Here is a 144,179-nt window from a genome sequence, read left to right as displayed (position 1 = left end):
GTGGGGAACCTCTCATTCCCTATACTGAGGGACTACTTATACTGGGGGGATACCTCTTACCATTTATGCTAAAGAAGGCTACTTATACTGGGGAGACATCTCTAACTACATATACTGGGAGGGCAATGTAAAAATGGGTCTACTTATACTGGGTGAACTACCTCTGGCTACCTATACCTGGGTGCTACCTCTGGCTACCTTTACTTGGGGGTAAACTCTAGCAACCTATACTGGGGAGACTTGTATAATTACAAGAAAAGAAGCTGTTATTATGGGACAAGGTGGTCTGATGGGGGAAGGGGGGCACAATTTCAGTGTTTGCCATAGGCGCTATGTCACCCAGATATGCCTCTGCATAGTTCTCTAGTTTGAATTATGTAAAAAATGAAATGCTTTTTGTCTTGTCCTTTCCTGCAGCTCTGCCAGAAGGTATCATCACTGCTGTATGTTATGGCTTTTCCATATGTAGGGTGATGCCTGTACTGAGCGGCCGCTAGGCTGACAGATAGATGGACAGGCAGCTTCCCTGGAGTCTTGTCAATCACAGCGCAAAGCGTGAGGACGGTACAATCCGTACACAACCTACACCACTGTGTGTGTGCGAGCTTCAACCATTCTCAGCTTAGGTTTCAGGCCTTCTGTGTGGCCCCTGACCCTCTGCCTCTTGTGGGCTTGTGGGACCACCATCCCCTAACCTTCCACCATCCATAGACAGGACTGACAGAGGGATGGAAAAAAGTACTGCATCATTCACCACAGCCTCCGGCATGTCCCAGCAATAGGGTATCAGTGAGAGGGATGTACAGTACAGCTATTTCTAACTATTGGTAAAATTAGTACTGTGCGTGTTTTATTGAAGTATTTATTACTTAACACTAAGAATAAACAATTAAAAGGTTTGTGTCTCTTTAGCGCCACCTGGTCATTTGCTGGGTAGTGTTATGAGTGGGAAACCAACTTGCTTTACTGCTGTAATACGTTTGGTTTCCAAAATAATTTACAGAGTTGAGAAAATAGTAAGACGATCCAGTTGTTATCAGCCTGTACATCGATTCCTGTAGTTCGAGCCTTTGTTGCAATCCATGAGGTCTCAGAACAAACTTTTGATAGGCTCACATCATTATGTACACTTGTTTTGCATCTGGATTTGAGTGTACATAGCAAAGTACAATATGAAAATGGGGATCATATATTTATGCACTTTTCTCCCTTCTATGCCCCTCACAATTTATATAAAACGTCCCCTAAGTTCCAGTGATATGATAAGGCTGGGGCTTTCGCAATGTCTTCTGGAGGCGAGCCATAGTGTCCTCTGGGAGGGGGTTCATAACGCATGCTTGTGGGGGAAGGTTATGGTTACTAGAACCACTAACCATCCCTTTTCATTTGGGCAGATATGAGCAGACATTTAAAATGAGTGCTGCACAAGAAGAATATGAATAAATTGTCAATCAGTGATGCTCGGATACCCCTTTTTATTATTCGAGTTAGGTCGAATTCGAATAGTAAATTATTCGAGTTCGGTCGAATATTCGAGTCGAATATTTTTTACTATTCGATTCGACCTCCAAATTCGAGCTCACTATTCGAGTCGGTATTCGAGCTCATTATTCGAGCTGACTATTCGAATTGGCCTTAAATAGCTTCCAACACTTGTTTTGGGGGTGAATGATGCAAGAAACATCTTTTTTTCCAAGTAACAACAGCAAGTGATTATGTGGGGATGTTCCTTTAAAAAAAAAAAAGGTGGAAAGAGTACTGTATATACTTCTTCTTCTTCTTCTATATCTTCTTCTTCTATATCTTCTTCTTCTTCTTCTATATCTTCTTCTTCTATATCTTCTTCTTCTATATCTTCTTCTTCGTCTATATCTTCTTCTTCTATATCTTCTTCTTCTTCTTCTTCTTCTTCTTCTTCTTCTTCTTCTTCTTCTTCTTCTTCTTCTTCTTCTTCTTCCAAATCTTCTTCTTCTTCTTCTTCTTCTTCTTCTTCTTCTTCTTCTATATCTTCTTCTTCTTCTTCTTCTTCTTCTTCATCTTCTTCTTCTTTTTCATGTTCTTCTTCTTCTTCTTCATCTTCTTCTTCTTCTTCTTCTTCATCTTCTTTTTCTATATCTTCTTTTTCTATATCTTCTTCTTATTATTATTTTTCTATTTCTTCTCCTTCTTCTTTTTCTATATCTTCTTCTCCTTCTTCTTCTTCTTCTTCTTTTTCTATATCTTCTTCTTCTTCTATATTGTCTTCTTCTTCTTCACTTATTTCTCTTCTATATATATTTTTTTTAAGAAATGCAGCTATTTTTTAGCGTAATAAATAGCTGGTGGCGCATGGTGGAAGCGCCATTGTATGTGCTCCCTGGCAGTGGAAACACACAGACAGCAGAAGGTAAATTCAGCAGCAGCAGCAGGAGGAGGATGATTGTGTGGCAGCAGGCAGTCAATGAGGCAGGCAGCGAGACATAATAGGCTGTGGTACCTAGCGGTGGCACCAGCCCATAAATACACAACAGGAGGTCCCAGACAGCGGTCGTGAAGCCCACATCGTGTCCAATACACAACTGGGACAACACAGTTTTCAACCCGGGCACCTCAGAAAAATTAAACCTTTTTTTTTTTTATTGGTTTATTTATTTATTTATTTTACGGCAAATTTAACAGATAGCTATTGTTGGACGTAATAGCTGGTGGCAGAGTGGCAGCAGAAGGTAAATTTGTGTACCCTGGCAGTGGGAAACACAGACCGACAGCAGCAGCAGCAGGAGGAATGGAGGAGTAGTGTGAGTGTGGCAGCAGGTAGGCAGCGTGACATAATAGCCCTGGTACCTAGCGGTGATACCAGGGCTCTAAATAAACACATCAGGAGGTCCCAGACAGCGGTCGTGCAGCCCACATCGTGTCCAATACACAACTGGGACAACACAGTTTTCAACCCGGGCACCTCAGAAAAATAAACCTTTTTTTTTTTTTAATGGTTTATTTATTTTTTTTTTTTATGGCAAATTACACAGATATAGCTATTGTTGGACGTAATAGCTGGTGGCAGAGTGGCAGCAGAAGGTAAATCTGTGTACCCTGGCAGTGGGAAACACAGACCGACAGCAGCAGCAGCAGGAGGAATGGAGGAGTAGTGTGAGTGTGGCAGCAGGTAGGCAGCGTGACATAATAGCCCTGGTACCTAGCGGTGATACCAGGGCTGTAAATAAACACAACAGGAGGTCCCAGACAGCGGTCGTGCAGCCCACATCGTGTCCAATACACAACTGGGACAACACAGTTTTCAACCCGGGCACCTCAGAAAAATTAAACCTTTTTTTTTTTAATGGTTTATTTTTTATTTTTTTTTACGGCAAATTACACAGATATAGCTATTGTTGGACGTAATAGCTGGTGGCAAAGTGGCAGCAGCAGAAGGTAAATCTGTGTACCCTGGCAGTGGGAAACACAGCAGACAGACAGCAGAAGGGCAGTACACAGCAGCCCACTGTAGGTGTAAAATGTGTGGCTACAGGCGACGTAATAGTCAAACTGAACCAGGCTGGCTTAGTAGTGAGCAGGAGCCAGGAGGTGGTAAAGGGTGGTAAGGCACATTAACGATGGTTCTTCCGGCAGCCAGTTCTTGTCCCCCTCTCGCTGACAACAGGGGCCAGGAACTCGCCTTCCACCCACACCTGGTTCATCTTGAGAAACGTCAGTCTGTCCACAGACTTGTGAGACAGACGTGAGCGTTTCTCGGTGACCACGCCACCAGCTGCACTGAAGCAGCGCTCGGACAGCACGCTGGAAGGGGGGCAGGACAGCACTTCCAGGGCGTACTGCGCCAGCTCGCTCCAGATCTCCAGGCGCTTGACCCAATACTCCATGGGATCAACAGGGGCATCGCTGTCAAGCCCGCTGTAGGACCCCATGTAGTCAGCCACCATGCGGGTCAGGCGCTGGCTGTGACCGGAGGAGGATGCTGCTGCATGCACCTCCTCTCTAGTCACTGCTGGAGCCTCTACAGTCCTGTAGAGCTCGTTGCTGAGAGACAGCAGGTCTGTGGGGCGCTTGCTGCTGGATGCAGGCACCTGCTGCTGCCTCTGTGCTGGCTGGACAGTGGGGGTGGAAGGCTGGGGGAAGGCTTCCTCCAAGCGCTCAACAAGGGCCTGCTGCAAGATCCTTATTTGTTGCGCTGGGTCTCCTCCTGCAGGAGGCAGGAACTGGCTCAACTTCCCCTTGAGGCGCGGGTCCAACATCATGCTGATCCAGATGTCCTCCCTCTGCTTCATCTGGATCACCCTGGGGTCCTTGCGCAGGCATGTCAGCATGTGCGCTGCCATTGGGAAGAGGCGGGCCACGTGTGCTGGCACATCGACGGCAGTGCTGTCCTCTGCCGCCTCATCCTCTCTCCACCCCCGCACCAACTCAGCTGCACTGTGCTGATCCCCCTCATCAGCAGCAAGGTCAGGGACCTCCACCAAGTCCTCCTCCTCCTCCCCCTCAGAGGTGGACTGTGCAGCTGCATGCCGCTCCTGCTGGGCCAAGGCTGCCGCTCCCTGTTCCAGCAAAGCATCGAGGGCCCTGTTCAGCAGACAAACCAGGGGCACCCACTCGCACACCATAGCATGGTCCCTGCTCACCATGTTGGTGGCCTGCAGAAAGCAGCCAGCACTAAGCACACCTGCTGCATGTGCCTCCAGTCATCATCGGGGACGATGGACGGGATGTTGCTGGTCTTGTCCCTTCTCTGAGCGGCGGACACAGTGGCCAGGGCAAGGTACTGGTTGACAGCGTGCTTCTGTTCAACCAGATGCTCCAACATCGCCAGGGTGGAGTTCCAGCGCGTTGGAACGTCAAGGATCAGCCGATGGCGTGGCAGCTCCAGCTCCTTTTGCACGTCTTCCAGGCTCGCAGAGGCTGCAGGCGAGCGCCGGAAGTGACGCACAACATTCCTTGCCGTTTCCAGCAGTTTGCCCATCCCCTGGTAGGTGCACAAGAACTTCTGCACCACCAGGTTCAGCACGTGGGCAATAGACAGGGGATGTGGGTCAGGTTTCCCCTGTCGATTGCGGCAACGAGATTGGCCCCATTGTCGGCCACCACCTCTCCGACTCTGAGGCCTCTGGGGGTCAGCCAAAATCCTCTCCTGCTCCTGGAGTTTGGCCAACACATGGGTTGCCGTCAGTTTGGTCTTCCCAAGGCTGACCAACTGCAGCAGCGCTTGGCAGTGGCGTGGCTTCACGCTGCTGCTGAGGCGGGGGGTTTGGCCAGGTGTGCCGGAGGATGGCAGAGGATCGGAGGAACCTGCTGCAGTTCCCCTGACCCTGCGGGGTGGCACCACCCACTGTGTTGCTGCTGCTGCTGTGCCCGCTGCTGCTCTCCCATCCTCACCCCCTTTCACCAAGCTGACCCAGTGGACAGTGAAGGACAGGTAGCTGCCTGTCCCGAAGCGGCTGCTCCAGGAGTCCATGGTGACGTGGACCCTTTCACCAACCGCGTGCTCCAGCCCTCGCTCCACATTGGCCATGACAAAGCGGTGCAGTATGACCTGGCGGGCGAAGAAGTGTCTGCTGGGGAGCTGCCAGTCTGGGGCTGCACAAGCAAGCAGCGCACGCATGTCGCTCCCCTCCTGCACGAGCATGTACGGCAGGAGTTGGGAGCACATGGCCCGTGCCAGCAAGCCGTTCAGCTGACGCACGCGACGGCTGCTGGGAGGCAGAGCCCTAACCACCCCCTGGAAGGACTCGCTCAAAAGGCTCTGGCGTCGCCTTTTGCTAGCACGGGAATCAGCGGAGACAGCAGAGGAGGCCACTGAGGACTGGCTGCCAGAACAGGCCTCAGTGTGGGCGGCAGGAGTTGCAGAGGGGGGAGGAGCAGTGCGTTTCCGCACTCCTGCTGGTGGTGCTGGAGGAGCAGGAGGGCGGGTGGCTGCTGTTGCTGCTGCTGCTGCTGAAGGCTGTGCAGTGATGGGTGTGGTGCCACTGCCAGCACCAGATGCCTTCAGCCTCTGGAACTCCTCATGCTGGTGGTAATGTTTAGCAGCAAGATGGTTGATCAGAGAGCTGGTGCTGAACTTTAAGGGGTCTGCACCTCTGCTCAACTTCCGCTGACAGTGATTGCAAGTGGCGTACTTGCTGTCAACTGTGGGCATGGTGAAAAATTGCCAGATTGGTGACAAGAAAACCCCCCTACGGCCTGAAGCCGCTGCTGCCTGTCTCCCTGTGGTGGTTGGGGGGGGGGGGGGCTTGGGTGCGGCTGGTGGTGGTACTGGCAGATGCTGCTGCTGCTGCTGAGCCTGAGACACCAGCAGGCTGTGGGACCTGCCTACTGCTGCCAATGCTTGAATGATGCGCCTCCTTGCAAGGCCCACAAGCGCATCCTCCTCCTCAGAGCTGCTGATGATGACATCCCCAGGTGCTGGTGGTGGCGGCACCCAGTCTTTGTCTGTCACCCCGTCATCATCATCATCATCCCCCTCCTGAAACATGTCCTGCTGGGATGATGACCCCCCCCCAAGCTCCTCTCCTGATGCATGGATGGGTTGCTTGACTGTCGCCACAGTCTTGCTGTCCAATCCCTCCTCCCCCAAAGTGCCCATCAGCATCTCCTCCTCAAAATCGCCAACAACAGCAGACAATTGACTCATGATGCCAGGGGTCAAAAGACTGCTGAATGACAGATCGCCAACTGACGGTGAACTGGCCTCCTCCCCAGGCCCTGCTGGGCGGCTGCTGCGAACAGGGGTGGTGGTGGTGGTGAGGGTGGAGGCCTCAGATGCAGAGCTGATGGCGGGCTGCTCATCCTCCGTCATCAGTTGCACCACAGTGGCTGCATCCTTTTCCTCAATGGGACGTTTCCGACCCGGCTGGAGGAAAATAGGAGCAGGTACTACACGCTGCTGCTGCGTCTCTGCAGCGTGAGTTGCAGATGCTCCTGCTGGGCGGCGCCCAAGGCGTCCACGGCCAGTGGCTATAGGCGGAATGTTAGCCACTGACGCAGCTGCTGCTGCTGCGGAACTGTGCATGGTGGCGCGGCTGCGGCTTGCTACAATGCTGCTCCCTCTCCTCCTGATTCCCTTGCTGCCCTTCCCTTTGCCCAAACCACGCTGGCTGCCACTTCCAGACATCTTAGATGTTTTGGGCGTAAACAAAAACGTTTTTTAAAAGGGCGGGTGAAAAAGTGGGGTACTTTAATGGAGTGGGTTGGTGGGTGAGGTGACACTAATCACTAAGTGATTAGATCGCTAAGTGATTACTAGTACAGTACAAATACAAAATACAATAATTCAGTAATCAGTAAGTGTGAACAGTAAACAGTGAGTATGTCCCCTAGTACACTAACTAGAAAATACAATAATCAGTAGTAATCAGATTCAGTAGAAGGAAATAGAGTGTGTGTACACTACAGACAGTGCACGCACACACACACGCAGGAGCTAGCCTATGAACAGTGACTGAGTGTCCCTAGTACAGTAAGTACAACTAGAAAATACAATAATCAGATTCAGTAGTAATCAGATGATTCAGTAGAAGGGAATACTATGTACTGTACACTACAGACAGTGCACGCACACACACACGCAGGAACTATGAACAGTAACAGTGAGTGTCCCTAGTACAGTAGTATAACTACAAAATACAAGAATCACTCAGTAAGTAAAGGACAAGAGTAGGGTAGAATACACAGCAGAAACACTGGTATAGATGAGAAATAAACTAACAGAGGACAGGAGGACAGCTGCCCACACAGGCAAGGCCCTGAGGCCTAAAGCTGTGTAAGCTTGCCTGCAGCAGCAGCTGTCTCTATGTAACACACAAGCTACTAACTAAAATCTCTATCTAGCTAACAACAATATAGGTGTATATAGCAGGTGTATGTGAGCAAAAACGCTAGGTAATTGACCACTATAGAGCACTTGCTAAGCCAAAGCACAAAGGAGCAGATCTCTCTCTGTACAAGTCTCAGGCAAGGACGGAAAAACCGAACATGGCGGCCGCTATTTATAGGGTAGGGGCTGGCCAGGGTCCCCCTCTGTGATTGGCTGCCGTCAGAGGGCCTGGGAGCCCTCTGATTGGCTCTAAGGACATCAATCTGGGCTATGACGCTATTCGAGCTCGGTATTCGAGCTCGAATAGCGCTGTTTGCTCGAATAGCTCGAATAGTGAGTGGGCTATTCGAGTTCACTCGAATAGCCCATTCGAATAACTGCAGCTATTCGAGCTCGGTATTCGACCTCGAATAGCTGAAAAAGAGCTCGAATATTCGAGCTACTCGAATATTCGAGCTCTGCTGAGCATCCCTGTTGTCAATATTCTACTATGAATCGCTGCATAATTCCAATATTAGAATATTGGTAATCTTTACCGAAATTTTTGAAGGTCTTACCTAACCTTACACTAACATGAGACCGCCCTCTCAATGGCAAACACTAACTAATCCCCCTACTGTTGCCTAACCATAACTGACCCTCCCACTGATGCCTAACCCTAGCCCACCACTGATGACCAACGCTAACTATTCCACCACTGATACCTAACTCTATCTGACCCCCTAACGATTTCTAACCCTAACCAATCCTCATGCTGATGCCTAACCCTAACCATCCCACCACTGATGACTAACGCTAGCCATCCCCCCACTGTAGCTAACTCTATCTGACCCCCCTCAACGAGGTCTAACCCTAACCAATCCTCATGCTGATGCCTAACCCTAACCGACCCCCCACCAATGCCTAACCTCAATCACCCTTCCTCCAAGACAAATTCACAATTACCTATGCTTAAGCTTTACACTAACCTCATGTTAGTGAAAATAAAGATAGGACCACTTTTGACCACCCAATATGTCAACTGAAATGATCATTATAAATGTTTTCTTCTCCTGGCCCAGAGATGTGTACTGCTCTATGTAGAGAGGAGAGGGAGAAGCGGTATGTGAGATGCATAAACCTGCTGGAACTCCTGCAGTAAATAGTAGACATCGGTAGACAGCGATGGGCCACTGGGGAGGATTATCACTGACTGCATGCTTGTTGCGGGGCTGTGACTTTGCTGGCTACATGCTTGTTGCGGGGCTGTGACTTCGCTGGCTACATGCTTGTTTAGGGGCTGGGACTTCTCTGGCTGTGTTCTTGTTGCAAGGTTGTGGCTCTACTGGCTGTATGCTTGTTGCAGGGCTGTGACTCCACTGGGTGTATGCTTGTTGCAGGGCTGTGACTCCACTGGGTGTATGCTTGTTGCAGGGCTGTGACTCCACTGGCTGTATGCTTGTTGCAGGGCTGTGACTCCACTGGCTGTATGCTTGTTGCAGGGCTGTGACTCCACTGGCTGTATGCTTGTTGCAGGGCTGTGACTCCACTGGCTGTATGCTTGTTGCAGGGCTGTGACTCCACTGGGTGCATGCTTGTTGCAGGGCTGTGACTCCACTGGGTGCATGCTTGTTGCAGGGCTGTGACTCCACTGGCTGCATGCTTGTTGCAGGGCTGTGACTCCACTGGCTGCATGCTTGTTGCAGGGCTAGAACACAACTAAGCCAAAAGCACAGCATTACAGCCAGTCAACTGGCATTGTTTATAAGGGAAGGAAGATGTCAGCCTCTGTACTCTTCTCACTTTAGTTTCTCTTTAAAGTTAGAACTTTACATAACGAGAGACTTTTATCAAAGGGCTTTTGCTTAAATACTTCCAGACCACAGGCTCTGGTCCCTTTAAGAGTCTTTTTTGTTTCTTTTTACACTTCCTGGCCACTGTTATGGGCTCACAGTGATCAGGAGGTCAGGAGCCGAGTTATGGAGCTTGGCTTTCTTTAGACAGCCAAGCCATGTTCTGTTCCGGCGGTAACGCGATACCACAGGTTATTTCCTCTTAAAAAACCTCAGCAATTTTCACATATCACGCTCATCCTATTCATTCGCCAATAACTTTATTGTCACTTATCACACCAAAATGATCTATATATTGTTTTGGGTTTTTTTGCGGGACAAACTAGGCTTTCTTTGGGTGATACTTTTTCCGAAGAATTATTTTATTTACTATACATTTTTAAAAGAATAGGAAAAAATGGAAGTCCTTATTTCTCAGTCAGATTTTTAGAAAATAAATGTATTATTTTTCAGCCATTATTGTTTGAAAATAAAAAGAACTACTATAGATAAAACGCAACTTACACATTTTATTTGGCCATTTATCCCGGTTATTACAATATATGTCCCTAGTACAATGTATATCGATAATACTTTATTAAAAACAAAAGTGTATTTTTTCCATTATGTGGTTTTTTTATACTATATCAATAATTGCAAGCCTCTATTTGCAAAAATAACAGTAATATACCCGCATGACATACATATTTAAAAAGTCACTAAGGTAACTAGTTGTTAGAATTTGAGGTGGGTGGTTATAAGGGATTAAAAATGCTGGGGGATTTATTTTTTTTAATGTATTTTACATTTACTTTTACTTTTTGTCTACTACATGCCCCACATGTTATCCTGTGAACAGTACACTGGAAATGATGAGTATGTGTGTTTTTGATTTTATGAATGATCACAGGCATCTCGCTGATACCAGTGATCATTCATGTCAGGCACTTTGATCGGCTTTAGGATCACACGTTCCCATTCTCCAAACAGTGCTCGGGCACGTGCAGTGGTAAAAGCAAGGAGGTAAACACTGCTCTGGATGTGTATCATGTATATACTGTATATATATATATATATATATATATATATATATATATATATATGACAAGACAAGACAAATAACATTTATATTGCGCTTTTCTCCTTGCGGACTCAAAGCGCCAGAGCAGAGCAGCAGCCACTAGGGCGCGCTCTATTGGCAGTAGCAGTGTAAGGGAGACTTGCCAAAGGTCTCCTACTGAATTAGTGCTGGCTTACTGAACAGGCAGAGCCGAGATTCGAACCCTGGTCTCCTGTGTCAGAGGCAGAGCCCTTAACCATTACACCATCAGCCAACTGATTGATATATATATATATATATATATATATATATATATATATATATATATATATATATATAATACTTCATTCAAAAGAATAAGAGGGGTGTGCACAAACGAGGTGTCACCTGCCTTATATACTGGCTGCCAAAATAATGTCTATTGACAAATTAAAAGGCCACAGCAATTCTGGTAGCTATGTGAGGTAAATATTTTTTTGTAGGTAAAATACCTCATGAGGTATTTTCCTATTGTGTCCTCTTGCCAAGATGTGCAGATAGTCAATTATCCTGTCTAGGACCCTCATTAAAAGTAATAATCAATGGGTGCCGGTAAGGTGAAAATATTTTTGGTGCACCCAGATATCAGCTTCAATCCAACACTGTCTAAGCGTTACTCATACAGCAGTGATAATCCCGTGTTTGGTTGGAAGGCGGTTATGTGGATAGTGATTGGAATGGTGGGATTCAGATTGATTAATTGCCTGGCACATGTCAGACTTGAAGATTGCATCTGAGGGGCTTCGTCTGCTATAACACATGTCTCCATAGCATAGCGGCATCCAGGAGACGCCATAGAATTTTACGTCCTGGTGTCCCCAGCGATATAAGGTTGCCGGCACATTACCTTCCAACCTTTCAGCTGTAAAAGGATCCCGACTCGATTAGTTCCACCTCTCACAGAGCGATGAGCCGCTGTGAAAGCCGGGAATTATTTTTGGGCTTCGCTCATTCTTATTAACAGCTGACCGTTCGTGCTGCGAATGGCTTGCATTCTTTGTGGCGCAAATCCCTCTCAGCGATATCTGGAAATACGATGTTATATGGCTGTTGTCAGTGCGGCGGCTAACCTGGGATAAGGCTGAGCCCACCACAAAAGTGATCCGTGTGGCTTGCATTGCAACCCAAAATAGATGGGTGCGTTATAGAGCTCAGGTCGTAAATCAAAAAATGATGACCCATGGGTTGTGCGTAGCTTTCCGGAACTGCTAATTGGATGAAAAAAAGTTTTGTGTACTCTCTGACTAAAGCAGAACTCTGAGCATTCAACTAAAATGACCCGCCGGGGGAAACAGATTATCCTACGTCATCCTATGTACTAGCCCTACATCATCCTATGGTTCTCAGGTCTCTTCTGCTTTGCTTTGTAGGTGTGCCCTCCTACGACCCCACTGTGCCATGTCCAGTGTTTGTCCAGTTCCTCTGTGTCCATTCGTCTTCTGGTCACATGAGTAAGTGGGTATTTCTTCTGTAAACCAAACCTGCTCCCTCATGTTCTTATAGTACCTGTTACCAGACGAAACAGAGGGCTCACAAAACCATGCTTGCTTTCAAATTCTAAATTATCACATTATGTCGGTAGAAAAAACAAAGTCTTGTAAAAGTACCGTAATACCTTTTAACCATTTCAGCCCGCGGGTATTTTTCATCTTATGCCTCTGAGCAATTTTCACCTCCCATTCATTCGGCAATAACTTTATCACTAAGTATCACAATGAATTGATCTATATTTTTTTTTTCCGCCACCAATTAGTCTATCTTTGGGTGGTACGTTTTGCTAAGAATTATTTTATTCTAAACGCATTTTCACAGAAATATTAAGAAAAATATGGAAAAAAAAAACATTATTTCTCAGTTTTCGGCCATTATAGTTTTAAAATAATATATGCTACCGTAATTAAAACCTATGTATTTTATTTGCTCGTTTGTCCCGGTTATTACACCATTTAAATGATGTCCCTATCACAATGTATGGCACCAATATTTTATTTGGAAATAAAGTTGCATTTTTTCAGTTTTGCGTCCATCACTATTCACAAGCTTATAATTTAAAAAATGTTCGTAATATACCCACTTCACATGCATATTACAAAAGTTCAGACCCTTAGGTAGCTATTTATGTTTTGTTTTTGTTTGTTTTTTCATTGCAATTTTTTTTTCATAAAAAATTTATTTGGGTAATGTTTTTGATGTGGGAGGTAAACAGTTAATTTTAAATATAGTAATGTGCGTTTATTTCATTGAAAAATATATGTAGATGTAGTTTTACTATTTGGCCACAGTCCCCAAAAATTTTTTTAGCCCTGTAAGCGAGCGCTCTCGCTTCCAGGTAGCATAAGGAGGACAGGAAACTTTTTTTTTTATCATAAAGACGGCAGTTTCTGTTAAGAAGCCGTCGGTCTTTCTACTGGGGATTTAGATCAATGATTGGGAAATATGGTCCTATTCATTGATCTCCGGGCTAACGGAGCATGGCACGGGAGCGCGCAGCAGCCGCCTGGACGTGATTGTTGTCACGTCCAGGCGGCATAAATGGTTAATGGCTATATAAGCTGATAAAGTTAAATGATGCAAACTTTCTGGGATCTAGTCCCCTTCTTCAGGCATATTTGCAGATGTTAGCTGAAGTAAAACACTGATGCAGATAAATTATCATATGAAGTCCTTATGTCCCTGCTTCTCTCCCTCCCTCTGCAGAGCAGTGCAAAAGTGTTAACAGCAGAAGAAGGGGTACACATCTGGCTAACTATAGGGGTACATCTGTCTATCTAAACGAGGGGAAGGGAGGCACATTTGGATATCTAAACTAGGGGAAGGGGGGCACATCTGGCTTTCTAAACAGCATTTGTCCATCTGTCTCCACCCATGACCACACCCACATTCGGATGCATGGCCATGCCTAATTTGTCCAGAGGGGGGCGCAAAAACTGTCTTTGTCCCTGGGCACTGAAAAGCCTAGCTACGCCTCTGTTGAGACTCAAGTGCCTTTGAGGGGCACTGGCTGATTTATTCTACAGGAAAGATAAACTAACCCAAGGGTAGGGAACCTATGGCTCGGGAGCCATATGTGGCTCTTTTGATGGCTACATCTGGCTCACATACAAATCAGTAGGGGTTGATTCACCGAGCTACACTGCTCAAGCAGCGCAGCTTAGTGTGACAGCGCAAGTAAAATTGTCAAAGTGGGCATGCTACTGCTGTAGCGTACACTACTAACTTACTCGCGCTCCCCCAAAACTAATAGCTGCTCCAATTGTCCCACCCTGACCCTGTCAGGTCCAGTGACTTTGTAGGATGAGATCCCCACACTTTGATTGGCCCAATAGGCTGCCTGTAGACAGGCAGCCTGTTGCGCCAAAGTGGGGGGATCTCGTCCTACAAAGTGAATCAATCCCCAAGTCAGCTAGCTAATTGTACAAGCTGTTAGTCGATATTTCTCCTGTCTGGCTCATGGGGAAATGGGAAAATTGCTGATGTTGCTGAAACCCAAGAGAAGCTGAAGACATGTCTGACACTTCCACTGCCTGGCGGATCAACTGTATACACATCACCATAGCAACAGGGACGTGTGCGCATGCACACTGTCCCAGTTTGAAACACATTGTATGGCTCCCACGGAATTACATTTTAAAATATGTGGCATTTATGGCTCTCTCAGCCAAAAAGATTCCTGACCCCTGAGCCAACCACTCTGTACCCTTCAGTTATTACTGTTTTATACCTCTGGGTTTTTTTTTTGTTTTTTTTTATTTTTTAGTAAAGTTCCTCTCAGGGGCTTACCTAACTATTAGGTCTTGCAACCAGAAAGGTGTGAATAATTCTCAGCTCTTGGGATGCCCAGACCTCACTCGCACATGCCCAGACTTCACTCACACATGCCCAGACCTCGCTCGAACATGCCCAGACCTCGCTCGCACATGCCCAGACCTTGCTCGCACATGCCCAGACCTCGCTCGCACATGCCCAAACCTCGCTCGCACATGCCCAGTGTAAATGCGCTGGTCCATAGCTGTGCTTCCAGACAGGATATTGAGAGGGACCCAAAACTGAACTGATGGGTTGAAGACGGGTCTGGGAAGCCTCTGGACTATCCAGAGATAAGCGCCTAACTTAAAGCGCAACTGTCAGGCATGAAATAAAAAATCAATTCTTTATTTTTATGTAATAAACAAGTAATAAGGATGCTAACTAGTTAATCCAAAAGTTATAAATCACTCTTACTTTTCTTGTCCATAAAAGATCATTACTCCATTTCCCTGGGTCTTATTTAGTACATTTTCCGCACAAAGGAAGTTACAGGGCATGCTGGGATTTCTTTTTTTCTTCTTTACTTTCCCCTCAGACATAGCTAATGCAGCCTGATTGGCTGAAGCCTTTTTCCTACCTGTTTTCCCCTCCCACACCTCTGTTCCTCTATGATTGGCCAATATTTCTCATGCTGAGAAGCTGAGTCACACAATGACAATGCACTTTCTATTGCAGAGCTGGGTGGGAGTGTCTAAAAACTGGGAGGAGGGCAACCAATGCAAACACAGACAGAGTAAGGGAGGACAAAATATCATGATTGGCTTCAAGATAGACACAGTCAAGATGGAAAATCCTAAGAAGGATTTTCTCTTTTTTTACTATAGCAAAATCACTAAAATCCAAATGTGGGCAGTGCAATACATATGTTATGTAAGTAGAGCAAGAATTTATCTACTTATATATGGGTTTTTTTCTGAGATAGTATGGCAGACAGCTCTCCTCTTTAAGGATTACTTTAAAGTGAAATCACAAAGAAAAAAAACGGGATAATCCCCATAGCTTCTCATAAACGGTTCACAGATGGCATATGCCAATTTTACTGGTTGTAAAGTCAGGGAAACAGCACACAATACGCTAGTAGCTATTATTATGGTTTTAATAATTCAAAGAAAAAAGTAAAGAGTGCGCATCACAGATCCCAAAAAGATCTTAGCTCCGCCTCATCCACCTCATGACACAGCGTCTTCTGGTTAATTAACCAGCTGGCAACTAGCTAATGGGAAGCCTAAAAAACAAACAATTACCTAAGGAGAGGGAATGATTTGGGGGAAACAGTAAATTCGGGCGCCTGAGGCTAGTGGACAAATCGGGCGCCGCCATTCACTCCTATAATAAATATCGTTTAATGGGCGCCCGATAGGAAAAAAGGGCGCCGGAGAAAACTAACGTTTTAAAAGCGGCGCCCGGAGACTTAATGTTTTATTACTGTTTCTCATGATTACACATTATTTAATGATTTATACATTTTTAAATATTATTTTTCAACGAAAAACAGTACAATATTTTTTCCCAAACATTATTTTTAAACGAAAAACAGTACTTTTTTTTTTACATTATTTTTAAACGAAAAAACCAACAGGGGGGTCTTAGGTTTAGGCACCAACAGGGGGGTCTTAGGTTTAGGCACCAACAGGGGGTTTTAGGTTTAGGCACCAACAGGGGGGTCTTAGGTTTAGGCACCAACAGGGGGGTCTTAGGTTTAGGCACTAACAGGGGGGTCTTAGGTTTAGGCACCAACAGGGGGGTCTTAGGTTTAGGCACTAACAGGGGGGTCTAGGGGTTAGGGGTAGGTACAGGGAGGGTTACTTAGTAATTTTTTTTTTAAACGTTATTATACGTTTCACTATTTAAACGAAAGATTAACGTTTTTACAATTGCCGATTTAATGCACATTATTTAATGATTTATAACTTTAAAAAACATTAATTTTAAACGAAATACAGTACAATACAATTTTAAACGTTATCCATGCTTATCGTTAAAAACCCGGCGCCCTTTTTTCCCAGCGCCCCTTTTTAACGTACGCGATTTGGGTCCTATAGAGCAGAGTTCCCCAACCCTGTCCTCAAGACCCACCAACAGTACATGTTTTGCAGAAAACCACACATAATCACAGGTGAGGTAATCAGTGTCTCAGCAGAGCTGATTAACTACCTCTGTGTATTTCCACAAAACATGCACTGTTGGTGGGCCTTGAGGACAGGGTTAGGGAACACTGCTTATAGAGCCTTCCTACTCCTCTCATGGTGCCTGTGTTCCAGTGCTGGCTCCCCCGGAAACAGTATTTGACCTATCGGGTGGCTCTGTACTGCGCCTGTGCTAGTGCTTCTGAGCTCATGCATGTGCAGTACAGAGACACCCATCTTCGGGACTGTGAGAGGAATGGGAAGGCTCTATAGACCCAGAGCCTTCCTTCTCCTTAGGTGAGTATGGTTTTTTTTTCCGGCTTCCCATTAGCTTTATCAAGCAATTAGGCCTCGTTCACATTGCGGTACACTCGCATTAGCGTTCGCGTTGGGCTTTTTTTGATGCAGTTTTCTTTTTAGATTCCCTGCACTTCAGTGGGCTTTGCATTTTTGTGAAAAGCGCTTTTCTAATCACTTTTCCCAAGCATTTTTTTTATTCACTGCCTGATGCAAGTCAGGAAGGGAACTCTTTGACCCGGAAAAGGATAAATACAAAGGGTTTGATTCACAAAACGGTGCTAACTGTTAGCACGGGCGTGCTAAACAGTTAGCACGTGAAGTGCTGCTCACGGTCTTTTGCGTGGACATTTGCCCGCGATAAAATGAGTTGAACTTACCCGGGGCTTCTAATGGTCCCCCGCAGACATCTTGTGCCCGCGCACCCACTCACCGATGCTCCGGCCCCGCCTCCAGTTCACTTCTAGAATTTCTGACTTTAAAGTCAGAAAACCACTGCGCCTGCGTTGCCGTGTGCTCGCTCCCACTGATGTCACCAGGAGTGTACTGCACAAGCCCAGTATGATCTGCACCTGTGCAGTACACTCCTAGTGACATCAGTGGGAGCGAGCACACGGCAACGCAGGCGCAGTGGTTTTTCTGACTTTAAAGTCAGAAATTCCAGAAGTGAACTGGAGGCGGGGCCGGAGCATCGGTGAGTGGCTGCGCGGGCACAGGATGTCTGCGGGGACCATTAGAAGCTCCGGGTAAGTTCAACTCATTTTCCCCGACCCCCCTACAGTATCCCTTTAAAAAAATCACAAAGTGCCTTTAGTGTGCATGAGCCCTAATTGAATTGAGTGATACTGCAATTGAAGTTCATCTCAGTAGCTTAAAATCCCTCTGTTTTTCATTTCCATCAAAGTTCATCGGCCCGTATCTTTGAAACTACTGATTCATTTGACATGCAGTTTTCACATGAAATGACATTTGGCTGAGTATACTTTCAGCACATGATCGCTTTCTCTTGCCCAAGTCTGTGACCAGCAATTCATTTTTCCTGTACAAATGGTAAAAAAAAACAAAAAAAAGTTTTTAAGCCTACACAGCAAGTTTCTTGCTTTTACCGAACTGAGTAGCTGGGACTTGCAGTTCCTCAAAGCTGCTGTTCCTCGCCAGAGTCAAGGCCACCTCCTGCTCGCTAAGCTTTTGGCGCGGATCAGATATTTAGCACAAGTGTTCACATGTCAGACATTAAACAAAGAGATCGATTTATACGAGTCCGCCAGCCACACATAAAAGCTTTAACCCCGCGTGACTGGCGTCCTGTGCCGCGTCCAGAGCCCAGCTAATGAGGCCCCGTGTGCTTTCCGCCCCGGACGGAGGCAGCGACATGAAACGCCAGCGCTGTGCATTCCTGGGCTCGGGTTATAGAACATGCTGAGATCGGGGGGGATCTTGGCTGCAGAATGGAGTTTACAGGCAGGGAGGGGAGGCGGAAACGGACAGAAGAAAGACCCAGGCACAAAAACGGCCTTTCACCACACTAACGCTATTTCAGACGACCGCAGCTCGAGGAGGGAAGGAGAGCGCACCAAACACCTGTAACTGTTTCACTGCCAAGGAGGATGCAGCGCGGAGAGAAAAGAACTTATTGATTCGCTGCAGAAAGTCTGCGGCGTTCTGTACGGCTTCCTGCTCCCCAAAAGAAGAACCTGTCAAAAGTCTGCGCCCCCCCCCCCCCCGGGAATCCCCAACACCCAATATGCTCCTGGATGATTTACTCGCCATTTAACACTAGATTCATGTTGAAAAAATATGCATGATAAACGTTACATTAAAAAAAACCTGGTGGTTTTTGCCAAGTAAAAAAAAAGGAATATACCTGCCAAGACAAATCATGGGTACCCCCAAAAATGAAACATTGAGAACCCTTTACCGCTCCCTCATGGTGGTGCCTGTAGTCTGATGGCCCACTTGCTGTTTTTCACACAACAGTAGGGGCCACTGGGGCTACTGTAACATACTACTTTGTGGACTACCCACTAACAAACTGACACCGCTCCAATCTGTACTGAACTCGACTGCTCGTCTCATTCATCTCTCTTCTCCCTCTTCCTCTGCTACTCTTCTCTGTTAAGCTCTTCAGCCGCATCTACACGAGTAGATGCGGCCGCGATGCTGCTTATCAATCGAGCCGCTGATGCGGCTCGATTGATAAGATCCGACAGGACGGATCTCCGTACCGCCGATTCCCTGCTCGATCCCCGCGAGGGGACAATGGCAGGGAATCATGTGGGAGATAAGCGGCGCCGGCGGGGACGAGCGGGCACGAGCGGGGAATCGAATGCGGCGCACGCGCGGCGAGCGGGGACGCGGCGGGCACGCGGAAGAGGCGATCCGGTGGCTAATCGTGCCGCCGGATCGCTACAATGTCCCTCCGTGTAGATGGGGCTTTCACTTGCTGCCAATTAACCAGAGGATCCATTGAAAACTCTTAACCCTAATCTACAAAGCTCTCCACAATCGGTTACCATTTCGATTTTAAGAGGTGAGATAACCGGCTTGGTAAAAAAAAAAAAAAGAACCTTGCTTAAAGTGTACCAGAGCTGATTAAAAGAAAAAGTTTTATACATACCTTGGGCTTCCTCCAGTTCCATAAGCTCGGATCGCTCCCACGCCGCCGTCCTCCGCTGTCTGCAGCCCCGATACCGGGTCCTGCTGGAGAGATACGCAAAGAGTGCACTTCTCTTACGTCAGACTGACCCCGACTGACAGAAGTGTCAGGTATCGAAGCTGGAGAAGGCTGAGGACGACGACGTGGGAGCAATCCATGCGTATCGGGCTGGAGGAAGCCCCAGGTATGTATAAAACGTTTTCTTTTAATCAGCTCTGGTTCTCCTTAATCAAGTCAAAAAGGAGTCAATTCCTACCACAGATTTTCAGTAGATTCCAGCAATAGATTCAATGCGGTGCACCGTGCAATGCAATGAGGATTTTCCATCCTGTCTAAACATTCTATGGATCGCCCTATTCGGGGGAGGGGGGGGGGCTGTTAATCCCCTCCACATTAGATCACAGTGATTGAATCTGCAGGGATTGTAATGGGAAAATTGATGTGTATATGTGTACCTTATGGGAAATCTCATGAGCTGATTGTAAGATGTATGGGAAAGATAAGAAACATTTGACAATTCTCACAGAGGGGGAGAATGAGCTTGTGGCACATTTGGAACTCATTCCAGCGAATCTCAGTCACAGCTGAACCCGTGAAATATTAGGCCGTTGCCACTGATGGGAAGATTTGGGAGACCCTGGGAGAAGAAGGGGATAAATCACCCTACCTCCCATCGCTCTCAGCTCTGAAAATCTTCTCCAAACACAAAAAAAATCCCATCACTGACAAGGGTAATTAAACTGGCTTTGAAGGGACAGCGATTCACAAGTGAACTCAAATATTTACCTTGATATGCTATACGGATAATAACTTCACGGCCGTGGAGCCGATGGAGGAGGCCTCAACAAGCAGGTTTGCTCCCACCGACCACCACCAAACATACAGGAGAAGGGATGACGTAGTGGGAGAGCAAACTTTGCCCTCATTTCATGATGAGTTTGTTATAATTTATGAAACCTTTCAAAATACTGTCAAACAGGATGAAGAAATATCCCCACGATGCAACTTTTTACAGCAAAGACTAATAAATACAGCAAGTACCATTAATTCCTTCAAAGACTAGCCATTTGTAACGGCACCACCCCTGCAATAATAGATTCCCTACCAGGTTGACTAGATACATGGAAGGGGGGACTGCGGGTGAGCATTGGTTTGCGGTAATTGATTGAAGTTGGACTTTAGACCCAATGCACTCACTCACACGGATTTGGATGAGCGAAAATGTCAATATTTTTGCACACAAACCTCATTCTGGTAACTGTGTGAGGTAAATATTTTTTTTTTTGTAGGTAAAATACCTCATGAGGTATTTTCCTCTTTTTTTTTAGCAATTCTGAAAGATTTTTCTCCATTTCCGAACATGAGGTAAATGCATAAAGTGAGGTAAAACATGAGGTATTTCAGTGGTAAGCATGCAGTAAATAATAGTAGTCTAATTGTCTTCCATAAGTTAGGATAGTCTTTGGAAGATGTTTTTTTTTTTTTGAGGGGGGAAGGTGTATTTGATTATGTAGTAACGTATAAAAAGTATATTTATAGGCATCCCTTATAATAAAAAAAAATACAGTAAATATTTCTAGTTTTATTAGTTTATTAGTTTTATTTCTAATATTCTTTTCTATTACATAGCCTGAATAGGAACAACACTATATCAGCAATAGGAACTCAACTAAAAACTGCAAAAGGCATACAAATTGACTTTACCTCCAGGTACAGGCACGTCTTAAACCGATCATTAAATTATGTGCTAACATGCCCCCTAATTTCCATAAGAATAGCTGTTTTCAGTAAATTAACTCACAAATTACCTCATAATTTACCTCAAACATGACTCAAACCTACCAGAATTGCTAAATGTCATTACCTCATGAGGTAAATTACCTCACATGACATGAGGTAAATTGTCTGATAACCCGTACCAGAATTGAGACCAATTTTGGAAAATGTTGATGAAACGTATTGTCGAATGATAATGTCTTTCAATAATCATTTTGCAACTTCTGAGAAAATATGTTTACAGATTCTGTAACAGTATTTCTGCAAAAGCAGCACAATTGTGAAAATACATTCGCAGACAGCCATACAGCTGTACTGATATGTAGCTTACTGTATGCAGGGCCGGTTCTAGACTTTTTGCTGCCTGAGGCAAACCTGCAAGGATGCGCCCCTCCCTTATGCTGTGCAAATCAAATGAAACACTGCTGCTCTCCTGTCTCCACCTTCCTCACTCACTGTCAGACTCCTCACACAGCACAACAAGCTGCTTTTCCCCAATGATGACCTCTTCACCTCACTCACTCTCCTCTCGCTTCTCCTCCTACTCTGACTGCTGTAAGTGTAAACACACAGTACAAACTTGCTGCCCCTGCAATCTCTGCGCCTGATGCAAATGTTACAACTTGAATTGAGAACTGGCCCTGACTGTATGCTGCCCCTTTTTAAAAAATTTTTGGACCATAAGTCGCTCCTAAGTTTAGAGGACAAAAACCAAGGGAAAAAAATATATACTAAACCTGGTGTGTCCATGGTGCAGGGAGGAATATTGGTCACACCATGGCGCAGGGACCAATATTGGCCACACCATGGCGCAGGGACCAATATTGGTCACACACACCATTAGGCCCCCCTTCCCCACACACACACACTTTTGTGGAAGAAAAAGAAAAGTGCATCTTATGGTCCAAAAAATACCAAATACTTGAACTTTATCCAAAGAACGTTTGTCTTGGGCTGCAAGTCCTATTTGAAATCCAGAGACATGTTCCTTACATGTATTAAAGGTTTGCATGATCTGCTTCTTGATTGTCTACCTGTGACTCTCAACGCTGAGAGCCTCTACACCCCTGTCCCTCCTGATGGGAGTGTGGAGGCTGTACATCATAGTCTTGAAACTGATTCAGCTTATGATTGCTACCAGGTAGATTTTTTGTGTGCAATTTGCTGAAGATTGTTCTTCAGTGCAATTATTTTAGAATCAGAATTATTTATTTCGCCAAGCATGAGAGGATCATGCCTGGAATTGGGTTTGGCACGTACAGAGCTCAGCATCTACAAGGACATGACAATAGTGATACAATGACAATACAAGAGACATACATAATAAAACATTTCACAAGATACTACAGATAGTGATGACAGTCTATGAGGACCGAGCCCATGAGGGCACAGAATGTCTGTGACAGGGCCAAGTCTGTGAACCTAAGAAAGAGGGGGTGGAAGTGAAATGTGGGTGGATTTCAGGAGGTTGACGGCAGAAGGGAAAAAAGAGTTTCTGTGCCTCGTGGTCCTAGTGGGGGTGCAGGGAAAAAAGGGCGCACATGGCTAGTGGACTAAAAGGGCGCCGCCATAAACTGCAATACAAAATATCGGCTAATGGGCGCCCGACAGGAAAAAAGGGCGCCCGAGAAATAGTGGTTGCAAGGAATGTTTTATCAAAAGTTTTCATTTATACAAAAAGGGTTATAACAAACATCGTTTACAAGATCGTTTTGACTGTGTGTTATACTTATTTTTTTGTTTTTAAATCTCGTTTATAGGAGCTATAACCTATTTTCCGTTTTTACATTTCGCTTACAGGACTGTTACAAGTAAATGTTCGTTTACAATACTATTAACAGATTAAGGTTTATAAGAAATATCGTTTACAAGTTCGTTTTGATGTTGTGTTATACTTATTTTTTCGTTTTTAAATTTCGCTTATAGGAATGCTTACAGGACTGTAACAAGAAAATGTTAGTTTACACTAGTTTTAACATTGAAAAGTCGTTTACATACGTATAATGCTTAAATACCAATGTATAAATACCATTTTGAACCTTATACCAATGTATAAATACCGTTTTGAACCTTATACCAATGTATAAATACCGTTTTGAACCTTATTGTATTAGAAATACATCATACTTGGTATTAACTTTGTTTTTTTACACTTAAAATGCGTTGATTATAGTTAGTAAAATATCGTTTTTAATATTACTGTTATTTTAAGATTTTTTTAATGCTTACGTGATATATAATTTTATGTATTTATAATATTAATATTGTATACGTCATTTTAAGACTATTCAATGTATTACAAATATACAAATTATTGGTTAGGGTTAGGCACTACCAGGGGGGTCTAGGGGTTAGGGATAGGTATAGGGAGGATTATGTATAGTTACAGTGCAATATACAGCACTATGGGGTGATTAGGGTTAGGCGCCACCAGGGGGGTCTTAGGTTTAGGCACCACCAGGGGGGTGGTTAGTTTTAGGCCCCATCAGGGGGGTTTTAGGTGTAGGCACCACCAGGGGGGTCTTAGGTTTAGGCAAAAGCAGGGGGGGTTAGTTTTAGGCACCACCAGGGGGGTCTTAGGTTTAGGCACCAGCAGGGGGGGTTAGTTTTAGGCACCACCAGGGGGGTCTTAGGTTTAGGCACCACCAGGGGGGTCTTAGGTTTAGGCACCAGCAGGGGGGGTTCATTTTAGGCACCACCAGGGGGGTCATAGGTTTAGGCACCACCAGGGGGGTCTTAGGTTTAGGCGCCACCAGGGGGGTCTAGGGGTTTAGGCACCACCAGGGGGGTCTTAGGTTTAGGCGCCACCAGGGGGGTCTAGGGGTTTAGGCACCACCAGGGGGGTCTTAGGTTTAGGCACCACCAGGGGGTGGTTAGTTTTAGGCACCACCAGGGGGTTCTTAGGTTTAGGCACCACCAGAGGGGTGGTTAGGGTTAGGCACCACCAGGGGGGGTCTAGGGGTTAGGGATAGGTACAGGGAGGGCTCTGTATGAGAGTAAGGTTAGATATAGTTACAGCACAATGGCCTCGATTCATAAAGCATTACCTCATGCGGTAATGCTGAAAACAGCAGACTTTCCCGACCACTTAGCAAAGTGTCAATTCATAAAGGCTGTTACCGCATGAGAAGCTGACATTACTGACCAGGGAGATAAATTACCGACTTGGCTGTAGTTACCGCTAACACATGTCAGTAAATTGTCAGCAAATGCCAATTAATAAATCCTTCAACAAGCGGTAAGCCTGGTGGTAGTTACCAACACCTCTAGTGAGGCGTTAACAAGTTACCGACAGCTCTGATGAATGCAAAGTGCAGAGAGCCGAAGTCTGTTTGAGTCATCTGTGGAGAGAGCCAGAGAGCCGTCTGTGTGAGTCATTTGAGCAGGCAGGGAAAGACTGTGTGAGTCATCTGTCTGAGTCATCTGTGGAGAGAGCCAGATAGCTGTCTGTGTGAGTAATTTGAGCAGGCAGGGAAAGACTGTGTGAGTCATCTGTCTGAGTCATTTGTGCAGAGAGCCGTCTGTGCGAGTCATTTCTGCAGGGCAAAGAGAGAATGGAGACACTGCTCTACTCTACCGCTCAATGGGCTGCGGTAATTTACCGACCTCCAAGGGCAGCTGGGGAAATCTTTATGAATTAGCACACAGATCGGGAAAATACCGAGTGCGGTATTTTCCCGACAAGATTTTTTTATCGCACTGCTTTTATGAATCGTGGCCAATATGTGTAATATATACAATTTATTACATTATGTGTATTAATATAAAGGGGGGGACTAGGTGTTAGGGATAGGGAGAAGGAGAGATCTGTGTGAGCTTACAGTTAAGTATAATTGCTGTGAAATACCTTTAAAATCTACTATCCTATTACTATGCTTAATACCTAGGCCTTATTTTCGGGGTAGGGCTTATATTTCAAGCATGCTCAAAATCCCATCTAGGTCTTATTTTTAGGGTAGGTCTTATTTTCAGGGAAAGAGGGTATCAGTGTAAATATCGTTTTTATTATAGACGCTATTTGAAGTTTTAATACACTATCCATTTGTTGTTATACACGCCATTTCATGTTTCATTCAACAATACGTTTATGTTATACACGAGATTTCACATTTTACTACAGAATACGGTTGTTGTTATAGACGGTGTTTTGACGTTTAATATACGTTCAATACAGCCATACAGCACTATATTTTCATTTACAATGCAACTAAGGGAAAACATTGTTTTACATTGTAACTTAAAAAATTCGGCTACATCCCGCGCCCTTTTTTCCACGTGCCCTTTTTCAATATACGCCCTGGTGGGATGACCCGGAATCTTCGTCCCGAACGTAGGGGACTGAAGTAACAATGGCCAGGATGAGAGGGGTCCTTGGCTTTCTTCAGCGCTCTAGTGCGCAGTCTTGAGTTGTAGAGTAGGTCAAGTGGAGGGAGGGGTTTCCCGATGATTCTCTCTGCTGATCTAATGATCCTCTGGAGTTTTTGTCTGTCGCTGATGGAGGAATCAGTGGAGGATAGATTCTGTGGTGGCAGAGTAAAATCTTGTGAGAACCTGATGGGGCATGTCGAACTTTTTCAGCTGGTGGAGGAAGGAGAGCCTTTTCTGGGACTTCACCAGGGTGGAGCTGGTGTTAGCCTTCCATCTCAGGTCCTTTGAAATGATGGTGCCCAGGAGGCGGACACAGGGTACTATCACCACTTCAGTGCCGTCGCTGTGGATTGGTAGTGGTGAGGGGGCATGCTTGCTGAAATCAATAAACCATCTCCACAGTTTTGCTGCATTAAGGACCAGCCTGTTCTCCCTGCACCAGTGACAGATTCTGTCTACCTGCTGATGATAGGCACTATCGTCCTTATTGGTGACAAGGTCAACAATAGTGGTGTCGTCTGCAAATTTAATAACGTTAACAGAGTCCGCTGTGGATTTGCAGTTGTTCGTGTAGAGGGAGAACAGCATTGGAGACAGGACGCAGCCTTGTAGAGCCCCCATGTTAGTGGTCTGTGGTTGAGAGGAGATGTCACCCAGCTTGACATATTTTGACCTGTTGGATAGGAAGTCCATGATCCAAAGGCGTAGGGTGGAATGTACCCCGAGTGCTGCTAGACACTCCTGAGGTATGCATGGACGGATGGTGTTAAAGGCCGAACTAAAGTCCAGGAAGAGGATTCTGGCATACGAGTCTGGCCTATCCAAGTGGTCGCTGACGAGCTCCGGGCAGATATTGATGGCATCATTGGTGGACCTGTTTTCTCTGTACGCTCTCAAACTCTGTTTCTTCAGTGATCATTTCTTCTTGCAATTAAAGGAGAAAGCAATGGGCTGGAATGTGGCCCCATATAATCATGAATGCATATGAAGAGACCTTTGTCTATAAAAAGTATGTTTTTCTCAAACATGCCATTTGTTAATATAGATATATTGATGATATATTTTTTTGAGTGGGTTGGGCAACATTGACCCTCTGCAATTTTATTGTCATTAATGAACAGATTTTCTGTTGGAGGGGCGGTGGTTAGGGTGAGTGTTACTACTTACCTACAGGGTGCTGCTCCTCTGGTCCCTGGTCTGTAAGGGGGAGAGATGCGCCGCTTGTAATTACATTGCATGGGGATTGGAGTGGGGGGGGGGGGGGGGCACAAAAAGAGGGATGCATGGGGACAGAGGCAGATACATGGGAGAAAAAAGCGGAGTCAAAGGGCAACAGTAGCGGGCACATGAGGGACAAAAATGGGGACACAGGGGGACAGGCGAACACATAGGGGAAAAAAACAAGGACACAGGGACAGAGGCTGACACATGGGGGTCACAGGCGGACACATGTGGGACAAAAACAGGGACATAGGAGGACACATAGGGACACAGGAAGACTCAAGGGGACACAGGAGGACACAAGGGGGACAGGAGGAAACAGTGGGACACAAGATGTAAAAGGGGTATAAAAGAGGTACACAATATTTGGGGGGAAACATCCGCAAGATGCCCCTGCACTATAGACTCACCAAGTTTAGTATATTGTTTTTCCCCTGGGTTTTGCTCACTAAACCTAGGTGCATCTTATCATCGGGAGTCCAAAAAATACAGTAATAACTGAATTGCTCCTTATTTTTGCATTTGTCTTGTAAGAGCTGAGGAATAATATAATGTAATTAGACGTATAAAACATTCTTTAAAAGAAAAAAAAAAAATGAGCACACACTGGGGGATGCATGAAAGCATTTTATCTGTGAAAAACCAGTGAGACCAGTGCAGTGACGCAAGCGATCGACCACCGCAATGGCAACACAGGACTCTCTACTATTATTGTAGAGAAAATCATTTTATCTGATTTTACATGAATACAATGTATGTAACCAGATGTAAAAATATACCCATTTATGAAAAAGAATGCATGGATGTCACTAGCTAACTTGTGGTGACTTAAAGGGACCCCAAGCAGTAGTTAAATTCAAAACTTTCACTTACCTCAGGCTTCCTCCAGCCCACCGTAGGCTGCGAGGTTCCCCGTTGTCCTCCTGACTCTTCTGCGGGTCCCGCTGGCGGCTCCGTTGCCGGCGACACCCGGGCCGGGTGTCGGGATGACACTTCCTAGTTTTGAATCCTTGGCGCCCTCTTCACGTCATCACGGCGGCCGACGTGACAATACTGAGCATGCCCGGTTTTCTAACTCTGTACCGCACATGTGCACTACTGTCACGTGATGACGTGAAGAGGGTGCCAAGGATTCAAAACTAGGAAGTGTTAGCCCGACACTCGGCCCGGGTGTTGCTGGCAACAGAGCTGCCAGCGGGACCCGCAGAAGAGTCAGGAGGACGGCGGGGGACCTCGCAGCCTACGGTGGGCTGGAGGAAGCCCCAGGTAAGTGAAAGTTTTGATTTGAATTACTGCTCGGGGTCTCTTTAAATAAAATAACTGATGCTAACAACGCTTAGGGCCATTTTGCAATTAATTTGTTTGAATGAAGTCCGTGGGTTGCTCTCCATTGCATGCTGCATGCAAAAATGCAAAACAACGGAACACAAATGCATGGAAACATTTTGTTAAATCACTTATACGTTAAACTATATATTAAAAATAAAGAGGCAAGACACAGAAAGACGTTTAAAGGCCGCAGCCCTTGCTTTATTGCGGGTTTTATCCAATTTGAAAAACTTTATTAAAACTTTACCTTTAGTTTACACAACCGAACATTTTTCTTTTCAACCAGCGAGTATTGCATGGTCTGTAGACCCTAGCAACGCACCACTTGACCCCCGTACCAACATACCAAATGTCCGCCCCTATCAGTGGGAAGCACTACCCCCCCAATAGGTTGGTACCATGACAAAACCAATGATTTGAGGAGATTAAGTGAATGGTTGGGAGAAGCTCGCCTTCTCCCTGCCAAGTGACCAAGAGCTCCAGCTTACCTCACCTTCAGGGGCGTAACAATAGACCCTGCAAGGGATGCAGCCACAGGGGGCCCAAAAGCCGCAGGGGGCCCAAAAGCCGAGGGAGGGAAAAATTTATTTTCCCTGTCCTGAGAGACTGACAACTAAGGACACGGAGAGAAAAAGCTTTCTGTTCTCAGCACAATTGTTCTAATGACTGCATCTGCTCAGCCACTGATGCAGAATCATACTAAGTTTTGCAGACAAAGATTTGTAGACAGTCCCTATTAAGTGTTCAGCAGGGTCTTGTGTACAGTGCCCAGCCCCCAACCTCTCTACCCCTCCCCAAGTGTTCTGTACTGTAGAGATGCTGGAGAAGTCTGCAAAGCTAGTTCTGCTCCATCAGAGATGGACAGAGTGAGTGTAATAAGCTGAGGCTGGGTTTTCTGTTTGCGTTTTCTGTACACCATGGGCTCGATTCACAAAGCGGTGCTAACCCAGTTAGAGACTTTAGGCGTGATAACCATTTTTATCATGCCTAAACTCAGTTTAGGCATGATAAGTTTAGGCATGATAAGTTAAGGCATGATAAGTTTAGGCATGATAAGTTTAGGCATGATAAGTTTAGATAAGTTTAGATCGCATGCAAAGTCCCGCACGCAAAGCAGCGCCATTAAACTCTATGCAAAGTGCACCAGACTTTGCTAGCGCAAAACTTTTGATCAGCTGTGCACTACGGTGCTAAGCAAGTTGGTTCTTAAACTTATCACGCCTAAAAACTTATCACACCTAAACTTATCATGCCTAAACTTATCACACCTAAACTTATCACACCTAAACTTATCATGCCTAAACAGAGTTTAGGCATGATAAAGGGCTTTTCACCACGGTGCTAACTGTTAGCACCGCTTTGTGAATCAGGCCCTATGTGTGTCTGTATGGGGCCCATCCAAAGTTTCACAAGGGGCCCAGTAAATTTATAGTTACGCCCCTGCTCACCTTATATACTGCCCCTTATCTGATCACCCATTGGGTCCATGTTTGATTTGCTGACATCCAGGTAGCATCCTCAGCAACAGAACCTTCCAGAAGCTGAGATGTGACTCCTCACAGACAGTACCTGAAACAAGAAAAACAAACAGCCAGGTACACACATACCTGTATACACTTAAACTGTATATATATAAAGAGTTCCCAGCATTTGCCATTAGTGTGTCAGTGTGTTCTTTTCTTTACATTACGTGTAAAAGGGCCCTTAAAGAGGAACTCCAGTGAAAATAATGTAATAAAAAAAAAACTTCATTTTTACAATAATTATGTATAAATGATTTAGTCAGTGTTTGCCCATTGTAAAATATTTTAAATCCCTGATTTACATTCTGACATTTATCACATGGTGACATTTTTTACTGCTGGCAGGTGATGTAGCTGCTGCTTGCTGTTTTAGCAGTTGGAAACAGCTGTAAACAGCTATTTCCCACAATGCAACAGGGTTCACAGACAGGAAACTGCCAAGAGTATGTACTCAGAATTTATTTGTGGGAGGGGTTTCACCACAATATCAGCCATACAGCGCCCCCTGATGGTCAGCTTGTGAAAAGGAATAGATTTCTCATGTAAAAGGGGGTATCAGCTACTACTGATTGGGATGAAGTTCAGTTCTTGGTCGGAGTTTCTCTTTAAAGCACTGATTTAAAATTTCAGAAACCTAATAAAACATAATTTGAGCAATCTATCGCCTCAATCAGATCAGAAGTTACAAAAAATATAATATTTGTTTCTGAGAATTCAGAAGCCAGTAAAAATAATGCCTGACCTCCCAGAATGCTCTGAGAAACAGGTTATCCTGAGCCTCACTGGGAGGGAGGGACTACATACCAATATAAAGCAATATACTGTATAGCTATGGGAAGTGTTTCTGATGCTGAAACCAGGAAAGCTACCCTAACAGTGGATATACTGAATAATTTACTGCACTCTGCTATATATATCTAGAGTGCCTCTTGAAAGTACACCTGAAATAAAAGGGATGCTGAGGCTGCCATATTTATTTCCTTTTAAACAATACTGGTTGCCTGGCTGTCCTGCTAATCTCCTTGGCTGCAGTAGTGTCTGAGTCACACACCTAGACTAGCATGCAGCTAATCCAGTCACACTTCAGTCAGAGCAGCTGATCTGCATGCTTGTTCAGGGTCTATGGCTAAAAGGATTAGAGGCAGAGGATCAGCAGGACAGCCAGGCAATGTGCATTGTTTAAAAGGAAATAAATATGGCAGCCTCAGTATTCCTCTCAGTTCAGGTATGCTTTACTTTGAGCTAAAAATTGCTTAACCCCCCCCCTCCCCCCAGTGGCCAGGCCACTGGTTAATATATCCCCCACAGTTATTGCCACAAACTTTTGGGGTGTTATACATATACAGGTAGTCCCCGACTTACAAACGCCCGACTTACGAACGACCTGCCGATACAAACAGCATGGATTTTGTGTTTCCATGGGAACAAGCCAAAACATTTTTTTCAAATTGGACTTGTAGTTTTTGAGAAAATCGATTTTAAAAAATGCAACGAAAAAATGGTTTTTAAACTTGTATAAGCAGGTACAGGGCAGAGGTGACACAGAGGGGGACACTTGATAGTGTCAGTGGCCTAGCCTTCCCAGTTCCTAAACCACCCCACCCCCGGATAAAACCCAATAAACACAAGGACAGCCAGCTGGATTTAATAGGCCAGAGCAGCCCGTTTATTTAACAATATTAGAACTTAAAAACAGATAACTTCAGAGAGCTGAGGTAAGGGGTCCGTATAATCACCACCTGTTGAAATCCAGGATAACTGGCAAGCAGCCTAAAACCGGCCCCCGCCGCGGTCACCGGCTCAGGGACAGCTGCTTGCCCACCGAGTCACTCTCACTTGTTGATAAACACCACAGGTAGATTTGCACCTGAGGCAAATCCCCCCAGAATCGATAACTTTTGGAGCCCTTACCCCTCAACCACGACCCGGCGTGACCCCTCATGCCAGAGAGGCCCACACCCTCAGCGCCCTCTGAATACCCTCTTCTATCCCTAACGCCCACAAATCCGTTCCGATGTCATTCAAATGAACTCCATCCCTACTAAGTAGCAAATGGAGATCACTCTCTAGCTCGACGTGCCTGACCGCCACTCCCCCGTTCTGAGTCACAAACTTTGCCACCTCCTTATTTAGTTTGACTCTTGCTCTATTGACTTTCTGCACTGATCTAGCCCCCCTCCAAGAGGATCTGGCAATCACATCCGACCACACTAAAACCGTGGCCGGAAACTCCTGTCTAAGTCTAAAAAAGTCAAACTTAATATCACGGATAATGCACCTAGTTTATTTTGTCGCCACATCATTCCCTCCTACGTGCAACACCAACACATCTGGTGCCCTATCCCACTGTGCATACTTCCTGATTTCGGGCAAAACTCGAGCCCACAATATGCCAGGAAAACCCAGCCACTGGATCCGGACCTCCTGCCTCGGGAATCCTAGCTGGCGCCCCTCCGGGCGAACCGCAGCTCTTCACGCCCCTCTAGAGACATAAGAATGCCCGAATAGCCACACCAGGGCTGGTTGACCTGCAAGACAAGAAAAACAAAACAACAAAAGGGGAGAAACGGAACCAAAACATAACTACTTTACATCATGCATTCTAACATAAGATCTGTATCTCATGGAGTCCCAACGGCCTATTTTTTTTACCACTTCCTCACTGAGCCCCCGATGCGAAAAGAGTGAGGGGCAAATTCGCTGGGAGGAAACCCCGCTTTAACAAGGCACTTACGCAAAATTGAAGAAAACTGAAAGCGGGTAAGCGGGCGTCCGCGTGCGATAGAAAAACCGGTGAAGAGGCCGGCCTAAGAGGCAGAAAACATAACACATTTTCCCTGGTGCAAAGTAAACCCCCGATTTTAAAAAGCGTGACAATCTTACCCTTTCCCAACCGAACCGTTTTAGATTTTCTCAATATTATGGAAACCGCTTCTTCCTGAACTGATACATCCTCAGCGAGTATGCCCCCCACCTTTTGACCTGCTGACCAGTTCTCCCACCCGAAAAGCCCCAAAGAAGGCTAGCACAAATGCCGTGCTGAAAAGCACCACCTCCTGTTGACAATAGCAAACTCCCTGCAGCGCCGCCACCAATTTTCCCAATATTTCGAACAAAACCGGGCGCCTCGAATCCCTTGTTATCGATCCGGCCCTAAATCACTTCATTGCCTGCATCACCCTAAAATCCTTCGTCACATCCCTTTGATTCCTAGATTTGAACAGAAAAGCCAATTCCGCCAACTTTTTAGCCATGGCCGTAGCTGACGTGCCCTTCGCAAAAAATTTTCCTATTAAGTATAGGAGCAGGCACGAGCGATCTTCATCAGATGTACAATCGCCCACCTGAGCCGCAGAAACGTCCCACGCCTTCCACACCGGCGCGTACGCTGCCCATGACGACTCCGACAACGATCTCCAAATCAGCAAGGAAATCATTTGAAAGGAATCGTCTACATCATTTCTGGACAAGGAACCCCACTCTCTTCCGCTGTAGGAGCCGCCTCCCAAAACCTGTCCCACTGAAATCGAGAGAGGGCATCAGCAATGATGTTGTCAACCCCAGGCAAATACACTGCAAAAATACAAATATTGAACTGCAAGCATAGAAGAACCAACTGCCTCATTACTCGAATCACTGGCAGTGAGGAAGCCGAAAATTCAAAAATTCAATTTACCCAGCAGGGTAAAGCAATGTGGTTTTCCGTCTACTCACCATATCCCGGATGGTAAGCTGAAGGTCACTGACCTTGTCTAATGGAAGGCTGCATTCCATGGTATCCGTATTGATTTGGATCCCCAAAAATTTTAACGACGTGGAAGGACCCTCCATCTTGGAAAGGGCGAGAGGGATCCCAAAATCACTACAAACCTGATACATCGCATCTATTGCAGAAGAGCAATCAGCTGAGCCAGCCGCACCCATGAACAAAAAATCGTCCAGGTAATGTATAACCGAGCGGACCCCGGAAACGTCTTTTACCGCCCACTCCACAAAACAGCTGAACTTCTCAAAAAATGAACAGGAGATAGAACAACCCATGGGGAGGCATAGGTCGACGAAATAATTTTCTTGCCAGAAAATTCCCAACAACCTAAAGCTAGATGGGTGCACTGGTAACAATCTGAAAGCCGACTCAATGTCGGTCTTGGCTAAGAGGGAACCCCGCCCCAACCTTCTGACCCATCTGAGCGCAACGTCGAACGACGTGTACACCACAGATATGTCTTGCTCTGCCAAACCGTCATTAACCGACAACCATTTCGGAAAGGACAGGTGATGGATAAGGCGGAAGGACTCTGGTTCCTTCTTTGGGACAACCCCCAGGGGAGAAACAATTAAGCCATCTAGCGGGCAAAACTTAAACGGACCAGCCACCCGTTCTGCCTTGATTTCCTTCCATAGTTTAACTGACACAACCTCCGGCAATGCACATGCCGATTTTAAATTTCGATGGGGCCCATCGCCCTGCGATGCACATTGGCTGGGAATACCGAAGCCGTCCGTGAAACCCAGCTGCAAGAAATTAGCATCTTCCGTACGCGGGTACTTACAGAGAAACGACTCCATCCTTAGAACTCTTACCGGCGTCCTCCCTCTTGTTACCAGCCTCCGAAGTCCTTCCTCGTTTCTGTTTGTAGCACCTGGACACCGGGTGTGCCCCACCGCAGCCCGAGCACTCGTGCTTGAACCGGCAGGATGACCCAAACTTACATGTGGCGTTGTTGAATTGCCAGCACAGACCTTTTGTTCTGCTGACTGATTTTCCCGAGGATCCTGCACTTTCTTGGCCCCGAAAGGACTGATGCCCGGTAGATGGGATCATCAGGCTCATCCACAATTCGATATCTTTGTGGTTCCAGCACACCGAAGGGCGAACTGCCTTCCTCTGCCTGAATGCCTCATCGTATCCCAGCCAGGCGTCCCCTCCATACCTCCGGGTTCTTCTCCCCAATAACGCATGCCAGGATCTCAAAAGCCTGCAGCCAATTCTGAAAGGTGCGCGGAATCAAACGATATCTGCGCCTTTCCTCCTCCTCTTTTTTGGATTCGGTAGATTTTACCTTATCCAAGTTAAACTTGGCCAGGTGCAAAAGGGAGAAAATTTCAACAAACTCACCCTTCCAAATTTTTTCGCGAACCTCTGCCTTTAAATGGACACCTAAGGGACCACTGAGGCACACATACATTTCTGCTTTTGACGCATCAGCCAACCTTATAACCTCGGCCTCCCCCGCCTTTTCTGTCTCCCCTTCGCCCTCACTGGTCTGCACTGCAACCTCAGAGCCTCCTGCCTCTACTAGTGACAATGTCACCCTGGCCTGCGCCTGCTGCGCTGCTGCCCCCCCCCACAACTGTACCTGTCTGCTGTCTAGGCACACCGGCTGCTGCCCCGCCAAGGATGGCTGACTGCCACTTAGGAAGCTGAAAAACCGCAGGCGCCTGTGCCTGCAATGAGCCCGTCCAAACCCCTACTGGTGCAACCTGTACCGCTGGCGCCCCCCCCAACAGAGACCTCATGCCTGCTAAGAATGATTCCAGCGCAGGGAGAATCACGGCCTGCGCATTACCTGCCACCACCCACATGGCCTGAGCCCTCTCCGCTTGCCATCCCATCCCCACACTATCTGGCATACTGGCAAAAACATTGCTGATGTTGGCCTCACCTGGTGGCGCAGGGGGGCCGCCCTGCCCGACCACTTGTCTGGATCCTGGTGGGATTCCTGGTGCTCCCATGGTCGCTGCTGACATGCTGCTGCCTCCTCCAGCATCACCACCTTGCTGGCCGACCCCCTGCCCTCCCTGGCTGGTGGGGGGTGCACCGCTCTGTGCCTGGCCGCTCCCAGAGCTGCTCCCTGCCACCACTTCATGGCTCCTGCTTCTGGTGGCCGGAGTGTCCCTCTGGGGTGAACTGTGGGCCACCGCCCCACTCTGCGATGAGGCGGTGCCCGTGCGGCTGGAGCTGTCACCTTTCTTTTTCCTGGCCGCATGAGAGGCCTGCTGCGTAGCGGCCGCCGATCCCGACTTCTCCGCTGCCTTCCCCCGCCTGCTGCCGCTCGATCCCCCGCTCTTACTTCTGGGATTTCCCTTGGCCGAGCCCCCTGTGGAATGCTTCTTAGCAGGGGGCGCCTGGGGATCCCGCGCTGGACTCCCGCTCTTCCTATGCGACCCTCCGGTTGGCTCAGGGCTGAGAGGATTGAGCGGTCTGGATGCCCTCTGCCCGAGTACCTCCTGCTGCCCGCTAGGGCCAGCAAACATGGCGGCGATCTGCTCGGCAACCCAATCTGGCCCCCTGGAAGCCGCCTCCTCTCTTATCCGGGTCACCAAGGCCTCAATCCCCTCCATGATGCAGGCAAAGGGTGCGTCCAGCTAGCTTCCTTTCCTTGCGCCTGACTGGCAAACTCCGCCCCCCCGCCTCCTATTCAAACCTCGCACTACTCCCTAGAACCACTCCCTATTCCATTAACCCTATCCTTCCCCTGCAGGCCACACTATCATGTGTGGCCTTCCAGACTGCGCTTTGCTACGCTTCCAGGCCTGTTCTGGAGGCACAGGGGGCACAGAGGAGGTACAGGGGACAGAGATGGCACAATGTTCTGACTTAAGAACAGACCAGATCAATTTAAGAACAAACCTACAGTCCCTATCTCGCTCGTTAACCGGAGACTACCTGTAAATCAATATTAGGATAGAACGGGAGGAGAGGGAGCTAGCAGCTGTGCGTCTAGTAATAGGAGGCTCTCCCTGCTATTTAGAATGATGATGAGGCCCGACCTCGTATCCTCCATCACTTCGCCGTATACGAACGGCGTTTGCTAGCAGTTAATACTTTAACACAGCACCTATCATTATTATCTCGCATCAGGCTGACTTAGGCTCGTTTTTCTTATTCGCAGCCAGAGAAAAATGACCCATAAAAGACTGTCTGTATATTTCTCACTGACAAGTGACATCATCGACTTCTGAATGCCGTCCAAACCCCCTAAATAATTAGGTGATTCCAACATGAAGCCAGCATCCCAGCAGCCCTGTATGCGCCCTCCTCCTCCGTCTGGAAATATCGGCCCTGTCTGGCGGTGTGAATCTGTACTATCATCATTATACGCTCTTGGCTTCGTCTACAGGGACTCAGTGGCTTCCTGTCTGACTACGTGAAGGCCAAGTGTCTTGTGACTGCTCTGTTGCTCAGCTACCTGCAGTATCCCAGCTATTGTTGTTGTTCAGTTGTGTCTGGCTCTCTGCGACCCCATGGACCACAGCATGCCAGGCACCTCCATCCTCTACTGCCTATCCAAGCTTGTCCAAACTTGTGATTGTTGCTTCCATGATCAGAGCCAGATTCAGAGGTGTAGTTCCATATTATGGGGATCCATAGCAGAATTATGATGGGGCCCTCAGACCTAGGCACTCAAGAGCACTGCCACCTCGGGCTAGTAAAAAAGGGCGCACAGGGATAGTGGACAAAAAGGCCGCCGCCATAGACTGCAATGCAAAATATCGGCTATTCGGCGCCCGGCAGGAAAAAAGGGCGCCTGAGAAATAGCGGTTACAGGGATCGTGTTAACAAAAGTTTTCGTTTACAGGATAAGGTTTATAACAAATATCGTTTACAAGTTCGTTTTGACCTTGTATTATACTTGTTTTTTCGTTTGTAAATTTCGCTTATATGAGTTTTACCTAGTTTTTTTTGTTTTAAAATTGCGCTTACAAAACTATAACAACGAAAATTTCGTTTACACTTCTTTTATCGTTTAAAATTCGTTTTCATATGTATAATGCTTAAATACCATTTCTCAACCTGATTGTATTAGAAATACATCGCTTTTGTTATTAACTTTGTTTTTACACTTATAATGCGTTGATTATAGTTACTAAAATATCGCTTTAAATATTACTGTTATTTTAAGATTTCTAATGCATACGTGATTGTAAGGCTATCTATTGTATTGTATGTGTATATATATATTATATATACCTTTTTCTACTTATAATATTATTAATTTATACGTGATTTTAAGGCTAGTTATTCTGATCCAAATATATAAATTCTTTTATTCATGTTATTTGGAGTGAAGTATTTTAAGGATTAAATATATTATTGTTTATATGTGTTTAGCGTGTTTGTGCAGTGGGGATGGTTAGGTTTAGGCATTACTAAGGGGTCTAGGGGTTAGGGATATGTACAGGGAGGGTTAGGTATAGTTACAGTGCAATATACACCACCAGGTGGGTGGTTAGGTTTAGGCACCACCAGGGGGGTGGTTAGTTTTAGGCACCACCAGGGGGGTCTTAGGTTTAGGCACCACCAGGGGGGCCTTAGGTTTAGGCACCACCAGGGGGGTCTTAGGTTTAGGCACCACCAGGGGGGGTCTTAGGTTTAGGCACCACCAGGGGGGGGGGCTTAGGTTTAGGCACCACCAGGGGGGTTTTAGGTTTAGGCACCACCAGGGGGGTCTTAGGTTTAGGCACCACCAGGGGGGTCTAGGGGTTAGGGATAGGTATTGGGAGGGTTAGGTATAGTTACAGTGCAATATACACCACCAGGGGGGTGGTTAGTTTTAGGCACCACCAGGGGGGTCTTAGGTTTAGGCACCACCAGGGGAGTCTTAGGTTTAGGCACCACCAGGGGGGTCTAGGGATTAGGGATAGGTACAGGGAAGGCTCTGTATGAGAGTAAGGTTAGGTATAGTTACAGTACAATATATGTAATATATACAATTCATTACATTATGTGTATTTACACAAAGGGGGGTTTAGGTGTGAGGGATAGGGATAAGGAGAGATATCTGTGACCCTAAACTTAGGTATAATTGTAGTAAAATACCTGTAAAACCTACCATTCTAGTACTATGCTTAATACAAGTGTAAATATCGTTTTTGCTATAGACGCTATTTGACGTTTCATTTCAGAATTCGTTTACTTTTATAGACGGTATTTTGCCATTTAATTTCCGTTTATTTAACCTATTTAGCACTAAACTATCGTTTATAACCTCTTAAACGAAAAAGATGGTTTTGCATTCAAACTTATAATTTCGGCTATACCCCGCGCCCTTTTTTCCAGGCGCCCTTTTTTGATACACGCGTGTTCTCTGCGACCTTGAAAGTCGTGGAGCTCAATGGCTGATTTGCATAGATAACAACTGGAGTTTCTTAGCTCTTCCTTTACTGGAAACAATATTAGACTTGTGTCTCTGCTGCTAATGTTTTTTTCTTAGCTGTACTACACATACAAATCATTATATCATAATTTTTTTTCGCTTCTGTGTCTCTTTAAGGCTACTTTCCCACTAAGACGTTGCATTTTAGGGGACGTTATGGTCGTATAACGTGCCCCTAACGCAACGCATGGTGGTGTTGAAGTTGGACATCAGATTGAGCTGCGTTATGCAGCTCTCAAAGCAGCCGCTCCAGGTTAGTGATAGGAAGTCCGGATCTTTTTAAGGATTCTGATCATTTGATTCGGATCATTGAAAAGATCCGGATCTTTGAACCGAATCATTTGAATCATTTTACAAGGGAAGCAGACTGGGTGTGAAATGATTAGCAGGACAGGACTTTTCCTGCACTGTACATTCTGTATATTCCTGTTTCTTCCAGACAGACATCCACTGTGAACCGAATTTTTCATTGTGATGATCCAGATGATTTGACTCACAAAAAAGATCAGGATCAAATGAACGATTCGTTCATGATCCGGACAACACTACAGTCTCACCACGAGAGTCTCCTCAGTGCAGTGAATATTAATTAGCCATGTGGCTGGCCGCAAGGAGGAGGGGAGACCTCCTTCTCCAACATTACTGAACATGTGCAAACAGTCTAACGTGGCTTAGCCCAGTATAACGTACAGCATGCAGCACTTTGTTTAAACGTGCTGCGTTACTATGTAACCCAACGTGTGCACTGTGAACAGCAGGTTGATTTTATTGTCCCACTGTGAAACCGCGTACATCAAAAAAGGGCGTCGGGAAAAAAGGGCGCGTGGTGTAAACGATAAGCAGTATTATCGTTTATAAAAATATTGTGTAGAATTTCGTTTACAAATAGTGTTTTAAGAATTTATAAATCATTAAATAATGTGTATGAGATCGGCAATTCTTAAAACGTTAATCTTGCCTGTTTCTAAACTGAAACTTATATTTACGTTCGTTAAAAACCCTCCCTGTACCTATCCCTAAACCTAAGACCCCCCTATTGGTGCCTAAACCTAAGACCCCCCTGGTGGTGCCTAAACTTAAGACACCCCTGTTGGTGCCTAAACTTAAGACCCCCCTGGTGGTGCCTAAACCTAAGACCCCCCTGTTGGTGACTAACCCTAAGACCCCCCTGTTGTTGCCTAAACCTAAGACCCCCCCTGGTGGTGTCTAAACCTAAGACCCCCCTGTTGGTGCCTAAACTTAAGACCCCCCTGTTGGTGCCTAAACCTAAGACCCCCCTGGTGGTGCCTAAACCTAAGACCCCCCTGGTGGTGCCTAAACCTAAGACCCCCCTGGTGGTGCCTAAACCTAAGACCCCCCTGGTGGTGCCTAAACCTAAGACCCCCCTGGTGGTGCCTAAACCTAAGCCCCCATGGTGGTGCCTAAACCTAAGACCCCCCTGTTGGTGCCTAAACCTAAGACCCCCCTGGTGGTGCCTAAACCTAAGACCCCCCTGTTGGTGCCTAAACCTAAGACCCCTATGGATAATAATGTTTTACAAACATTAATAAATAAAAAATGTAAATAAAAAAATGTAAATAATTTTTTGGGGTGGATAATAATGTTTTAGAAATGTTTTAGAAATAGTGATTTAGTATCTTTATAAACGTTATTCGTCACGGGCTCATTTTGTAAAGTTAAATCATCACAAGCATAGTTATAAATCCTTAAAAATCTCCGGGCACCGTTTGTAAAACGTTAATAATCTCCGGTGCCTTTTTTTCCCTGTTCGGCGCCCATTAAACGATATTTATAATGGGAGTGAATGGGGCGCCCTTTTTGTCCACTTGTCTCATGCGCCCAAATCTCCTGCTTCCGTGAAACCAGCCTAAAGGACTGGCCTCACAGGAGACGGTGGAAGTGTTGACTTCCAAAGTGACCCTTGCAGGTAATGAATGATCCAGTATGTATAATTTTCTTCTTGAGGCGGTGCTCTGAGTACAAGCTTCACCATACTGGGCATGCATGAGAAAGGTCCACACATGCCCGGTAGAGCAAAGGCTCTTTTACATGGAGGAGAATGCCATGCACAAGTGGCTGCATCCTACTATGCTACATAAGTGGCTGGATGGTGTACTGGTTAAGGGCTCTGCCTCTGACACAGGAGACATGGATTCAAATCTCAGCTTTTCCTGTTCAGTAAGCCAGTAATTTAGTAAGGAGATCTTTGGGCAAGACTACCTAACACTGCTACTGCCTACTGAGTGCGCTCTAGTGATTGCCTCGCAAGCGCTTTGAGTCCGACAGGAGAAAAGCGCTATACAAAAAAAGGTATTATTATTACATCTAGCTACCTAATAAAGGGGACTCCTGTGGCTATTCCAAATGGCCACCTAGGATTTCCTCGTGTGGCTGTACCGGTAGATGCAGTGTACATTATTTTTTCCCTGATTATATGCCCATAACTATACAGTGTCTGATTATCAGCTACTCAATGACATGCAGTTGGTAATGTCCCATCTGAGACATGTCTTGGACATAATATAGGTGGTGCTATGTTGAGTGTTTGATACTGTTTTTATACATCATGAATATCCTACTACTATTTCCTGCCTCTGATGAAGGAGGCCCATTTAAGGCCACGAAACATGCGTTGGGCTGCACATTGGGCTGCCCGTTGTATAGCTCTAAACAATACCATCAGATACCTATCTGTTTTGTATGATTGATTACTGTCCTTTGTGCTGATCATTTTGCTACTTTAATAAAAGCTACATTGTACATTTTATTGCACACTTTGGGTATTGAACCCTACTCTGCTTTTGTTGCTAAGCTGATTATCTATGTAATTAGGGGGTGGGCTTTTTTCACAATATTTTACTGTATATTGCTCCTGTGACTATCTATACTGGGGCGATGGGGGGGGGGTTACATCGGCCTTCTTAATACTGGTGGTTCCTTTGGCTACCGGTACTGATGGGGAACCGTCTAACTACCTATATTGGGGGGGGGGGGTTGAAGGGGTTGGCTTATGTCTAACTACCTAATACTGGGCTCCTCTGCTTACCTATACAAGGTGTCACATCTGGCTACTTATACTGGGGACTAACTCTGACTGCTTAATACTGTGGGTAATCTCTGGGTACCTCTACTGGGGGCAGGGGGATGCTTCTGGCTACTCATACTGGGGGGGGTACCTCATGCTGCCTATACTGCAGGCAACTCTGGCTATCGCATCACAACAGTGTGCTCAAGTCTACCATTGGACTGATGGGGAAAGGGGGGGAGGGATTTTTACACTCTTGCCCTGATAGATACGTAGCCTAGAAACTGCCCTGGTTGTATGCTACAGAGGTGGGGATGTCAGCACAGCACTTCTGTCTGTATGGCTGATACTGTGGTGAAACCCCTCCCACAGTGTGATGTCATGACCATGGCCCTGACAGTTTCCTGTCTGTGAACATCATTGCATTGTTTCCAACTGCCAAGCAAGCAGAATCTCCCTCTGTGCATGGAACTCTCAGTAACGAACATTCCGTCCAGATCACCTGGCAGAACTAAAGACGTCACCACCAGTGATAAATATCAGAATGTAAATCAGGGAGAGGAAAGATTTTACAAACACTGACTAAATAAGCAATTTTATTCATTATTGTAACGATCGGTGGGCGCAGAGAGTATCTGATTACCGGTGATCTGCAGTATCACCGGAAATACAGATATATACCAGATTATAAGTGATCTGCAGTCTCACCGATAATCCGATATACAAACTAACCTCTGTTCGCCTGAGTAGAGAGTAGTGTTTGGTGCAACAGTAACACTTAGAGGACAAGGCCTCAATGCAGCAAGGAGTACTGCACAGATTCCTTCCGCAGACCTGAGCTCTCCAAGACGGGAGGAGTCAGACTGACAGTAGGAAGGTATATCTGAAAGTGACCCTCAGGAGGAAGGATCGCTAACAGAGCGAGGAACCGCCTCTAACGGTAAGGTCGGTTCTCGAGGTCGGACAAGCCAGGTCGTACACACACGGACAGATAAAGTACAAGATCAGGAGGCAAAGGCGGAGTCAAAGTACAGGCAGGGTTCAGCAACAGGGTATCAGATATATCGGGGTACAAAATCAGGAGGCAGAAGCAGAGTCAAGGAACGAGCCGGGGTTCGGCAACAGAGTATCAGAAATATCGAGGTACAAGATCAGAGTTCAGGAGGATAGTCAAGGCAGGCAAAAGTCATAACAGATTATCACAATCAAACTAGTACTTTAGCTATCAACAGAATCTAGCTAAGTGTAGGATTACAGCTCCAGCTGGTCCCGGCACACTTGCGGATCTGACTACGGATCTGGGTGCTCCCACATATGTGATCGCACGCCAGACAAAGAGCAAGTGAACAACCAGCAGTATATATACTCTAGGACCTTTCCAGGACCTCCCTAATTGCTGGTCCAATGGGAGCAGTGGAATTTGTCAGCTGACCCAGCTGATCAGCCGACTCCCTTCTAACTGCTATTTAAACTCTGCCTCTGTGCTCGCGCGCGTGTAAGTCTGAATCTTGGTGGACTATCAGTCCCAGCCACACCAGTACTGTCTTGCAATGTATCTAGTGAACCAAGTGCGGGAGCCGCCTCCAATGCGGATTCCGCCGTTCCCAATGCGGATTCCGCCGCTCTCCCTGAGCGGCATGCAGCGTTTTTTCCGCGTTGTGGCGTCCTGCTGGACGCAGAAACAGCCGCCTCACCTTGAGAGGTCGCGGCTTTTCCGCGTTTCATTACAGTACCCCCCCCCCCCCCCCCCCCGAGGAGTGGACTCCGGACAACTCCTACCAGGCTTCTCGGGGTGTAAGGTATGAAATTCTTCCCTCAACTCATCCGCATGCATGCGAGTCCCTGGGACCCATTGTCTCTCCTCAATGCCATACCCCTTCCAGTGTACCAGGTACTGTACCGAGTTCTGGACAATGCGTGAGTCCAAAATTTTCTCTATTTCGAACTCGGGTTGGCTGTCCACCAGAACCGGAGGAGGCGGAGTAGGGCCCACATGGACTGCGGGTTTGAGCAGAGACACGTGAAACGACCTTACGCCCCGCATGCTGGCAGGAAGATCAATAACGTAAGTGACGTTGTTAATTCTCCTAGTCACGGAAAATGGACCCACAAACCTGGGGCCCAGTTTGGCAGAAGGCTGCTTCAAGGTCAAGTGACGTGTGGACACCCAGACTAAATCCCCTGGCTGAAATTTCCATTCCACGGACCGTCTCTTGTCCGCTTGACCCTTCTGATTCTGGAATGCCTTCTGCAAGTTCCCCTTAACGATTCCCCAATTGTCCCTCAGTGACCTCTGCCAATCCTCCAGTGCTGGAAAAGGAAAAGAGACAATTGGAAAAGGGGAGAATTTGGGTGACCTCCCTGTCACAATCTGGAATGGAGAGAAACCAGACGAAGAATTCTTTAAATTATTTTGTGCGAATTCCGCAAAGGGTAAAAATTTTACCCAGTCACTCTGAGCTTCCGCAACGTAACATCTCAGGAATTGCTCCAAAGACTGATTAATTCGTTCAGTCTGCCCGTTTGTCTGTGGGTGGTAGCCTGACGAAAAAGACAATTTCATGCCCATCTGGTTGCAAAATGCCCTCCAGAATCCAGACACGAATTGGACTCCCCTATCTGACACAATGTCTTCCGGAATGCCATGCAGCCGGAAGACGTGAATGATGAACAATTCGGCCAGTTCTTGGGCCGAGGGGAGTCCTTTCAGAGGCACAAAATGGGCCATTTTGCTAAAACGGTCGACTACCACCCAGATGACCGACATGCCTTCGGACCTGGGCAATTCCCCCACAAAATCCATGGACAGGTGGGTCCATGGCTCACTCGGGGTGGGCAAAGGCTGCAACCTTCCTACAGATGCAAGCCGGGAGGGTTTACTCTTGGCACATACCGCACACTCCCTGACATACTCCTTGCAATCTGTTGCCAAAGAAGGCCACCAAGCGCACCTGGCAATCAGATCCTGCGTTCTGGCAGCTCCAGGATGACCAGCATTCTTATGGTCATGAAAGAGTTGCAGGATTTGTAAGCGAAATGGTAGAGGGATAAACATGACCCCTTCAGGTTTTCCCTCAGGAACATCCTGCTGAAAGGGACCCAACACCTCTGTCCAATCCTCCCAGGTTTCCGTCGCAGCTAATACTAGTTTCTGTGGGATGATGGACTCAGGAGCGGGGGACTGTGCTGTCTCTGGTTCAAAACACCTGGAGAGGGCATCCGCCTTGGTATTCTTACTACCTGGAGTATACGTAATCAGGAATGTGAACCTCGAGAAAAACAGAGACCATCGGGCCTGCCGAGGGCTTAATCTCTTAGCCCCCTCGATGTATTCCAGATTCTTGTGGTCGGTATAAACCGTGATCGTGTGCTCTGCTCTTTCTAGCCAATGACGCCATTCCTCGAAGGCTAACTTAATGGCTAGAAGCTCCCTGTTGCCTATATCGTAGTTTCTCTCCGCAGGAGAAAACCTCCGAGAAAAATAGGCACACGGGTGTAATCTACCCTGTAAGCCTGAACGTTGAGACAGCACAGCTCCCACTCCAACCTCTGAGGCGTCTACCTCAACAACGAAAGGAAAAGAAGTGTCCACATGTCTCAGTATGGGTGCTGAGCAGAACAGTTCCTTTAACGTAGAGAATGCCTGTAAAGCCTCAGGAGGCCAGTGAGTGGTGTCTGCCCCTTTCTTTGTAAGACTGGTGAGGGGTGCGACTACTGTGGAGTACCCCTTTATGAACCTCCTATAATAGTTTGCAAACCCCAAGAACCGTTGCAAAGACTTCAACCCCACCGGCTGCGGCCACTCCAGTACCGCGGAGACTTTGGCAGGGTCCATAGACAGGCCCGAGGTGGAGATTATATATCCCAGAAAGGCGACAGACGTAACCTCGAAAATACACTTCTCAAGTTTTGCGTACAACAAATTCTGCCTCAGCTTGTCCAGTACAAATCTGACATGGGTTCTGTGATCAGGGAGATTGTTAGAAAAGATGAGAATGTCATCCAGGTAGATTAACACAAACTTTCCCAACACCTCCCTAAATACCTCATTAATGAGTTCCTGGAAAACGGCCGGGGCATTACATAACCCGAAGGGCATCACTAGGTACTCGTAGTGCCCGTTAGGTGTATTGAAGGCCGTTTTCCATTCATCGCCCTTTCTTATGCGCACCAGATTGTATGCCCCCCGTAAATCCAGTTTCGAAAAAATCCTCGCATCAGTGACCTGTGTGAACAAATCGTCTATTAACGGCAACGGGTAGCGATTCTTCACTGTGATTTTATTTAGGCCCCGGTAATCGATACATGGTCGTAAACCCCCGTCTTTTTTCTTAACAAAAAAGAAGCCTGCCCCGGCCGGCGACCGGGACGGGCGAATGAAGCCCTTGGCCAAGTTTTCACTGATATACTCCTGCATGGCTAGTTTTTCAGGTCCAGACAGATTATACAAATGGCCTCGAGGGGGCATACAACCAGAACGGAGGTCAATGGGGCAGTCGAAAGGGCGATGCGGGGGCAATTTATCCGCAGCCTTAGGACAGAACACGTCAGCATAATCCGAGTACTGTTCAGGTACACCTTCCACTTGTACCCTGGTTTGACCTATCGTCAGCCTCCCTAAACACTGCTGGAGACAACGAGGTGACCATGCTGTTAACTGCCCCGTGGCCCAATCTATCTGTGGTGAATGGATTTGTAACCACGGCATGCCTAAGATGATTGTGGAGGTGGACATATGTAATACAATGAACTGTAGTTTCTCTTTGTGCAGCACCCCTATAGTGACTCCCACTTCTGATGTCTGTGATAACGGATGATTCCTCTGCAGAGGGGAATCATCCACTGCAGTAACCTGGACGGGTGGTTTTACTGGGGTGAGTGGAATACCCAACCTTTTAGCAAACTCAAAGTCCATAAAATTAGCTGCAGCGCCAGAATCAACAAAGGCTTCCGTGAGCTCGGTCTTACCTTCCCATGTAATCGTACATGGGAGGAGCAACCGTTTATCCTCTAGTGACCGCTCCGACCGACCAATCTGTATTGACTCGAGAGAAGGTGGGGTCACTGGGGTTGTGGCGCAAGACACCATTCTGACATGGTGACTACCCCTGGTTTGTCTTTGATAGCGCAACCTGCGGTCGATTCGAATGGCCGCTGAGATGGCCTCATCCAGTGGCGGACATACGGCCGTGCAGGCCGTGCCGCCGCACGAGGGCCCCTGAAGTTCCGCTGCTTCAGGGGCCCATTAAGTATTGCAGGTTTTTTTTTTTAATTTTACCTTTTATTTTAACCTGGGGGGCCCCGACTCCTGTCCTCCCCCCTCACATCGGCCCCCCCCTCCCCCTCATGCGATGCGGCGGGAGAGCAGAAAATACAGGAAGTCTCCGCCGGGGCTGCAGCAGACACTAGAGGCTGCTGCCGCTTGGTCTCCCGTGTCTCCAACTTTGTACACTGCTCGCTACTTCCTGGTTTAGTAGCGAGCAGTGTACAAAGTTGGAGACACGGGAGACCAAGCGGCAGCAGCCTCTAGTGTCTGCTGCAGCCCCGGCGGAGACTTCCTGGATTTTCTGCTCTCCCGCCCGCCGCCGCCGCCGCGCATACCGGGAGGGGGGCCCCGAGGTGAGTGAGGGAGGATAGGAGTCGGGCCCCCCACCCGGATAGCTACACACCCATCCACCCGGCTACCTTACCCACCCGGCTAACTACCCACCCGGATACCCACACACTCACCCGGCTACCTACCCAACCGGATACCCACACACCCAACAGGCTACCTAACCACCCACCCAGCTACCTACCCGGCTACCTAACCACCCTGCCGGCTACCTACCCACCCGGCTACCTACCCACCCGGATACCCACACACCCACCCGGCTACCTACCCGGCTACCTAACCACCCACCCGGCTACCTAACCACCCTGCCGGCTACCTACCCACCCGGCTACCTACCCACCCGGATACCCACACACCCACCCGGCTACCTAACCACCCACCCGGCTACCTAACCACCCTGCCGGCTACCTACCCACCCACCCACCCGGCTACCTACCCGGCTACCTAACCACCCTGCCGGCTACCTACCCACCCACCCGGCTACCTACCCACCCGGCTACCTAACCACCCACCCGGCTACCTACCCACCCGGCTACCTAACCACCCACCCGACTACCTACCCACCCGGCTACCCACCCACCCGGCTACCTAACCACCCACACATCTACGCACTCACCCGGCTACCTACCCACCCGGCTACCTAACCACCCACCCATCTACCCACCCGGCTACCTACCCACCCAGCTACCTAACCACCCTGCCGGCTACCTACCCACCCACCCGGATACCTACCCACCCGGCTACCTACCCACCCAGCTACCTACCCGGCTACCTAACCACCCACCCGGCTACCCACCCGGCTACCTAACCACCCACACATCTACCCACCCACCCGGCTACCTAACCACCCACCCGGCTACCTAACCACCCACCCGTCTACCTACCCACCCAGCTACCTAACCACCCTGCCGGCTACCTACCCACCCGGCTACCTACCCACCCGGCTACCTACCCACCCGGCTACCTACCCACCTGGCTACCCACCCACCCGGCTACCCAACCACTCACCCGGCTACCTAACCACCCACCCGGCTACCTACCCGGCTACCTAACCACCCACCCGGCTACCTACCCACCCACCCGGCTACCTACCCACCCACCAGGCTACCTACCTACCTACCCACCCGGCTACCTACCAACCCACCAGGCTACCTACCTAAAGACCCACCAGGCTACCTACCCACCCACCCAGCTACCTAACCACCCACCTACCCACCCACCAGGCTACCTACCCACCAGGCTACCCACCCACCCGGCTACCCAGCCACCCACCAGGCTACTTACCCACCCGGCTAAGGGCTGCCTACCTACCTACCCACCAGGCTACCTATCCACCCAACCACCCATGGGAGCTGCGCGCTGGATGGAGGCTGGGACAGGAGGTCTGCTGCTGCAGGTGAGTAAATGGTTTTTTTTATTATTTATTTTAGCAGGTGTATGTTCTGGGCAGGTCTGCCACATGATTGCGTGTATGTTCTGGGCAGGTCTGCCACATGATTGCATGTATGTTCTGGGCAAATTTGCTACATGATTGCATGTGTTTTCTGGGCAAATCTGCCGACATGATTGCACGTATTTTCTGGGCATATCTGCCGACATGATTGCACGTATTTTCTGGGCATATCTGCCGACATGATTGCACGTATTTTCTGGGCATATCTGCCGACATGATTGCACGTATTTTCTGGGCATATCTGCCGACATGATTGCACGTATTTTCTGGGCATATCTGCCGACATGATTGCACGTATTTTCTGGGCATATCTGCCGACATGATTGCACGTATTTTCTGGGCATATCTGCCGACATGATTGCACGTATTTTCTGGGCATATCTGCCGACATGATTGCACGTATTTTCTGGGCATATCTGCCGACATGATTGCACGTATTTTCTGGGCATATCTGCCGACATGATTGCACGTATTTTCTGGGCATATCTGCTCACATTATGTGTATTTTCATGAGAAAACCTGCACAATTATGTGAATTTTCTGGGGAAAGGGTCACCAAAACCTGGGCCCACTGTCTTTGCGTTGCACTTTTCAAGGGAACCTGAGGTGAGAATAATATTGAGGCTGCCATATTTCTCTCCTTTTAAGCAATACCAGTTGCCTGGTTGCCGTTCTGGTCCTCTGCCTCTTATTCTTTCAACCATAGACCCTGAACAAGCATGCAGCAGGTCAGGGGTTTCTGACAATATTGTCAGAACTGAGAAGATTAAGCTGCATGCTTGTTGCTGGTGTAATTCAGTTTATTACTGCAGCCAAATAGATCAGCAGGGCCGCCAGGCAACTAGTATTGTTTAAAAGGAAATAAATATGGCAGCCTCCATATCACTCTCACCCCGGGATCACTTTAAATTACAGTTAGCTCCGCCCTTATCCGGTCATTGCCACGCCCATTTTTTGCCGCGGCGCTACGCGCCGCAGGTTCTATCCACACCCATTTTTTGCTGCGGCGTGCTTCGCGCGTCGTAGGTTATAGCCACGCCCATTTTTTGCCGCGGCGCGGCAGGTCAGGGGGGCCCACAATTGATATTTTGCACAGGAGCCCACTGCTGCCTGTGTCCGCCACTGGCCTCATCGACTGTTCTGGGCTCGGGTTGACTTAACATTAGGTCGGAGACCTCATCCGACAACCCAGATAGGAAGTAATCTAAGAGGGCATAGGTGTCAAACCTGGCCGTAACTGACCACCTACGAAATTCGGCCGCGTAATCTTCGACTGCACCCCTGCCTTGCCGTAAAAGCTTAAGCTTCCGCTCAGAGGTCGCAGCAAGGTCAGGGTCGTCGTAAATTACCGCCATGGCCTTAAAGAATTCCCCTACCGAGGTCAGAGCTGTATCTGTGGGGGGCAGGTTGTACGCCCAGGACTGGGAGTCGCCAGTTAACAAAGTTTTAATAAAGATGACCCGTTGGGTCTCAGTCCCCGAGGATCGGGGTCTCAACTCGAAATAAGATAACACTCTACTCTTAAAATTCCGGAAGTCAGACTTGTGGCCGGAAAATTTGTCTGGTACGGGCATACGTATGTCATCACTAGGAGGGGATCGCACTGAATCAACTGACGTCTGGAGGGTTCGCACAGAGCCTGAAAGGACATCAATCATAGTCTTGTGGCTACCCAGCACTTGGTTGATGTTTTCCACCGAAGTGGCAAGTGCGCCCAGACGGTCAGTGTGTGCGTCCATCTGCATTTTTTTGGTCTGGCGTTCTGTAACGATCGGTGGGCGCAGAGAGTATCTGATTACCGGTGATCTGCAGTATCACCGGAAATACAGATATATATAAGTGATCTGCAGTCTCACCGATAATCCGATATACAAACTAACCTCTGTTCGCCTGAGTAGAGAGTAGTGTTTGGTGCAACAGTAACACTTAGAGGACAAGGCCTCAATGCAGCAAGGAGTACTGCACAGATTCCTTCCGCAGACCTGAGCTCTCCAAGACGGGAGGAGTCAGACTGACAGTAGGAAGGTATATCTGAAAGTGACCCTCAGGAGGAAGGATCGCTAACAGAGCGAGGAACCGCCTCTAACGGTAAGGTCGGTTCTCGAGGTCGGACAAGCCAGGTCGTACACACACGGACAGATAAAGTACAAGATCAGGAGGCAAAGGCGGAGTCAAAGTACAGGCAGGGTTCAGCAACAGGGTATCAGATATATCGGGGTACAAAATCAGGAGGCAGAAGCAGAGTCAAGGAACGAGCCGGGGTTCGGCAACAGAGTATCAGAAATATCGAGGTACAAGATCAGAGTTCAGGAGGATAGTCAAGGCAGGCAAAAGTCATAACAGATTATCACAATCAAACTAGTACTTTAGCTATCAACAGAATCTAGCTAAGTGTAGGATTACAGCTCCAGCTGGTCCCGGCACACTTGCGGATCTGACTACGGATCTGGGTGCTCCCACATATGTGATCGCACGCCAGACAAAGAGCAAGTGAACAACCAGCAGTATATATACTCTAGGACCTTTCCAGGACCTCCCTAATTGCTGGTCCAATGGGAGCAGTGGAATTTGTCAGCTGACCCAGCTGATCAGCCGACTCCCTTCTAACTGCTATTTAAACTCTGCCTCTGTGCTCGCGCGCGTGTAAGTCTGAATCTTGGTGGACTATCAGTCCCAGCCACACCAGTACTGTCTTGCAATGTATCTAGTGAACCAAGTGCGGGAGCCGCCTCCAATGCGGATTCCGCCGTTCCCAATGCGGATTCCGCCGCTCTCCCTGAGCGGCATGCAGCGTTTTTTCCGCGTTGTGGCGTCCTGCTGGACGCGGAAACAGCCGCCTCACCTTGAGAGGTCGCGGCTTTTCCGCGTTTCATTACAATTATGTTATAAACTACAGTTCCTCTTTAAAAGGGGGGTGGATGGACAAGTCATCCTAAGCTCCAAGATGGAATGGAAAGATGGGGGATTCAAGAAAACGAGGATGAGGTGACAGCCCAGATCTGTTACAATGCGGTTCTGTGATCGATCTCACATTAGAGTTGGGATTTGTGGTTCTGCTGGTTGGACAGAGAACTGAACCCAAGCAGGTTGCTCCATCAGGATCCCCCAGCGAACTCCATCATGCCAAGTCCGCCCAAGACTACTCATGATAAATAATATCGGAGGGGCAGTGAGAACTGGAGACAAAGGAATAACGTTATTTTCTTTTACTGCTGTTTCTACACCCTGCAGTCTCATATATACTATTATATTACATTGTGAAACCCAACTATCTGCTGAGTTTCTCATCTTGAAGAAAAAGAGTCATTCTTTGGAGAGAGTAGAGAGCGAGGGGGAATAATCTGGCGTGAAATGCTGTCTGGCGTGGGAGCTGGGACGACACATCAGTCTCCTTACGCCAGTGTCACCCGCGCCAATCAGACTTGTGTGTTGTTTCAAGCTGACCTCATGATGAAAAGTGAGGATCCAGAAGATAATTGGAATTCATATTTGGTTACTTCACATGTCAGAGGGACGAGGAGGAGAGGGAAGATGCTGTGATTTAATGCCTGGAATATTTTCACACTTCTGTCCTGCCAGAGCCATCAGTGCCTGAGCCACAATCATCAGTAGACAGCCTTCCTCCAATACATCGCAGCATTACTGTCCATGTGGCCAGACTGGAAGCAATTCCCTGAACTTTTCATCACCTGTGTCTGATACGCCCTCAGTGTCAATAAAGGCTAACCCCATGTAGTCGCAGTGAATTACTGAATCTCCTTGCCTCTTATGTCTACCCTTTATCCCTTAAAGGTGCCCATACATTACGCAATTTGCATCACCTTTATCCGGACAAATGGATCATCATGTTCGAAACTGGCAGAGATCAATGCCGCAATATGGCCGCCCGATTGAGCATTTCGACCAAAGCAAGCGATCTAGCATGCTGGAAAGCTCTAGCTTGAAAGGAGTCGATCGGGTGTTGTGATAACGTTCGCTATTCTGACGATTGATGAACCTCACGGCCAGTCTCCTGCCGTGTTATGTATAGGATTACACATAGGACCAGAGGTGTATCTAGAGGGGTGCAGGCATGCCTCGTGCCATGGGTGCCAGTGCACCATGAGCGCCATGCCTGCCCCTGTACTGCGCCCCCCATGCCTGCCCCTGTGCTGCGCCCCCACGCCTGCTCCTGTGCTGCGCTGTCATGCCTGCCCTTATGCAGGACCCCCATGCCAGCCCCTCTGCTGCGCTGCCATGCCTGCTCCTGTGCTGCACCACCATGCCTGCTCCTGTGCTGTGCCCCATGCTTGCCCCTGTGCTTGAGCCCCCATGCCTACTCCTGTGCTGCGCCCCCTTGCCTGCTCCTGTGCTGCCCCCATTCCTGCCCCTGTGCTGTCCTGCCATGCCTGCCCCTGTGCTGTGCTGCCATGCCTGCCCCTGTGCTGTGCCGCCATGCCTGCCCCTATGCTGTGCCACCATGCCTGCCCCTGTGCTGTGCCACCATGCCTGCTCCTGTGTTGTGCCCCATGCCTGCCCCTGTGCTGTACCCCATGCCTGCCCCTGTGCTGCGCCGCCATGCCTGCCCCTGTGCTGCGCCGCCATGCCTGCCCCTGTGCTGCACCACCATGCCTGCCCCTGTGCTGCACCTCCATGCCTGCCCCTGTGCTGCGCCTCCATGCCTTCCCCTGTGCTGAGCCCCCATGCCTACTCCTGTGCTGCGCCCCCATGCCTACTCCTGTGCTGCGCCCCCATGCCTGCTCCTGTGCTGCCCCCATTCTTGCCCCTGTGCTGCTCTGCCATGCCTGCCCCTGTGCTGTGCCCCATGCCTGCCCCTGTGCTGTGCCGCCATGCCTGCCCCTGTGCTGCTCTGCCATGCCTGCCCCTATGCTGTGCCGCCATGCCTGCCCCTGTGCTGCGCCACCATGCCTGCCCCTGTGCTGCGCCACCATGCCTGCCCCTGTGCTGCACCCCCATGCCTGCCCCTGTGCTGCGCCACCATGCCTGCCCCTGTGCTGCGCCACTATGCCTGCCCCTGTGCTGCGCCAACATACCTGCCCCTGTGCTGCACCCCCATGCCTGCCCCTGTGCTGCGCCGCCATGCCTGCCCCTGTGCTGTGCTGCCAGTCTCCTGCCGTGTTACATATAGGATTAGACATAGGACCAGAGGTGTATCTAGAGGGGTGCAGGCATGCCTCGTGCCATGGGTGCCAGAGCACCATGAGCGCCATGCCTGCCCCTGTACTGCGCCCCCCATGCCTGCCCCTGTGCTGCGCCCCCACGCCTGCTCCTGTGCTGCGCTGTCATTCCTGCCCTTATACAGGACCCCCATGCCAGCCCCTGTGATGAGCTGCCATGCCTGCTTCTGTGCTGCACCACCATGTCTGCTCCTGTGCTGCACCTCCATGCCTGCCCCTGTGCTGCGCCGCCATGCCTGCCCCTGTGCTGCACCCCCATGCCTGCCCCTGTGCTGAGCCCCCATGCCTACTCCTGTGCTGCGCCCCCATGCCTGCTCCTGTGCTGCCCCCATTCCTACCCCTGTGCTGCTCTGCCATGCCTGCCCCTGTGCTGTGCCCCATGCCTGCCCCTGTGCTATGCCGCCATGCCTGCTCCTGTGCTGCTCTGCCATGCCTGCCCCTATGCTGTGCCGCCATGCCTTCCCCTGTGCTGCACCACCATGCCTGCCCCTGTGCTGCACCAACATGCCTGCCCCTGTGCTGCACTGCCATGCCTGCCCCTGTGTTGTGCCGCCATGCCTGCCCCTGTGCTGCTCTGCCATGCCTGCCCCTATGCTGTGCCACCATGCCTGCCCCTGTGCTGCGCCACCATGCCTGCCCCTGTGCTGCGCCACCATGCCTGCCCCTGTGCTGCGCCAACTTGCCTGCCCCTGTGCTGCACCCCCATGCCTGCCCCTGTGCTGCACCCCCATGCCTGCCCCTGTGCTGCACCCCCATGCCTGCCCCTGTGCTGCGCCGCCATGCCTGCCCCTGTGCTGCACCCCCATGCCTGCTCCTGTGCTGCGCCCCCTGCCTGACCCTGTGTTGCACCCTCATGCCTTCCCCTCTGCTGCACTGCCATGCCTGCTCCTTTACTGCTCCCCATGCCTGCTCCTGTTCTGTGCCGCCATGCCTGCCCCTGTGCTGTGTTGCCATGCCTGCCATGCACCCCTATGCCTGCCCATGTTCTGCGTTCCATGCCTGCTTCTGTGCTGCGCTGCCATGCCTGCCCCTATGCTGTGCCGCCATGCCTGCCCCTGTGCTGCGCCACCATGCCTGCCCCAGTGCTGCGCCACCATGCCTGCCCCTGTGCTGCACCCCCATGCCTGCCCCTGTGCTGCGCCACCATGCCTGCCCCTGTGCTGCGCCACTATGCCTGCCCCTGTGCTGCGCCAACATGCCTGCCCCTGTGCTGCACCCCCATGCCTGCCCCTGTGCTGCGCCGCCATGCCTGCCCCTGTGCTGTGCTGCCAGTCTCCTGCTGTGTTACATATAGGATTAGACATAGGACCAGAGGTGTATCTAGAGGGGTGCAGGCATGCCTCGTGCCATGGGTGCCAGAGCACCATGAGCGCCATGCCTGCCCCTGTACTGCGCCCCCCATGCCTGCCCCTGTGCTGCGCCCCCACGCCTGCTCTTGTGCTGCGCTGTCATTCCTGCCCTTATGCAGGACCCCCATGCCAGCCCCTGTGATGAGCTGCCATGCCTGCTTCTGTGCTGCACCACCATGTCTGCTCCTGTGCTGCACCTCCATGCCTGCCCCTGTGCTGCGCCGCCATGCCTGCCCCTGTGCTGCACCCCCATGCCTGCCCCTGTGCTGAGCCCCCAAGCCTACTCCTGTGCTGCGCCCCCATGCCTGCTCCTGTGCTGCCCCCATTCCTACCCCTGTGCTGCGCTGTCATTCCTGCCCTTATGCAGGACCCCCATGCCAGCCCCTGTGATGAGCTGCCATGCCTGCTTCTGTGCTGCACCACCATGTCTGCTCCTGTGCTGCACCTCCATGCCTGCCCCTGTGCTGCGCCGCCATGCCTCCCCCTGTGCTGCACCCCCATGCCTGCCCCTGTGCTGAGCCCCCATGCCTACTCCTGTGCTGCGCCCCCATGCCTGCTCCTGTGCTGCCCCCATTCCTACCCCTGTGCTGCTCTGCCATGCCTGCCCCTGTGCTGTGCCCCATGCCTGCCCCTGTGCTATGCCGCCATGCCTGCTCCTGTGCTGCTCTGCCATGCCTGCCCCTATGCTGTGCCGCCATGCCTTCCCCTGTGCTGCACCACCATGCCTGCCCCTGTGCTGCACCAACATGCCTGCCCCTGTGCTGCACCGCCATGCCTGCCCCTGTGTTGTGCCGCCATGCCTGCCCCTGTGCTGCTCTGCCATGCCTGCCCCTGTGCTGTGCCACCATGCCTGCCCCTGTGCTGCGCCACCATGCCTGCCCCTGTGCTGCGCCACCATGCCTGCCCCTGTGCTGCGCCAACTTGCCTGCCCCTGTGCTGCACCCCCATGCCTGCCCCTGTGCTGCACCCCCATGCCTGCCCCTGTGCTGCGCCGCCATGCCTGCCCCTGTGCTGCACCCCCATGCCTGCTCCTGTGCTGCGCCCCCTGCCTGACCCTGTGTTGCACCCTCATGCCTTCCCCTCTGCTGCACTGCCATGCCTGCTCCTTTACTGCTCCCCATGCCTGCTCCTGTTCTGTGCCGCCATGCCTGCCCCTGTGCTGTGTTGCCATGCCTGCCATGCACCCCTATGCCTGCCCATGTTCTGCGTTCCATGCCTGCTTCTGTGCTGCGCTGCCATGCCTGCCCCTATGCTTCTGAAAAGATTAAACAAAGAGGAAGGGGCGCTCAGAGATTCCATTCAAACTAGTGGGTCTTCCCAAGAGTCAGATCTCACCTGGATCAAAAGCGGCTCTCACAGCGTACTTAGCCACGATACGCCTCTGTCCCACTTACAGCCGGGGACCGGGCTCTCCACGACCGCCAGCCGGATGTGACATCAGCGCACCCAGGATCCTCGTCGTGACGGGATACACAGCCACCAGGAAATCTGCTCTACTGGAGCCAATCGGGGGCAGTGAGCAGCGCCTGGATTGTCGTATAATGTTAGTTGCCAGCAGAGCTAATCGGGGCAATAATTAATAAAATTGGCAGTAAAAAAGTAGGAATTCAGTAAAAATGACCACACGTTACACGGAGGACCTCCCTCCGCTTTTTCACTTCAGGTGAATGGGATCAGCCACACAACGCATAGAAACGCGGATGGCGTGCGTTCGTATGCGTTGCGTTCCAAACGCACGGCCATCCGCATTTCATAATGTAAATGAGGCCTAAGAGACCTGTTGGTTCATTGTTGATGAATTCCTTTTTAAAAACTTATGGTTGTGCAAAAGAAATAAAGAGCAACTATATTATTAAGGGTGGTGCAGTGGGTGTTGTCTGCAACAGTCTCTGTAAAAATAACTCCACCATATCAGTCTACCAAGAAAGTCAGACCGATGCATCAGACTCATGTGTGAACAAGTCCCGCCTACTGTAAGTGCTGGAGAGAGCGGGCAGGACAATTTGGGCATGTATTGCAGCACAGGACAGATCGTTTGTAGAGCGATTTGTGGACTACAGCTGCAGGATCTAATGTGCAATTGTGCACAATTTTAGGTAATAGCAGGCTATCGGTTTCACTAAAATCTCTCGTCTCACTTCTGTGGCAGAGTTATCCTTTAAGGGTGTCCCACTTTCTCCTCCAGAAGCGCTGGGAGGTATGGGGGAGGGGAGGTTCACACTTTAACGCATTGTATTACATATTTTGACCTTGACTGCCGACCGCCTCCCCCCGCAGTGACCTCTCACCGATATATTTGACACGATACTCCACGATGGTTATTTAATTAATGCAGGTTTAAGCCTGGATGAAAACCAGAACCCTCTAATCTAATGCTCTCCTGTCTCGGAGGTGTGTGTCGGGCGGCCCCGCGGCCCTCTGCGCAGCTCCTAATCTCTGCTAAAATTGCAGTTAATTTGACCCGTAGAGCGCAGGGGTTTGGGATTTCCCGGATAATCTATTCCAGATCGGGCCGCTGATGAATGCTCCCCATTCTCCACCGATCGCAAGGCCTAACCCTCTCCTCTGATTCCTCTGCGCTGCTCCCAGCGTGCCAGTAAATCCTGCCAAACGGCCTCTTCCCAGCATGGGAGAATTATCGGCTGCTGATGGGCAGATCCATCAACGTGAAGCTGTGTCCCGGGGTCCCCACCGCAACGCGCTCTCGCTCACACTGCTTTATGGTCGTGTCTTTTGTAATTGCAGCCATGAATCAAACCGAAAATTCACATGTCTCGTGTTCTGTCCAATTACAATGCCTTCAGATTGTCCTACCGCAGCGGCTGGAGACGCGCCAACATCTCTTCCTGGTGTCTAACCTTCAAGTAGTAGTAGGGAAAAAAAATCAAGACATTGCAAAATAAGTTAAGTTAAAAAATGGAAGATTAATCAAGGAATGGTTGATACTTGCTGTGTAATTCATTCATATTGTTTGATCCACCGTGAGCCTGCAAGTCAGCATCTTTACTGCTGGCAATGGACAGCACCAGCTGCAATAATCTATAAACACACCCACTAGCAATGTGATACTATAAGATAAGTAAGATACTGCTAGCTTGGCAGTTGGAAAAAAAACCTTATTTCCCCCAATCCGATGAGCAATCTGTAGGAGGACACACCCAAATGAAGAGTGCACTCAGGGACTCTGGTGTGTAAAGGGAGGCTGGTGCAGGAATAATCTCACCTGATCTGTTGGCTGGCAGTCCAGTAAAGGAGATGCCAGCAAAGGAGACACGTGTCCCACCAGGGCAGTTTCTAGGACAAACTGCACCCAGGGTGAGGGTGTAAAAATTGAGGCCCCCTGTATAGGTAGCTAGCAATAGGTGCCACCAGTATAGGTTAGCCAGGCATAGGTGGCCCAGTATAGGTATCCAGCTGTAGGTGCCCCCAGTATAGATAGCTAGCTATAGGTGCTCCTAGTATAGGTTAGCTAGGTATAAGTGCCACCAGTATTGGTTATCTAGGTATAGCTGCTCCCAGTATAGGTAGCTAGGTATAGGTGCCTACTTCAGTATAGGTAGCTAGGTATAGGTGCCTACTTCAGTATAGGTAGCTAGGTATATGTGCCTTCAGTATAGGTAGCTAGGTATAGGTGCCTTTCATATAGGTAGCTAGGTATAGGTGCCTTCAGTATAGGTATCTAGGTATAGGTGCCTTCAGTATAGGTAGCTAGGTATAGGTGCCTTCAGTATAGGTATATAGGTATAGGTGCCTTCATTTTAGGTAGCTAGGTATAAGTGCCTTTCGTATAGGTAGCTAGGTATAGGTGCCTTCATTATAGGCAGCTAGGTATAGGTGCCTTTCATATAGGTAGCTAGGTATAGGTGCCTTCAGTATAGGTAGCTAGGTATAGGTGCCTTCAGTTTAGGTAGCTAAGTATAGGTGCCTTCAGTGTAGGTAGCTAGGTAAAGGTGTCTTCAGTATAGGAAGCTAGGTATAGGTGTCTTCAGTTTAGGTAGCTAGGTATAGGTGCCTTCCGTTTAGGTAGCTAAGTATAGGTGCCTTCAGTATAGGTAGCTAGGTAAAGGTGCCTTCAGTATAGGAAGCTATGTATAGGTGCCTTCAGTATAGGTAGCTAGGTATAGGTGCCTTCATCATAGGTAGTTATGTATACGTGCCTTTCGTATAGGTAGCTAGGTATTGGTGCATTCAGTATAGATTAGCTACTGTATGTATAGGTGCCTTCATTATAGGTAGCTAGGTATAGGTGCCTTTCATATAGGTAGCTAGGTATAGGTGCCTTCAGTATAGGTAGCTAGGTATAGGTGCCTTCAGTATAGGTAGCTAGGTATAGGTGCCTTCATTATAGATAGGTGCCTTTTGTATAGGTAGCTAGGTATAGGTGCATCCAGTATAGGTTAGCTAGGTATAGATGCCTTCATTATAGGTAGCTAGGTATAGGTGCCTTTTGTATAGGTAGCTAGGTATAGGTGCATCCAGTATAGGTTAGCTAAGTATAGGTACATCCAGTATAGGTTAGCTAGGTATAGGTGCATCCAGTATAGGTTAGCTAGGTATAGGTGCATCCAGTATAGGTTAACTAGGTATAGATGCCTTCATTATAGGTAGCTAGGTATAGGTGCTCCCAGTATAGGTTAGCTAAGTATAGGTGCCTTTCGTATAGGTAGCTAGGTATAGGTGCATCCAGTATAGGTTAGCTAGGTATAGATGCCTTCATTATAGGTAGCTAGGTATAGGTGCTCCCAGTATAGGTTAGCTAAGTATAGGTGCCTTTTGTATAGGTAGCTAGGTGTAGGTGCATCCAGTATAGGTTAGATATGTATAGGTGCATCCAGTAAAGGTTAGCTAGGTAAAGGTGCATCCAGTATAGGTTAGCTATGTATAGGTGCCTTCAGTATAGTTGCCTTCAGTATAGGTAGCTAGGTATCGGTGCATCCAGTATACTGTCTGTAGGTTAGCTAGGTATAGGTGCCCCCCTCCCGTATAGGTGATGGAGAGGGGAGCCGCGGCCTCACTGGGACTTAGCTGCGGAGAGGGGAGCCCGACTTCTCCTTCCCTCTCCCCGGGGATCCCCTCCGTGCTCCCCCCTCTTTTTGCAGAGTAATTGCAGTGGGAAGTCTCATATGTGCAACTCACCTCCCTTCCCGCTCCAATCGCGGATTACTTGGATAACACAGCGCTACAGTTTATATCATTATTTACTTGGAAAAAAGAATTGTTCCAGCTGTGGCAGCAGTGTGACACCCCATACTTATCTTGTGGAAGCACCTCTGTTTTCTATGTACTGCAGATGACTTGCTGCTGGTCTCCTCTGTCGGCACCCTTCCCCCAACACCTTAATCTCTAGTTATCTGGCTTGCAGTCACTGCTATTATCCCCTTTTCCTATTCCTTTCTGCTTCAAATACAATAGGGGAATGATAGCTGAATGAGTTGTGCGCCCCCTCCTACACTGCGCCTCGAGGCTGGAGCCTCTCTCACCTCTGCCTCGGCCCAGCCCTGCAGCAGGGTCAATGTCAGTCCTCAAATAAACATTTGTTATCAGGATGAGTCCTCAACTATTGGGGGGCCCTAGGTGATGAGCTGCAAGTTGCAGAGCACCTAGGAAGTAGCTACATATTACAATATCAAACAATAGCCAATCTCTCACTGTTTCTTTGTCAGGAGCCCAGGGCCCAGATGGAATTCACTTTTTCTCCTGGTGATATTTTCAAACTTGTCAGTAAAATGCTTTTTAAGCCACCAGCAAGCAAAAAAATACTCAAAATAATTGTGACAGTACTTTTTCACCTACTGTTTGGTACCTTTTCAATTGCAGAGTGCTGAAAAGTTGTTTAAAATTGGAGATGAAAAAATGATCTCCTAGGAGAAAAAGTTAATTGCATAAGGACCATATCCCTTATTAACTTTTTCTCCTCCGATCGGAAATCGTTATTTACAATCGAAACCCAGTAAACGGAAATCGGGTCTCTACAGAAATAGCGCATTACCGTATTGGCGGAAATCGGAAATTTCTACGGAAACAGAAATGGGCATTTCCGACCATCCCTACTCCTACATTCTCGCCTAGGTGATGTTTGTAGACCTTATGAAAAAAAATGCCTTTTAACCACTTAGTGGCAAGCCACCACATTAAAATGTCCTGCTGGAGCCTCTTAAAGAGACACTGTAAGATCAAAAAGTTCCCCTGGGGGGTACTCACCTCGGGAGGGGGAAGCCTCAGGGTCACACGCACGCGCACACACACACACGCACGCACGCATGCACACACGCACACACGCACACGCACACACACACACACACACACACACACACACACACACACACCATACATTTATAATCAAACATTAATAAAATTAATTACTTCCAAATTAATAACCCCTCAAGAAAAAAGTAAAAAAAAATACATAATTAGCTGCCTTAGCTGACTCAGCTTTTTCATATAGATTTATGAGGGTATATTACTGTTCTTTTACTACATAAGGGCTTGTAATTATGGACTGGACACAAAAAAAAGCAAAAACGGAAAAATGACACCTATATTTCCATATAATGTATTGTTGCCATACATTGTGATAGGGGCATCATTTAAATGGTGTAATAGCCGGGACAAATAAAATACCGTATATACTCGCATATAAGCCGACCCGCATATAAGCCGACCCCCCAACTTTTCCATGAAAAACAGGGAAAAATGATTGACACCCATATAAGCCGGGGGTAGGAAATGCTGGATTGGTGCAGGCCGCGTAATCCCCCCAGTGTGTCCCAGTATAGCTAGTATAGTGCCCAGTATGGGTAGGTAGTGCCTCAGTATAGCTAGTATAGTTCCCAGTTTAGCTAGTATAGTGCCCAGTTTAGCTAGTATAGTGCCCAGTTTAGCCAGTATAGTGCCCAGTATAGGTAGGTAGTGCCCCAGTATAGCTAGTGTAGTGCCCCAGTATAGCTAGTATAGTACCCCAGTATAGCTAGTATAGTGCCCCAGTATAGCTAGTATAGTGCCCCAGTATAGCTAGTATAGTGACCCAGTATAGCCAGTATAGTGCCCCAGTATAGTTAGTACAGTGCCCTAGTATAGCTAGTATAGTGCCCAGTTTAGCTAGTAAAGTGCCCAGTTTAGCTAGTATAGTTCCCAGTATAGCTAGTATAGTGCCCAGTATAGGTAGGTAGTGCCCCAGTATAGGTAGGTAGTGCCCCAGTATAGCTAGTATAGTGCCCCAGTATAGCTAGTAAAGTGCCCAGTTTAGCTACTATAGTGCCCAGTTTAGCTAGTATAGTGCCCAGTATAGGTAGGTAGTGCCCCAGTTTAGCTAGTATAGTACCCAGTATAGGTAGGTAGTGCCCCAGTATAGCTAGTATAGTACCTAGTATAGTGCCCCAGTATAGCTAGTATAGTGCCCAGTTTAGCTAGTATAGTGCCCAGTTTAGCTAGTATAGTGCCCCAGTATAGCTAGTATAGTGCCCCAGTATAGCTAGTATAGTGCCCAGTGTAGGTAGGTAGTGGCCGGTATAGTGCCCAGTGTAGGTAGGTAGTGGCCGGTATAGTGCCCAGTGTAGGTAGGTAGTGGCCGGTATAGTGCCCAGTGTAGGTAGGTAGTGGCCGGTATAGTGCCCCGCTCCCCCCGCTGCTATTACCTGCAGCGGCTTCCTCTTCCCCGGCGCTTCATCTTCCCCGCTCTCATGCCTGTATGAAGAGATCACAGCAGCGCGCCCGGCGCTGCTGCTGTGACGATGCAGGGGGCAGGAAAGAGCGCGGCTCCCTGTAGCGGGGAACCGCTCTTTCCTGCCCCCTGCATCGTCACAGCAGCAGCGCCGGGCGCGCTGCTGTGATCTCTTCATACAGGCATGAGAGCGGGGAAGATGAAGCGCCGGGGACGAGGAAGCCACTGCAGGAATAGTGGCGGCAGCGGGGGGAGCGGGGAGGGGGTAGGGGGGGCCGCGGACCACGGACCACCAGGGAAGACTCGCATACAAGCCGACCCCCCAACGTTTGACCCCCTTTTTGGGGGTCAAAAATTCGGCTTGTATGCGAGTATATACGGTATGTGGGTTTTCATTACGGTAGCATGTTTTATTTTAAATCTATAATGGCTGAAAAGAAATTATGAATTTGTTCAATTTTTTTCGTATGACTCACGTTAAAATGCATTTAGAATAAAATAATTCTTAGCAAAGTGTACAACCCCAAAGAAAGCCTACTTGGTGGCAAAAAAAACAAGGTTTAGATCATTTTGTTGTGATAAGTAGTAATAAAGTTATTGGCAAATAAAAAGGGAGGAGTGGCAGGTGAAAATTGCTCTGGTCCAATAGGGTATAAACACCTTGGGTGTGAAGTAGTTAAGCTCCAGCAAGCAAGAAAATTCTCAGTATAATGTTGGCAGTACTTTTTCACCTACTTTAAAAAGAATCTAAAGGCTCAGCCCCATTTCTATGGGAGTGAGGAGCGTGCAATCACCCGGGGCGCAGGATTGAGCGGCAGGAGGAGAGGCACAGCGGCAGGGGTAGTGGACATAGCAGTTAAAACTCACCTTCCGTCAGGCCATCCCCCGCAGCTTTAATCTCCTTCCTCTCGCAGCGCCCCCTGTGATGACGTAACTGCATGTCATCACGGGGGCACTGTTACCAATGAGACAGATGCCGGGAAAGGAAGGAGATTGAGGCTGCACGGGATCTGTGGAAGGAAGGTGAGTTATAACTGCTATGTCCACTCCCCTGCCATTGCGGAGTACCTACCTATCTAACCTATAATGCAGGCACCTACCCAGGGCCAGCTTCGGGAAATTTTTTTAAAAGGTGCTATGCAGGTACTGGATCTTTTCTAGGGGTAGCTGTGGTAAAAAAACAGTGGGTGTGGCCAAAACAGGGGGCATGACCAAAAACAGGGGCGTGTCCAAAAAGGGTCATGTCTATGCATTGGAAAGTGGGCGTGTATAGGTAATATAGTTGCCCCAGTAAAGGTAGTATAGTTCCCCAGTATAAGTAGTATTGCTGCCCCAGTATAGGTAGTATAGTTGCCACAGTATAGGTAGTAAAGCTGCCCCAGTATAGGTAGTATAGCTGCCCCAGTATGGGTAGTATAGCTGCCCCAGTATGGGTAGTATAGATGCCCCAGTATGGGTAGTATAGATGCCCCAGTATAGGTAATATAGCTGCCCCAGTATAGGTAGCATAGCTGCCCCAGTATAGGTAGTATAGATGCCCCAGTATAGGCAGTATAGTTCCTCAGTATATTTAGTATAGCTGCCCCAGTATAGGTAGTATAGCTGTTCCGGTATGGGTAGTATAGCTGCCCCAGCATAGGTAGTATTGCTGCCCCAGTATGGGTAATATAGATGCCCCATTATAGGTAGTATAGCTGCCCCAGTATAGGTAGTTTAGTTCCCCAGTATAGGTAGTATATCTGCCCCAGTATAGATAGTATAGCTACCCCAGTGCCCCAGTATACTGTAGGTAGTATAGCTGCTCCAGTATAGGTAGTATAGATCCCCCAGTATAGGTAGTATAGATGCCCCAGTATAGGTAGTATAGCTGCCTCAGTATGGGTAGTAGAATTGCCCCAGTGTAGGTAGTATAGCTGCCCCAGTATGGGTAGTATAGATGCCCCAGTATAGGTAGTATAGCTGCCCCAGTATAGCTGCTCCAGTATAAGTAGTATAGCTGCCCCAGTATGGGTAGTATAGATGCCCCCAGTATAGGTAGTATAGCTACCCCAGTGTGGGTAGTATAGATGCCCCAATATAGGTAGTATAGATGTCCCAATATAGATAGTAGAGTTGCCCCAGTATGGGTAGTATAGATGCCCCAGTATAGGTAGTACAGCTCCCTCAGTATAGGTAGTATAGCTGCCCCAGTATAGTTCCCCAGTATAGGTAGTATAGATGCCCCAGTATAGGTAGTATAGCTGCCCCAGGATAAGTAGTATAGCTGCCCCTGTATGGGTAGTATAGTTGCCCCAGTATAGGTAGTACAGCTCCCTCAGTATAGGTAGTATAGCTGCCCCAGTATAGTTCCCCAGTATAGGTAGTAGAGTTGCCCCAGTATAGGTAGTATAGCTGCCCCAGGATAAGTAGTATAGCTGCCCCTGTATGGGTAGTATAGTTGCCCCAGTATAGGTAGTATAGCTGTTCCGGTATGGGTAGTATAGCAGCCCCAGAACAGGTAGTATTGCTGCCCCAGTATGGGTAATATAGATGCCCCATTATAGGTAGTATAGCTGCCCCAGTATAGGTAGTTTAGTTCCCCAGTATAGGTAGTATATCTGCCCCAGTATAGATAGTATAGCTACCCCAGTGCCCCAGTATACTGTAGGTAGTATAGCTGCTCCAGTATAGGTAGTATAGATCCCCCAGTATAGGTAGTATAGATGCCCCAGTATAGGTAGTATAGCTGCCCCAGTATGGGTAGTAGAATTGCCCCAGTGTAGGTAGTATAGCTGCCCCAGTATGGGTAGTATAGATGCCCCAGTATAGGTAGTATAGCTGCCCCAGTATAGCTGCTCCAGTATAAGTAGTATAGCTGCCCCAGTATGGGTAGTATAGATGCCCCAGTATAGGTAGTATAGCTACCCCAGTATGGGTAGTATAGATGCCCCAATATAGGTAGTATAGATGTCCCAATATAGATAGTAGAGTTGCCCCAGTATGGGTAGTATAGATGCCCCAGTATAGGTAGTACAGCTCCCTCAGTATAGGTAGTATAGCTGCCCCCGTATAGTTCCCCAGTATAGGTAGTATAGATGCCCCAGTATAGGTAGTATATATGTTCCAGTATAGGTAGTAGAGTTGCCCCAGTATAGGTAGTATAGCTGCCCCAGGATAAGTAGTATAGCTGCCCCTGTATGGGTAGTATAGTTGCCCCAGTATAGGTAGTATAGCTGCCCCAGTATAGGTAGTATAGCTGCCCCAGTATAAGTAGTATAGCTGCCCGAGTATGGGTAGTATCGATGCCCCAGTATCGGTAGTACAGCTTCCCCAGTATAGGTAGTATAGCTGCCCCAGTATAGTTCCCCAGTATAGGTAGTATAGATGCCCCAGTATAGGTAGTATATATGCCCCAGTATAGGTAGTAGAGTTGCCCCAGTATAGGTAGTATAGATCCCCCAGTATAAATAGTATAGCTGCCCAAGTATGGGTAGTATAGATGCCCCAGTATAGGTAGTATAACTGCCCCATTATGGATAGTATAGATGCCCCAGTATAGGTAGTATAGCTGCCCCAGTATGGGTAGTATAGCTGCCCCAGTATAGTTCCCCAGTATAGGTAGTATAAATGCCCCAGTATAGGTAGTATAGCTGCTCCAGTATACGTAGTATAGCTGCCCCAGTATGGGTAGTATAGATGCCCCAGTATAGGTAGTATAGCTGCCCCAGTATGGGTAGTATAGATGCCCCAATATAGGTAGTGTAGATGCCCCAGTACAGGTAGTAGGGTTTCCCCAGTATAGGTAGTATAGATCCCCCAGTATAAGTAGTATAGCTGCCCAAGTATGGGTAGTATAGATGCCCCAGTATAGCTGCCCCAGTATGGGTAGTATAGATGCCCCAGTATAGGTAGTATAGCTGCCCCAGTATGGGTAGTATAGATGCCCCAGTATAGGTAGTATAGATGCCCCAGTATAGGTAAAATAGCTGCCCCAGTATGGGTAGTATAGATGTCCCAGTATAGGTAGTATAGCTGCCCCAGTATAGGTAGTTTAGCTGCCCCAGTATAGGTAATATAGCTGCACCAGTATGGGTAGTATAGCTGCCCCAGTATGGGTAGTATAGCTGCCCCAGTATGGGTAGTATAGCTGCCCCGGTATGGTTAGTATAGATGCCCCAGTATAGGTATTCTAGCTGCCCCAGTTTAAGTAATATAGCTGCACCAGTATGGGTAGTATAGCTGCCCCAGTATGGTTAGTATAGATGCCCCAGTATAGGTAGTTTAGCTGCCCCAGTTTAGGTAATATAGCTACAATATAGCTACACCAGTATGGGTAGTATAGATGCCCCAGTATAGGTAGTATAGCTGCCCCAGTATGGGTAGTATAGCTGCCCCAAGCTCCCCCCTCCGTTCCCGCTCGTGTATCCTTCTGAGCTAGCGGGCGCTATCTCTATGCCCGGTTCCGCCGCCGCCTCATCTCCTGCGTCACTCACAGGCATCTTCTCTGCTTCACCCCTCCTCCTCTCCCTCTGCAGTTAGATAGCTACAAGAAAATGGCCTCCGATCTCCGCATTTGTGGACATTGGCGGCCATTTTCTTGTAGCACTGCTCTAATTACAGACAGAGCAGGGAGAGAGAACGGGGTGCTAAGGGGGTGCTTTGACTATTTTAGGGGGTGCTTCAGTACCTCAAAGCACCCCCTGGCGCTGCCCATGCACCAACCTATCTAACATATACTGGGGGCACCTACCTATCTAACCCATAATGGTGGCAACTATACAGGCTACCCTATACTGGAGACACCTACGTAGCTAGCCTATACTGCGGGCACTTATACCTGGCTCCACTAGGAGGAGGCGATTTTCAGTGGTGCTCAGCAGAGCTCGAATATTCGAGTAGCTCGAATATTCGAGCTCTTTTCCAGCTATTCGAGCTCGGTATTCGAGCTCCGAATAGCTGTAGCTATTCGAATGGGCTATTCGAGTACACTCGAATAGCCCATTCACTATTCGAGCTATTCGAGCAAAACGGCGCTATTCGAGCTCGGTACCGAGCTCGAATAGCGTCATAGCCCAGATTGATGTCCTTAGAGCCAATCAGAGGGCTCCCAGGCCCTCTGACGGCAGCCAATCACAGAGGGGGACCCTGGCCAGCCCCTACCCTATAAATAGCGGCCGCCATGTTAGGTTTCTCCGTGCTTGCCTGAGACTTGTACAGAGAGAGAGTTGCTCCTTTGTGCTTTGGCTTAGCAAGAGCTCTATTGTGGTCATTTACCTAGCGTTTTTGCTCACATACACCTCCTATACACACCTATATTGTTGTTAGTTAGTTAGACATTGTATTTTAGTTAGTAGCTTTTGTGTTACATAGAGACAGGCCAGCTGCTGCAGGCTTACAGCTTTAGGCCTCAGGGCCTTGCCTGTGTGGGCAGCTGTCCTCCTGTCCTCTGTTTATTTCTCTCTATTCTATACCAGTATTTCTGCTGTCCTTTACTACTGATTGTATTAGTATTGTAGTTATATACTGTAACTGTACTAGGACACTCACTGTCACTGTTCATAGGCTACTAGCTGCTCCTGCGTGTGTGCACTCACTTTCTGTGTACACACTACACACACTCTATTTCCTTCTGATAACTGATTGATTATTGTAATTGATTATTGTAATTAGTTAGTTGTACTTACTGTTACTACTTACTGTACTAGGAGTCTAGGACACTCAGTCACTGTTCATAGGCTACTAGCTCCTGCGTGTGTGCACTCACTGTCTGTGTACACACTACACACACTCTATTTCCTTCTGATAACTGATTGATTATTGTAATTAGTTAGTTGTACTTACTGTTACTACTTACTGTACTAGGAGTCTAGGACACTCAGTCACTGTTCATAGGCTACTAGCTCCTGCGTGTGTGCACTCACTGTCTGTGTACACACACTACACACACTCTATTTCCTTCTGATAACTGATTGCTTATTGTAATTAGTTAGTTGTTTGTACTTACTGTTACTACTTACTCTTACTGTACTAGGAGTCTAGGACACTCAGTCACTGTTCATAGGCTACTAGCTCCTGCGTGTGTGCACTCACTGTCTGTGTACACACACTACACACAGTCACACACTCTATTTCCTTCTGATAACTGATTGATTATTGTAATTAGTTAGTTGTACTTACTGTTACTACTTACTCTTACTGTACTAGGAGTCTAGGACACTCAGTCACTGTTCATAGGCTACTAGCTCCTGCGTGTGTGCACTCACTGTCTGTGTACACACACTACACACACTCTATTTCCTTCTGATTACTGATTGATTATTGTAATTAGTTAGTTGTTTGTACTTACTGTTACTACTTACTCTTACTGTACTAGGAGTCTAGGACACTCAGTCACTGTTCATAGGCTACTAGCTCCTGCGTGTGTGCACTCACTGTCTGTGTACACACACTACACACACTCTATTTCCTTCTGATAACTGATTGCTTATTGTAATTAGTTAGTTGTACTTACTGTTACCACTTACTCTTACTGTACTAGGAGTCTAGGACACTCAGTCACTGTTCATAGGCTACTAGCTCCTGCATGTGTGCACTCACTGTCTGTGTACACACACTACACACACTCTATTTCCTTCTGATAACTGATTGCTTATTGTAATTAGTTAGTTGTTTGTACTTACTGTTACTACTTACTCTTACTGTACTAGGAGTCTAGGACACTCAGTCACTGTTCATAGGCTACTAGCTCCTGCGTGTGTGCACTCACTGTCTGTGTACACACACTACACACACTCTATTTCCTTCTGATAACTGATTGCTTATTGTAATTAGTTAGTTGTTTGTACTTACTGTTACTACTTACTCTTACTGTACTAGGAGTCTAGGACACTCAGTCACTGTTCATAGGCTACTAGCTCCTGCGTGTGTGCACTCACTGTCTGTGTACACACACTACACACACTCTATTTCCTTCTGATAACTGATTGCTTATTGTAATTAGTTAGTTGTTTGTACTTACTGTTACTACTTACTCTTACTGTACTAGGAGTCTAGGACACTCAGTCACTGTTCATAGGCTACTAGCTCCTGCGTGTGTGCACTCACTGTCTGTGTACACACACTACACACACTCTATTTCCTTCTGATAACTGATTGCTTATTGTAATTAGTTAGTTGTTTGTACTTACTGTTACTACTTACTCTTACTGTACTAGGAGTCTAGGACACTCAGTCACTGTTCATAGGCTACTAGCTCCTGCGTGTGTGCACTCACTGTCTGTGTACACACACTACACACACTCTATTTCCTTCTGATAACTGATTGCTTATTGTAATTAGTTAGTTGTTTGTACTTACTGTTACTACTTACTCTTACTGTACTAGGAGTCTAGGACACTCAGTCACTGTTCATAGGCTACTAGCTCCTGCGTGTGTGCACTCACTGTCTGTGTACACACACTACACACACTCTATTTCCTTCTGATAACTGATTGCTTATTGTAATTAGTTAGTTGTTTGTACTTACTGTTACTACTTACTCTTACTGTACTAGGAGTCTAGGACACTCAGTCACTGTTCATAGGCTACTAGCTCCTGCGTGTGTGCACTCACTGTCTGTGTACACACACTACACACACCCTATTTCCTTCTGATAACTGATTGCTTATTGTAATTAGTTAGTTGTTTGTACTTACTGTTACTACTTACTCTTACTGTACTAGGAGTCTAGGACACTCAGTCACTGTTCATAGGCTACTAGCTCCTGCGTGTGTGCACTCACTGTCTGTGTACACACACTACACACAGTCACACACTCTATTTCCTTCTGATAACTGATTGATTATTGTAATTAGTTAGTTGTACTTACTGTTACTACTTACTCTTACTGTACTAGGAGTCTAGGACACTCAGTCACTGTTCATAGGCTACTAGCTCCTGCGTGTGTGCACTCACTGTCTGTGTACACACACTACACACACTCTATTTCCTTCTGATTACTGATTGATTATTGTAATTAGTTAGTTGTACTTACTGACTGTTACTACTTACTTACTTACTTACTGTACTAGGGACACTCACTCAGTCACTGTTCATAGGCTAGCTCCTGCGCGTGTTTGCGCGTGCGTGCACTCACTGTCTGTAGTGTACACACACTAAATTTACTTGTGATTACTACTGATTATTGTAACTGCTAGTTGTACTTCCTGACTGTTACTTACTACTTACTTACTGTACTAGGGACACTCACTCAGTCACCTCACCCACCAACCCACTCCATTAAAGTACCCCACTTTTCACCCGCCCTTTTAAAAAACTTTTGTCTATACGCCCAAAACATCGAAGATGTCTGGAAGTGGCAGCCAGCGCGGTTTGGGCAAGGGGAAGGGCAGCAAGGGAATCAGGAGGAGAGGGAGCAGCATTGTGGCAGGCCGCGGCCGCGCCACCATGCACAGTTCCGCAGCAGCAGCGTCAGTGGCTAACATTCCTCCCATAGCCACTGGCCGTGGACACCTTGGGCGCCGCCCAGCAGGAGCATCTGCAACTCACGCTGCAGAGACACAGCAGCAGCAGCGTGTAGCACCTGCTCCGATTTTCCTCCAGCCGGGTCGGAAACATCCCATTGAGGAAAAGCATGCAGACACTGTGGTGCAACTCATGACGGAGGATGAGCAGCCCGCCATCAGCTCTGCATCCGAGGCCTCCACCCTCACCACCACCACCACCACCACCCCTGTTCGCAGCAGCCGCCCAGCAGGGTCTGGGGAGGAGGCCAGTTCACCGTCACTCGCCGACCTGTCATTCAGCAGTCTTTTGACCCCAGGCATCATGAGTAAATTGTCTGCTGTTGTTGGCGATCTTGAGGAGGAGATGCTGATGGGCACTTTGGGGGATGAGGGATTGGACAGCAAGACTGTGGCGACAGTCAAGCAGCCCATCCATGCATCAGGAGAGGAGTTTGGGGGGTCATCATCCCAGCAGGATATGTTTCAGGAGGGGGAGGATGATGATGACCCGGTGACAGACAGAGACTGGGTGCCACCACCTCCAGGGGATGTCGTCCTCAGCAGCTCTGAGGAGGAGGAGGAGGATGCGCTTGTGGGCCTTGCAAGGAGGCGCATCATTGCAAGCATTGGCAGCAGTAGGCAGGTCCCACAGCCTGCTGGTGTCTCAGGCTCAGCAGCAGCAGCAGCAGCATCTGCCAGTACCACCACCAGCCGCACCCAAGCCCCCCCCCCCCCCCCAACCACCACAGGGAGACAGGCAGCAGCGCTTCCATGCCGTAGGGGGATGTTTCTGTCACCAATCTGGCGATATTTCACCATGCCCACTGTGTACAGCAAGTACGCCACTTGCAACCACTGTCAGCGGAAGTTGAGCAGAGGTGCAGACCCCTTAAAGTTCAGCACCAGCTCGCTCATCAACCACCTTGCTGTGAAACATTTCCACCAGCATGAGGAGTTCCAGAGGCTGAAGGCATCTGGTGCTGGCAGTGGCACCACACCCATCACTGCACAGCCTTCAGCAGCAGCAGCAACAGCAGCCACCCGCCCTCCTGCTCCTCCAGCAGCACCAGCAGGAGTGCGGAAACGCACTGCTCCTCCCCCCTCTGCAACTCCTGCCGCCGACACTGAGGCCTGTTCTGGCAGCCAGTCCTCAGTGGCCTCCTCCGCTGTGTCTGCTGATTCCCGTGCCAGCAAAAGGCCACGCCAGAGCCTTTTGAGCGAGTCCTTCCAGGGGGTGGTTAGGGCTCTGCCTCCCAGCAGCCGTCGCGTGCGGCAGCTGAACGGCTTGCTGGCACGGGCCATGTGCTCCCAACTCCTGCCGTACACGCTCGTGCAGGAGGGGAGCGACATTCGTGCGCTGCTTGCTTGCGCAGCCCCAGACTGGCAGCTCCCCAGCAGACACTTTTTCTCCCGCAAGGCCATTCCTGCACTGCACCGCTTTGTGATGGCCAATGTGGAGCGAGGGCTGGAGCACGCGGTTGGTGAAAGGGTCCACGTCACCATGGACTCCTGAAGCAGCCGCTTCGGGACAGGCCGCTACCTGTCCTTCACTGTCCACTGGGTCAGCTTGGTGGCAGGGGGTGAGGATGGGAGAGCAGCAGCGGGCACAGCAGCAGCAGCAACACAGTGGGTGGTGCCACCCCGCAGGGTCAGGGGAACTGCAGCAGGTTCCTCCGATCCTCTGCCATCCTCCGGCACACCTGGCCAAACCCCCCGCCTCAGCAGCAGCGTGAAGGCCCGCCACTGCCAAGCGCTGCTGCACTTGGTCAGCCTTGGGAAGACCAAGCTGACGGCAACCCATGTGTTGGCCAAACTCCAGGAGCAGGAGAGGATTTGGCTGACCCCCAGAGGCCTCAGAGTCGGAGAGGTGGTGGCCGACAATGGGGCCAATCTGGTTGCCGCAATAGACAGGGGAAACCTGACCCACATCCCCTGTCTTGCCCACGTGCTGAACCTGGTGGTGCAGAAGTTCTTGCGCACCTACCAGGGGATGGGCGAACTGCTGGAAACGGCAAGGAACGTTGTGCGTCACTTCCGGCGCTCGGCTGCAGCCTGTGCGAGCCTGGAAGACGTGCAAAAGGAGCTGGATCTGCCACGCCATCGGCTGATCCTTGACGTTCCGACTCGCTGGAACTCCACCCTGGCGATGTTGGAGCGTCTGGTTGAACAGAAGTGCGCTGTCAAACAGTACCTTGCCCTGGCCACTGTTTCCGCCGCTCAGAGAAGGGACAAGACCAGCAACATCCCGTCCATCGTCCCCGATGATGACTGGAGGCACATGCAGCAGGTGTGCTTAGTGCTGGCTCCCTTTCTGCAGGCCACTAACATGGTGAGCAGGGACCATGCTATGGTCTGCGAGTGGGTGCCCCTGGTTTGTCTGCTGAACAGGGCCCTCGATGCTTTGCTGGAACAGGGAGCGGCAGCCTTGGACCAGCAGGAGCGGCAAACAGCTGCACAGTCCATCTCTGAGGGGGAGGAGGAGGAGGACTTGGTGGAGGTCCCTGACCTTGCTGCTGATGAGGGGGAGCAGCACAGTGCAGCTGAGTTGGTGCGGGGGTGGAGAGAGGATGAGGCTGACGAGGCAGAGGAGGAGGATGAGGACAGCAGCACTGCCGTCGATGTGCCAGCAGACGTGGCCCGCCTCTTCCCAATGGCAGCGCACATGCTGTCGTGCCTGCGCAGAGACCCCAGGGTGATCCAGATGAAGCAGAGGGAGGACATCTGGATCAGCATGATGTTGGACCCACGCCTCAAGGGGAAGTTGAGCCAGTTCCTGCCGCCTGCAGGAGGAGACCCAGCACAACAAATAAGGAGCTTGCAGCAGGCCCTTGTTGAGCGCTTGGAGGAAGCCTTCCCCCAGCCTTCCACCCCCACTGTCCAGCAGCCAGCACAGAGGCAGCAGCAGGTGCCTGCATCCAGCAGCAAGCGCCCCACAGACCTGCTGTCTCTCAGCCACGAGCTCTACAGGACTGTAGAGGCTCCGGCAGCAGTGACTAGAGAGGAGGTGCATGCAGCAGCATCCTCCACCGGTCACAGCCAGCGCCTGACCCGCATGGTGGCTGACTACATGGGGTCCTACAGCGGGCTTGACAGCGATGCCCCTGTTGATCCCATGGAGTATTGGGTCAAGCGCCTGGAGATCTGGAGCGAGCTGGCGCAGTACGCCCTGGAAGTGCTGTCCTGCCCCCCTTCCAGCGTGCTGTCCGAGCGCTGCTTCAGTGCAGCTGGTGGTGTGGTCACCGAGAAACGCTCACGTCTGTCTCACAAGTCTGTGGACAGACTGACGTTTCTCAAGATGAACCAGGCGTGGGTGGAAGGCGAGTTCCTGGCCCCTGTTGTCGGCGAGAGGGGGACATGAACTGGCTAAGAACCATCGTTAATGTGCCTTACCACCCTTTACCACCTCCTGGCTCCTGCTCACTAAGCCAGCCTGGTTCACTTTGACTATTACGTCGCCTGCAGCCACACATTTTACACCTACAGTGGGCTGATGTGTACTGCCCTTCTGCTGTCTGTCTGTGTTTCCCACTGCCAGGGTACACAGATTTACCTTCTGCTGCCACTCTGCCACCAGCTATTACGTCAAACAATAGCTATATATCTGTGTAATTTGTTTTACAAACAAAACCAAAAAACCATTAAAAAAAAAAAAAAGGTTTAATTTTTCTGAGGTGCCCGGGTTGAAAACTGTGTTGTCCCAGTTGTGTATTGGACACGATGTGGGCTGCACGACCGCTGTCTGGGACCTCCTGTTGTGTTCATTTACGGCCTGGTATCACCGCTAGGTACCAGGGCTATTATGTCACGCTGCCTGCCTGCTGCCACACTCACACTACTCCTCCATTCCTCCTGCTGCTGCTGTCTGTCTGTGTTTCCCACTGCCAGGGTACACAGAATTACCTTCTGCTGCCACTCTGCCACCAGCTATTACGTCAAACAATAGCTGCACACATAATTACTCCTCCATTCCTCCTGCTGCTGCTGCTGTCTGTCTGTCTGTGTTTCCCAACGCCAGGGTACACAGATTTACCTTCTGCTGCCACTCTGCCACCAGCTATTACGTCAAAAAATAGCTATATCTGTGTAATTGGTTGTAAAACCAAAACTACAAAACCATTACAAAAAAAAAGTTTTAATTTTTCTGCGGTGCCCGGGTTGAAAACTGTGTTGTCCCAGTTGTGTATTGGACACGATGTGGGCTGCACGACCGCTGTCTGGGACCTCCTGTTGTGTTCATTTACGGCCTGGTATCACCGCTAGGTACCAGGGCTATTATGTCACGCTGCCTGCCTGCTGCCACACTCACACTACTCCTCCATTCCTCCTGCTGCTGCTGTCTGTCTGTGTTTCCCACTGCCAGGGTACACAGAATTACCTTCTGCTGCCACTCTGCCACCAGCTATTACGTCAAACAATAGCTGCACACATAATTACTCCTCCATTCCTCCTGCTGCTGCTGCTGTCTGTCTGTGTTTCCCACTGCCAGGGTACACAGATTTACCTTCTGCTGCCACTCTGCCACCAGCTATTACGTCAAACAATAGCTATATATCTGTGTAATTTGTTTTACAAACAAAACCAAAAAAACATTAAAAAAAAAAAAAGTTTTAATTTTTCTGAGGTGCCCGGGTTGAAAACTGTGTTGTCCCAGTTGTGTATTGGACACGATGTGGGCTGCACGACCGCTGTCTGGGACCTCCTGTTGTGTTCATTTACGGCCTGGTATCACCGCTAGGTACCAGGGCTATTATGTCACGCTGCCTGCCTGCTGCCACACTCACACTACTCCTCCATTCCTCCTGCTGCTGCTGTCTGTCTGTGTTTCCCACTGCCAGGGTACACAGAATTACCTTCTGCTGCCACTCTGCCACCAGCTATTACGTCAAACAATAGCTGCACACATAATTACTCCTCCATTCCTCCTGCTGCTGCTGCTGTCTGTCTGTGTTTCCCACTGCCAGGGTACACAGATTTACCTTCTGCTGCCACTCTGCCACCAGCTATTACGTCAAACAATAGCTATATATCTGTGTAATTTGTTTTACAAACAAAACCAAAAAACCATTAAAAAAAAAAAAAGGTTTAATTTTTCTGAGGTGCCCGGGTTGAAAACTGTGTTGTCCCAGTTGTGTATTGGACACGATGTGGGCTGCACGACCGCTGTCTGGGACCTCCTGTTGTGTTCATTTACGGCCTGGTATCACCGCTAGGTACCAGGGCTATTATGTCACGCTGCCTGCCTGCTGCCACACTCACACTACTCCTCCATTCCTCCTGCTGCTGCTGTCTGTCTGTGTTTCCCACTGCCAGGGTACACAGAATTACCTTCTGCTGCCAGTCTGCCACCAGCTATTACGTCAAACAATAGCTGCACACATAATTACTCCTCCATTCCTCCTGCTGCTGCTGCTGTCTGTCTGTCTGTGTTTCCCAACGCCAGGGTACACAGATTTACCTTCTGCTGCCACTCTGCCACCAGCTATTACGTCAAAAAATAGCTATATCTGTGTAATTGGTTGTAAAACCAAAACTACAAAACCATTACAAAAAAAAAGGTTTAATTTTTCTGAGGTGCCCGGGTTGAAAACTGTGTTGTCCCAGTTGTGTATTGGACACAATGTGGGCTGCACGACCGCTGTCTGGGACCTCCTGCCTGCTGTGTTTATTTACAGCCCTGGTATCACCGCTAGGTACCAGGGCTATTATGTCACGCTGCCTGCCTCATTGACTGCCTGCTGCCACACACTCATCCTCCTCCTCCTGCTGCTGAATTTACCTCCTGCTGTCTGTGTGTTTCCACTGCCAGGGAGCACATACAATGGCGCTTCCAACATGCGTGCGCCACCAGCTATTTGTTACGCTCAAAAATAGCTGCATTTCTTTAAAAAAAAAAATTTGAAAAGAGAAATAAGTGACGAAGAAGACGATATAGAAGAAGATGAAGAAGAAGAAGATGAAGAAGAAGAAGAAGAAGATGAAGATGAAGATGAAGAAGATGAAGAAGATGAAGAAGATGAAGAAGATGAAGAAGATGAAGAAGATGAAGATGAAGAAGATGAAGAAGAAGAAGATGAAGAAGAAGAAGATGAAGAAGAAGAAGATGAAGAAGAAGAAGATGAAGATGAAGAAGAAGAAGATGAAGATGAAGAAGAAGAAGAAGATGAAGAAGATAAAGAAGATGAAGATGAAGAAGATGAAGAAGAAGAAGATGATGAAGAAGAAGAAGATGAAGAAGAAGAAGATGAAGAAGAAGATGAAGAAGATGAAGAAGATGAAGAAGATGATGAAGAAGATGAAGAAGAAGATGAAGAAGATGAAGAAGAAGAAGAAGATGAAGAAGATGAAGAAGATGAAGAAGAAGATGAAGAAGATGAAGAAGATGAAGATGAAGAAGATGAAGAAGATGAAGAAGAAGAAGATGAAGAAGATGAAGAAGAAGATGAAGAAGATGAAGAAGAAGATGAAGAAGATGAAGAAAAAGAAGATGAAGAAGAAGATGATGATGATGAAGAAGATGAAGAAGATGAAGAAGAAGACAATATAAAAGAAGAAGAAGATATAGAAGAAGATATAGAAGAAGAAGATATAGAAGAAGAAGATATAGAAGAAGAAGAAGAAGAAGATATAGAAGATAAAGAAGAAGAAGAAGAAGTATATACAGTACTGAACAAATTTCTGGACACAACTTCTCTTTTCAACTTTTTTTTTTTAAAGGAACATCCCCACATAATCACTTGCTGTTGTTACTTGGAAAAAAAGAGGTTTCTTGCATCATTCACCCTCAAAACAAGTGTTGGAAGCTATTTAAGGCCATTTCCAATAGTCAGCTCGAATAATGAGCTCGAATACCGACTCGAATAGTGAGCTCGAATTCCGAGGTCGAATCGAATAGTAAAAATTATTCGACTCGAATATTCGACTGACCTCGAATAATTTACTATTCGAATTCGACCTAACTCGAATTTTGAAAAGGGGTATTTGAGCACCACTAGCGATTTTTACACCCTCGCCCTGGGTGAAACTTAGCCTAGAAACAGCCCTGTAAAGGCTTTTTGAAAACAAAAAAAAAACAGATACTTACCCAAGGAGAGGGAGGAGAACAGGAAGGCTCTGTAGGACTCAGAGCCTTCCCTATCCTTAGGTAAGTAAGTATCTTATTTTCTTTTATATATTAGGCTTCAGACTCCCTTTAAAAAAATAATCTCCTAGGAGAAAATTCAGGAGAAAAAGTTAATTGATTAAGGTGTGATGTGCGCTTTACTCAAAGGTCTACAGCAGTGGCGTACCTAGGGCATTTGACACCCGGTGCTGGGTATTATAAGACACCCCCCCCCCCCCAAAAAACAAAAAGGTGAAGGGGCAAAAAATGGGTGGCGCTATAACATGCGGCGCGCAAAGCGCGCCGCGGCAAAAAGATGGGCGTGGCCATGATCGGATGAGGGCGGAGCTAACTGTAATTTGACGTAAACCCGGGTGAAAATACACGTAATGTGTGCAGATTTGCCCAGAGAATACGTTCAATCATGTCTGCAGATTTGCCCAGAGAATACGTTCAATCATGTCTGCAGATTTGCCCAGAGAATACGTTCAATCATGTCTGCAGATTTGCCCAGAAAATACATGCAATCATGTCGGCAGATTTGCCCAGAAAATACATGCAATCATGTCGGCAGATTTGCCCAGAGAATACGTTCAATCATGTCGGCAGATTTTCCCAGAGAATACGTTCAATCATGTCGGCAGATTTTCCCAGAGAATACGTTCAATCATGTCTGCAGATTTGCCCAGAAAATACATGCAATCATGTCGGCAGATTTGCCCAGAAAATACATGCAATCATGTCGGCAGATTTGCCCAGAGAATACGTTCAATCATGTCGGCAGATTTGCCCAGAGAATACGTTCAATCATGTCGGCAGATTTGCCCAGAGAATACGTTCAATCATGTCGGCAGATTTTCCCAGAGAATACGTTCAATCATGTCGGCAGATTTGCCCAGAAAATACATGCAATCATGTCGGCAGATTTTCCCAGAAAATACATGCAATCATGTCGCAGATTTGCCCAGAGAATACGTTCAATCATGTCGGCAGATTTGCCCAGAGAATACGTTCAATCATGTCGGCAGATTTGCCCAGAGAATACGTTCAATCATGTCGGCAGATTTTCCCAGAGAATACGTTCAATCATGTCTGCAGATTTGCCCAGAAAATACATGCAATCATGTCGGCAGATTTGCCCAGAAAATACATACAATCATGTCGGCAGATTTGCCCAGAAAATGCATGCAATCATGTCGGCAGATTTGCCCAGAGAATACGTTCAATCATGTCGGCAGATTTGCCCAGAGAATACGTTCAATCATGTCGGCAGATTTGCCCAGAGAATACGTTCAATCATGTCTGCAGATTTGCCCAGAGAATACGTTCAATCATGTCTGCAGATTTGCCCAGAGAATACGTTCAATCATGTCGGCAGATTTGCCCAGAAAATACATGCAATCATGTCGGCAGATTTGCCCAGAGAATACGTTCAATCATGTTGGCAGATTTGCCCAGAAAATACATGCAATCGTGTGGCAGATCTGTCCAGAAAACACTTCAATCGTGTAGCAGACCTGGCCAGAACATAAATGCTACCCCTGGCTGCTAATAAATTAAAAAGAAAAAAAAAACATTTACTCACCTGCAGCAGAGCTCCTGTTCCGGCCTCCGTCCAGTGCGCAGCTCCCACGATCCTCTGCAGCCAGCAACTCCCAAAGTCTCCAGAGCAGGGCTTCGGACATTTTACTATAGCCCTGCTCTGCCGCTGCGGTGAACTGATACGGCGTCTATTAGATGCCGAAAGTCACTTCACGCTGGGGGGTGCTTGGAGAATTTTAAGGGGTGCTTCAGCACCCAAAGCACCCCCCCCCCCCCCCGTGCCGCCACTGACCCCAGTATAGGTAGCTACTTGCCCCCAGTGAAGGTAGTATAGTTGCCCCAATATAGCTAGTATAGATGCCCCCAGGATAGGCAGCATAGCTGCTGCCCCCAATGTAGGTAGTGTTGCTGCCCCCAGTGTAGTTTGTATAGTGGCCCCCGTAGAGCTGCCCTCCAGTATAGCTAGAATAGTGGCCCCCATAGTTGCCCCAGTATAGCTAGTATAGTGGCCCACAGTTTAGATAGTATAGTTGCCTCCATTGTAGCTGGTATGGTGCCCCCCCCCCCCAGTATAGGTAATATAGTGGCCCCCATAGATGCCCCCAGTGTAGCTAGTATAGTGCCCTGTGCCCCCCCCCCCCCGTTTAGCTGCCTCCAGTATAGTGGCCCCCAGCTGCCAGCTAGTATAGTGGCCCCCAGTTTAGGTAGTATAGTTCCCCCCCCCCCGTGTAGCTAGAAGGAGGGGTGACAGCAGGGATAGCGGCGGGGAGGAGGGGGAAATATCCCCCCCTCCCTCACCTGGGTCCCCTCCTTCTGCCTCTCTTCTCCCCCAAAAATGCGGGCAGCGGGCCGGTGGCAGTGGGCAGCGAGCAGGCGAGCGCGGAGTATACTCACGTTACTTCCGCGTATCAGCCTGGAACGCTGCGTCGCCGTCACGTGCCTCTACTGCGCCTCCAATGATTGGAGGCGCAGAAGAGGCACGTGACGGTGACGCAGCGTTCCAGGCTGATACGCAGAAGTAACGTGAGTATACTCCGCGCTCGCCTGCTTGCTGCCCACTGCCACCGGCCCGCTGCCCGCATTTTTGGGGGGAGAAGAGAGGCAGAAGGAGGGGACCCAGGTGAGGGAGGGGGGGGATATTTCCCCCTCCCCGCCGCTATCCCTGCTGTCACCCCTCCTCCTAGCGCTGCTCTTCCCCTCCTTAGTCAGGTGTAGGGGGGTCGTGGCGACACCCCTCTGGCTGACTGGTACCCGGTGCGCCCCGCCCCCCTGCGCCCTTAGGTAGGAACGCCACTGGTCTACAGACATCTTGCCCAAAACTTTTTGCAAAGCTCACAAGCAGTTTCCTGCAATCTAATTGGCTGGATTCACAATGGGACGACCACTAGAGGTGGCCCGAACAGTTCGCCGGCAAGCAGTATTCTGTGAACTTCGGCTGTTCGCATTCGCGGTGAACAGCGAACATTTGGTGTGTTCGATTCACCCCCTATACATCATCATTGAGCTAAACTTTGAACCCTTACCTCACAATCAGCAGACACATGGCAGCCAATCAGCTAGCACCCCTTCCTGGACCCCCCCATCCCCCTATCAAAAAGCAGTTGCGGTGGCCTTATTGGATCAGTTCTCTGCTGGCTGCTGTCTGATAATGAGAGCAGGGTCAGACTTGCTGCAGATAGGTAAGGAAAGCATTAGCTAGGCCTGTGTTCTTGTTCCTGACTTGCTGTGAAAGCACCCCAAACAGCCCTTTTGAGGGCTAGCAGATCGGTCTCCTATGTTCTTTTTGTGTGTGACACTCCTCAGCCCACTGACACCCAGAGCACACTAATGCTGTTGCCTCATTAAGTTGTAGGCAAAGAACCACTCCAACGCATGGGCAGCACGGTGGCGTAGTGGTTAGCGCTCTCGCCTTGCAGCGCTGGGTCCCTGGTTCGAATCCCAGCCAGGGCACTATCTGCAAAGAGTTTTTAAGTTCTCTCCGTGTCTGTGTGGGTTTCCTCCGGGCACTCCGGTTTCCTCCCACATTCCAAAAACATACGGATACGTTAATTGGCTGCCCCCTAAAAAATTGGCCCTAGACCACAGTACTTAAACTACATAATATAGACATATGGCAATGGTAGGGATTAGATTGTGAGCTCCTTTGAGGGACAGTTAGTGACAAGACAATATATATATATATATATATATATATATATATATATATATATATATACACTGTACAGCGCTGCGTAATATGTCGGCGCTATATAAATACTAAATAATAATAATAATATTTCACTGTATTCTGATAGTACTTTTGTATCTTTGTGTAAGACCCTCCACAGCCCACTGACACCCAGAGCACACTAATGCTGTTGCCTCATTAAGTTGTAGGCAAAGAACCACTTCAACGCATTATTATTTCACTGTATTCTGATAGTACTTTTGTATCTCTGTGTAAGACCCTCCACAGCCCACTGACACCCAGAGGTGCGCATAATGTGATTTCTGCCCATTAGGGTTTAAAGAGGAACTCCAGTGAAAATAATTTAATATAAAAAGGTGCTTAATTTTTACAATAATTATGTATACATGATTTAGTCAGAGTTTGCTCATTGTAAAATCTTTCCTCTCCCAGATTCACATTCTGACATGTATTACATGGTGACATTGTTACTGTGGGCAGATTATGTAGCTGTTCTGGCTTTAACAGACAGCTATAAACAGCCATTTCCTGTGTGTGTCATTGTTACATTGTGGCAGTTTGCCCAGAGTACCGTAAGGTACCAGAGCCTCTTGTGGGAGGGGTTTCAGCACAAAATCAGTCATACAGCGCCCCCTGATGGTCTGTTTGTGAAAATCATTATATTTTTCATGTAAAAGTGGGTATCAGCTACTGATTGGGATAAAGTTCAATTCTTGGTCGGAGTTTCTCTTTAAGACCTGACTTTGCGTCAACGCCATAGTTTTTGGTGAGACTTCTGGCATGGACCCCCCTCTGGCATGCCCCTATCCAGGTGTTAGACCCCTTGAATTAACTTTCTCGTCACTTTTGTGGCCAGAAACAGTCTTTGTAAGTTTTAAAATTTGCCTGCCCGTTGAAGTCTATTACGGTTTGCCAGATTTGCCCGCAGACAATCATTTTGCGGGAGTTTGCGTCCTTCAAACAGACAATTCAATGTTTGCGACATCTCTAACAACCAGTGGCCCGGCCTTTATTTTTATTTTAGCTTATTTTATGACAGTCTCTTACACAAAGCTGATTTAAATTTGACGTTCAGAGCTATAAAAAAGAAAAAGAAAAAAAAAGAAAGAAAGAAATGTTTGCAAATCATTCCACCGGCAAAACTGGATAAATATTTTCAGCGGAGAGGAAAAAAAATCATTAACCGTTAACCTTTTTGTCATTAGCGTTCACAGTTCTTTGAGGCTGTCGGGAACTTGAAGGGGTGCACCTGCCAAAATAAGCATTTGGGGCCTGTTACCCACTCGTAGACACCTCCGTTTCATAAATCAGGCCTCTGCTAGGACAGCTAAATGTGTTTTATATCATAAAGGGAGCTGTGTTTACGAACACCAGATAAAAAGGGTTTCAGGCAGCTCAAACACTGGGACTACTGTGTGCAGTCTGGCACTTTCACTGACGGGTTTTCACCCGCGCTCGCTCCAATATATCTCTAGGGGGAGGTCGAGCTTTTCACTGTCTGTTCAACTATTGAATTGTGTTGAAATTATTATTATGTACTTTTACGGCGCTGGCACAGATTCAACAGCCCCTCGCAGATGATGCTGAACAAATCGTGTCTCTCAATTCCCAGGTTTGAGAGTTTTGCCAGCAGAAATCATAAGTAGTGATCACTTTGGCTGACGGTCTGATTGCACTCAGTGGCATTCTTGCAGAGCCAGAGCACACATAAGTCAGCCTAAGCTCGTGCCTAGGGCAGGGCCCCCAACCGCCCCGATTTCGTCGGGACGGTCCCGATTTTGGGGGGCCGTCCCGCTGTCCCGGGCTGCCCCCCCCCCCCCCCGGCCGCTGGGGAGAGAGGGGGAAAAAACTGATTGAGGCATGGATGGCCGCCGCCGTTAAGCTTCTCCCTCCCTCCTAATATGCCCCCCAGTGTCCCCTTCCCCTCGCAGAGTAAAATGGGCAGCGGAGCGGGCTATAAATCTTACCACTGCCGTACCGGGATCTCATCTGGTCTTCCTGTGACGTCACAGGAAGCAGGAAGCCTGAGAAGACCAGATGGGATCTCGGTACGAGAGGCAATGGTAAGATTAATGACAGCCCGCTCCGCTGCCCATTTTACTCTGCGGGGGGAAGGGGACACTGGGGGGCATATTAGGAGGGAGAAGCTTAACGGCGGCGGATATCCATGCCGCATCCGGGGCTGGTGCCTCGATCGTTTTTCCCCCCCCTCTCTCTGCCCACCCACGGCCACCGTCACAGCGCCTCCCCTTTCGGGAGTAATTAACATTAATTAATAATTATTTTTTTTTAAAAACTTTTTTGTGGGGTCGGCGTGACTAGGGGTGTGGCCAGGGGTGTGGCCTAAGTGTCCCGTTTTGTAACATTAAAATGTTGGGAGGTATGGCCTAGGGCCTGGTGAAATATTTGAGGCATGGCTTGCACCTCCTTTGGGTCCTTTTCTCTATTCTTATCAAAAAGGACAGGAAAAAATCGGGGGAGCCACACCCATTACCTTGCCTAAGGTTCAATTTCACCATAGTCCAGGGGGACCAGAGCTGTGCAAGGCCCCAACTACTAACCTTCCCATCCTCCAATACAGGGGACTATACTTCAGATCAGGTGTTTTTGTGACTACACTTGTTATGGGTGTGAAGATCATGAGGACCACACTCAGGCCCAGTCCACCCATGATGCCAAGTGAGGCAACTTTTTCAGGGTCATCTCCAGGCAGAAACAGGAAGTGAAGAGAGTGTCTGGCCAACCTATACTGGGGGCAACTGTACCTGGCTAACCTATACTGGGGGCAACTGTACCTAGCTACCAATACTGGGGGCACCTATACCTGGCTACCTACCTATACTGAGGGTGTTTTTTGGGAGGTGCTCACCGCAGATATAACGTGTGGTGCTAACTGTCGGGAGCTGTGCAACCATTCCAACTTGGGGGGGGGGGGGGGGGAAGGGGGGGAATCAGGCATCCTCCCAAGTTTGTCTCAGGCATCAAGTGACACTTGTTTTATGACCCTTGTGAGATGGGCCCCAAAGGGAGGCAAGGGAAAAGGTGTGAACATAGTGGGGAGGCTATTAGGGCCCGTTCACACTGCACGCGTTTCCAGCCGCGTTTTGGAAACGCGTGCAGGTGGCCAAAACGCACGACATCAGACATTGCATAGAGTGCAATGTCTGATGTTCACACTGCATGCGTTCTGGACCTGTGCGGTCCGGGAACGCATGCTGCACGCAGATTTTGCAAAAACACGTGGCTGTCTCATTCACTTTTCAGTGATGGGATCAGCCACGCAACGCACACAAACGCGGATGGGCATGCGTTCGTACGTGTTGCGGTCCGCACGCGTGGCCATCCGCATTTCTGATCTGAACGGGCCCTAAGGTTTTGCTGGGGGGGTCCCATGAGTTGAACTGCTCCCCACAGTGTCAAGGAACAAAATAATTGAAACAGTCCATCTGGACTGATAGCTTGCTGTCTCTGTTTCGATGGATGGGAAAGATGTCTTTGCCTGTATAGACATTAGGCTTACATCCAAAGTTAGGATGAATGATTGTTTTGGCCATCCAAGTTTGAAACTTGACTGGACCCACTAAATAACCAGGAAGGTGTTCTAGGATGGTGGAGGAGGAAGAGTGCTTTCCCAGGGTATTACCAGTGGTGCACAAGCCCTACAGGAGCTCAGAGACGCCCCCTTTCCTGTGCAAGCAATCTCACTTCTCCTCACTCATCTCCTCACAGCCTCAGTTTCGCACCAACCTAGAAATTAGCTATTTTATAGAGCTTTTTAAAGGAATTTTATAGAGATTTGAAGCGATTTTATTGAGTTTTTTTTAGCCAGAAATGTAAATTCTTTTTTACACTCCAGTGTGAAATAGCCCATAGGAATACATTATCCAAGAGCCTTCCAAAAACTAATTTAAAAATTGCTGAGAAGCACTCATTTGCAATAGCCCTAAAAAGTGACATGATGACTATGTACTCTCTGTAAAGTGCTGCAGCATATGTCAGTGCTGTATGCAGTAAATACATAATAATAATATGGTAGACAGAAGACTAACTATGGTAGGATTAGATTGTCAGCTCCACTGAGAATAGTCAGTGACATGACTATGTACTCTGTAAAGTGCTGCAGAATATGTCAGTGCTATATAAATATCAATGACATGAGTGTGTATTCTGTAAGGTGCAGCAGAAGATGTCAGTGCTGTATAAATACATAATAATAATATGGTAGGACATTAGATTGTGAGTTTCTCTGGGGAGAGTCAGTGACATGACTGTGTATTCTGTAAGGTGCAGCAGAAGATGTCAGTGCTATATAAATACATAATAACAATATGGTAGACAGAAGACTCACTATAGTAGGATTAGATTGTGAGCTCCTCTGAGGATAATCAGTGAGTGACATGACTATGTACTCTGTAAAGTGCTGCAGAATATGTCAGTGCTGTATAAATACATAATAATAATATGGTAGGACATTACTATGGTAGGATTAGATTGTGAGTTCCTCTGGGGACAGTCAGTGACATGACTGTGTATTCTGCAAGGTGCAGCAGAAGTGTCAGTGCTACAGTATATAAATACATAATAACAATATGGTAGGACAGAAGACTGAGTATGGTAGGATTAGAGTGTGAGCTCCTCTGAGGACAATCAGTGACATGACTATGTACTCTGTAATGTGCTGTAGAAGATGTCAGTGCTACATAAATACATGATGATGACAATAATAATAATAATAATAATAATATGGTAGAACATTAGACTATGACTATGGTAGGATTAGATTGTGAGTTCCTCTGGGGACAGTCAGTGACATGACTGTGTATTGTGTAATGTGCTGTAGAAGATGTTAGTGCTATATAAATACATAATAACAATATGGTAGGACATTAGACTATGACTATGGTAGGATTAGATTGTGAGCTCCTCTGAGAACAGTCAGTACATGTCTATGTACTCTGTAATGTGCTGTAGAAGATGTTAGTGCTATATAAATACATAATAACAATATGGTAGGACAAAAGACTGTGTATGGTAGGGATTTGATTGTGAGCTCCTCTGAGGGAGAGAAAAATAAACTATACATACTCTGTACACCACTGTGGAAGTTGTCGGTGCTATATAGTGCTATATAAATATTAAGTGATAATAAAAATGATCAGAAAAGCCCTTTAAGGGCTGGGGCCCGCTGAAAATCGCTAAGCACAATCGCTAAGCACATTTTTAGTGATTTTTGCCGCATTCTCCAAAGCATTTGCTGGTGATTAGAGATGGCCCGAACGGTTCGACTACGAACCAATTCGCGCAAACTTTGGTGGTTCGCGGTGAATATGCAAGTTCAATCCGCCCCCTATACTACATCATTAGGGTCAACTTTGACCCTTTACATCACAGTCAGCAGACACAGGGTAGCCAATCAGGCTACACTCCCTCCTGGAGCCCCCCCTTATAAAAGGCAGGCAGCGTCAGCCTTTTCACTCACTCATGTGGCTGCAGTAATTAGAGAAGGGAGAGAACCTGCTGTAGACATAAGGAAAACTTAGTTAGGCTCTTGTTAGGCTCGTTAGCTTGCTCCTTGCTGATACTTATTGCTAAAAAGCACAGCTCTTTTGAGAGCTAATGTTGTTCTTGTGATCTATTTTTTTTTATTTTTTGTGTGTGTCCCACAGACACTTTTGTTGCATATACAACCCTGTCAGTCAGTCGCAGCTGGCCCTTGGCCCCTTGGTAATTCCTACTGTGCCGCTGCCAGGCCCAGCACATTTAGTGACTACCTGTGTGTGTGACAGCTGCACATTTGTAATACCAATCACTGCATTCCTACCTGTTCAGTGCACCTACCTACGTGAGCGCACACAGTGTTATATACTACCAGTCACTGCACCTGTTCATGGTACCTGTGTGTGTGACAGCTGCACATTTGTAATACCAATCACTGCATACCTACCTGTTCAGTGCACCTACCTACCTCCGTGACCGCAAGCAGTGTTATATTATATACCAGTAGTAGAGATGCTCAACTTCGGATTCGGGTGAAGCCCGGATAGTTGCTATCCGGATTTTCACCCTGGTAATTACAATCATCTGGGCGGGGGGGTCAATCTTACCTCTCTGACGTCTTCTTCATTCCGTCCCTCGGCGCCTCCCACGATGCGCTCCAATCCTGCGTCACGTGAGTACAAACACTTCCTCCTTTCGGGTTGAAGGAGGAAGTGTATAGTCACGTGACGCCGGATTGGAGCGCATCGTGGGAGGCGCCGAGGGACGGAACGAAGAAGACGTCAGAGAGGTAAGATTAACCCCCCCCCCCGCACAGGTGATTGTACTTACCAGGGTGAAAATCTGTATAGCAACTATCCAAGTTTCACCCAAACCCGAAGTTGAGCATCCCTGTATACCAGTCACTGCACCTGATCACAGGAACTGTGTGCGTGACAGCTACACATTGTATTGATACCAGTCACTGCATACCTGTTCACTGCACCTGTATGACTACACATTGTATTAGTCAAGTCAGTGCATACCTTTCACTTCATCCCCCCCCAATATGGGCAAAACAGGCAGAGACAGGCCACCTGGCAGGTCTGTTCGAGGTTATGCTGTCATGATTTCGTGCGGCCCTGGACCAAAGTACAGTGTTCAGAAGGCGTGTGCCATCAACCCCCAAGATTGTCAGGACGTAGTTGACTATTTAAAGAGAATCTGTATTGTTAAAATCGCACAAAAGTAAACATACCAATGCGTTAGGGGACATCTCCTATTACCCTCTGTCACAATTTCGCCGCTCCTTGCCGCATTAAAAGTGGTTAAAAACAGTTTTAAAAAGTTTGTTTATAAACAAACAAAATGGCCACCAAAACAGGAAGTAGGTTGATGTACAGTATGTCCACACATAGAAAATACATCCATACACAAGCAGGCTGTATACACCCTTCCTTTTGAATCTCAAGAGATCATTTGTGTGTTTCTTTCCCCCTGCAGCTATCTTCCACTGAAGTGTCAGACTGTTTCTTCCTGCAGAGTGCAGACAGCTCTGCCTGTATGTAATTCCTCAGCATGTGAAAGCCCAGCCAGCTCAGAGGAGGATTTATCCAGCTTGTAAAAGATAAGAGAGAAGAGAGAAGCTGCCCTAATCTAAATAATACACAGGCAGTGTGCAGAGAGGGGCCTGGAGGGGGGAGATGCATCACAGAACCACAACACTGAAGAACTTGGCAGCCTTCCAGACACAGGCTGACAAGTCTGACAAGAGAGAGATAAGTTGATTTATTACAGAGATGGTGATAGTAGAACGTGCTGCAGTAAGCCAGAACACCTTAGAATAGCTTTTGGAACTTGTAGGAAGATAAAAAACAGGATGCAATTTTTGTTACGGAGTCTCTTTAACACAGAACACCTCATCTTCCTCAGCTTCCGCACAGAACCGTGACATATCTTCCTCCTCCTGCTCTGATTCTGGCACCCCACTACACGCTCAGTCGGCCGGCACCACCAAAGTGCCATCATACCAGGGCTGAGCGGTATGGAAATTTTTTTGTTTGTCTGCCCCAGATGAGAGCAATGCCATCTGTACTCTCTGCCACCAAAAATTGAGCCGTGGAAAGACCAAGACCCGCGCAGGGACAACTTTCTCACGAAGGCACATGATGACAAAGCACAAACTGCAATGGGATGACCACCTGAGGAAAAACAGCACACAAAAGCAAAGCCACACACCGCAGTGGAAGATACCAGGCCGCAATTATTTCTCAAAAAAGGTGATACCCAAACTGTACCGTGATGTTGAAAGGCAAGTGGTGTCATCTCTGGCATACAACATCCCTTGTGCAGAATTTGTACGGCTCCATTCACAGTGCAGCGATTTCTTCGCGATCGCGTTTAGCGCTTCTATAACACTGAAACGCGATCGCCGGGAAATCGCCTGAAAATAGTCCAGGCTACTGGTTTGCGTTTCGCGATTTTGGGCAATTTGCAGCGATTACCGCAAATCGCCAAAGTAAGAATGGGCCCATAGGGTTTTCTTACACTAGCCCTTTGAAAAGTGCTAGCGTTTGAGCGTTTTTACGAAATCGCTGGCAAAACGCTCAAGTGTGAATGTTGCAGCAACTTGAAATGATTAGCATCTCAATGACCATCTCTACTGATGGGGCAAGGCCCTTATGCATCAGGTGTTCTGGATTGTCTCTCATTTCCTATCTACACTGTTTAGTGTTCAGAACAATGTAATATGTTTGTGTTTAACAAATAATTAATAACACCCACATCACATGTCATTAGCATTGCCCCCCATAACTCCCATAGGGTACAAATCTGAATGCTTACCCTGGGGAATAAAGATGCAAAACCATAATGGCCACAGCATTTGCTTCCTTTTCCCTGGTTTCCTTGGAACAATGGCTATAGGTGCATACAAACATCAACATTTTTGTGTAGGTAAGCTCTCATACTACCGTCTTTCCCCTAATATAAGACACTGTCTTATATTCTTTTTGGGGAGGAAATATGTGCTAGGGCTTATTTTCGGCGGGGGGAAGGGGGGGGGGGTTGGCTGCACGCAGTACGCTTTGCCGGCTTTGCGCTGGCGCTCCCTTCCTATCATAATCGTGCGCCTGGCTGATGCGTCCCAGGCACACATTAATTATTACATGAGCGGAGCGTCAGCGCCAAGCCGGCAAAGCGTACTGCGTGCAGCGTGAGGGTCAAAGGGCGCCCTCATAGCTTGAATACCATGTCGCCGCCGCCACCAGGCACGTGCACAGGGGGGTGCTCCAGGTGCTCTAGCACCCCCCCTTTTGAAAGTCCCTCTTGTGTGGCCCCTTATCCCCGCTTCCTCGGTAATGCACTGCAATAGTGTTAAAATACCCTGCTTACCGGCGATCATCGCCGCTGACAGATCTGCTGTTGCTAGAGCAGGGGGCTGGGGGAAGGGGGTGACAAAGTTGTGGTCGGAAATGGAGCGGAGCCTCTATCCAAGAACTTGCAGGCTGCAGCTTCTTCCTGGTACCGCCGCTGCGCGTCTCCATGGTAACAGCGTCAACCTGACGTATGAGACGCAGCTGCCTGCGAGAGAGACTTTCCCGGCGTCTGGCTATGGCGTCAGTAGGAGGAAGGAGCGTGTGGCCGCCTGTGAGTTACAGACGTGAATGAGAGTCCCCCAGCCGCATGTCTGTGTGTCTATCACTGTCTGGAGAGAGAGTGTTCCTGCCTGGACTGTCCCAGTGGTGACCGGTGAGTCTCTGAACTGAAGCCAGTTCAGAACGGGAATGGAAATAAGTGGGACTATCTGGGAGCAGAGGGGGGGGCATGGTGTGGGTGAAAGTGGTAGCAGGAGGGGAGGCCTAAATTTAATTTACTTCATGCTGGCCTGGCTGATAGTGTGCTTTTTTTCGGGGGGAGGGGGGAAAGATATGGCATGGGTGGGACTGAGAGCCGGAGGGGGGCCCTGACTGGGGGGTTTAATGTTGTGGGACTGGGAAGAAGACCTAACTTCAATACTTATTGTCGGCACTGTGTGTTTTGTTTTGTTTGGGGGGAGGGGGGACTGAGAGGAGGCCCTAACTTTAAAGGATATGTGTGAGATGGGTTGTATTGTTGTATTTATACTTACCTGGGGCTTCCTCCAGCCCCATGAGGTGCATGGGATCCCTCACCGTCCTCTCCAGGTGATTCATTCTCTTGTAATCCCCCCTGGTAATCTGGCCAGTTACGCGCTTTTGCGCATGTGCGGCTCGGCCGTCTGCGCACCCCCATTGTGCTCCTGTAGCTGGGAGCGTTCTACACTTGCAAGTAATACTGTGCAGGCACAGGACACCCCCTGGCATGGGAGTGTGGCGGTGGTGCGTGCAAAGCCAAAGACTGCCCAGATTACCAGGGGTGATTACAAGAGAATGGAGTGGCCAGAGAGAACGGCGAGGGAGGAAGGTAAATATAAATACACCAATACAACCCATCTCTGGTACATTTTATTAGCTGCTTGTTGCTGGCCTGGCTGGTGCTGTGCATTTTTTGGGGGGGGCATGTCACAGAAGGGGCTGGGGGATTCACATTACATTTTCCCAAAAGCAGGGCAAGTTAAAAAAAAATGATAGGCCACAAAATTATAACATTATTATTTAGTAGTTATATAGCGCCAACTAGGGATGATCAATGATATGCAAATACTTCCGAATGTATGCACATTTTTATGCAAATATATGCAGTTTGAAAATGCACCAAACAATTTAAACCCAGGTCTAAAAAAATTGCATAAATTTGCATCAACTTTGCATATCATTTATTGATCATCCCTAATGTCGACATCTTCCGCAGCACTGTACAAAGTATATGGTCTTGTCACTTCACTGCCAGTCATAGGGGCTCACAATCTAATCCTACTATAGTCATATGTCTATGTATGTAATATGTAGTATATGTATCGTAGTCTAGGGCCAATTTAGGGGGAAGCCAATTAACTTGTCAGAGGAAACCCACGCAGACTCGGGGAGAAAATACACTCAATGCAGATAGTGCCCTGGTTGGGATTCCAACCAAGGACCCAGCACTGCAAGGTGAGAGCGCTAACCACTACGTTACAGTGCAGCTTCATATATAGCAGTCGACTTTTACACAAGTCACAGGCAACACTGAGCACACTGAGTAATGTGTGTACTATTTGTGACATTCCCATTTTCAGCTATTTAGCCAGTGGTAAGTGATACTTTGAGGAAAGGAAATACCAAGAAAACACAGGTCTGGAAGTCCTGGCCACAACAATCAACAAGGAAAGGGTCAGGGGGAAAATTCTGGGCTGCATAAAAGGGAGTGAATAATTGCAGCACTTAGGGGCCTGAAGGAGGTATTGGCTGCACTTAAGGGACAGGAGGGGTTAATGGCTACAATACTGTATGCAGTGCAGTCATTACCCCTCTTGAGCCCCAAAGGCAGCCATTAACTTTGCTGGGTGGACTTATACTTGAGTCAACCCTCATCTTAAGAGGGTTGAATATTGGAGTCAACTTATACACGAGTTTGACTTGTATTCAGTATATACGGTATATATCCCTCAAACTCCCAGACCTAGTAAAGACCCTGACCAAGGAGATTTATATTATTATTTAGTATGTATATAGCACCTACATGTTACGCAGTGCTGTACAGAGTATATTGTCTTGTAACTTAACTGTGCCTCAGAGGGGCTCACAATCTAATCCCTACCATAGTTGTATGTCTATATTGTGTAGGCCAATTTTTAGGGGGAAGCCAACTAACTTCTCTATATGTTTTTGGGATGTGGGAGGAAACCCAGAGTGCCCTGAGGAAACACACACAGACACGGGGAGAACATACAAACTGTACAAATAGTGCCCTTGCTGTGATTCGAACCAGGGACCCAGCGATGCAAAGCAAGAGTTCTAACCACTATGCTTCCGTGTATGAGTATATATACTGTTTAAAAATTAAAGGGAACACAAAATAAGACAGCCTAGATCTGAATGAAATACTCTTATTAAATAGTTCTTCTTTACATAGTTGAATGTGCCGACAACAAAATCACACAAAAATTATCAATTGAAATCAAATTTATCAACAGATGGAGATCTGGATTTGGAGTCACACTCAAAATGAAAGTGGAAAAAAAACACTACAGGCTGATCCAACTTACAAAATGAGGCTCAGTAGTGTGTGTGGGCTCTACGTGCCTGTATGACCTCCCTACAATGCCTGGGCATGCTCCTGATGAGGTGGCGGATGATCTCTTGAGGTATCTCCTCTCTGACCTGGACTAAGCATCCACCAACTCCTGGACCGTCTGTGGTGAAATGGGGCATTAGTGGATGGAGCGGGACATGATGTCCCAGATGTGCTCAATTGAATTTCAAAATCATAATTGTTAGGCCGCCATTGCGAAAATTTACTTGATATTTCACGTAATTATAATTAGCAGATCATTACTACTCAATTTATCACGATTGAAATAGGTCCCTTTTTTTTAAGTTTGAGCACCCCCCACTTAAGGATTCTCTGCACGGAGCTGGCCGCCACCACTGGAGAAATTACTTGGAATGGAGGGGGACGCAGCCACAAGGGAGGTGCCGTAAGAGCCCACACACCTCCCCATACACACAGCGCCCCCCCCCAGCTAGGCCTCATTTTCAGAGTAGGTCTAATATTTCAAGCATGCTTGAAATATAAGGGAGGCCTTACTTTCGGGGTAGGTCTTATTTTAGGGGAAAGACGGTACATGGAAGTGGTAAAATTGGCCAATCACTGGCCAATCAATATTGGATGTGTGTATGCACCCCAAATCTGCCGAGCCATTGTAGCTGCTGCTTTAGTGTCATGACCCATAATCCTCTTCTGCTGGAAACATGGCGTAACTGCTGCTTTGCTGTGGAATGGGTATGAAGGGTTAAAGGCATGGCACAGATGCAGCTGCCGTGTGCAATACATAAATGCATAATATGACTTTGACAAATGACGGTGTCTGGATAACTTTTCCACCCTCATTTTCCCTGGAAACCCAGAGAAGATATAGAGAGAGAGAGAAATGATTTTGTTGCCAATCTGCATTTTAATTAACAATGAAGTTCTGTCTGTGAGGTTTGAGTGAAAGCAGAGAGATCTGGAACCAGAGCAGAAGGCGAGGAGGCGTAGATGGGAAATTGAGCGCGTACGCCACCCCGCCTGCAGAGCGATTACACCAGGAAACACACAAACACACACAGGCGACCTGCGCTGCCAGAAATGCCTCTACTGTGCGAAAAACTCGGCTACACAACAAGATGAGGAGGAACTCCAAGCAGCGCTATAATTATTATTTGTTATTATTATTGATTTATAAAGTGCCAACGTATTCCGTGGCTCTGTACAGAGTAAGAAACAAACAAGGGGTAACATAATAATAATAATAATTGACTATGGTATACACTAAATATAGACATTGGTACATAATACAGAATTAGTAGACATATAGTAGTAATTACAGTGACAAATGTAACACGATGAACAAAAAGTATAGCAAATCCTGAGACACGAGCTTACGATCTAAAGCAATGGGGGAAGGGGGGGGGGGGAGGGGGGGAATGAGTACAACCCTAACTGAAGAATGTCAAAGATCGCATCGATTAGACATTTTTTTCTTCTCCTTGGGATTATGTTACTCTGCCTTGCTAAAGAAATTGAAGGTAAAGGTGCTGGACTGGCCAAGCATGTCCCCAGACCTAAACCCTATTGATCCTCTATGGGAAATCCTCATAAGGAAGGTATAGGAAGGACAGGTTCTGGGGCCCTTGGGCAAAAGTAACCTGGGGCCCCTCAGACACTCACCCCCCTCCCCTCAGTATAGTAGTCAGAGGTGCCCCTAACTAACGACTCCCCCAACGTTATGGAGGCAGGGGTGACAGGCAGAAACTCACCTCCGTCTGCACTTCCTGCCTCTTACAACGGTCACTAGAGCCCCAATGGAGAAGCAGGAAGTAGAGAGCAGGAACACTACAGAGAAGACAAACACACCTTCATTGCCTGGAACTCAGAGGAGGCGAGTGTGTGCCTGTCACCACTGCCTCCATAACGCAGCGGGGGGAGTGGTGAGGGAGATCATTTAGTGGGATAGTGGCAGACTCTTGGGGACCCCTATGGATGCTGCGGCCCTGGGGCAAATGCCCCATTTTCCTATATGGTAGCGCCGGCCCTGGGTGGAGGATTGCAAGATCTCTAACTTCCACCAGCTTCATCATGGAGGAGTGGATGAGGATTCCAGTGGCAGCCTGTACAGCTCTAGTGACCTCCATGCCCAAGAGAGATAAGGCAGTGCTGGAAATAGTGGTGGCCACACAGAATATTGACACTTTGGGGAGAATTCTGAGATTCCTCACTTAGGTGTGTACTCACTTTTGTTGCCAGCGGTATAGACATTAATGGCTGTGCGTTGAGTTATTTTGATGGGACAGCACATTTACACCGTTATAGAAGCTGTATACTTACTGACTGCTTTACATTGTATCACAGTGTCATATCTGCAGTGTTGTCCCATGAAAAGATGAGGTTACGCGTTAGTTATTGTAAGTATGAAAATGGGAATAGGAAAAATATTAGGGCTCATTCACACTATGTGCTGCGCTGTCAGTTTTGACGCAACGCACATAGTGCACGATCTACATGGCAACATGAAAGTCCATAGACTTTCATGTTACCATTCACATTACAGGTGTGCGTTCCCATGCGTTACGATGTAATACGATGTAACGATTCTGAGAACATCTAATCGCACAACACACACATTCTCCTGATTAGTTGGCTGCCAACGTCTGCGTTACTAGCACACAACAACATGTATTCTGTGCGTTAGCCGCACGATGGCAACGCATACACTAAATCACGTTCGTGTATGCGCTCTGTAGTGTGAATAAGCCCTTAGTGAAAGTCATTCTGGTTCAAAACCCAGCAATGGCCTTAATTGCCGCTCTCGTTAAAAAGAAAAAAAAATAATAACCATAATTTAACTTTTGTGACAAACTTTCAAGGAAATTGCGTGTGACGGGCTGGGTTGGACACCCAAACCTTCCAGATGAGGGCAGAAGCAGCAACCTGTTTGGGTTTTGTGAGTAAATAGTTTCTGGTCAGAACATGGGGTTTCCAGGCTCTGGTGATTTTCCCCTCTCTGTTGTCAGCAGAACGTTTCAGTCTGACTTCTCTCCTCCGTACAGCGGGGTGGGTTGGGGCTGACTCTTGGCGGGGGCCCAGGATTCTATCCTGCTGCATTAGCAATAAGATCCGCGGGCAGACCTGTTTTTCCCTGAACACACCAAGCTTCTTGGAAGTGCGGCATCCACAGACATGCCTCTAAATCAGCCAGCCCCATGTGTGGTTGGAGGAGCATTACGATAATTACAGCCTATTGCTGACACTGTCATTGAAACTAGCTAGTAAGAAACGTTCCCAATTTTTTTTTTTTCCGGCCCAGCCAGATGCAGATTGTGACTGATTTTAGTAGCGCTGAAGGGAGAGAAACTGAGACGTATTGCCCATCCTCAGGCCCGCAAAATAAAACTGGGGGCGGGATCACATTACCTCCTGATTGCAATTGGCCATTTCACCTCTTCGAAGTGCAGGGAACGCCTTTCTGTGTATGAAATAATTTCATTCACTTCTGTATTTTGATGAGCTTGAATTTTTCATAATCGTAATTTTGCATCAAGATTTGCCAGGGGCGTTACTAGCCCCAAAGATCAGGGGCACGTGCCCCTGATCTATTCTGGGGTGCCCCAGATGTCCCTAAGGCAGAGTAGAGGCACCCAGCATGGCACCACACAGTGCGTACATGGAAAAAGGGCGTCAGGGAAAAAAGGGCGCGGGGTGTAAACGCTAAGCGGTGATAGCGTTTATAAAAATATTGTGTTGTATTTCGTTTACAAATAATGTTTTACAAATTAAAAAACATTTAATAATGTGTATGAAATTGCAAATTGTGAAAACGATAATCTTGCCTGTTTTAAAAGTGAAACTTATAATAATGTTTGTTAAAAAAACGGTATATGTTTAATCGTTATAATAGTATATTATTGTGAATAACCTTTATTTATCGTTTCTTCATATAATACAGTCTGAAAATATTGTTTATAACGATTAAAAAAATATATAAGTGTGTTTGTAATAACTGTTGTAAAACATTAGTAAATATTACTAACATTTCACTACAACTAAACCTAACCCTACTCTCACACAGAACGCTCCCTGTACCTATCCCTAGCCCTTAGACCCCCTGGTGGGGGTGCATGTCAAATCGGCGCTGCTCAGTTCGGCGCGGTGAGAGCCGAATGACAGCTCTCCCTGCTGCCGCAAAACTCCGAGGCGGCGTTAATTACTATTCCCCCTCTGAGCTGTCACAACTTGGAGGGAGATGTAATTCGGGGTCTAGCAGTTGCAAGAGCTACGCAGGGTGCCAGTGCAGTTTCTAGGCTAAAATGCACCCAGGGCGAGTGTGTAAAAATTGCGCCCCCCCCAAGCAAGGTATGGGTGCCCGCAGTATAGGTTAGCCAGGTCTAGTTGCACTTAGTATAGGTCCCCCCAGTATAGGTAGCCTGAATAGGTATCCCAGTATAGGTAGCCAGGCATAGGTGAGCCAGTATAGTTGCCCCCGCTATAGGTTAGCCAGGTAGGTGCCTCCAGTATAGGTAGCCAGTATAGTTGCCCCCAGTATAGGTTAGATAGGCAGGCGCCCCCGGTATAAGTTAGTTAGGTAGGTGCCCCAGTACAGGTTAGCTAGGTGGGTGCCTCTAATATAGGTAGCCAGAATAGTTGCCCCCAGCATAGGTTAGATAGGTAGGTTCCCCCCAGTATAGGTTAGATGGGTAGCTGCCCCCCAGTATAGGTTACATTAGGTAGGTGCCCCCCAGTATAGGTTAGATTAGGTAGCTGCTCCCCAGTATAGGTTAGATTAGGTAGCTGCCCCCCAGCGTAGGTTAGATTAAGTAGGTGCCCCCCAGTGTAGGTTAGATTAGGTAGGTTCCCCCCAGTATAGGTTAGATAGGTAGGTGCCCCCCAGCGTAGGTGAGATTAGGTAGCTGGCCCCCAGTATAGGTTAGATTAGGTAGCTGCCCCCCAGCATACGTTAGATTAGGTAGCTGCCCCCCAGTATAGGTTAGATTAGGTAGCTGCCCCCCAGCGTAGGTTAGATTAAGTAGGTGCCCCCCAGTGTAGGTTAGATTAGGTAGGTGCCCCCCAGTGTAGGTTAGATTAGGTAGCTGCCCCCCAGTATAGGTTAGATTAAGTAGCTGCCCCCCAGCGTAGGTTAGATTAAGTAGGTGCCCCCCAGTGTAGGTTAGATTAGGTAGGTGCCCCCCAGTGTAGGTTAGATTAGGTAGGTGCCCCCCAGTGTAGGTTAGATAGGTAGGTGCCCCCCAGCGTAGGTTAGATTAGGTAGCTGCCCCCCAGTATAGGTTAGCTTAGGTTGGTGCCCCCCAGGGTAGGTTACATTAGGTAGGTGCCCCCCAGGGTAGGTTAGATTAGGTAGGTGCCCCCCAGTATAGGATAGATAGGTAGGTGCCCCCCAGCGTAGGTTAGATTAGGTAGCTGCCCCCCCCCCCTTCCAGTATAGGCTAGATTAGACAGGTGCCTCCCAGTATAGGATAGATAGGTAGGTGCCCCCCAGCGTAGGTTAGATAGGTAGCTGTCCCCCATAATGGAGGGGGGAGCCGGAGCCGCGGGGAGGGCAACCCGACCTCTCCCTCCCTCTCCCCGGGCCGCCCTCCGTGCTCCCCCCTCAGATGCAGAGCGCAGCAGCAGCCAGGGAGGAAGCGCTGTAAACAACATACCTCCCTGCGTTCCAAGCGCTGCTCTCTCGCTGCCGGTCTCTTCCTCTCTGCCTATACGATGATGCACACGCTGGTTCCTGTTAGCCGGAACTAGTGTGTGCATCATCGTATAGGCGGCAGAGAGGAAGAGACCGGCGGCGAGAGAGCAGCGCTTGGAACGCAGGGAGGTATGTTGTTTACAGCGCTTCCTCCCTGGCTGCTGCTGCTGCGCTCTGCATCTGAGGGGGGAGCACAGAGGGCGGCCCAGGAGAGGGAGGGAGAGGTCGGGCTGCCCTCCCAGCGGCTCCGGCTCCCCCCTCCATTTCAGCGCCCACCTCCCAACAGCGCCCCGGGCGGCGGCACGGGCCGCACGGCGCTAAAAACGGGCCTGCAGGGTGCGCATCATAGCATGGCTGCTATAACATCGCCCAGTTTCGGCGCGAGGCTCTCAGAGCTGCGTGCCGAAATCAGCTGATTCGCCCTGGTGGTGTCTAACCCTAAGACCCCACTGGTGGTGCCTAACCCTAAGTCTCCACTGGTGGTACCTAACCCTAAGACCCCCCTGCTGGTGCCTAACCCTAAGTCTCCACTGGTGGTACCTAATCCTAAGACCCCCCTGGTGGTACCTAACCCTAAATCTCCCCTGGTGGTGCCTAACCCCAATACCCCCCTCGTGGTGCCTAACCCTAAGACCCCCCTGGTGGTGCCTAACCCTGAATCTCCCCTGGTGGTGCCTAACCCTCAGACCCCCCCCTGGTGGTGCCTAACCCTAAGACCTCCCTGGTGGTGCCTAACCCTAAGACCCCCCTGGTGGTGCCTAACCCTGAATCTCCCCTGGTGGTGCCTAACCCTTAGACCCACCTGGTGGTGCCTAACCCTAAGACCCCCCTGGTGGTGCCTAACCCTAAATCTCCCCTGGTGATCCCTAACCCTAAGACCCCCTAGTGGTACCTAAAACCCCCCTTAGTGATCGCTTTATTGTGTGGAGAATAATGTTTTACAAATAGTGACTGTAAAAAATATATTACAATTTACGTTAGGTACTGATCGCTTTATTTTGTGAATAATAATGTTTTACAAACAGTAAGGGATAATATTTTAAATAGAGTTTTAGTTAAATACGATAAATATGTTTAGTATTTTTGTAAACGTTATTCGTCACGGGCGCATTTTGTAAACTTAAATCATCGCAGTGGTGGGCCGAAATTTCACATGTGCAAAATTTGTCATCGAAATTCGCAATTACGCATCGTAATCATAATGCGAAATTTCAGAGAAAAAGGTAATTAATTTTGTATGTAAAAGTAGTATTTCAAAATGTTGCATCATTTCGTGCCAACTTTAGAGGTTAATAGCAAAGCCCCCATACATGCTATTGCTACCAAAATTGCTACATATGTTAAGCAGAATGGTTGGTATAAGTCACAAGAAGAATTTTTCAAAAAGACCTTGTAGTTTTTGAGAAACTTGATTTTAGAAATGCAAAGAAAAATGTTTTTTTTTTTCTTAGTTTAAAAACCATTTTTTACTTGCATTTTTAAAATCGAGTTTCTCAAAAACTGTGAGGTCTTTTTGCAAAATTCTTTTTTTGACTTGTATCCACGATTCTCCTTAACATATGTAGCAATTTTAGTAGCAATAGCATGTATGGAGGCTTTGCTATTCACTGCTAAAATTGGCATGAAATTACGCAAAATTTCACAAAATTTTATGCGAAATTAGGAATGACTACACGAAATCAATTTAATCTTTGCAATGTTCTTCAGATGAAAGTAGGAAGATTTAACTACAGATGAAATTTGGTTTCTGAAACTCAATTCCCCATCGATTAGTACGCCAAGGCTGCGCACAAGGTTGGAGCTGTTGTCGGAATTCCCAATCCTGATTGGTGTTGCTTTAGGATAGAGCTGTTTTGATGGCGAGTGTTGGCTTTGGACAAACAGGACCTCAGTTTTGTCAGCATTCAGTTTCAACCAGTTATCATTCATCCATGCCTGTAGCTTAGCAAGAGTTTATTTTTGGAGTAGGGTCTGTTCCACCAGGTTTGAAGGACAGGTATAGCTGTGTGTCATCGGCGTAGCAGTGGTACGTCAGGCCATGACGTAGGAAAAGTGTACCGAGTGGCACTGGACAATAAATACATATATGGATTTGATAACAAATGATACAAGGATGACAGGCATAACAAGGTTCGTTCGATAGATGCGTTTGTTTGATAATTTCTGTCCGATATTACTTTCGATCGTTTTACCACTCGATTTCTCATAAAAGTGAATGGAAATTGATAAGAAAAGATAAGAGAATCGAGCGGGAAATCGAACGGAAAAACAAATCGAAAATCGATCAAACGGCAGAATTGACCAAAAAAGCCTAAGGTGTGTACCTAGCATTAGACAAAGCTATACAAGGCAAACAGTACAAGATACATGATCATGCGATTATAGGCTGGTTAGGTAGGTCCAGTAATACAAGTACAGGCTGTCATGGGAAAGCCTACACTAGATTACACTAGGGAAGGGAGGACCCTGCCAAAGGCTTACAATCTAATTTGACAATCTATCACACACCATACAATTCATGGTAAAGTTGGTCTGAAAATTTAATCTCGGAAAAAAAAAAAAAATTTGGGTAAATGTGATCATGTTTGGAATAAAAAAGAAACTACTTTTTTTTCTATACAACTGATTGGTTTAATAGAATTGGGGTGAATCTGGTTGAGTGATAAGCATATCTCTAGTAGTACTAGACTAGTAGATAAATTAACACTACTTAGGGCTTGTTCACACTAGAGGCGCCTTTCATTTTTTTAAGTGCTGGCTTACACCATGCTTTCCTATGCGCTAGTTCAGATTAGGGCGTTCCGTTCGCTTTCCGATCAAAAAATCGATGCAAGGACTGTTTTGGGGGCTATTTTGCGATAATGGGATGTATAGGAAAAGTGCAAAGCGCTAGAAAAAGGGGCGTTTTTTTCCATGTCAATTTAAATGTGAAGTGTTTCTGTTTTTTAGGTCCTTTTCCCTTTAAAAATAAGGCCTAGGACACTTAGAGATTGCAAAACACCCAAAAAACCAAACGCGGAAATTCACATGAAAACGGCCGTGCTAACAGTTAGCACTGTTTTGTGAATCAAGCCCCAAACCTCATACCCTTTATATCACATATATATCCAAAAACATTTCAGTCACTTTTCTGCATTAAAAAAAATACTAAATCCAAGTTAAGTTTAAGAGAATCAGTTTCTGTGCCCTGGAATTGCATTACGGTTACATTTTGTGTCTGTTCAGTCACGTCGGAGTTCCCCCTTAGAATGCAGGGGGATTTTCGGGGGAGTTTATTTTTGGCAAGTTTATTCTTCACGCTGCTGTCTCTGATTCGCGTTATCGCCTTTTCTGATCAGTGTAATCGTTGTTGACCTTGGCTGTATTTTGGGGAGTCGCCGGATCACAGCAGGGACATCAAACGAATGACTGGGGCAGATAAACAGCCCCCTCTCTCTGCTGATGTAGCGCCCCGGCTTTGGCAGGCGGCGGTGAAAATGGCCCTGTTTACAAGCAGTACAAACACGAGGTGTGTTGATTCAGCGCGACATAACGGCAGCCCCCCTGTTTGAGTTTTATCAATCAGGAAGCACTCAGGGTGTGGGGCGGTGTACAGGCCATTAATAATAACAATCGCAGTGGTCAGGAGTCCGTCACCGTGCCAGAATCCTAACCCCGAGTCCACCTGCTGCAATCGCCTGTCCCGCAGGCCCTGGTCACTGGCCACCAAGGGATAAAGATCACCTGTCTACACGGTTCAGATAAACTCTGCTCTCCTTTCAACTTTCCAAAACTTTTTGTTTGTTGTGCGCAGCGATGATGAACATTGGGTCAGCGGATTGTCCTGAGGACATTGGTGTGTGGGACCGCCAGCTGCGAGCCTCTGTACCGTGTCCCAGTTGGACGAGGAACGGGTTGTTTTTGGCCCGGCGTAGCGGCATGCATCGCTGTGATTAGGCAGGGAACATTGCTGGGTAGAGTTACATCCAAGAGGGCACAGGAGGTTTTGCTGAATTAAGAGGCCGGAGCCTGCATTTTCATGGAACCCCGTCGGGGAGCGTTTATAAGGGGGGGCTGCTGTGTGGGATCGGCAGCTCAGCGCCATATCATTAAGGCAGAACTAAAAGGCAACCAAAGAAAACAGATCAGAAGACAGCAGACTATGGCAAACGTAGGAAACCTCCATCTTCCCAAATGACTTGGAGCCCTTTTCCACTAGGCGCGGTCCGATCCAAAAATCGCATCACGCTTATTTTGACAATCGTAACAGCACCACAGTTAACATGTTTTTCGACTACTCGCAAACCGCCAGCCTGCACAATTTCTTGTTTCGGACCTGATGGATAGCGGCGCAATCGTGGATAGTGTAAATAGAAGGCAGCACAATTGCATCGCAGTGCAAGCATGCAGCTAATCCAGTCATCCTTAGGGCTGGTTCAGATGGACACTTGCGGAGCGTTTACCGCCAGCGTTCGGGGCTTGGCGTTAAACGCTCTCATTCAAGTGAATGGGAGCGTTTGTACCAAGCTTTTACACGCGTTTACACGAACGTGGCGTTTGGGTCCCAATTTTCTCTGGCGTTCAAGGAGCCCCTGGAAGCTACATGTAGCTTCCAGGGCCGGTTAACCGCGACGGGTAATGTCCCCCTAGGGAAAGAAAAAACGCGACCGCATCCGAACGCAACGCGAACGCTGCTGAAAGCCCGAACGCATTGCCGCCGTGACGCCAACGAACGCGACGCCTCTGAATGTCCGTCTGAACCAGCCCTAAAAGAGACAGAGATCTCATGTCACAACATTTTTTTTCCTTACCCAGGGCTTCCTCCAGCCCCATAAGCATGTCTCGCCGTCCTCCCATTGTCCTCCATTCATCCGCCATCAGCACCGGTAACTGGCTCGGTTGACTCCAGTCTGGGTCAGCTGGGGTCTTCTGCGCATGCGTGAACCTCCTGTGCATGCACAGAACACCTTGGCTGACGTCACTGAGCCAGTTACCGGGGCTGATTACCACTAAACAGAGGACCGCGGGAGGTCGCCGAGGGACGCATCCATGCTTATGGGGCTGGAGGAAGCGTACACTACGAATCCAGCGCAGGAGATTTGGCAGTTGGCGCCACCATAGACGTAATATGAATTACAGCTATAGCGGTGCTCAGTGAGTAACTTCGGCGCTGTCAGAAGACAGAGCTGAAGTTACTTTTAAAACACTTTAATTCGGCCGCCAGCAATAGCTGTAAACCGAATTACAACATTCCGCACCATCCACGTGGACCTGGAGGGGGAATAGTAATTAACGCCACCAGGAATTTGTGCAGCAGCAGGATCAGCCATATACCGGCTGTATCCTGCGCCCAAGTCTCCCGGCGGCGATTTCTCTCATACGCTGGAGGAAGCCCAGGGTAAGTAAAAAAAACGTTGTGACGCGAGATCTCTGGTTATCTTTAAGTTAGAAACATCTGATTTGCTGCATGCTTGTTCAGGGGCTATGGCTAAAGGTATTAGAGGCAGATGATCAGCAGGACAGCTAGGCAATGTGAATCGTTTATAAAGAAACAAATATGGCAGCCTCCATGTCCCTCTCACTCCAGGTGTCCTTTTTGTGCTGTGCGACTTGTGATCACTTTTCCAAAACCAAGATATAGGAGTGACAAGTAGACTGCAGCATGTACTGCTTTCCTTCTTCTGATGTCTGTTGTGTGGTGTAATTCCTTCCCCCTCACCCCCACCAGTGTTAGTCCACCAATAAGGGTGTTCCTTGGGAGGCTAGTGAAGGTGAAAGGAAGGTCTTATCTCCTTAAAAGGGGTTCTATAATGTCATAGTGAGTGGTGAGGCACCGAGCATTGTAAGTGGCTCTGGGATTGGCATTTTGACTTCTCGGGTTGCCGTGCAACAAGTTAAACAGGCGCAGTAATGCTTTATAATAGAATGTAGTAAATTATTCAGGATACCCACTTTTATGGTAATTTACTTGGTTTCAGCATGAGAAACACTTCCTATATCCACATATTGCTGTATATTTCTCTGTAGCCCGCCCTCCCATTGTCGCAACCTAGGCTATTTAGCTATGCGGAATTCTTCTCCCAGAGCATTATGGGAGACCAGGCATTGTTTTCACTGACTTCAGAGTTCTACATAAACAAACATTCCGCAGAGCTACACCTGACAGAACTAAATTTCGCCACCTGTGATACATTGTAGAATGTAAATCAAGGAGAGGAAGATTTTACAATGGGCAAACACTGGCTAAATAATCTATAAATGAGTAACAAAAAAAAAAAAAAAGCAATTTTATTTGTTACAATATTTTCACTACAGTTCCTCTTTAAGCCTTGTGCACACTTGCAATTACTGTGGCCCTGCAAGGATTGGGACTTGATAACTCGGGTAACAGTTTGGGGCCGAATGCTGTACAGACACCTGTTACCATGACTGGCCTCCTCGGCTGCAAACTTCCTAGCGTGTCTACAGGGCTGGGGCCCACTAGCCAATCAGCGAAGTGCTGGGCCAGTGAATCTCTAGGGAGGACCCAATAGCAGCGTTGCAATTGCTCCCTGCTTACAGCCTTTTGAGAGTGATTGCTCCAGGAAATCGCAGCACTTCCGTTATATAGCAAATTGCAGGCGCATTGCTATTCTGCTATTCTGCAAACTTAGTGCATCCCAGCCCACGAGCAGGCTATACACTCAATCGCTCTGATCAAATCAGTGGATAATCGGTGCAGCATTTGGCTCAACTCATTCAGCAATTTCCCTCCGAAATTCATCAACTAGGCGGATCGGTCGGTCCAGAAAATATCGGTCGATCGAAGGCGGATAGGGAGAGTATCGTTACTGGAATTTGATTTAGCAAGGCGAGACGGTACTGTTACCTGTGCAGAGCTCTCCCTCCTGACTGCGTGAATGCATAGAAGAACATGCTTCTCCAAGCAGCGCATGCGCAGGAAGCTGCGACCACCCCAACATGGAAGTAAGTTCGGGGAGTCACTACTGACTAATGGAGGAAGACAGAGGAGAAAGCAGGAGCGGTGGGCATAAGGAGAGCCCACTAAACATGCCTGCTCCTGCCGTTTTCATTTTATTTTCCACTAAGGTTTCCTTAATTCTATAAAAGCACTTACTGGCAGGCACAGGCACAGCAGCCAGTGGGTGGGCCCGGGAAAGGGGGGGGGGGGGTTTGCAGGCCTGATGACATGTGAGGGGCCCCAACATTTCTGATGGCAGTCCTGAATGAGGACCAACAGACTTTAAATACTAAAACTATGTACTCACGTTGCGATTTTCCTGACAATTTTCCTGAAGGCTGGTGATTTTTTTGAGTGACGAGCAGACATTTATGCAATGTCACGACATGGGTACAGGCGCAAGATCACACGATTGTCACTTAGCGTCGTGCGGCAATAAACGACTGTTGCAGCGGATCGGAACTTTAAGATCCCCAACAACATCATGCAAAGTACCACGATCGATTGACATTTCGTTTGCTCCCGATGTGTAACGTCGTGCATACCTGCCGGCCGGAAGATGAATCACTGGACATTCGTCGTGAGGGAGACGTCGCTGGATCCATCTTCCTGGCTCGTTGCGTTGAGTATGAGGCTTATGAACAGATTGTGTAGGTAAGTTCTCATACTACGTGGAGGTGGTACAATTGGTCAGTGATTGGCCAATCAAAATTGGAAGTGTGTATGCACCCTTAAGGCTCATACACACATCAGACCATAGTCTTTGGAAAATGAAAGATCACAGACCAATTTTACCCCCTTCCATGTAGTATAAGAGCCATACCTACACAGTCTAGTCTATGGAGCTGAACTCCCCATCAGACAGAAATATTTGCAAGATGCTGCACACAAAGATGCTGTAGACATTCAAAAGATCAGTATCTGCAAAAGATCTGTTCCTGCAAAAGATCAGTTCCTGCAAAATGCATTCATAGTCTATGAGATCTGCAGATCCTCATACACACCTTGTTTAACAGACATTCATCTGCAGATCAGATCCACCAGGATGGATTTTCAGATCTGCAGATGATTGTCTGATCTGCAGATGAATGTCAGTTAAACAAGGTGTGTATGATGATCTTCAGATCTCATAGACTATGAATGCAATTTGCAGGAACGGATCTTTGGCAGAAACAGATCTTTTGCAGATACTGATCTTTTGTGTCTGTACAGCATCTGTGTGTGCAGCATCTTGCAAAGATTTTTTTCTGATGGGGAGTTCACCTCCATAGAAAAGACTGTGAAGGTATGGTTCTCATACTACATGGAAGGGGGTAAAATTGGTTTGTGATCTTTCATTTTCAAAAGACTATGGTCTGATGTGTGTATGTGGCCTTAGACTTTTATGTTATTACAGTATGACTATCATAGGGATTAGATTGTGAGCTCCGCAGAGGATAGTGACATGACTATGTACTCTGCAAAGGGCTACAGAAAATGTCAGTGCTATATGAATACATAATAATAATATGGTAGGACATAAGACTATGACTATGGTAGGATTAGATTGTGAACTCCTTTAAGGACTGTCAGTGACATGACTATGTACTTTGTAAAGTGCTGCAGAGGATGTCACTGCTATATAAATACATAATAATATTAATATAGAACATTAGACTGACTTTGGTGGGATTGGATTGTGAGCTCCTCTGAGGGCAGTCAGTGACATGGCTATGGACTTTTTAAACTGCTGCAGAAGTTGTAGTTGCTATATAAATACATCATAATAATATGGTAGGACACTAGACTATGACTATGGTAGGATTAGAGTGTGAGTTCCTCTGAGGACAGTCATTGACATGACTATGTACTCTGTAAAGTGCTGCAGGAGATATCAGTGCTATATAAATACATAATAATAATATGGTAGGACATTAGACTATGACTATGGTAGGAATAAGCCTCATACACACGAGGCACAAAACGAGGCAAGCGACAAAAAAAAAAAAGCAGCGACAGCTCGTCGCCAGGTCCCTCTGTGCAACAGCCATACACACAGCGCACAGAGATGCGGCGGAAGCGATGCAGAAGATGTCAGTACTATATAAATACATAATAATAATAATATGGTAGGGCATTAGACTATGGTAGGATTAGATTGTGAGATCCTCTGAGGACAGTCAGTGACATGACTAATGTGCTGCAGAAGATTTTAGCACTATATAAATGCATAATAATAAATGAATAATAAAAGTAAATACACTGATACTGTACAGTAAATAAAAAGTCTTGTGTTTGAGCAGTGCTTTCCTTGAGAGGTAAGTGACTGGTCTGGGGGCTGGACAACAGATGGACCATATAACAGGGGTAACTTGTTGGCCCATCATTCACTCTGCAGGGGGACCTGGAGGCCTGAGCAGCTGTAGTGGTGGGACCCCAGCAGGAATCCTCTCTGTCACTTGATAATAGTGTAGCAGCCATGCTCTAATGAAGACAGGCTGACATAGGGCTGCCATGTTTGGATCCTCTGCAGCTGTTGGCGTTTGGGCGTGGCGGGCCAGTAAATCACTGCCAGGCTATAGAGCACAGTTGGGCTCATGGTATAACCTTACACCAGGCATCTGGTGTGCCTTACAGGTTATACTGTAGCTTCATAGTGACAAAGCAAGGCAAGATGTCAGTTTTTTTTTAGCAAAACTGTTACAAGGGAAAAGGGTGTGCCGTTTCCAAAAACAACCAGCCAGAATCCTGGCTTCCTTTAAAGGGAAACTCCGGTTTCATTTTACTTTCCGGATGTATGTGGTCCGGTGGTAGTTGTGGAAGGACCCCGAAGACATCACAACAAAAGTTGAATAGGTGTTACTTTCATAACTTATTGTGCAGGATTTCCTTGCAAGCTTTCTGCTTCAGGCATTATACAGAACTGGATCAGAACCGTATAAAGCTGTTTCTTACATGTACAAACTTACAGTGGGTTGCAAAAGTATTTGGCCCCCTTGAAGTTTTCCACATTTTGTCACATTACTGCCACAAACATGCATCAATTTTATTGGAATTCCACGTGAAAGACCAATACAAAGTGGTGTACATGTGAGAAGTGGATCGAAAATCATACATCATTCCAAACATTTTTTTACAAATCAATAACTGCAAAGTGGGGTGTGAGTAATTATTCGGCCCCCTGAGTCAATACTTTGTAGAACCACCTTTTGCTGTAATTACAGCTGCCAGTCTTTTAGGGTATGTCTCTACCAGCTTTGCACATCTAGAGACTGAAATCCTTGCCCATTCTTCTTTGCAAAACAGCCCCAGCTCAGTCAGATTAGATGGACAGCGTTTGTGAACAGCAGTTTTCAGATCTTGCCACAGATTCTCGATTGGATTTAGAGCTGGACTTTGGCTGGGCCATTCTAACACATAGATATGTTTTGTTTTAAACCATTCCATTGTTGCCCTGGCTTTATGTTTAGGGTCATTGTCCTGCTGGAAGGTGAACCTCTGCCCCAGTCTCAAGTCTTTTGCAGTCTCCAAGAGGTTTTCTTCCATGTTTGCCCTGTATTTGGCTCCATCCATCTTCCCATCAACTCTGACCAGCTTCCCTGTCCCTGCTGAAGAGATGCACCCCCCGAGCATGATGCTGCCACCACAATATTTGACAGTGGGGATGTTGTGTTCAGAGTGATGTGCAGTGTTAGTTTTCCGCCACACATAGTGTTTTGCATTTTGGCCAAAAAGTTCCATTTTGGTCTCATCTGACCAGAGCACCTTCTTCCACATGGTTGCTGTGTCCCCCACATGGCTTGTGGCAAACTGCAAACGGGACTTCTTATGCTTTCTGTTAACAATGCCTTTCTTCTTGCCACTCTTCCATAAAGGCCAACTTTGTACAGTGCATGACTAATAGTTGTCCTATGGACAGAGTTTCCCACCTGAGCTGTAGATCTCTGCAGCTTGTCCAGAGTCACTATGGGCCTCTTGACTGCATTTCTGATCAGCGCTCTCCTTGTTCGGCCTGTGAGTTTAGGTGGATGGCCTTGTCTTGGTAGGTGTACAGTTGTGCCATACTCCTTCCATTTATGAATGATTGCTTGAACAGTGTTCCTTGGGATGTTCAAGGCTTTGGAAATCTTTTTGTAGCTAAAGCCTGTTTTAAATTTCTCAATAACTTGATCCCTGACCTGTCTTGTGTGTTCTTTGGACTTCACTGTGTTGTTGCTCCCAATATTCTCTTAGACAACCTCTGAGGCCCTCAGAGCAGCTGTATTTGTACTGACATTAGATTACACACAGGTGCACTCTATTTAGTCATTAGCACTCATCAGGCAATGTCTATAGGCAACTGACTGCACTCAGATCAAAGGGGGCCGAATAATTATGCACACACCACTTTGCAGTTATTTATTTGTAAAAAATGTTTGGAAGCATGTATGATTTTCGTTCCACTTCTCATGTGTACACCACTTTGTGTTGGTCTTTCATGTGGAATTCCAATAACATTGATTCATGTTTGTGGCAGTAATATGGCAAAATGTGGAAAACTTCAAGGGGGCCCGAATACTTTTGCAACCCACTGTATATCAGTATTAAGTAGTGCGAAGGGCCCCTAGAGATATTAGGTAGCCACAGCTGTCCCACAATTAGCAGTAAGTAGTCCTATGAGCCCCAAATTTAGCAGTATTAGGTACTTCTCCAAGTTCTAAGTAGGATTAGTACTCTAGCATCTAGGTACTGGTTGGGGTGGGTAGGAGGGAGGTGTTGAGCGCACGCTGCTGTGGGTCAGAGTCTGGTGCTGTCTGGAGTCAATGGTAGTGCTGGCTGTGATGGGAGTGCTGGCTGGGGCGGTGGAAGTGCTGGCATAGGGCTTGGAGCTGGATGGGTTGGGGGCTAGCTGCTGGGTGGGTGCTGGAGGAGTGCTGGCTGCTGGGTGGGTGCAGACTGGGGGCTGGGTGGGTGCTGGCTGCTGGGTGGGTGCTGGTTGCTGGGTAGGTTCTGGCTGGGGGCTGGAGGAGTGCTGGCTGCTGTGTGGATGCTGGCTGGGGGCTGGTTGGGTGTTAACTGGGTAGTTGCTGGCTGATGTGTGGAGGCTGTGGCTGTCTTCTTGCGGGCTGTCTTTTTGCTGTGTGGGTGCTGGGAGCTTGCTGCTGGGTGTGTTCTGGCTGGATGTTGGATACTGTGTGAGTGCTGTCGTGGAGCTGTGTGGGTGCTGGCTGGGGGCTGGCTGCTGGTGGGGGGCTAGATTTGGGCTGTGTGGGTGCTGGCTGCTGAATGAGTGCTGGCTGGTTCTTGGATGGGTGCTTCCTGCTGGGTGGGGGCTTGGTGCTGGGTGGGGGCTGTGTGCTGACTGTTGACCTCAGATCAGCGGCAACTCGTCTCCCACTGGCTCTTCGTCACTGTCAGACCTCAGATCAGCGGCAACTCGTCTCCCACTGGCTCTTCGTCACTGTCAGACCTCAGATCAGCGGTGAGAGCCGAGAAAGAGAGAGTACACACTTTTTGCCAGGTGGCTTCAAATGCAGGAAGTGGCCAGTGATGTCACCTCGACATATGAAGTGCCAGGCAGGTAGTGTGTGCACCATCTCTGCTTCGGCATGCAGGAACCAGGAGGGGGCGCGGACCAGGAAACACAAGTATCGGTCAGTATGAAGGCAGTCATGGGCATGGCATCCATGATATGGTGGCGCCTATGGCACTAGCCATGCCTACACCCCTCTAAGATAGGCCACAGACAGATGCTGGCAGTTGATTGTCTGAAAAAATAATTAACACGCTTTTGTAAAATTTCAAATTCAAAAGAAGCAGAAAAGTCTAAAACTGATAAGACAAAATGCATGTTTTTTGATTGTCACAATATGAAATATCCCTGTTTTGAGGCAGGATGAAAAGAAACGCGACAATAACTGTGGAGTTGTAAAATACATTTGGTCATTTTTGCCCTCCTTTTTGACTGTCAGTGTTCTCCTTTTTGGTGGAACCCATGTGGTCACCATTCTCTGGATTCTGTGACAGCAGGCCTGGCACTGCCATCAGGACTGATGATTGATGGTCCCAGGCTTTGCATCAGGAGCTGCAGAGTGTTAATAATGACTTGCAATTTGCTAATTGTCACTGAAGTGTTACAGAAATCTGTTTTATCTTATTTGAGGTCACAAGGTCACAGAGATAAGATCCTGATAATGGCTAAAGGCTCTGTCCACACCTGAGCCATAAAACAGGCCCTTTTACAGATTAGCAAATGGACATGTCCATGGATCACAAATGTCATCTTGCAATGGATCCCTTCAGCTGAACGCAAAGTCCCTACCTACATGAATTGATCATTCCGGAAAATCAAATGTGTACGGATTATATTGTGAACTCTTCTGAGGACAGTGACATGACTATGTACCCTGTAAAGTGCTACAGAAGTCTTATGTCTTACCATATTATTATTTTTATGTGTTTATATAGCACTGACATCTTCTGCAGCACTTTACAGAGTACATAGTCATGTCACTGGCTGTCCTCAGAGGAGCTCACTTATTTCACTACCTACTATTACAGTGCCTCTTATTATACAGTCTTTGTTCTAGTGTTTTTTTGTTTGTTTGTTTTTAGCCGAATATGCCCATTATAATTCTGACTCACAATTTAGTGTTCCTTTTTACATTACCCCTCCCCCCCCCCCATTATAATGTGCTCTATTATATTTCCCACACGATGGGGGGAAATGCCATGGAACCCCTGCAGAGTACTCAGAGGAATGCTAGAGGAACCCCTGCCAAGGAACCCCAAATAAACTCAAATCAGTCGATTGAGATGGATGCAAGATATTGAACGACCACGGATGAGTCAAAAGCGATGCTAAATTGGTGGCCCATGGAGTTGCACTGCATCAAAAAGTGCAAAGCTGCAGTAGATCGATTTTTTTTTCATAGATTTTACATTGAAATCTATTAAAAATATATGGGTAGTGCAGAGGCGTATCTAGAGGGGTGCAGGCATGGCTCATGCCATGGGCGCCACAGCACTAAGGGCGCAATGCCTGCTCCTGTGTTGCACAACCATGCCTGTCCCTGTGCCTGCCCGTCACTCAGCCCTCAAATCCGATTGATTCTGTTATCTGGGGAACATGACAGAAAGAGAATAGGAAGAGAGATTTCCCAAAAAGTAACTTCAGCAATATGCCAAGCCAAAAAAATACATGCAACCATAACACATGTACACGGGAAAGGATGCTGTTTTTGAAGTGGAAGGGGGCTGTAACCGGAGGGGGGCACAATATCCGTGTTTGCCATAGGCTCTATATTACCCAGATACGCCCCTGGGGTAGTGTGTGGCAGTAATAGATTCCTGTCTGCTAAGATTTGATCTGATATGGATCTAATGGTTAAAGTTTGTGGACAACTATAAGTGTATGGACATCTTAACAGTAGCCTTCAGGCTTGGGATGTGTCTGCACAGCGTCAGGCCCCAAACTGTCGTCACAGGGATTTATGGTGTGTCCGTAGCTAATGGTCCCCCGCAGATGTCCTGTGCCTGCGCAGCCACTCACCGATGCTCCGTTCTCAGCCTCCGGGTCACTTCTGGAATTTCCGACTTTAAAGACGGAAAACCTCTGCACCTGCGCTGTAGTGTCCTCACTCCCGCTGATGTCACCAGGAGCGTACTGGGCAGGCGCAGACTGTACTGGGCCTGCGCAATACATTCCTGGTGACGTTAGCGGGAGCTAGTGCACGGACGCGCAGGTGTGGTGGTTTTTCCAACTTTAAAGTCGCAAATTCCGGAAGTGAACCGGAGGCTGGGAAACGGAGCATCGGTGAGTGGCTGCGCGGGCACAGGACGTCTGAGGGGGGACCATTAGAAGCCCTGGGTAATTTCAACTCGTTTTCCCCCGACCCCGATTATTTAATCATTTCTGAAAATTGACTAATAGACAGTTGTTTGTAAGAGAACTTCTTTCTTTTGTAAACTGATCCATTAGCTTCCCAGAGCACAGATAACCATAAAACAGACCCCCACACAACTTCCCGCCATACGCCTGCATTTCAAAAACCGATGGTGGGCGAGTTCCAGCGTGGTAACGGGCGCTGACTGACTTCTGTACACAATAATCGCTAACCACAGATTGCTGGGAGAGCGCGTTTGGCTGGGCCCATCCTATTGAAAATGAGACCGCTGTTATTCTTGGGAGCGTCGCCATGACACAGACTCACCTCCGCCTAAGCGGCCAGCCTCTCTGTGCCAACACAGACATTAAATTGTTGGAGACGGAATGGAATTTTTAAACTGTCCTGCATTCTCTTTTTTTTCCCCTCATGAACAGCTGCTGCTTAACAAGGAGCTTGACTTTACCCTATGATGTGTGAAAACAAAATAATCACCTGCCAAAATTTTCATCTTGGTAAAAAAGGCAAGGTGTACGATCGAGTTTCAGGAGGCGTGGGCGTCGTAAGCGAGCCGTGACATCAGGCCGAACTCTGGGAAAAACGACTCCTGCTAACTCCTAAAACAGAGCATTTGTCACCGCCATGACCCAAGCCTGGCAGCCACGAATGTATTTTTGGGGAATTTTGTGCTTGAGAAAGATAACTTCACAGAAGAAAGACAGAAGGCGGGAGAGGAGACGGGATGAGGAACCGCCTGGATTTCCCAGCAAGTTCCTGTGGCCTTCAGTTTGTTTTTATGTTCAGTGAAAAGTATTATGTTAGCGGGCCGGTCCTCTTCAGTGGCCAGTCTCCGCCGGACCCAGGAATGTTTTTCACCGTTGGGTGATATGAGAAAAATTCTAGGTGTTTGGTGGAAGACAGGTGTGGCGGGGACGGACAGAATAGAGGCCTGTGCTAAAGTTCCCAAAGAAAACAACTAAAACATCTAAGCCTAGCTACAGGGAAGTTTTAAGGAGTACTTAAGCTGAAAAAATGTCTTGAGGACGAGGCGTCATGGAGATAAATACGTACCTCTCCTGACATCTTCGGGTTTCAGGTGTTTCCCAAGACTGCCAAAGCTCTTCAGAACCCTCTACCTGCATTGCCTTGGCCCACCCCTACCTCAGCAGCCACCAATTAGGCAAGCCAAGCTGGGGGTGGGCCACGGTGATGCAGATGAGCAAGGTCAGAGTCTCGGTGGCGTTTGTGGAAAAAAAAAAGCCAGTGCCCATTCTGTGTGGGAGGGGTAGCAATCACCAGCCCGGAGGAAAGGAAGGGAAGACATCAGGACAGGTGAGTAGTACGCGACTCCCCCTCCCCACCCTCCATCATTCAGACAGAGCCTATCAGTTATAGCTTAGATACTCTTCAATTTTACATATGGATAGCGCAGAAAGGGGGATACAACCTGAATCCTAGATTTGTGCTGCTGTCTGTGTTCCAACCTGACAGAGTTCCCTTTGCTTCAAGTCTAGACAGTTTATAGGTCTCTAACAAGGACAGAAGTAGTAATATTTTTATTTACTTATATTTTTTATTTCTTATCCTGGATAGTGAAGAAGACGATTAAAGCAGATTTTATCGTCTTTGATTCCCTGGTGACTTCTAGGGTCCATATTAAAGCCATGAAGTTCTGAGAGACAGGAAGATGATGACAGAAGATCTGTGCAGTGGGGAGTCTGGGGACTCAGGCACAGCTTATTATGTCACAGTTATGAGTGCAAACACATCCAGTCTGTAATTCTCTGCATCTGTTATTATTCTGTATGGACACTGCATTGTTCCACTTCCCTCATTCTGTATCCTGGAATTCTATGTATCTGTTCCTACTATGGGCTAGATATTGCTGCACTTTGATTGGCCCAGTAGGCTGCTTGTCACTGACAGTCAGGCTACTGGGCTAATCAAAGTGCAGCAATATCGTTCTTTGAAACTACTGGACCTGCCGGGTTCAGTGGAGCGATCGTTAAATGTAACGAATCGCTCCTTAAACTAAGTGAGCCCAGCGTAATTGGACTGCGCACGCTATGGCAACATAGCGTGCACAGGGAATTATAACACATCCTGTAGTCATTAAGCTTAGTGAATCAAGCCCTATGTGTGGACAAATCCGGTGCATGCGGCTCTTGGACAAATCAGGTGCATGCAGCTGCTGGACAAATCGGGTGTATGCGGCTCCTAGACAAATCGGGCGCATGCGGCTCTTGGACAAATCGGGCGCATGCGGCTCCTAGACAAATCGAGTGCATGCGGCTCCTGGACAAATCGAGTGCATGCGGCTCCTGGACAAATCGAGTGCATGCGGCTCCTGGACAAATCGTACGCATGCGGCTTCTGGACAAATCAGGCGCATGTGGCTCTTGGACAAATCAGGTGCATGCGGATCCTGGACAAATCGAGCAAATGCAGCTCCTGGACAAATTGGGCATATGCAGCTCCTGGACAAATCAGGCGCATGCGGCTACTGGACAAATCAGGCGCATGCAGTTCCTGGACAAATTGGGTGCATGCGGCTCCTGGACAAATCGGGTGCATGCGGCTCCTGGACAAATCGGGCACATGCCGCTCCCGGACAAATCGGGCAGCATGTGGCTCCTGGACAAATCGGGCACATGCAGCTCCTAGACAAATCGAGTGCATGCGGCTCCTGGACAAATCGGGCACATGCAGCTCCTAGACACATCGGGCAGCATGTGGCTCCTGGACAAATTGGGCGCATGTGGCTCCTGGACAAATCGGGCACATGCAGCTCCTAGACAAATCGGGCGCATGCGGCTCCTGGACAAATCGGGCGCATGCGGCTCCTGGACAAATCGGGGGCATGTGGCTCCTGGATAAATCGGGCACATGTGGCTCCTGGTCAAATTGGGGGCATGCGGCTCCTGGACAAATCAGGGGCATGCGTCTCCTGGACAAATCGGGCGCATGTGGCTCCTGGACAAATCGGGGGCATGCGTCTTCTGGACAAATCGGGCGCATGTGGCTCCTGGACAAATTGGGCACATGTGGCTCCTGGTCAAATCGGGGGCATGCGGCTCCTGGTCAAATCAGGGGCATGCGTCTCCTGGACAAATCGGGCGCCTGTGGCTCCTGGACAAATCGGGCACATGTGGCTCCTGGTCAAATTGGGGGCATGCGGCTCCTGGACAAATTGGCACAAGCGGCTCCTGGACAAATTGGGTGCATGCGGCTCCTGGATAAATCGGGCGCATGTGGCTCCTGGACAAATCAGGCGCATGCGGGTACTGGACAAATCGGGCGCATGCCGCTCCCGGACAAATCAGGCGCATGCAGTTCCTGGACAAATCGGGTGCATGCGGCTCCTGGACAAACTGGGCGCAGTCGGCTCCTGGACAAATCGGGCACATGCAGCTCCTAGACAAATCGGGTGCATGTGGCTCCTGGACAAATCGGGTGCATGCGGCTCCTAGACAAATCGAGTGCATGCGGCTCCTGGACAAATTGGGCACATGCAGCTCCTAGACAAATCGGGTGCATGCGGCTCCTGGACAAATCGGGTGCATGCGGCTGCTAGACAAATCGAGTGCAAGCGGCTCCTGGACAAATTGGGCACATGCAGCTCCTAGACAAATCAGGCAGCATGTGGCTCCTGGACAAATCGGGCACATGCAGTTCCTAGACAAATCGGGTGCATGCGGCTCCTGGACAAATCGGGGGCATGCGTCTTCTGGACAAATCGGGCGCATGTGGCTCCTGGACAAATCGGGCACATGTGGCTCTTGGTCAAATTGGGGGCATGCGGCTCCTGGACAAATCAGGGGCATGCGGCTCCTGGACAAATCGGGCACAAACGGCTCCTGGACAAATTGGGTGCATGCGGCTCCTGGATAAATCGGGCGCATGCGGCTCCTGGACAAATCGGGCACAAGCGGCTCCTGGTCAAATCGGGCGCATGCGGCTCCTGGACAAATCGGGCACATGCAGCTCCTAGACAAATCGGGTGCATGCGGCTCCTGGACAAATCGGGCACAAGCGGCTCCTGGTCAAATTGGGGGCATGCGGCTCCTGGATAAATCGGGCGCATGCGGCTCCTGGACAAATCGGGCACAAGCGGCTCCTGGACAAATCGAGTGCATGCGGCTCCTGGACAAATCGGGCACAAGCGGCTCCTGGTCAAATTGGGGGCATGCGGCTCCTGGATAAATCGGGCGCATGCGGCTCCTGGACAAATCGGGCACAAGCGGCTCCTGGACAAATTGGGCGCATGCGGCTCCTGGATAAATCGGGCGCATGCGGCTCCTGGACAAATCGGGCACAAGCGGCTCCTGGACAAATTGGGTGCATGCGGCTCCTGGATAAATCGGGCGCATGCAGCTCCTGGACAAATCGGGCACATGCGGCTCCTTGTCAAATCGGGTGCATGCGGCTCCTGAACAAATCGGGCACATGCGGCTCCTGGTCAAATCGGGGGCATGCGGCTCCTGGACAAATTGGGTGCATGCGGCTCCTGGATAAATCGGGCGCATGCGGCTCCTGAACAAATCGGGCACATGCGGCTCCTGGTCAAATCGGGCGCATGCGGCTCCTGAACAAATCGGGCACATGCGGCTCCTGGTCAAATCGGGGGCATGCGGCTCCTGGACAAATCGGGCACATGCGGCTCCTGGTCAAATCGGGGGCATGCGACTCCTGGACAAATCAGGCACATGCGGCTCCAAGACAAATCGTGCACTTGCGGCTCCTGGACAAATGCGGTGGCGGGGACCCAGCGCTGTAAGGCGAGATCGCTAACCACTATGACCCCGTGCTGCCGGCAATTGTACCACTTTTCTACTATTGGCAGTTTCCCTGCGCCCAATTCTCCTTGGCGTCCGTATTTCACGTACGCCTGTGTGTGTATGAAAACTGCTTTGTGTCACTTCCCTGGTTCTGTGTGCTGCGTGCAATTCTCTGCATCTGTTCTTACTGTGTATGTATGGAAGCTGCACAGTACAGCAGAGTCCCAGTTCTCTAGAACTCAACTAACCAGAAGTCTCAACCAACCAGAACAAATCGCAGGCAGTACTACATTGGTGAAGGCCAACTTCTTAGGCTGCATTTCCACTTGTGCGGTGCGAATCGCCGCGGTTAAAATTTGCATGCGGATGCGAATTCGCATGGATGACGATGTATGGGAATTTAACTATGGCAGTGCTGGTTTCCATTGTTTCTATGCGAATTTGCATGAAAATTCGCATGAAAATCCGCATACCCAAACCTCATGCGAATTTCCTATTAAATACATTGTATGCGATTCGCATAGTGGTATGTGATATGCGAATTCTGATGGCTCTGCCATGCGAATTTTTTCTGCACAGAAAAACGCAAAGGAATCCTGACAAGTGGAAACAGTCCCATTCACTTGTATTGCTATGCGAATTTGCATGCGAAAAACGCATGCGAATTCGCGATAGTGGAAATGAGCCCTTAGGCTTTTTCTAGGCTCTGCTGCGCTTAAAGGACCCCTGAAGTGAGAGGTATGAGGAGGCTGCCATATTCATTACCTTTTCAGCAATACCAGTTGCCTGGCAGCCCTTCTCCTTTCTGCCTCTAATACTTTTAGCCATAACCCCTGAACAAGCATGCAGCAGATCAGGTGTTTCTGACATTTTCATCAGATCTGACAGGATTGGCTGCATGCTTGTTTCTGGTGTTATTCAGACACTACTGCAGCCAAATAAATCAACAGGGCTGCCAGGCAACTGGTATTGTTTAAAAGGAAAGAAATATGGCAGCATCCCTATTCTTCTCACTTCAGTTGTCCTTTAAAGACTGGATTCCATGGCCCTAACAAGGATAATATACTTTTAATTACTGTATTTTAATATTTAATACAGAGTTCATGGTATGTATACAGAGTCGCGGATTGTACTGTATTAACTGGGCCTATTTTTAACATTCAGTCTCAAGCAACCAGAAAGTACACTTCAGTCATCAGTCAATCCCAGTGGGTGCCGGATAACAGGGACTTTGCTGTACTACCTTATTCTGTATGCTGGATATAGTTGTATCTGTTTCTATTCTGTATGTATGGATACTGCATAGTATCACTGTCTTCTGTTACTACTTACACTGGGTGTAATCCTCAGTATCTGCTCTTATTCTATATCTATGGAGGCTGCACAGTACCACTTCTCTTGTCCTGTATGCCGGGTGTAATTCTCAGTATCTGCTCTAATTCTGTATCTATGGAGGCTGCACAGTACCACTTCTCTTGTCCTGTATGCTGGGTGTAATTCTCAGTATCTGCTCTTATGGCCCATACTCACGAGGGACTTTTGTCGCCTCAACACACGGCGCGCGCGTGTTGCGGCGACAGGTCGCTCGTGAGTATGGGCCGCCGCACGCGCGCGCACCCCGAACTGTCGCCCGCCGCTCATGTCGCCATGCGATTGAAAGTTTCAATCGCATGGCGACAGTCGCCGCCGCACCTCCCCCGCAACTGTCGCTAGTCCGCGTGAGTACGCGGACTAGCGACAGCAACCTCCATTGTATCATTTGGAGCTTCCGGCGGGGGGAGGAGGAACGTCGGCGACAGCTTCCGCCTCGCCGCTGGTCCCTCTTCCGCGTGTGTACGCGGAGGGACCTGGAGAGAAGCTGTCGCCGGCCTGTCGCCCACACGCTCACGTGTGCTGGCGACAGGCAACTTCTGCAGCCCGTGAGTACGGGCCATTATTCTGTATGTATTGAGGCTGCACAGTACTACTTCTCTTGTCCTGTATGCCTGGGGTAATTCTCTGTAGATGCTCTGTATGTACAGACACTGCACAGTGGAACTTCTCTGGGTGTATATACTGGGCATAATACTCAGACCACTGCTTCTGTTAGTACTTATAGTCAGTTTATAGCGCAGTTTCGGTTTCCCTGCTATTCTCAGTATCTGCTATTCCCTGCAGCCTAGCTCTACACATTACATAATATTATAGAGGAGATTAGAATGGGATTTGGAAGCAATGACCTCATCCCTCTGGCTGTGATCAGGCGTTCGCTGTCAGTAAAGTACATTTTATCCAGCAGGTTTAGAAGCACAAGAACCCTACAAAGCACCTGCTAGATTTCACTATAGCAGCCCACCCAACAGAAATATGCCCTATTCTGCAGAATGTCCAGTCACTCTCATCACATCAAATCTGCAGCCCGCCGTGTACTTCTGCTGCCCAGACTAATACTTTATCATCATTGGGTGATATTCTGATCAGTGGTGAGCGAAAATGCTAATATTCTTTTTGCATTCATTTTTAGCAAAGATTATGTCACATTTGATTTTTGAGCGAAAATTTTGTGAGAAAAAAAATAAGATTTTTAGCATTTTTGCCTTAAAATTGTTCCGATGAGAATATCGTGTTAACGCGTTTTCACGTTAAAAATATGATTATTTTTTTTTGTGTTTTCGCATTAAAATTCAATATTCAATGCCATATTCGATGGCAAAATGATTGAAATGAAAATTTGCAAACAACACTGATTCTGATATCTCCCACATACCAAAAACATACTAACAAGTTAATTGGTTATGCATCAAATTGAAATTGATTGTAGACATTAGGCTATTATTTTGGTAGTGAATAGAGCCTTATATTGTAAACTCCACTGAGGGACAGATAGTGACACAACTACCGGTATGTGTGCTGTAAAATGCTGCGGAAGATGTCAGTGTTATATAACAAGCCGGAGAGTGCGGTCTCATTGCAATAAATATACGGAAGCAGGAAATTTGGGCGCATGAGACAAGTGGACAAAAAGGGCGCCTCCATTGACTCCCATATTAAATATCGTTTAACAGGCGCCAAACAGGAAAAAAGGTCGCCTGTGATAATTTACGTTTTCAAACTGCATCCGTGATAATTAATGTTTCCCAACTTCGCCGGCGAACAGTAACGTTTACACATAAAATTAAACTCATTTATATTTTTAAATCGTAATGTAATATAAATAATCACTTTTCATAAATCATTATTTTCAACATATAAAGCCATCAACAAATAAATCGTAATACATTTTTTTTTTAACACTCTGTAAAACATTATTATCCACCAAATAAACTGCGCAACAACAAAATCATAATATATCGTTTTTCACACGTAATACTTATAAAACACTATTATCCATCTGATAAACCGAGCAATAGCTAAAGCTGACGAATAATGGTTACAAACATACTAAACATATCTATCGTATTTAACTAAAACGTTATTACAATGTTATCACTTACTCTTTGTAAAACATTATTATCCATATAATCAAGCGATCAGTAAGTACATTGTAATTTATTTTTTACAGTCTCTAGTTGTAAAACATTATTATTCACACAATAAAGCGATCACTAAGGGGGGATTTAGGGTTAGGCACCACCAGGGGAGATTTAGGGTTAGGCACCACCAGGGGGGTCTTAGGGTTAGGCACCACCAGGGGGTCTTATGGTTATGCACCATCAGGGGGGGTCTTAGGGTTAGGTACCACCAGAGGGATCTTAGGGTTAGGCATCATCAGGGGGGTCTTAGGGTTAGGCACCACCAGGGGAGATTTAGGCTTATGCACCATCAGGGGGCTCTTAGGGTTAGGCACCACCAGGGGGGGGGGGTCTTAGGGTTAGGCACTACTAGGGGAGATTCAAGGTTAGGCACCACCTGGGGAGATTTAGGGTTAGGAACCACCAGGGGGGTCTAATGGCCCATACTCACAGGCTACATAAGTGGCCTGTCGCCAGCACACGTGAGCGTGTGCGCGACAGGCCGGCGACAGCTCGTCGCCAGCTCCCTCCGCGTACACACGCGGAAGAGGGATCAGCTGTGCGACGGAAGCTGTCGCCGACGTTCCTCCCCCTTGCCGGAAGCGCAGTCTATTTACAATTATGTTGCTGTCGCTAGTCCGCATACTCACGCGGACTAGCGACAGTTGCGGCGGAGTTGCGGCGGCAACTGTCGACAGGCGATTGACCGCGCCAATCGCCTGGCGACATTAGCGACGAGCGACGGTTCGGGGTGCGCGCCCGTGCAACCCCTCATACTCACGGGCGACCTGTCGCCGCAACACGCACGTGCCGCGTGTTGCAGCGACAATTGTAGCCCGTGAGTATGGGCCATTAGGGTTAGGCACCACCAGGGGGTATAAGGGTTAGGGATAGGTAGAGGGAGGGTTCTGTGAGAGAATAGGGTTAGGTTTAGTTGTAGTAAAATGTTAGTAATATTTACTAATGTTTTACTACAGTTTACTACAGTTATTACGAACGTACTTATATTTTTTTATGATTTGATTTTTTTAAATATGCGAATTAAGTTTTAATCTGTACTAAATGACTTTTTAACCACTTAAGGACCAGGGGATTTTGCTGTGATCTGTGCTGCGTGGGCCCACAGCACAGATCACTTTGCAGCCAGGGCAACCAGACTTCCCCCCCTTTTTTCCCCACTAGGGGGATGTCCTGCTGGGGGGGTCTGATCGCCGTCAGCTATCTGCATTTTGCGGGGGGGGGCTCCTCAAAGCCCCCCTCCACAGCGATTTCCGCCCTCTCTGCCCTTCCCTCCCTCTCCCTCTCGCTATGGGCGGTGCAGGACGGAGATCTGTCCTGCGCCGCCTAGGATAGGCTTCAGCCTATCAGATGCCGGCGATCCCCGGCCAATCAGAGGCCGGGGATCGCCGATCTCCTTTACGGCGCTGCTGCGGATTTCTTCCCCGCGTGTTTACGCTTCGCCTGCGAGCCGTGATCGGAGGCTCGCAGGCTGTTCACGGAGACCCCCTCCGTGAACTGACATGGAAAGGTTTCCATGTAATACCACTTATGACCTGCCGACGCCTATCGGTGTTAGGTGGTCGTTAAGTGGTTAAAGGTTTATCAATTTTATAATAAAAATTGTTACAAAATATCGTTTAGTAACTTTACAGCAGTATAAAATGTAAAGATATGTTTTTGGATCCTGATCTGGTTAAATCATAAAAAAAATAAAATAACAAACAGTACTTAAACATCGTTTATGTAAAATCCATTTTATATCATAATAATTATAATCATTATTGTGAATATACAAATGTTATTGTAATTTTCCGTCTATAATTACAGAGAATAGTGTTTTACCAATTCAACATTTCATAGAAATTATTTAATGATTTGAATTTGTAAAACATTATTCTAAACAAAATATTAAAATCTAATTGTTTTATAAACAATATCTTAGATTAACGTTTACACCACGTGCCCTTTTTTTCCCGACGCCCTTTTTGCATGTATGCAAATACACAATGTTATATACATACATAATTATAATATGGTAGGACATTATACTATGACTACATCATGAGCTCCTTTGAGTATGGTTAGTGCAGGGGTCGAAAACCCGCGGCTCCAGAGCCGCATGCGGCTCTTTTTCACCTTTGCCGCGGCTCCTAGGCCGCGGCTCAGCCGCGGCTCAGGTACTGTGTGTCAGTGGCTGCGGCGTGCGTGCATGTGACGTGTGCTGCCGCTGGCCGGCAGCCTATCAGAGAGGCCGCCGGACCGATGCAGTGCAGGGCTTCGGGCGGCCATTTTCCCGTAGCCCTGCAGTGTAATGCAGGCATGACGTGACGTCGGGAAGGAAGAGGATCATGGGAGTTGCGCGCCACAAGGAGGTCGGGATCGGAGGTCGGGACAGGAGGAGATTGTGACAGTAGGTCTTCTGACTAGGTGAGTAAATGGGTTTTTCTTTTCATATCTGCTGAAGGATTGTGCATATTGGGGTCAGATCTGCTGAAGGATTGTGCATATGGGGGTCAGATCTGCTGAAGGTTTGTGCATATTGTGGTCAGATCTGCTGAAGGTTTGTGCATATTGTGGTCAGATCTGCTGAAGGTTTGTGCATATTGGGGTCATATCTGCTAACGATTTGTGCATATTGGGGTCATATCTGCTAACGATTTGTGCATATTGGTGTCATATCTGCTAACGATTTGTGCATATTGGGGTCATATCTGCTAACAATTTGTGTATATTGGGGTCATATCTGCTAACGATTTGTGCATATTGGGGTCATATCTGCAAACGATTTGTGCATATTGGGGTCATATCTGCTAACAAATTGTGCATATTGGGGTTTTTCTTCAGATTGACAGCTAACTGCATGATCCTGTATATAGCAGTAAGGTTAGTGTTAGTGACATGACTATGTACTCTGCAAGTGCTGCAAAAGATGTCAGCGCTTTATAAATACATAATAATAATATGATAGGACATTTAACTATGATTATAGTAGGGATTAGGTTGTGAGCTCCTCTGAGGACAGTCAGTAACATGACTATGTATTCTGTAATATGCTGCAGGAGATGTCAGTGCTAAATAAATACATAATAATAATAATAATTGCTAATATAAATACATAATAAAATAATAATATGTTAGGACATTACACAATGTCTATGGTAGGCAGGGTTGGCCTATGTCCTGAGCGACTGGAGCAGTCGCTCAGGGCGCCAGCTTCCAGGGGGGAGCACGTGCATTTACCTCTCTGGACTGGCCCTGGCCACATTTCTACTTGACTGTGTGCTCCAAATCCGTCTGTGGCTGCTGCAAGTAGCTCCGCCTCCACCCCCTCTGTCCCGCTAAGGGTGATGGGGGTGGAGACTCCAGGAACCTGCTGCTGCCTCTTGTGGAGCGTGTGTGAGCCGTGCATGCCAGTAGTGCCGCCCCTCGCTCACAGGCAATGTCTGATTGGATGGCTCAGCCTGCTTTAGTGGGGGATGCAGACTGCTCCGGAGCTGCGTTGCCTCAAATAAGATACTTGTCACTCCTGAGTCCTGGCCACCTTCTGTCCCCAGCTACACAGTAGACAAGTCAAGCAGAAAAGTAAGGTACCCCAACTGCCTCCCGGCTGGAGAAGGTGGGAGGGGCAATCAGGGGTGCCTATATATACACTAAAGAGGATCCTCCTATATACACTAAAGGGGGCCAATATATATACTAAAGTAGAGTGACCACACGTCCCGGATCACCCGGGACGCGTCCCGGATTCGGGGTCCGCTGTCCCAGGCAGCATGAGGTCCCGGGAAACGTCCCGCTTTCAGCAGCGGGACGTCCCGGCCTCGGGACTCTGGCCACTCTCTCTTCATGAACTGGCAGCGGCGTCTATAGACGCCGTGCCATTTCGCCTCCTGCAGCCCCGCTCCAGCCTCCTCTTCCGGTGTCTGTTCCGACACCGGCAGGCGAGCAGGGCTACGGCAAGATGGCCGAAGCCCTGTACTGGAGACCTATTTGTGTCTCCAGTACTGGGCTTCAGGCGCCATCTTGCCATAGCCCTGTCAGCGCGGGAGACCAGAGAGAGCAGAAGGAACAAGACGGTCCCGGGACGGAGCAGCGCGCCATAGGAAGACTTCTGCCAGGTGAGTAAATGTTTTTTTTCCAGGTGTACTTTCCCTGCATTGCGTTTCATTTGTGGTGAAATGTTTGCCCACATTATGTTTCATTCCTGGTGAAATGTTTGCCCGCATTGCGTTTCATTCCTGGTGAAATGTTTGCCCGCATTGCGTTTCATTTCTGGTGAAATGTTTGCCTGTATTGCGTTTATCTTCTGGTGAAACGTTTGCCCGCATTGCGTTTCATTTCTGGTGAAATGTTTGCCCGCAGTGCGTTTCTTGTCTGGTGAAATGTTTGCCCGCAGTGCGTTTCTTGTCTGGTGAAATGTTTGCCCGCAGTGCGTTTCTTGTCTGGTGAAATGTTTGCCGCAGTGCGTTTCTTGTCTAGTGAAATGTTTGCCTGCAGTGCGTTTCTTTTCTGGTGAAATGTTTGCCCGCATTGCGTTTCTTTTCTGGTGAAATGTTTGCCTGTATTGCGTTTCTTTTCTGGTGAAATGTTACCCGCATTGCGTTTATTTTGTACTGACATGTTGCCCGCATTGCGTTTATTTTGTAGTGAAATGTTTGCCCGCATTGCGTTTATTTTGTACTGACATGTTGCCCGCAATGCGTTTATTTTGTACTGACATGTTGCCCGCATTGCGGTTATTTTGTACTGACATGTTTGCCCGCATTGCGTTTATTTTGTACTGACATGTTGCCCGCATTGCGGTTATTTTGTGCTGACATGTTGCCTATTGCGTTTATTTTCTGGTGTCCGGGGTAACTTTTACTGCATTTATTATTTAATGGTCATAGATGGCTATGTTTGCTGCTTTGTGGTTACGGTATACTATTAGCATCACACAGTTTCTGCACACCCATGATGCAAAGTCTCGTTTGTCCACATCATGGTGTAAACACTGCTTTCTTATGCCTCGCTGTTACATCATTACGTTAGCTCCGCCCATACAATGTCATGGCCACGCCCATTTTTTGCCGCGCCCCCCCCAGTCTTCGTCGCTGCGCGCTCCTCAGTCCTCCCCACTTTTTGCCTACGCGCGCCGCCCCCCACGCCCCCCTCATCGTCCCAGGTTGGACTCACAAAAATATGGTCACTCTAACTAAAGGGGATCTGCCTATATACACTAAGGCCTGGAACCCACTGAAATCCGCAAACGCAAAACGCAACCGCTAGCGTTTTGTCTGAGCGGTTTGCAAGCGGATTCATGCGCGTTTTCGGTCGCGTTTTGCAACAGTGTTTTTTTTTGCTCAGCGGTTGTGTAGCGTTTTGCGTTTCGCGTTTTTATCCTGATTGGTCCTGTGAATTATTTTTAATTTTGTTACAGTGTGCTGAACCGCAAAACGCTAGCAAAACCGCTCAGTTTAGGTTTTGCTGAGCGTTTCTGCTAGCGTTTCAATACTTTACATTGAAGCGCTAACGCTCCCAAAATGCTTCAGGTCCTGCGTTTGCGTTTCTGGGAAACGCAAACGCTCCTGTGGAAGTTGCCCCATCCATGAACATCAGCTGAGCATTTTGGCAAAACGCTAGCGTATCGCAGCGCTGCCAAAATGCTCAAAAAAACCGCTCTTGTGGGTTCCAGCCCTCAAGGAAGGGAGGGATCTGCTTATATATACACTAAACGAGGAGGGATCTGTAAACAAACACTAAAGGGGATCTGGCTATATAGACTATTTATCTGCCTAGCCCTAGCCTATATACACTAAAATGGGGATCTGCCTATATACAATAAAGGGGGGTACAGGATCTGCCTATATTCACTAAATGGGGGATGGGATCTGCCTATATACACTAAAGGGGGGAAGTCTGCCTATATACACTTAAAGGGGGGGGGGGGGTATCTGCTTTTATACACTAAAATGGGGATCTGACTATATACATTAAAGAGGGAAAACTTGATAACACTTTTTTTCACCAACTTTGAGGTACTTTTTTCAATTGCTAAAATGCTGAAAAGTTATTTTAAAGCAAAAATAAAAATTATCTCCTAGGAGATAACTCAGGAGAAAAGGGGAATTGCATATGTGCCTGTGAATGAATGGAGGGGTTACCAAAATCTGGTTTCGCTCAAGGCGCTGTGAAAGCTAAGGCAGGCCCTGATGGTAGGATTAGATTGTGAGCTCTTCTGAGGACAGTCAGTGAAATAACTGTGCTATATAAATACAAAATATTAACAATTTGGTAGGACATTAGGCTCATACACATGTCCATCTTAATGCACAACCAACCGTGCGGATCGCTGAAACTCAGTCTTATCACGCGAACAACAGTCTGTACACACGCCCGATTTAGCGGGCGAACGACTGAACGACGGGACGTTTAAACGGCCCGTCGTTCGCAAAAATCAGACATGTGTATGGGCCTGTACACACACCCAACTTATCATCCAACAGACAAGTTTGGAAGATAGTTGGGACAGATTGTTGGTAGGTGTGTTAGACTATGGTAGGGTTAGATTGTGAGCTCCTCTAAAGGTGCCCATACACTTACTCGATTTCCAGACGATAGACAGCAGACTTGATCACTGTGATCGAATCTGCTGTGAAATCGATACGCAAACGTTGACCGTTCGACCGATTTCCGTCCGAAATCAATCGATCCCGTCGATCTATCTGCGCGGAAGATTTTGCTTGATCGCCGTTGGGTCGGGAGTGCGTTGATAGCGGTGTTCAAATGTCCGACGCTAGTGACAATACATTACCTGGCCTTATGCCCCCCCACGACATTCCAACCCCACGGACCTCGGACCTCCCACCCAAACATTTTGTGGGGAAACCTGATTTCCCCACAAAATGCAACCAGATTGTCGGCAGATTTCCCTACAATAGGCAACCAGATTGTCGGCAGATTTCCCCACAATATGCAACCAGATTGGCGGCAGATTTCCCCACAAATTGCAACCAGATTGTCAGCAGATTACCCAAAAAAATGCAACCAGGTTGTCGGCAGATTTCCCCACAAATTGCAACCAGATTGTCGGCAGATTTCCCCACATATTGCAACCAGATTGTCTGCGGATTTCCCCACAAATTGCAACCAGATTGTCGGCAGATTTCCCAACAAAATGCAACCAGATTGGCGGCAGATTTCCCCACAAATTGCAACCATACTGTCGGCAGATTTCCCCACAAAATGCAACCAGATTATTGGCAGATTTCCCTACAAATTGCAACCAGATTGGCGGCAGATTTCCCCACAAATGGAATCAGATTGACAGCATATTTCTCTACAAATGCAATGAGATTGGCAGCATATTTCCCCACAAATGGAATCAGATTGGCAGCACATTTCCCCACAAATGCAATCAGATTGGCATATTTCCCCACAAATGCAATGAGATTGGCAGCACATTTCCCCACAAATGCAATCTTATTGGCAGCACATTTCCCCACAAATGCAATCTTATTGGCAGCAGATTTCCCCACAAAATGCAATTAGATTGTCGGCAGATTTCCCCACAAAATGCAATCAGATTATCGCCAAATTTCCCCACAAAATGCAATCAGATTGTCGCCAGATTTCCCCACAAAATGCAATCAGATTGTAGCCAGATTTCCCCACAAATGCAGTATATGTAGCCAGGTCTATAGTGGGCTAACATTAATTACCTGGAGGGAGGGTGGTTGGGCAGGCTGGTATGCTATCCGGGTGGGAGGGTAGGCAGTTAGGCAGCCGGGTGGGAGGGTATGCAGTTAGGTAGCCGGGTGGGAGGGTAGGCAGTTAGGTAGCTGGGTGAGAGGGTAGGCTGTTAAGTAGCTGGGTGAGAGGGTAGGCAGTTAGGTAGCTGGGTGGGCAGTTAGGTAGATGGGTGGGAGGGTGGGCAGTTAGGAAGCCGGGTGGGAGGGTGGGTAGTTAGGTAGCCTGCAGTTAGGTAGCCGGGTGGGCAGTTAGGTAGCCGGGTAGGCAGTTAGGTAGCCGGGTGGGAGGATAGGCAGTTAGGTAGCCGGGTGGGAGGGTAGGTAGACGGGTACTTTAGTGGGGTAGGGGCCTGACTCCTATCCTCCCTGCCTCACCTGGGGGTCCCCCCTCCTTTTATGAACGGCGGGAGAGCGGCATATACAGCAGGCTCCAGGCTACGCTGTCTCCTCTGTATGCCGCTCGCACTGCTTCCTGGTTTATTGCGAGCAGCATTCAGAGGAGACAGCGTAGCCCGGGAGGCAGCTGGACATCTAGTGCCTGATTACCCCGCCAGAGCCTGCGGTATATGCCGCTCTCCCGCAGCTCATAATAGGAGGGGGGCCCCGAGGTGAGGGAGGGGAGGACCCGGGCCTGCGCTATTATAATTTAAAAAAAAGGCCTCCCTCAGCTGCGGGCCCCCTGTGACGTAGGGCTGCCGCGGGCCCCATAGCAATGGCTATGGTTGCTATCCCGATTGCTACGCCGCTGGTGCTAAACAAATACATAATATTACAGTAGCGCATTAGACTATGACTATGGTAGGATTAGATTGTGAGATGCTCTGAGGACAGCCATATACATTGCTGCCCATAATTATTTATACCCCTGGCAAATTTTGACTTAAAGTTACTTTTATTCAACCAGCAGGTCATTTTTTGACGGGAAATGACATAGGTGTCTCCCAAAAGATAATAAGATGATTTACAAGAGGCATTGTTGTGGAAAAAAAACAACATTTCTCAGCTTTTATTTACATTTGAGCAAAAAGTGTACAGTCCAAAATTATTCATACCCTTCACAAACTGTCCCAGTCTGTGGGAAAATCCAAAGTTCAATACTATTCCAAATAGTCCAAGCTGTTCTAACTCATCCCAATTACCCCGATTAATTGGGAACAGCTGTTTTACTCAACTCAACATGTGACTACAGTGCAAAGTATTATTAAAAAATACAAGATGTTCTGCACTGTGGAAAATCTCAGAGGAGAGAGGACATGGTCTGAAGACAAAAGTAACACCTGTGCTGACCAGGAGGATAGTGAGAGAGGTGAAAAAGAATCCAAGGATCACCACCAAAGCCATCCTGGTGAATCTGGGCTCTGCTGGTGGCAATGTCTCAAGGCAGACAATCCAACGGACACTCTACACTGCTGGGTTCCACGGATGCAGACCAAGGAGGACCCCACTTCTCCAGATAAGGAACACAAAAGACGAACACTGCCTTGCTAAAGAGACTGGCCACTGCTAAAGAGACATGCCAAGCATGTGTCCAGATCTAAACCCTATTGAGCATATGTGGGGCATCAACATATGGAAGGTGGAGGAGTGCAAGGTCTCTAAAATCCACTAATTTGACGCATAAAAATATATAATAAAATGTTTAAAAAAATATAAGAGGTGTACTTACTTTTGAGAGATCTATAAAATCACTTATGCATCCCATTTTTTTCAAACAAAAGATGACAATTTAAATAATAAACATAAACCTTTTGCTCTGTTTATTTTGTTTTTGTTATTTAAACGTGACCCAGATTGTGACGGGGTTAGGGGGTTAAATATTCTTTGCAACAAAGATGGAGGGGATTTTTTAAGGCTGGTGGATCTCACTTAGGCCTGTGAGCTCTCCTTTAGTCCTGAGTGACAGGACAGGGGTTCAGTTTCACAGATGTCACAGTTATCAGCCCCAAAGACTTATGGGGGGATTAAAGTCAAGTTTGTGACCTCTGTGACGGCCTGCTTTGCCCGGTTAGCAGTGTTGACTCATATGGATGTTATCACGAGTATTTACACATTGAAAAGCTGTTCTAAGCGGCCTGCGAAGCACATTACGAGGCAAGCCGTGTTGGCAAAACTCGCCGCATCCACCATACTCCCTTGATATTTTTTGATAGTATCCAGACCTTAGGCACGATCACGAATCCTTGCGCATACAATACCCCCGATCCCTCCCCTTCTCGATTTCCTGTTGGTTTCTCCCCAGCATCGTCTTTGTAGATGTCTCCCCGTACGTGACCAGCGCCGCTCTACAAAGATTATGCTCCCAATTATGTACAAAGACTTTTTATTTGTTTTCTTCTTACACACACACACACAGAGTAAACATTTCAAAAATAGACCTGGAAGAAAACCACCGAAGAAATGTGGACCCAAAACTCAGAAAATATTCCATGGAAGTTGCCTTTCACAGGAAGGCCTACTCCATAATTTCTATAATTTCTTCTGATCGTATTACTCAAAGTCCGTTAAATTCCAAGAGACTTTACGGATCACCAATCTGCAAGTTTGTGATTTTTTATTTTTAGAGTAACGCGTTTGTGCTTGGATGTTGACATTAAAGGAGGAGGCCGTGAATTCTAAACAGCGATCTGTGTGGGTTCTCTAGCCTGAAAACACGGCAAAGCTGCTCGAGTTTACAGTGTGAGCCTACTGATACTAATGTGTGTGGTTAAAACGTCTTTGAATGAGGCTGTGAGCGATAATGAAGTACATTTGTATTGCTGATTTCAGTGCTGGTTTGAAATAAGTCAATGTGAATGTTAATTGAGGATCCTTTTACGCAATACGCAGTCTGTTGTGTTGTGTTGCGTTGCTGAAACCTGCTGCATTCAGGGCCGGTTGTAGACTAATGACTATTTGCTGATTGAGGCAAATTTACTCTGCTTCATTTAATGTTCTCACATAACATGCTGCAGGCCTGCAGCTCAACACAATAGCCCACTGGCTGGCTGTGAGTCTGTGACAAACAAATTGTTCACCCTCAGACAGTTGGCCGTCCTCCATTCCACCTCATTTAGGACAGCAGTGCCACCTCCTCCCTTCTGCTGTGCAAGTCAAATGAAACACTGCTGCTCTCCTGCCTCCCTCCTCCTCACTCGCTGTCAGACTCCTCGCACAGCACAACGAGCTGTTTTTCCCCAATGATGACCTCATCACCTTGCTCTCTCTCCTCTTGCTTCTCCTCCTACTCTGACCGCATGCTGTTAGTGTAAACACAGTGCAAACATGCTTCCCCTGTAATCTCTGCGCCTGATGCAAGTGTTTCACCTTGCTTCATGAGAGAACCAGCCCTGGCCGTGTCCCATCCCTATGGGGCTATCATACTGAATGCAGTTCAGAATGTTGGAGCAGGTCCCATTGCGCCACTGCAAGAGTTGCACATCCAGAACTGCTGGTGTATAGTGAGTCTGTAGCGTATATTCTTGATTCCTTAGTACTGATCCAAGCCCTATCCCACACGGTGTCCATCAAAGTCATGAGGCCAAAATTGGCCTAATGCATTGATCGGACGTGCTGGAAAATACTGGTTAAATGTGCTTGATCGGGTGTGCAGCGGAAACAGCATTTGATATTGTAAAGACCGACATATTCGACACAGACCCCTGTCTGCTGTCCCCCAAGTCTAAAATGTAACATTGCGAAGGCGTGTTAACTCGGATAAGGCATGCATCTTGTTTTCTACACATTCTGAAAATGACACTCCCTTCATAGCTCATGTCTAACATTCAATCCTTCCTTCAGACACCAAAGGGTTATGTCTACCTCTAAGCTCTTCTAAATGTACATGATTAAAGTTTTTAAATTCATTTTTTTATTTAAGATTTTGATCTATTTGATTATTTTATCAAACCTACCATTCACCAAAGCAATTAACCTGATTTTTCCAACACATCTGATCAGATCATTATTATAAAAAAAAAACGTAATGATCGACGATCATTTTCTATCAATTAAAAAAAGAAAAATCTTTTCAATTCTGTCTCTATTCAATAGTTTATGGTTGAATAAATGTGAAAATCTAACTAATTGATTGTACTATGTATGGCCACCTTAAGAGTAAAAGTGCTCACAAAACAAAGTCAAGCATTCAATCAGCTCTGCTGACAATCAGAGTTCTGCACTATTAAAGAGGCCCTGTAGTGACATAAAGTAGAATGCAGTAAACTATTCAGGACACCCACTTATATGGTAATTTTCCTGGTTTCAGCATTACAAACACTTCCTATATTTATGTATTGCTGTACATTGGTATGTAGCACTACCTTCCAGTGATGTCATAGCCTAGGCTGTTTAGCTATGTGGAATTCTCTCCCCCCAGCATTCTGGGAAATGAGGTATTATTTCTTTTGACTTTGGAGCTCCCAGTAACCAAACATTCTGCAGAGCTGCACCTGACAAGACTAAAGATGTTGCCACCAGTGATTAATTTTAGAATGTAAATCAGGGTGGGGAAAGGCTTTCCCAAAAAGTCATTGGCCTCAATTCACTAAGCTTATCTCCTGTCTTTAATAACGTTTCTAGAGTTGTCACCATGGTGATAAGGCATGTCTTGTTCAGGAAACATTTAACCTCAGGCAAACCTAAAGTTAAGGTCCATACACACGCCGGACTGCAGGCAACGACGGGTCCGTCGTCACCTCCCGCTGGGCGGGTTTTTAGCAGACAGTCCGGCGTGTGTACAGTCTGTCAGCGGACTGATACGGCTGTTTCTGAGCGATCCGCCGGGCGGATCGCTCAGAAACAGCCGTATCAGTCCGCCGACAGACTGTCGCTAGAACGCCCACCCAGCGGGAGGTGACGACGGACCCGTCGTTGCCTGCAGTCCGGCGTGTGTACGGACCTTAAACTCTTCTGTCTTTAAGTTAACTCTTCAATCCTTGAAATAACTCCACAGTTAAAGACAGGCTGTTAATTAACTGCGTGTCAAAATAACTACAGAGGAGGTAAAATAACTACAGAGGAGGTAAATTAACTACAGTGGAGGTAACTTGAGGAATGAAGAGATAAGATAACTCTCTCACTGTGTGGTGGTAAGTTTTCTCTTGCCTTATTATCTCCAGCATGATCTTAGTGAATTGATGCGATTATCTTCTAAAAACTCCTTGAGAGAGTAGTACCACACTAGGCAGGGTGGAAAAGGTAGCATTTTGCTGCATATACGTTTGTGCGTATTTAGTGCGCTTTCTGTTAGTTTGCATTTTTGTTCTGCACATGCGCTTTTCTTACATTTTGCGTGCATTTGTATTTCACTAATATAAATCGCATATGCATTTTGTATGCGTTTTGCATGCGTTTTATGCATATCACTAGGAAGTCAACAGGAAGCGGAAATACATCATCAAACTTGTTTTTTTTTTAACATACAAAAACGCATACAAAACGCATAATGCACTAAAACGCAATACCTCGGTGTCACCATTGACTTTCACTATGTGTGTTTTAGATGCGTTTTGGAAAAATATGCAGCGAGACCAGCGTTTTTAAAAACGCCCATTGCAGAACGCAAACATAGGTGTTTTTTCATGCGGCCCATTGGCTTGCATTATGTGCGTTTTCGCTGCGTTTTCTGCAATACTAGCGTTTCTGGCAAGTGTGTTCCTACCCTGGAATGTGCAAACAACAGATGTGAATGGAATTGTCTTTGTAAGAGAAACTATTAGAACTGTTTCTGAGATCAGAAGCAAATTAAAGAGGAACTCCAGTGAACATTTTACTGTTGGCAGGTGATGTAGCCGCTGCATGGTTTTTGGCAGTTGAAAACAGCTATAAACAGCTATTTCCCACAATGCAACAAGGTTCACAGACAGGAAACTGCCAAAAGTTCGAACTTTTCTTGTGGGAGGGATTACTTGTGGGAGGGGTTTCACCACAATATCAGTCATACAGAGCCTCCTGATGGTCTGTTTGTGAAAAGGAATAGATTTCTCATGTAGAAGGGGGTATCAGCGACTGATTGGGATGAAGTTCAATTTTTGGTCGGAGTTTCTATTTAAGCTCTCACCACAACGTCTCAGGACGCTCTACCTATCTGCAGGCTCACATACTTCAGATGAGAAGTCTGCGCTTATGATTTCTGAGATAAGGACAACATGAAACCATTGAAAGAAAAAAGAATGATAAACAAGGTGGAGATTGGGGTGGGGGTGGGGGGGGGGGGGGGGTGTTGGTGTCCCTGAGTTCTCTGGATTGAATGCTGAGACATCGCAGGAATGCCCCTTCTGCCACTGTATTTACCCCGCAGGGAGCCGCCCCCTTGTTTACTGGTGCAATAGTTCACCAGTAATTGTGACCAGACCGTTGCCTGGCTTCGACCCGCGCCCATCTGACATCAATTAAGCTGCCCCGTCCTACATCAATGCCGTACGCAGCATTAGTGAATTAGCAACATGTTTTTAATGGGACCACCAGAAACTGCCTTGAGATTCCCCACTACCTGCGCCAGTTTTATTTTTAGCTCCCCCTCATTACGATGCAAATAGGACCCAGGTGGGGGCCATGGCGAGGAAGAAGGGGGTGGCCTGGTAAAGGGTTAACCATCCAAGCAGCTGAACAAATTAGTGTTGACTTTATTGCCAGACTCTGGGCGAATGTTACATATTAAAAGGAGCAGGAAATATGTTTTTGGTTTATTGTTTACAGCGTACAGTTATGAGACAAAATGCTCTCCGTATGTCGTCTGACATGGCTGCACGCCGCGGTTCCTACAGCTGCTGCACAGAACACGCAGTGAAAGCGCGCCGTCTCCAATGGGAAGCATTCAGCTATCGTGTAATAGAGAGGGAAACGCAATGATAGCTGACAGGTCAGGACAGTGGTGACGTTGCTTTGGTGTCTGGCGGTCCGAGGAAAAAAAAAAGATTTACTTACCTGGGGCTTCCTTACTTCCTCCAGCCCCTGGCAGCTGTCCTGTGCCCTCGCCGCAGCTCCTGTCCCAGCCCGTGGCCCGGGGTCCTCTCCATTGCAGATGCCAACCTTGCCAAGTCGGAATTTACTGGGCCTGCACGAGCCCCGCTCGCGATCGCGCTGAGGTGGTCTGGAGTGTTCTGCACCTGCGCACAACACTCCAGCCCATGTGACGGCAATAGAGAGCAGTACTTGCGCAGGCGCAGTAGATGTCGGGACACTGGCTGGAAGTGGAGCTGTGGTAAGGGACATATCAGCTGCCAGGGGCTGGAGAAAGGCTCTGTAAGAGAAAACCTCGTACTTTGTCTGCGCAGGACGCTCTTGATGATGGGAACGCGAACAAGGTTGCACGAAACTGGGGGGAGCGGAACATTGTTGAGGACGGGCACAGGGCGGCTGCAGGGGGCTAGAAAAATCCCCAGGCAAGTAAAACATTTTTTTTTTAAAGTCAGTTAAGGTTCCCTTTAAAGGATACCCGAGGTGACATGTGACATGATGAGATAGACATGTGTATGTACATTGCCTAGCACACAAATAACTAGGCTGTGTTCCTCTTTTTTCTTTCTCTGCCTGAAAGCGTTAAAGAGAGTCTGAAGCGAGAATAGATCTCGCTTCAGACCTCATAGCTAGCAGGGGCATGTGTGCCCCTGCTAAAACGCCGCTATCCCGCGGCTTAACGGGGGTCCCTGTCCCCCCAAATCCCCTCCGTAATGCGGGGGAGCGCTTCCGCATTGGGGCAGGGCTAACCGCCGCAGCCCTGCCCCACGCGCGTCTGTCAGACGCGTATCTCCGCCTCTCCCCCGCCCCTCTCAGTCTTCCTTCACTGAGAGGGGCGGGGGAGAGGCGGCGATGCGCGTCTGATAGACGCGCTGTGAGGCAGGGCTGCAGCCGTTAGCCCTGCCTCTAGGAAGGGCTAATCTGCGACCAAGAAGACGACCAAGGTTTGCGGGGGGTGGGTTGGGGGGACAGGGACCCTCGTTCAGCCGCGGGATAGCGGCGTTTTAGCAGGGGCACACATGCCCCTGCTATATATGAGAGCTGAAGCGAGATTTAGTCTCGCTTCAGTGTCTCTTTAAATATCAGTTATGTAAGTGGCTGACTCAGTCCTGACTCAGACAGGAAGTGACCACAGTGTGGCCCTCACTGATAAGAAATTCCAACTATAAAACTGTTTCCTAGCATAAAACCGGATAAGTGAATAATGGCGCACAGCGCCTATGCATAAAAATGGCGCCGCATTAAAAAGATACGTTTATCGCTATTTATCGTTAGTACTGCATAATAATGGCGCACAGGGAAAAAAGAAGAAAAACGGCACACACTAACGTTATTTATCAATAGGGGCACACACTAACGTTATTTATCTATAGTGCCGTTAATTTTCCAAACAGCAGACGTTATTGCCCACAGTAAAGTTATTTATCAATAGCGCCCTACATAAGCCAAATTGCAGACGTTATTTAACTGCAAAACGGTGAATGGATTTAATGTAACACTGTCAAGGTTAGGGTTAGGCACCACTGGGGGGATCTTAGGGTTACACACCATCAGGGGGGTCTTAAGGTTAGGCACCACCAGGGGGGTGGTTAGGGTTAGACACCACCAGGGGGGTCTTAGGGTTAGGCACCACCAGGGGGGTGGTTAGGGTTAGGCACCACCAGGGAGGGTTTAGGGGATAGGGAGAGGTACAGAGAGGGTTCTGTGTGTTAACGCTAAATAACGATAAGACTTTAACGCTAAATAACAATAAGGCTTTAACGTTAAATAAAAATAAGGCTTTAACGTTAAATAGCGATAAGCGGCAAACGGATTAGCGGCAACACCGTGCGCCATTATTCGCAGGCGCCATTTTCAGATGGATCCGCATAAAATGGCTTCTGAGCGCAAGATAGAGATAAAAAGGGAAATTTCTTATCAGTGAAGGTCACACTGTAGTCACTTCCTGTCTGAGTCAGGACTGAGTCAGCTACTTACATACCTAATATTTAACTCTTTCAGACAAAGAAAGAAAAAAAAGGAACACGGCATAGTTAGTTGTGTGCTAGGCACTGTACATGCACATGCCTATCTCATCATGTCACATGTCACCTCGGGTATCCTTTAACCTCCTTAGCGGTAACCCCGTGTGTGACACGGGGTAAGCCGCCGGAGGGTGCCGCTCAGGCCCTGCTGGGCCGATTTAAATAATTTTTTTTTTGCTGGACGCAGCTTGCACTTTGCTAGCTGCGCCAGCACCCCGATCGCCGCCGCCGCGCGCCCGATCACCGCTATTCGTTGCGGCGCGCGCCCCCCCCCCCAGACCCCGTGCGCTGCCTGGCCAATCAGTGCCAGGCAGCGCCGAGGGGTGGATCTGGAGTCCCAATGACGTCGGTGACGTCATCCCGCCCCGTCGCCATGGCGACGGGGGAAGCCTTCCAGGAAATCCCGTTCTTTGAACGGGATTTCCTGATCGGAGATCGCCGAAGGCGATCGAAGTGGGCGGGGGAATGCCGCTGAGCAGCGGCTATCATGTAGCGAGCCCTGGGCTCGCTACATGATTTAAAAAAAAAAAAATAAAAAAAAAAACTGCTGCGCTGCCCCCTGGCGGAATGTTTCATACCGCCAAGGGGGTTAAGGCCTCTTTCACAGTGCGACGTTAAAGTCGCACGTTAGAAAATTTTATAACGCAGACTAACGCACAGCAATGCAAAGTCTGTGCGACATTCACAGTGCACATGTTGCGTTGTGTGTAATGTGTAGCAATATTTAGAAAGTGCTGCATGCTGTGCGTTTGGCAATGAATCTGCTGCGTTATGTGTGTTGCACATGCTCAGTAAGGTTTTTTTTGTTTTTTTTAACTGTAACGCATGCGCCGTTTTCGTTCCATCACTGTGCGACGAAAATGGCGCACCAAACGCAGGGCTAAGTTATAGTCTTTCAATGCGTTGCATTAGGACCACGTTATGCGACCTTAACGTCGCATCAAACGCACCGTCCCACTGTGAAATAGGCCTAAAGAGTACCTGAACTTGGGAACATTTTGCTAATGAAATCTAGGGGTGATCTCTCTACACAAAGACAATTCCTCACATACACATACCTCCCAACTTTTTGAGATTAGAAAAAGGGACACTTAAGTCATGCCCCTGCCACACCCCTGGCCACGCCCTCACCATGCCTCTAGTCACATACCATAAAGATTTCATAAGAAATATATGTTGTTTTATAATTCAAACCACACTGGTCCTTTCTATCCTGGTTCATTTTCCTTCATAGTAACATTTTAAATTAGTAATATATCAATTTAAAGGTTGGGAATAAATAATAAACACATTTTTTAGTAGAGAAATATATATATTTACATAGAAAGAGGGACAAAGTCCTGAAAGAGGGACAAATGAGGGTGAAAGAGGGACAGGGCTCCCAAAAAGGGACTGTCCCTCCGAAAAAGGGACAGTTGGGAGCTATGCATACATGTCTGCATAGCTAAGGCCTGGGGTATCAGCTGCGCAGAGGGGCCGCGCACGTACATGGAGGGGTCCAAGGCCATGGGCAATCTTCCACTTTAACTTCATACAGGCAGAGATGGATTAAGATGTAATGGGGCCTAGGCAAGGTAGTAGACTTGGATCCCTCTTGTGGTCCTTTTGGTATAGCTGAAGTGGAGAGAGGTCAGAGAAGGTGGTAGGTGGGCCCCTTGGCACCTGCTATGCTCCAGGCACCTGCCTACGTTGCCTTGTTGATAATCCTGCTCTGAAGTACCCTTTTTAATGGCATTGCTCAGGCGGCATGCTGTGGCCCTACCTCTGTGTAGGGGTCAATTCCCTACAAATGCAGTTTTGGACCGACAATTCCAGTAAATAAAATCGTCCTTTGTTCCAGAAATCCGGGTTGTAGTAAAGCAGCGTTTTCCAAATAAAGTTGCTAAAGTCAAGAATGCTTTTGCTAACGATGCAGAAGTATTTGTCAGAAAAGGCGTCCATGGTCTCACCAGCTTTATATGGAAAAAGCCTTGTTATTGCAAGGGTGATCGCTGAATAAAGAATAGCTTTATTTTCTGGTGGAGCAGGACCTGAGTAGTGTTTATTTGGCCTACAAGGGAATGACGGAATGATCTGCGTGGCTCGGGCCGCTGTCCTAAACTGATGCATTATGGTCTTTTGCTTTTGGACGCATGTTAAAAACAGTGATGTGGCCACAGAGGCAGCAGCTGCAGAGCAAATCTTACACCCAGTGCTCATACCTACCAACTTGTTGCAATACCCTGTTTTACCACAGGGTAACGCAATGGCAATGCAAGGCAATGGAGCCTAGCATACTTACTGCGTCGCATTGAGATGGCAGTGCCCGATTGGTCACTGAGCCGCCGCAAAGGCTACAGCATGTTGCCATCAGACTTCCGCGGTGACATAGCGTAAGTCATGTAAGTCAATGGTCGACTAGAGATGGGCCGAACATCAAATTTAAAGGGGTTCTGTAGGGTATTTAAAAACAAAAACTGACACTTACCTGGGGCTTCTACCAGCCCCCTGCAGCTGTCCTGTCTCGCGCCGTCCTCTATGATCCTTCGTTCCCCCACCGCCGGTCACCGTTGAATTATTCGTCTAACTAGATGAATGCAACTGCACTTCGGGGGGCCAGTAGAAGCCCCGGGTAAGTGTAGTTTTTTTTTTTTAAATACCCTACAGAACCCAGCGAGATTTGCGAATGGCAAAAGAACAGGTGAATCTGGCGAATCTCCATAGACTTCAATGGGCAGGCGAATTCTAAAACCTACAGGGACTGTTTCTGGCCACAAAATTGATGAAAATTAAAAGTTGTTTCAAGAGGTCTAACACCTGGATTTGGCCAATCTCTATGGGCAACACAGGGATTTTAAGTATGTTGGCAGTGGCAGTGCGCCGCACATGCGCAGAACTGAGGAAATTCGACGGGAAAACCTGAAAATCCCAGTGCCGTCCAACAGATAATCTGTCACACGGCGAGTAGCAGGGAGGGGCCTTTGGGGCGGGCACTATGCATATGACCTGTAAGCCCACTCCCCTACAGGGTCATATGAATGCGGTCAGTGGCGTAGCAATAGAGGATGCAGAGGTAGCGACCCACCAGGACCCCTGAACCAGGAGGGCCCTTTATTAGCTCTTTATTGATGCATTATTGAAGAATCTGAAGAAACTGCCCTGTAGCATATAAAGCACTGCAGAATATGTCAGTGCTATATAGATACATAATAATATGGTAGAAGCCTAGACTATGACTATGGTAGGATAGGATTAGATTGTGAGCTCCTCTGAGAACAGTCAGTGACATGACTATGTTCTCTAAAAAGTGCTGCAGAAGATGTCAGTGTACATCATAATAATAATAATAATCCTAGTTTGAAGTATTTGCTTGCCCAGAGACATGGAATCACTCTCTGAAAATGAATTTACTGGTTGAAATCAGGTCCTGAAGTTCTTCCTTCCAATGTTGAGCGATATTATGTGTCCCGTGGTGACCCGGCTGCCATTCCTCACATGACTTGGCATTAGACGCGGGGATGGTGATGGGCCCTGAATCCACCATATGCACTCTGACCTGCGACCTCAGGAACACGAGATAACGAGCTGAGTTACATCCCAGAGGGACAGTGCAAAGTTCTGCAGCGCATTAAGAACTCTGAGGGCTGATTATTCTCATGGAAAAAAAGGCCACAAAATGCCAGGGGCGTAAAATCATGCAGAGGAACTCTGTGGAAAATTGGCACCTGAAATGTTTCTTTTTTTCTATCCTGTACTTTGGATATTTATTACGACGGGTAAATATACAAGGGGTACAAGAAAGTACTATGTATAAACTACTGTCCAGCCAGAATACATATGCAGCTTGTAGATGTTTATGTCACAGAGCTGGCCACTGGCCAATTCAAATCATACGATGAAAAATGACATATTTGGGGGTCAAGGGGCCCATAGCAAACTCTTGGTTGCCCCTCCCCCCCAAAAAAAGTATAAAGTGACTCCCCCACCCATAACTAGAGTTACAGAATACCCAGCCAGCTCGTGGTGAACCAGAACTCCCAGGAGTGTGTAAGGGGCTAGTAAGGACCAAAAAGCCTTCTTACTAAAATGCTATGGAAAACAAAAGTTTAAAAAAGAAGGTATTTGTGATAGTTCAGGTTACAGTGGGCATATGATGTCTCCCACAATCCATCACTGCTGAATATGCAAATCATCCCTTGTTGTTCCTTTAAGCTAGCCACACCTCCAGAACCGCTGGAAAGTAGTGATGTGTCAGCTTGTTAATTGTACAGAGCCATAATAATCCAACATACATACAGACTTTCGGATTGGTTGATCCTCATCAGTGCATGGCATGGATTAACGTGGCTCTATGGGGTAGGGCCTGCCATACCCAAAGTTACAGATTGCCCAGCAAGCTCATGTGAGCCAGAACTCATAACTAGGCATACTCATTCGGATTCCGAGGAAATTCAATTTCTGCATTGGAAATCGGCACCGGCGTGCCACATTACTGCAGTGCAGTAAATGTAGTCCAATCGGAGAACTCAGAAGCTTTACACCAATCAGAGAATGCAAAAAATGAAC

This window comes from Hyperolius riggenbachi, chromosome 11, assembly GCF_040937935.1.
Source record: "Hyperolius riggenbachi isolate aHypRig1 chromosome 11, aHypRig1.pri, whole genome shotgun sequence".
Taxonomy (NCBI): domain Eukaryota; kingdom Metazoa; phylum Chordata; class Amphibia; order Anura; family Hyperoliidae; genus Hyperolius; species Hyperolius riggenbachi.
The sequence above is the reverse complement of the archived record's forward strand: the minus strand, read 5'-3'. Positions refer to the sequence as shown.